Raw genomic sequence first — 144,179 nt, forward strand, 5'->3', positions numbered from 1 at the left:
GAGGTAGATGTGGGCAGGATACAGGTTCAACCCCCCAAAAGGAGAAGGAAGAGTTCCCTGTGCATATGCTCGACCCCAGTTCCCCTCGATGTACTCCACACACAGATAACCTCCTGACACTGGTGCACACTGTATGCTGCTCCGGGTTCACCTTTATCCCCAGTATCAGAGGGGTAGCCATGTTAGTCTGGATCTACAAAAAGTGACAAAGTCCTGTAGCACCTTATAGACTAGCAGACGTATTGGAGAATGAGCTTTCGTGGGTGAATACCCACTTTGTCAGACGCAGCTTTTATTGCTTTTTACCCCAGTGTTAATCAGGATTAACTCAGCTGAGTCAATGGTATCAGCGAGAGGGGACCCAGCTCATTCTTTTTACTGTGGCTGTGCCTACAAAGCCACCATAGAGACCTTAATCACCTGGTATCAGCTGGTATTAGCTGGAAGTTGGAAAGGTGTTACGGTGAAGAAAACTTTCCATTGCAAATTAACCCTTTTCTTTCTTTTTGAGGAAAAGTTGGGCAAGCAGGACTGTGGCGTATTTTGGCTGTTGAAGATGCACACTAAGAGGAGGGGGCTTTGCTCCCCAGCTGTCTGTTCCCAATATGCTGCTATGAATGCCGCATGGGAAGAGAAGCACCTTGGCATGGATGCAGTGATGCCTGCGGTGCTAACAGCTGATAAGCAGTACAGAAGGGGCCATTTCTTGAAAGCATGTGTCCTGCTCTCATCCAGTAAAATCGTTCAGGGCATGTATGGGTTATCTGAATCAGGAAATATTGGCTCCATGTTCAAAAATAAAGGAGAAGAAGAAAAAAGACCTGTTTTTCATTCCTTTGTCTGCAAATGTCTAATATGAAAAATGTTTTCAGGTCAGAGAAAACAGCAAGAACAATTGCAGATTGCACCTGGCAACATCCCACCCCTGGTGAGCCTTGATGAATTTGGATGTTTAGGTAAATTTCTCGTATTTTTATTGTGCTTTGGCTGTTATGGCTAAACAGTGACTTCATTTGCAAAACAGCAAGGAAAGAGAGGTAATTGCTGGGTCGGGCTCTGGGTGTGCTAATGTGAACCTCACTTTGGTTAAAACTGGCCAGAGATAATTTGCAACCCACATGTGCCTAAAACCAATTTTGCAGAATCTCCATGGATATATACTTTGTGCCTTTGTGAGTGCTGGAAGGAGCATTGCCTTATCTTTCAGTAAGGATATTACTTTTCCTTGAGAGACATAAAGGGAATATTCTCTGTATAAATAGAAAAGAGGAAACATTTTAAGAGCAGGAAAACTCACAAGTTAGCTGGCAGATGAAATCAATGTAATAAACAGGAAATGAGTTTTCAGTTAGCTTAGCAAACTCATATGAGCCTGCGGGGTAGGCATCCTCTCAGTCTGACATTTGGCATACAAAGAACATTTTATTTTTATATATAATGGATTTTCTATTTTTTCTGTACTTTGAAGTGAGGGTGACGTTTGAGACAACAGGGAGGAGACACTGAACCATTATTGGCTCCAGAATGGACTGGAACTGAGAGAGAGCTGATGAGAGATCACAAGTTTAAAGAAAACTTAAAAAAAAAAAAATTGCCATTCAGGCCGTGGCCCCAGAGTCATCTTCCCTATCAAGATAAACAGGTCTTGTGTTCACCGCTATGGTCCCATGCAAGGATAATAAACTAAAGTAGCTGATTATCACTATTCTAGCACTTTTTATCTGTAGATATGATCCAGTGTTGCCAACTTTTGTGACCCCAACTCAAGTTGCAATATTTGGCATTCGTCTTTAAGCACAAGCCCCTGGAGTCATGTGACTATACTAGAATTACAGGTATTTGATTTTTTTAATGTAAGTCTGTAGGCCTCATGGTTGTGGAAGAAAACTTGAAAGCAGAAGCCCCAAAGGTTCAAAAGGCAAGTGAAAAGAATCCAACTGTATTATTTTATACATCTCATGATTTTTAAGCAAATCCCATGATTTGAGGGGAAACCTTACTTCAGATGTTGGGACACAGCTAAGAGTGCCAGTCTCAGGTCAGACTGCCAGAATACAGGGCATTCACCCCAGATGGGTGGTGTACTCTCTCATAAGATTTAGCAAGCCAGTAACATATGTGTGCTTCCAAAATACTATACTAGTTATTATGAAGCCAAAGACCTTCAGGCCCTCTAGCTCCTCGTGCACCACCCAGACAAACCAGACTTTATGATGAAAGGCTATTAAACCCCAAAGTCATATCACATTAGGTTCTTCCAACTCCGGAGAGCCAGCCACTCACCCCAGGTCAATATGTTCTTCAGGATCTCACCAAAAAACCACGCTGATGCCAGTCCTCCAGTAAATTAAAGCTAAAGGTTTATTAATAATAAAGAAGAGAGTTATGAAAAGGTTAAAATGAATTATATACTTTACAGTTGATTTCAGATTGCAGATCAGGATAATAGCAGGAATGTTAAATGTGCTAGCTTGCAAACGATGGGTGTCCTCAGTCCATCATTCAAAGCTCCCTTTGTTAGAAATCACAGTTCAGAGATGAGAGGGGAGGAATGAGACCAGGAGGTGATGTCTCCATCTCCAATTTATATCTCCAATCCATGTGCATGGAAAGTACTGGCTCAAACAAGGAATTATGCATCAGATATTCTATGTTCCAGTCTGAGCATGGGGTCTCCATTGTTCATATGTTCTCTAAGGCAGTGGTCCCCAACCTTTTTGTGGCTAGTAGCATTTATGTTTTCAAAAGAGTATGGTGGGTGCCAACAATTTTTCAAGACTTATTTTGTATTTGTACATTAAATAATATGAAAAACATCATATTTAATATTACATAATATATGAATTCATAAGCTAAAATGTGTAATTTTATATATAAAAGGTATTAATTAAATTATTCAGCAATTACTCTTTCATCTTACCATGTGAATTTCCTCTTTTTTATCTATCTGTAAGAAAGATTAAGGAGTTTTTACAAAATAAATATCATAAACAGTTTTCATCTTATTTATTTTAAAGAAGTAAAATATATTTGGACCAGCAGATCAACGTTTATTATTCTTACTTTAACATAGAATGAAGCCTGCAGCCCCGGAGTTCTCTGTCCTCGGCAGGGGTGGGGCCGCGGCTTCGAAGCCATAGCCCGGTGCCTGCCGAGGACAGAGAACACCAGCGCCTGCAGTCCTGGAGAGAAGCCACGGCCCCGCGCCTGCCATTGACAGAGAACTCCGGGGCTTCAGGCTGCAGGCGCTGGTGTTCTCTGTCCCTGGCAGGCACGGGACCCGCCTAGTGCCCAGCAGGGGAGAGAAGCCTTGGCACCTCACCTGCTGGGGACCAAGAACACCGGCACCTGCAGCCCCGGAGAAGCTGGAGAGAAGCCGTGGCCCTGCGCCTGCGACAGAGAATGCCAGTGCCTGCAGCGCTGGAGTTCTCTGTCCCCGGCAGGCGCGGGTCCCTGGCTTCTCTCCCATGCTGGGCACTAGACGGGCCCTGCGCCTGCTGGCGACAGAGAACACTGGCGCCTGCAGCCCCGGAGTTCTCTATCCCAGGCTGGCACGGGGCCGCGGTTTCTCTCCGGCTTAAGCCGTGGCCCTGCGCCTGCTGGAGACCGAGAACACTGGCGCCCGCAGCCTGCAGCCCCAAAGAAGCCGGAGAGAAGCCGAAGCCCCGCACCTGCCAGGGACTCATAGACTCATAGACTCATAGACTCTAGGGCTGGAAGGGACCTCGAGAGGTCATCGAGTCCAGTCCCCTGCCCTCATGGCAGGACCAAATACTGTCTAGACTATCCCTAATAGACATTTATCTAACCTACTCTTAAATATCTCCAGAGATGGAGATTCCACAACTTCCCTAGGCAATCTATTCCAGTGTTTAACTACCCTGACAGTTAGGAACTTTTTCCTAATGTCCAATCTAAATCTCCCTTGCTGCAGTTTAAGCCCATTGCTTCTTGTTCTATCATTGGAGGCTAAGGTGAACAAGTTTTCTCCCTCCTCCTGATGACACCCTTTTAGATACCTGAAAACTGCTGTCATGTCCCCTCTCAGTCTTCTCTTTTTCATACTAAACAAACCCAATTCCTTCAGCCTTCCTTCATAGGTCATGTTCTCAAGACCTTTAATCATTCTTGTTGCTCTTCTCTGGACCCTCTCCAATTTCTCCACATCTTTCTTGAAATGCGGTGCCCAGAACTGGACACAATACTGGAGTTCTCTGTCCCCGGCAGGTGCTGGGCGACGGCTTCTCTCCCCTGCTGGGCACTAGGCGGGTGCACATAAATTCCCCAGCGGGTGCCATGTCGCCCACAGGCACCGCGTTGGCGACCACTGCTCTAAGGTGTCCTTGAGAAGGGCCCACTGGAAGAAATGACTCTTTTGATTGGCCCACCAAGCATGGCTGTCTAGTCTTAATGTAAATCTGTCTTGTGGGTGTTACCCAGAAACATAACATGTTTAGTGACAAGCAAAAGTTCATAACTTCATACCCAATGATGATATATGCATTTCATCAAGTTAGAACTGTTCCACAGATTACAACTTTTCCAGTGATACCTTATAAGGCATATTTTATAGAAGATTTATCGCAATTGTGCAACACTGGGGACAATATTAGTGTAGATGGTCACCTTCCTTTATATACAGTGTAATGATTTTTAAGCAAATCATATGATTTTTGGGGGACCTAACTCCTAATGTTTGAATTCTTGTGGTTGGCAATACTGGATAGCAAAGGAGATTAAGTATCTTTATCCCTTTTAGAGAGATGGGAAAAATTAGGCACAGAGGGGCTAACTGACTTGCCCAAGGTCACATAGCTACTTGGTTGCAGAATTGGGAATAGCACTCTGGTCTCTTGACTGTCACCCTGGTATCCCGTCTACCAGGCTACACTGTAAGAGCTGATGTCATGTATAGGGCCTTGTTTGGGCCTTCTGCACTATGAATTTCTTTCTGTAATACTGAACCCACATGACATCGTAATGGGGTTCCTCTCTTCCACTTTCTGGGTTGCAAGTGCATATGGTTTGAGAGAGGCTGCAGAAATGGAAAGTGAGAAGTGTTCTTGAGTTTGGTGCTACCTGGGGACAGACACCTTCTGTATGAGGACTTGGGCTGCATTAAGATAGGATTGTTGGATTTAAGGAGAGTGTGCTGATCTCCCTGGGGCCCAGCATGTTTTGGGGGAAGTGTGAGTCTCCCAAGATCTTGGGATTGTCAGATCTGTAGTTGTCATTCAGAGATGGATTTTGTGCCCAGTGTCTGGTGGGAGGAAGCCAGGGCTTATTTAGGCTTAATGGCACATAGAGGGAACCCCTACCCTCAGGGCACAGATGGAAGCTCCCCACAGAGGTGTGTGGGGCTTCCCCTGCTAGGAATCACCATCTCCTGGAGCCCCATTAGCCCTGGGCTCCTCCCATCTTTCCCAGCATGGGGTCCCCACTTGGGAGCTGGAGGTCCCCATGATGGATCAGTGGCCTGTGTTGTTTCAGCAGCTCTGAGTTGTAGATGCAGATGCCTTTTCAGCTGTGGAGGAAGCTGATCAGGTTGCAGCCTGGCCTTACTCAGTGTTGGCTGGACCAGGGCAGCTGCAGGCAGGGCCCTGAGCACATGATTCCACACACAATGCCTGTGTCACAGAGCCACCCAGCTGGTGGCTGCTAGAAATGTCTGTTTTTCTGCAGTCCCCTGCAGGGTCTGGCTTGAGGTGTTGGGCCTGGACAGATCCAGGCAGGATTAGGTAATCGATCACAGCCTCTGCCCCAAACCCTAATCTGGCCAAAACGGGAGCCTGAGGCCCCTGGGTTATATAAATACTGGTGCTAATATGGTAGTAAAGTACCACACAGTATTTCAAATTCTGTTTTGCATTAGGTGTTCAAGGGATTAGGAATTTGACATAGAGAGGCTGGCATATTATCGCAGTGTTACATTAGAAATGTCTGCCTAAGTGGCTGAACAATGTGGTATTGTCTAGCATTTGGCAGCACAGATTGCTTAGATAACTTACTGATTGAAATAGAACCTTCGACACTGATGGTGCCTGCTACATCCATCAACTGGTAAAATCAATGTATCGCCTTATCATGAAGCAAAACCAGCCGTATTAGGCTCAGAAATGACAACCCAAAATAAGGGGCTTTATTGGAGACAGAAATGAACACTGTGTCTTAGGACACTTAAAAGACACTGGTTTCTGCATCTCTTTTTTTGAAGCTGCAGTAAGCACTCTTCCCAGAAATCACCTTGGACCAGCAGCTGTACACAATGGTGGAGCAGGATGGGCCTATAGCCACACTCCCTTTGGGAGGCATGCTACGATTACCATAGCCAGCACAATGACGCCACCCCACATCATGCTCAAGAATAAGTTGCTCTAAGACTTTTCCTGCAGGTGCGCTAGGGTGGGAAGAGCTGCCTGTGTTTTTCCCCTCTCCTTGCTCACCTGGGCAGAGAATCTTGCCCAATGAGTTCCTTTTAGCAGTAGGAGGGACAATACTGACAGACTTGTTCAAGCAAATCTATCAAATCTAGCAGCTTTCTAGAGCGGCAAGATCTAGGAATTGGACATAGGGTTTAGAAAGAGGTGGTCCAGATTCTCCTCTTGTGCTGGCTTTACACTGATGTAATTCCATTGACTTTAATGCAACCTTTGCTGATTTATACCAGAGTTTGTGAGAGGAGAATCAGGCCCAGTGAGATCTGTCCAGAAGAGACAGACCATTCCCCATCCCTCTCTTTGTTCGTAGCCAGGCAACTGTCTGCTCTGTCCCCTTGAGGGGGATGTTTTGCTGAAGGGGTGGGCTCTGCAATATGACCAGAAGATGGTGAGGCTCAGACTCTTCCTGCTCTCTGTTGGGGAAGGCTGTTCCCAGTCACTGAGCCTGCTATTAAAAGGCCCCTGCTCTATATCTATTGATTCTTTACCTGGGCTTCATTAGTCTTCAGTCCATAAGGTACTCTGGGCCTATCCCATTAAAGGCTTTGTAGATCAGTACCAGAATCTTGAATTGGGCCTAGTAATGAAGAGGGATACAGGATTTAACAGGGAACAGTGGGGCAATATGCTGTTGTAATCTTCCCCCCGCTCACACAACAGCTTGGTGCAGTGTATCACCTAAAGCTCCTTTTTGGCTAGACCCAAGTAAAGCAAACCCATGATAACACATCCTGAAGGTGTGAAGGCCTGGATGGCAGGTCAGCAGTGCAGTCTGGATCCCTTGTAATGGCCCCACATGGCTGTTGACTAGATGTTTTAAGAAATACCCCCAGGAGGGGTCTGGAAGTCATTATTTGCACACACAATGGCTGTACTGGCATAACTAACTATAGGTGCAAATGTACAGGCTGTTTATTCAAAACTTGGCCTTCAGCATCTGTTAAGAAAGACAAAATGATGAGGGCAGCAATGAGCAAAATGGACTAATGCTAATCAATAGTTTTGCAAAAACAGCTCCATAAAACAACAGGATGCTTGAAGAAGTGTGATTCTATAAAGCTCCAACCCAGCCTGGTGAGGACTGACTGACACACCGCAAAAGACCTAGCCACCAGTTTATGATTGTTTATATTGCAGCAGTGCCTGCTGTGCCCGGTGCTGTACAAATGCATAGTGAGAGATATCATCTAAACAGGCAAAGAAGGAGGGGTAAACAGAGGCACAGAAAGGTGAAAAGATTTGCCAAGGTCACACAACTGGGCAAAGACAGAGCTGGGAGTAGAAGCTAGATCTCCTGACTTTCAGGCTAGCTTCCTACCCACTGGACACACTACCTCCTCAAGGGTCGGCGTTGCTGGGATATTTACAGTTAGATGGTTGCATTAGAGTTGATTGCTATCGGCCAAACATAACTTTTCCGTTGTAAATCATTTCGTGTTTGGTTACTGTTATCTGCCAGCGGCCTTTGCCACTGCAGCTAGTCATGCTTCTTGTAGTAGTTGGTTTCCTTTGGCCCAAGTAAGAGGCTTTTCCTTTCACTTCTTTTTTTCCCTGCTGCACACAGCCTCTGGGTATGCAGCCACTAAGCCTGAGTTCTTCTTTGCAGCTTCCTCTTCTGAGCTGCTCCTTACGCACACAATGAACTTGATTCACCTTTTTGTTATTCCAGCTTTGCCTGGAATAGGTGGAGTTACCGTAGCAGTGAATCGGGCCAGCTGGGTGGACAATAGTCTGCATACTGAGGGTTGCTTCTGTTCTTAGCCAGGATGCTGTGTTATGTCTAATATGCTAGAGAACGCTTGGGTCATGTCTATCTGCCAGGTGCCAGGCCTCTATTGCAGCTGTTCTTTATGTTGCACTTTGCAGAAGTTCGCTGGCTGTCATGGACTCTTGCATCTGGGTCACGATGTTGGCATTGCAGAGGAAGCAGAACTGGGGACTTTCATGTAGCACCGAAGACATGGGCGGTTTGTGGCAGTGAAAATTGTCTCATCTTTACATTACTTTTTTTTTTTTGGCCATTTTAAGCGGTGATCCAGCTGCGCTAACATTTCCGCTAGGTTTGGCTTTAACCGAAGACACAATTAAATGGGGCCGGGATTGTGGGGGTGGAAACAGTTTGCTGCAGTTTTAAGAACTGGTTTCTTGAATGTTAGTACTGTGGCCAGCCTCAGCACCAGTGCATAAAAACAGGGAGGATACATCCTCTTCCCCTCTCCTTCCACCACGGCACCCCTAAATAGATGCTGCTCAGAATCCCACTGGGGAGCACAGACCCTGCCTGCTCCCTCCTAGCAGCCCCATGAGTGCTAACTTGCCATAAGGGAGCAGCGAGTCTGAGACCTTTACCCCTCCCAGCACTGGCTCGTGAATCAGACCATAAGAACGGCCATACTGGGACAGACCAATGGTCCATCTAGCTCAGGATCCTGTCTTCTGACAGCAGCCAATGCCAGATGCTTCAGAGTGAACAGAACAGCGAAATTTATCGAGTGATCCATCCCCAGTCGTCCAGTCCCAGCTTCTGGCAGTCAGAAGTTTAGGCAGTTGGAGGACCAGGCCAGAGTGCTACATTCTCTCCAAAGGCTGGTGGAGCTACAGCTCAGTGGGCCTGATCCCAAGCCCATTAAACTCGGTGGGAGTTTTTCCACTAAGTTAACTGGACTTTGGACCAGGTCCAGCATGCACATCCTAAGGGCTCACTAGAAGGAGTTGTGGATGAATCAGACACAGTTCCTTCTGGAGCCAGCTTACATGCTGGGCCTCTGCAGCCCCTCTGCAGTCCCAGAACCTGGCTCTGAATTATATTTTACACAGCTAATTCTGGGCAAGGGCTGAACTGGGAAACGTGGGAGATTTTTATATACACTTTATTGCAGTAGGGTTTTGTATTATTAGGAGAGATAAATACACAAAATGCTGTAATTTATTACAGTGGAACTTAATGTAGCTCATCTTTTGGGAATCTGTCACATCATTCTTCACCTGTAACTCAGTGTATTCTCCAGCTGGGCACTGGATTCATAGCACCTAATTCAGCTAATCAAATCAGGTCTTCAACCAAGCAAATTCTTGCAAACAATATAAACATGCTGGATTATAGCTTCATGAAGATCCAAAAGAAATACTTAGAGTAATCTTCCTTACTCTGAGATTTTGAAGCTTTCCTGTTGTTAAATAACCCACCCACTGCTAACCTACCAATCACAGCCAGTCAGCTTTCATAGGAGCCTTTCAAAGGGGACTACAAGCCAGTCTTTAGTTAGGAAAAGTACAGTACTGTATATATGCTCAGCATAGTTTATTTTTCTGATCTGACTTCCCCGACACATTCATAGCATAATCTTAACAGTGGCTCCCAGTTGAGGAATATTCTCTACACACCTAGTCACTTATGACATTTTCAGAACTGTTGACTCTAAATGAGAAATTGCAACATTTGTTCTGATCCTAGGGCGTGCCTCCCACAACAGTTACAGAGTATTCATTTCAGATCTCAGAATGGAGGCAGGGATACATACACCAAACAACACATTTGAAGGGGCACTCTCAGGGTTAATAGGGCCAAACTTTCTCCTGCATTAAAACTGCATTTTTTTTTCTTTCTCTGGCATCCTCATTCTCATCCTGATCCTGACCAGTCTCTCAAGAGACAGGTGCAATCTAGTTCTTAAAGTGCAAGGCTAGGAATCAGGAAGTCATAAATTCTAATCCTGGGCTCTGACACTGGCTCTCTCTGTGCTTTTAGACAAGTCAGTTATGGCTAAACTGGACCTGTGTGAAAGTGTGCTAGACTGGACAGGAGGCACAGGAATCTCCTTGCCTTCTTTACTGTGTTTCTGCAGGGCACAGACAGATATCTGATTTGCAGTGCTCCAGAGACCAAGCATCGGGGCTGGCTCCTTTTGCCTGCAGTGCCTATTGGCCCCATCCCAAGGCATTTCTTTGTGGGATGTGAGCAGAATCATGGCCTGTCTAATGTGTCCAGGCTCTAAGGGTATGTCTACAGTACGAAATTAATTCAAACATATTTTATTCAAATCTTTGGAAGCGATTTTATATATTTGGTGTTGTGCACTAAAGCACATGAATTCGGCAGAGTCCAAGTGTTGGGTTGACTGAAGATTATTTGCACCACCCATGGGCAGCGGGTATTGCAGGCCAGGGGAGGCTGAGCCTTCCCAAACAGCCAGGCATGGCCCCACCCCTGCTCCGTCCTGAGGCACCCTCCTGCTTCCTGCTCTTCCCCCATGGCCCCAGCCCAGGCAGCTCCTCTTCCCAGAAGCAGGTGTGGCTGGGGCTAAGGCAGGCCAGCCCGTGGCCCAGGTCTCAACGTGGCTGGGGCCAGTGCTCAGTTCACCCTGCACTCTGGAGCTGGGGTCACCCCCTGGCACTTTGAGGCTGGGGTTGCTCAGGTGGGCCTGCCGAGGCTGGGATGCATGGGCTGACATCCAGGCCCAGATGGTGGGCCTGGATTCGGGCAGCTGAGGTAGAGCTTCTCCAGCTTCAGTGGTGGGCTCGGGCAGAAGAGGCAGGGCCACGGGCTAGCCTCACTGAACAGGTGGTTTATGAGCTGCTCATGGCACCACTTTTTCAAAGATGAAGCCAGGTGCACAACTGACCTTATTTGCTCATGCCCCATGCTCATCTGGACACCTCTTCCTGGTACGCAGGGCTCTCTAGTAATGTGGGAGTTACAGTTTGACTTTCTCTCAGTTTTCCCCAATGTAAAAGGACTTCAGTGGAACAGAATCTACTTGTGCCAGTGGCAAATTTAGCCCAGAAAGCATAAATGCAACATACAGCAAGTCACCAAGTTGTGGTGATAGCTGAGATGCCGCTGTTGTGTTTTGCACTATCGCATGGGTTGAGCACTGGACTGGGACTCAGGGGAGCTGGGCTCTATTCCCAGCTCTCTCCCTAGCCTGCTGTGTGGCCTTGAGCAAATTGCTTCACCTCTCCATGCCTCAGTTTCCTGATCTGTGAAATGGGGATAACAATACTTATCTCCTTTGTAAAATGCTTTGAGGTCTACTGTTGAAAAGAGCTAGGTATCGCTGGTAAATGTTGACTTTTTTTATAACAACCACTGGCAGGGTTTGAAATATACAAGAATCCTGCTCTCTGAAGTGATTTATGTATTTCAAACTCCTGCCTACTCACAAGAATGAAGTCAACAGATAGAAGGATGAGGGGATGTGATTACACTCATAGGTGCTGTGTGCATGTAGATGCTGTAGTGAACCAGAAAAAAAGCTATTAGGTTAAAGTCTGGTGGGTGAAAAGGAGATGCCTTGACACTGTCCCTTTAAAGTAAACACATCGGGATCGAAGCTACACCAATGCAGCAGACTGCAGCTTCCACTTTGTAACTCTACAAATCACTCTATGTGGAAATAGAAAATGATTCTCAGATTTGGAGGTAAGTCCTGAAAGTTACATTGGCTTAGTGGGAGTCACACAGCTAATACTTCCTAAAAATGTTTAATAGCATAGGTGTCACCATAATCATTTTACCGACATTTGTCCCTTTCCACTTAAATCTATTGGGACAGTTTCGGGGAAATGTCTGAGTCAGTGTCCGAATTCCTTTTGGTTTGTGAAATAATACTGACGACTGTAACCTTCAGTGTGGATTAGAACCTCCATTTTGTAGCAGAAACAGACTAAGGCCAGATCTGTACTTTTTGTCGGGATAGCTATATTTGTACACAACATCGGCAAAGCACTCCTAGTATGGACACAGCTGAGACACAACTGCACTTTTGCCAGTGTATCTTATTCCAGCCCTCTTGAGTGAAACAAGCTGTACCAGTAAAAGCACAGTTTTGCCTGTATAACTGTATCTACACTCAGGGCTTGTGCCAGCACAGCAGTATTGGTCAGGGATCACACTTCTTCCCACCACGGACTGATGGAGCTATGCCAGCAAAAGCTAAGAGTGTAGATCTGGCCTGTGTCCGAGAAGCTAAAACAGCCAGGTCTTCGTAGGGCTACCAACAATTGAATAGTGCTACCTTGGTGGGACAATGGGTTGCTACCGGCAGAGCCATTGACTTTGAATGACCCTCTGCCCAACAGCCAAGAGTGGAGCATGGAACATCCACAGAGGAAGAAGAGAAAGAAAAAATGCGTCTCAGGCAGCTTTGAAACACAACATACTCTCTAGGCAAGGGAGGCAGTCCCTCACCAGAAACAGAAGACACCACTGGAGGACTGGTGGCAAGCGGGGCTTTGCTGTCCCTAGAGTTGCCAACTGTTTAATCGCACAAACCTAAATAGCCTTGCTCTACCCCTTCCCCAAGGCCCCACCACTGCTCCACCCCTTCTTCGAGGCACCCCTCCACTCACTGCAGCCTCCCTCCCTCTGTCACTTGCTCTCCCCCACCCTCGCTTGCTTTCACCAAGCTGGGGCAGGGCATTGGGGTGGAGGATGGGGTGCAGGCTCAGGGCTGGGGGGTGGGGTTGAGGGGTTTGGAGTGTGGGAGGGGGTTCCAAGCTGAGCCTGGGGCAGGCGGTTGGGGTGCAGGAGGGGGTTTGGGGTGTGGGCTCTGGGAGGGAGTTTGGGTGTGGGAGGGGGCTCAGAGCTGAAGCAGGGGGGTTGGGTGTGGGAGGAGGTTGGGGCAGGGAGTTGGAGTATGGGATGGAGTTTAGGCTGCAGGCTCTGGCTGGGTGGTACTTACCTTGGGTGGCTCCCAGAAGTGGCGGCATGTCTGGCAGTGGCTCCTAGGCTCACGGGCGGCCAGGCAGCTCTATGCACTGCCCCTGCCTGCAGGCATTGTCCTCGCAACTCAAATTAGCCGTGGTTCCCCGTTCCCAGCCAATGGGAGCTGCAGAGTCAGTGCTTAGGGCCCAGGCAGTGCACAGAAAACCCTTGGCCGTGCCTTCTCCTGGGAGCCACTGCCAAACATGTCACCCCTTCTGGGAGCAGTGCAGAGCCAGGGCAGGTAGGAAGCCTGCCTTAACCCTGCTGCACCATCAGACTTTTAGCAGCCTAAATTCTCCCAGATTGGCTACAGTAGCCTCCGGGAGATTGAGCCTGATTCCGGGAGACTCCAGGCCAATTTGGGAGAGTTGGCAATCCTAGCTGTCCCCCCAGGACACTGACCAACCCAAGGACCCTCAAGAGGGTTAACAACTTGGGGTGGGGTGGGGAGAGCATGTTCAGGTGTTTATTGTTTTGCCTAGATCTGTAACTCTTCTTGCTTTCTAAAAGGAGAGAGAGAGAGAGTGTAAGCCATTCCTGTGCAAAGCCTGTGTTCCTTGCTTTACCTGCCATGTGTCCTTGAAGAGTTAACTAGAAATCAGAGCACCCACAGAACAGGGAACTCAGAGTAGTGTGCACAAAGGGTGGGTAAGGCTCAGGAGATCTTGGGTCTAGGGCTGCTGGACCGTGGAGTCCCATGTCCCAAGGACAGGTTACAGACCGGGAGTCTGTACCAGGGAGTGTGACCTAGAGGCCCAGCTCTTCGAACAGGCTGGGCCCTGCCCAGACCTGTGCAGCTTAGCAGCATGTGGGATCCAGAGGCTGGGCCCGATTAACTCAGTTTGGTGATTGTCAGACAGGGCTGTGACATTTATTTCGTGTCAAACGTTTTTCATGTTAATTTTATGGTTTTCTTAAAGTCATTCTTATAACACTAACCTGGCACTTATATAGCCCTTATCACAGTACTGTATGAGCACCTCATGGTCATTAACGAGCAGGGGTGAGCTTTGAAACCTGAGCCACAATGTCAAAGCACTAGTACTAGCACGAGCCCCCACTGAGTCTGTCATCCTGGGCTGGGAGACTCGCTGCCTCAGGCTGTGTAGACATTCCCAGAAAGTCTCTGGGAGACCTGGGAACTGAACACAGGCTTCCAGCGTCCCAGTCCAATGTGTTAATGGCTATGCCTCCTTCTGCCATAATACTGTAAATGCTGTGACATGAACCTCTCTCTGTCATGAAGGTAGCCACATAAAATACTGCAGCTTCTGAAACACACTGGCAAATCTTCACTTGAGTTCCCCAGCAATGTACTAATATGTGGAAAGAAATTCTGGTTCTGAAACTATGTTGATTTCTGTTGTGCTAAGTATGAAATGACACATGACATGACTGAATATACTTAAGATAAGTTGGTACAGCCACATCATGTGTGGTGCTCAGCCTCATACCATAACAGTTAACCAGTGAAGAAGCATAAGTGTTTCCACATATGTGCAGCTTGAACTGTGATGCATATATACCTTTACCGCGATATAACGTGACCCGATATAACACGAATTTGGATATAACACTGTAAAGCAGCACTCCAGGGGGAGGGGTGCACTGCACGCTCTGGCGGATCAAAGCAAGTTCGATATAACGTGGTTTAACCTATATCGCGGTAAGATTTTTTGGCTTCCGAGGACTGCGTTATATCGGGGTAGAGGTGTAATATATAATATATATAGAAACCTCCCCATGAATTCAAAATAATGTATTAATAAATTGATTTCAGTGATGAAAAATAGCAGCACATGTATTGCTTCCAAAATTAGCATACAGGATGTTTTCAGTACCAATAAACATTTTTCCTAAAGCAAACCTTAATGTCTCATTATAAAAGCAATTTGAAAATGGATCTTCTGTGTCCCTCTCTAGTTCTCACCAGCAGGTGGCATCAGCACATTCATGTCTTGAAAGACAGGCAGGCTGGCATGCTGAGCTGCAATAGGAGGGTGAAGTTCCAGGCCTTGGGAAGCACAGGGAGGATTTCATGCTAGCTGCCTTTCCCCACGCAAAGTTATCACTGTTGCTTTGAGTTTTTGAAAGGTGGAAAGATTCTGGTAAGGAAAGTACTGACGCATATGAGGATATGAAAACCTGTGTCCCATCACTGTTGTCTCTTCCAGTGGCCAAGCCATTTTAGGAAATGAAACAATCATCACATTTGTTTTGAACCTGAAGGACAGTGAGCAGAAAAATGTCTCATTGGTAAATTAATCGAGCACAAGGTGCTACAAAAGGCTGAAGCACCTGATGCATGAGAACTCAAGCAATGCTTAGGAACAATTATACTATTTCTTTGTTGAAAGCAAGGGTCTGAATCTTTGAGGTGCTGAGCACCCTTAAATCCCCTTGACTTCAGGGGGAGTCAAAAGTTGTTCAGTACCTTACAAGGGATATTCAGACTGAGCCCCAAGAGAATCTCTGTCTGATGACAACACAGGCCTTATTAGCTGGTATTATTCACCTGTGACATAGATAAATACACAATGGGTTCTGATCCCTATATCAGTTCATCTTTTTTTATTCTGTGCAGAAGCAGCCCTTTCTCCAATACTCTGAGCAAAGCTATTTGAGTTGGCAAAATCAGACTGACTAAGCATTTACATACTGGATTCTCTGCTTAATCAAGAGCACAACATAAAAGACTTTGCAGTTTTTTAGCAGCCATTACTTATGCACTGATAGTTTACCAGCTTTAAAGTATCTATTTCCTCTATTTGAAAAAGCAGCTACCTTACCAAATTCAACTGGTATGAGATTTAATTTCCCTCCTCCTAGTAGCTATGCCAGTGGTAGGCAACCTGCGACCCCTAGGCCGCACGCAGACCGTCAGGGTAATCCACTGGTGGACCGTGAGACAGTTTGTTTACATTGACCGTCCTCAGGCATGGCCTCCCACCGCTCTCAGTGGCTGCAGTTCGCCGTTCCCGGACAATGAGAGCTGCGGGAAGTGGCGTGGGTCTCAGGGACTTGCTGGCCGCTGCTTCTCTCAGCTGCCATTGGTTGGGAACAGCTTACCGGGGCCACTGAGAGCTGGAGGCAGCCGTGCCTGCGGATGGCAATGTAAACAAACTGTCTTATGGCCCGCCAGTGGATTACCCTGATGGGCTGCAGGTTGCCCACTACTGAGCTATTCCATACTTTCTGAGAGAGATACAAACCAGTATATCTTGTTATCTGTCATCATACACATCTATATTTCTTACAGTGTATCAAAGGTTAAGTATATTCTGGTTTGCACATGCTGTTAATGATTAACAGCTGTCCGCTAGAGTAACTGGTTTTCCCCTTCGTTTTTAAAGTCGATAACCATCTTTAAGAGGAGAGAGAAGAACAGCATTTTACTGGATTCATTAGGGGCTTGTAAATACTGCATTGATGGTACAGAGGATGACAAAGCATTTGGAATCTGTGCCACAGCTTTTAGCTGGTCTGTTTGCTATTAGGTTTCAAGATGTGTATGGATAGATGTGCATGAGAGAAAGGATGGGCTTGGGGTTAAGGTACGTACTGGATTGGCCTGAGACTCAGAAGATCTGCGTTCATTTCCTGGCTTCGCCACAGACTGTCTATGCATGATCTTGGGCAAGTCACTTAATGTCCTTTTGCTTCAGTCCTCTACCTATTAAATGGGGATAATACTTCCTTCTCCCACCTTTTGACCATTTGATCTCTTTAGACAAAGCTCGTCAGGACAGGGATTATCTCTTACTGTATGTTTGTGCAGTGACTAGCACAATGGGGCCCTAATCTTGGTTGGGGTCTCTACGTGCTATTCTACTACAAGTAAAAACTAAGGATATTAGCAACAGGACAGAGTCTGCACTGACTCACTCCTCGGTGTATACTGTGCTTATCTTCAAGTCCCTTAAAGGGCTGGGACCAAGTAACTTATCGATCACCTTTGTCTCCGCATAGCAGTGGTCTACCATGACAACTGCAATCATCAGAAACACTAGAGTTGACTGTGCCTGGGTTGAAAGTCACAGGAGTCTGGACATTCTGTGCAGCTATGGAACTTCCTTCCCCCAGACATCAGAATGACCGCAGATGTCACCATCTCCAGAGCAAAATTTAGACTCCACCTCTTTACGCTTAGCTGGCAAATGAAAATAAAAACACCAAAGATTTAGATTGTAGATGATCTAAGCAAAGATTTACCCATCTGTAAAGCTCACAGATATGGGTTCTAAAGAAATTATTTGTGCACACGTCTGTGTAAAGGGTTTAATTCTCTCCCACAAACCCTCATTAAAGGGGCAGGAAACTGAGCAGGTCAGAACTTCCTCCCATTCCTTGGCTTGTCTTGTCTCTGTGGAATGAGAAGAGGAGTTAGCCCTAAACCCTTGTAACCTGGCAGATCTGTGGATATGAGGGAGACCGGCAGAGGGCAAAGCTGTAGGCATGGAGGCCCATGCTTCCACTCTGCATTCCAGCAACCCCCGCAGCTTCTTTGAAAACACACAGCTGCTTCTGTCCTTGAAGCCGAGGCAGACATTGCATACAGTACTGCTGACAATGTTACCATTAGCTTACTTAATGAATGAGGGGGGAGGAGGCTGCATGCTATAGCCACCGCTCTAGCCCTGTTCCCTGCCAACCTGTGGCCCTCCTGCTCTGTGGAGCAGCCACTCCTGGAAACTGAGGGATGATCAGACACCTGTTGTGAAATTTGCCATTGCTTGTTATCTTTTCTAGAGTGTGGTTCAATAATGTCGAAACAATGGTGAAATAATCACTAATGTGGATTTTTGGAACCGTCCACTGCATCCACTATGGCTCCTAAACATTTTGGAAAACTAGTTTCAGACTCAGATATAAAGTAGTAGGACTGGGACTGTCCTGTGGTGAATATAAGCTATATAATATGTCTGTACTGTGTGTGTGGTACCAGTATGCATGTACTACTAATATTCCAGTAGTTAGAGCCACAGGAACTGACTTTCTAAGTTCCCAGGGGGTGCTCAACCTCTGCTCCACCTCAGGCCCCGCCCCCACTCCACACCTTCCCCCAAACCCCCACCCTCTCCATCTCTTCTCATCCCCACCCTACCTCTTCCTGCCCCTGCTCCGCTCCCTCCCCCCGCAGCCCCTCCTGCATGCCACTGAACAGCTGATCACTGGTGGGTGGGAAGCACTAGGAGGGAGGGGGAGGGGCTGATCTACATAGCTGCCAGTGGGTGCTGAGCACCCATTATTTTTTTTCTGTGGGTGGTCCAGTCAGCACCTATGGTTAGAGCAAGGTCAGGGACTCAGACCCAGCTGTTTCACATGCTTAAAATCCATCAGCCATTCATTTAGACCTTTCCTTCAAAACGACATGATTGTATTTCAGTGTATGGGCACAATGCATTCCTCACTAGACATCTAAAAATGAGGAGGCTTCTACCACAGGCTCCACAATTAACACTCGGCTATAATTTCACACTGCAAAATTTCAAGACAGGTTGTGCCGAAAGCTGGTAGATCTCTCTCATATAATGGTGGCCCCTTTGTGAAATGTGACAGCGAACGCTCTAATTAATCTTAGAAATGTCAGAGCCCACTGGAAGTAATTGGGCCCGACAGTTCGAGGGCTAATTAACTTCAAACCATGCATCTTATTTTTGCTTCCTCCACACTTGTAGGCCACTTCTTTGCTTTATTTTTACATGATGTTTGTTCTGTTTGGAGCTGTATTAGTGCCTGCCTGCTTGTGCGAAGGCTGATGTCAAGGTTGAGAGCAAAGTGTATCTAAATAATTGTCAGATTGGGTGTAGTGCAGGCAATCACAGGACGTCCCCTAGTGTATCCTAACTTGAAGGGAAAACAAAACGACAGTAAATCTGGGCTAGCCCACTGGGAACCACTTGGTGCAGGAGATGGTAGAATAAAACCTCATGAGGTCTCCTATTCCCATGCATCAACAGTGTCTGGAAGCAGAGCTGTAACTAGGCATGGGACGAACAAGCTTATTTGTGCCTCCTATTGGTTTTTTTAATCATTTTTTCGTCCCCGTGGCTTTGCAGCATGGGCAGCTGCCCCCTTCCCCCACCCTGGCAATGGACCTGTCTAGAAGCATAACAGTTATCATTTCCAATCTCCAGCAGGGTAGTAGGTGAAGCCATTCTCATGCTTCAACCCTGTCCAGTAACCATAATGAAATGGCTGCACAGGGCAGTTTTATTGGGCCAGATCCCACTCCAGTTTAGCCAGAGATTGTAACATGAGCAGGATCAGGTGAGGATTTTGTGCTGCACAGAGCTAACGAAGAATCTTAGGCTCCCCTCCTTCACTCCACCACCTTCTCCTTTAATCTCCTCTTCTTTCCCAACTATTTTTTTATGTATGGAATATGCATGAAAAGCATTCAGTTGGTTTCAACTCTTGCAGTTTTGTTCAGGCATCAGTCCAGGGGCACAAATTCCTTCTTTTCAACATAGACAGTGAGTTTTGAATAACAGAATTTTGAAAGGTGCGGTACACTCCTGGGGCTCAGTTCACCCCCACCGGTGCAGGGGAATATATCTGCAACTTGCACTTCCCTGCATCAGCAGGGACCACTGCACCAAAGGGGGAATTGACCCCAAGGGAGGGCAGCATTAAACTGTGACCAGGATGGCCTAGTAGCCCCACCCTGGGAGGCTACATGGGTAGTGTCTTAAATTGGCTCAGCTCCTGGACTCCCCAGATATGGACTATATAGTAGCCGAGTAGGAGGATCCACTCCAGAGAATGAAAATTGGGAAAGGTGTGCAGAACACTAAACCTGATTGTCACTGGGTTCATTGATCTCAATTTCTTTTCAGTTAGCACTCTTCTTCAGCTGCTACTTCACACTGCTCCAGCCAATATCTAGTTATCCATCATATGCCTGGCATAGGAGTATCTAAGTGCCTAGTGGGTGTGGTACCTTGATAGCGTTCACTGAACACTGTTGTAAAGGGGTAGTAATGAAAAGAAAAGTCTCAGTTCATTAACACAGTTGCATTTACTTGGTCTGCAATCTTAGCAGGGAAAAAGTGCAATCACATTTTCACATAGCTATGTGTAACATCTCCTTTAATAGCTATTGGATTAGGAGTTCAATGTAGTCAAGAAAATGTACAAATACTTGCAAGATACTATCTGTAAGGTTTTGTTGTTGTTATTATTTCAGTTTTTAAAATAATAAGCACATTTTCTGTTATTTGAATTGTTTTAACTAATCAGAAGTTACCTGGGTTACTGTGAACTGTTTGTTCCTAAAGAGAATCAAAGAATATCAGGGTTGGAAGGGACCTCAGGAGATCATCTAGTCCAACCCCCTGCTCAAAGTAGGACCAATTCCCAACTAAATCATCCCAGCCAGGGCTTTGTCAAGAATGACCTTAAAAACCTCTAAGGAAGGAGATTCCACCACCTCCCTAGGTAACCCATTCCAGTGCTTCACCATGCTCCTAGTGAAAAAGTTTTCCTAATATTCAACTTAAAGCTCTCCCACTGCAACTTGAGACCATTACTCCATGTTCTGTCATCTGCTACCACTGAGAACAGTCTAGATCCATCCTCTTTGGATCCCCCTTTCAGGTAGTTGAAAGCAGCTATTAAATCCCCCCTCATTCTTCTCTTCTGCAGACTAAATAATCCCAGTTCCCACAGCCTCCTCATAAGTCATGTGCTCTATCCCCCTAATCATTTTTGTTGCCCTCAGCTGGGCTCTTTCCAATTTTTCCACATCCTTCTTGTAGTGTGGGGCCCAAAACTGGACATGGTACTACAGATGAGGCCTCACCAGTGCCAAATAGGCCCAATTCTGATGGACAAAGAGGCTTCTGATAAGCTTGTGACCTGTTGCAATGAAGTCGCAAATACTGTAAAACGGAAATGACAGCATGAATCCTTTTCATACATGCATTGCAATAGTTCCTCTGCAATCATGACTTTCTCCTTCTTACCATTTGAGGGAGATAATTTTAGTGTGTTATGAATTTCACTTTTTCTTGGACAGTTGTTACATTTTTAAATCCTGTGTGAAATGATGTTGTGATGACAAAAGTTCTACATGATTCACTGCAAAACAAGATTCTTGTGAATAAAACTATAGATGAAAGACAGCCAAGACAGGGATTCATCAGGCACCAGAAACCAACTGCAGAAATTATCAGTCTTTTGCTTTCACTAGGAGGATTCCGTAAGTGCTAGGAAATCACCTTCACAAGCATCTCCTCACTCACATTAGAAATGAACCATATGGCAACATGGCAGGAGCTGTCAAGTCACTGTTGGGGAGGCAGGGAGAGACTTTGAATAATGGAGCAATGAGTGGGCTGTATGTATTCAAATTACTAAAGCTCTCACTAAACTAATACAAGTCTCATTTTTAACATATCGTGGGTAGCCGTGTTAGTCAGTATACACAAAAACAACGAGGAATCCGGTGGCACCTTAAAGACTAACAGATTTATTTGGGCATAAGCTTTCGTGCATAAAAAACCTCACTTACCCACGAAAGCTTATGCCCAAATAAATCTGTTAGTCCTTAAGGTGCCACTGGACTCCTTGTTATTTTTAATGTAGTTATTTTTAATGTAGTTCTTAATTTACCTTATCCTGGCCCTGGTTACGGCTACCTTGTGATGCACCTGGCCATGATTCTAGTTTAACCAACTGGCGGAAGATTCCTCTAGAGTGGGGAATCCGCAAGTGGTTTATTATTGATTGAATGATTTTATTATTATTTGTATTACAGTAATATCTACAGACTCCAATCATGGACCAGAACCCTGTGGTAGGTGCTGCCCAAAACAAAAAGATGCCCCCTACCTCATGGAGTTTACAATCTAAGGAAGCTGCTGTAATGGTTCTTCCACCATTCCTTACTCAGCACAATGATAGTGCCTGGGAAGAAAAGGCCTCTTCTGTAGGCAGGTGTGCATAAGTTAGAGCAGACTCCTATATAAGGGACCACTCCAGTCTCCAGCCAGCCCCATGATCAGAAAGCCACTTTGCCTCTATCCCTGAGCACCCAAAGATCATGGCCTTTATCTTTAGCAGGTTTATTTTTTCAAAGAAAAAAAGACCCCCTCAGTGAGTGCTATTTCTCTATAAAAATGTTTGCATTGGGGCAGGAGATTCTAGAAGTGTAAATATTAAAGTTTGCCCTACTTGGGATGTCTATGAAGACCAAAAGGAGAGTTAACAGAGATTCTCAAATCTATGTATGTTCTGCCACATGAGATTAGGGCACCTGGATTTATGCAAAACTTTCAGATGATTTTCTTTCTGAGTCAGTCTGAAGTACCACAAGCTCAAAGCAACACTGCATGTTTGGGTTCAGCGCAATTCTTTTTATTCTGGAGGTAGCATCTCCCCCACCCGCAATCTAAGCATTGTTGACTTATTTGAATGAATTATGTGACTGTTTGGAGCAGTGACTGCAGATGCAAAGTCTGGCACACCAGGGTGTCCATCTGGATACAGATAATAGGACTTCCAGCTAACGCTCTGTAAACAGGGTGAACCTATGGCATTTTCACACTAGAGAATTGTATGTGCTCTGGAAATAATGAGGGAAACTAACTATTGATTGGTTTTCAATTTCCCTGGTATTGTGAATGTTGTGCCTGCACATATCTATATCTAGTGGTTACTGTTTTTTTCCTTACTTTCTATCAAATATGTGACTTGTATTAAGTCCGTGGTGCTTGACTCAGACAATTTCATTGGGCTTTAGAAGCTGGAGTATAATGGCATATGTACAAGTAAATAGTATTTACTGTAACTGTTCTTTACTCTGTTTATTTAACAGTTCCAAATGTGACAGTGGAAATAATTATGGACATTTTGCTACTGTCTTGATAACTATGAATGTTTATATAGCTACTGATATTTTGGCAAATTGAAACCTCAATGTTAAATTCACAGCTGCATAGTCAATTTGCAAGAAAGGGCTCAAGCATTGGACTTCCTTGTTAAGCTGATATGAATGCTTCCTCTTTCTTCTTGTCCTATACCCAAAGGACAAGATAAAGAAAATAAACGGAGGTTTTCTCCTGTCAAAACCTGAGTACAGTTGATAACATCACTAACATCTAAAGCTGTGTGGGGCATGCAGCTTCTCCAGATGTTTTCTGCAGTGTTGAATTTGCCAATTATAGGCTAGAAAACCCCTAACCCTGCACTCAGGTTTCAGTAAGTAATTTAAATTATCAATGATTTTTCAACTGTTTTGTTTGACTAAAGTTTAAAATATGCAGCACTTAAATAAGGACTTTACAGTTTCGACATGCATCTGAGGAAGTGGGTATTCACCCACGAAAGCTCATGCTCCAAAACGTCTGTTAGTCTATAAGGTGCCACAGGATTCTTTGCTGCTTTGACGTGAGACGCGTAAATAATCTGATACCAAATTTGGATCTTTAGCATTTTTAACCGGCTTACTTTATTTGTGTACAAAAGCATCTTTGCTCACATATAAGCAGACTCTATGGCTTTGGATATAATATAAGTGTGACCTATCTGGGCTCCGACTTTCTACTGACTTCAATGAGAATTGAACCAAGCCCCTGATTTCTACGGGCTAGATGGATCTTTGGTCTGATCCAGCATGGTCGTTCTTGTTTCTATAGCACGTGCAATATGAAATCAGTATATTATGTTTCTAATAGTAAGTTCCCTAAAAGCTGCACTGTATGATGGTGTTAGGCATGAATATACTGTTCAGGTTTCATTATGCAGCTTTGTGTACTAGTGTTTTTATGTTCTGGGAGCAATAACATGGAGGTGTTCTGTTCAACATCTGTAGCCATAAAATTGCCGAAGACTTTGTTATTCTGAATGTTGTGACCTTCATCACTACCTAGGACAAGGCCTCTGCTCTCATCATTAGGATGGTTAGAAGGAAGAAGGATTTTGGAAATGGGTCAATGAGTTCTAATGGGGTCAGAGGGTAACTAAAATGAGAAAAGTTAGGCCATGTCTACACTACAGAGTTAAGCCGACCTAAGTTTTGTTAATGATCATAGGTTGCTTTAATAACATCAGTGGAATATGTCCACACAACACTCCTTTTATCGCCTGAGCACGGTCTACAGTCATTGCTCTTGCATCGACAAGAGAGAGCGTTGCATCGTGGGTAGCTATCCCACTGTGTAACTTGCCACCCTCTGTCACTCTTGCCACTGGGAGCTCTGGGAACAGATCACAGCACATCATGGGGATGTACTTTCAATCCTGTGATGCAGTTCTTTCCATGCCATAATTTCATGGGTTTCATACTTCCTGCTTGGTTTCATGCCATTTTTCAACAGCTCCTGCCGAACAGAGAACTGCTGTCTCTGCCTAACAGTGTGGATCCTGAGCTGCTGACCATTGTGGTGATGAGAATTATGAACACGACTCAGCTAGTCCTGCAGTATTTCATGAGCTGCAAATCAGAGAGTGACTCAGTGATTCTTATTCTGTTGTCTGCCATGGAAACAAATAATTCCAGATTGCTGCTCACATTCACAGACCTGCTTGCCACAGTGGACCGTCAGTACTGGGCTCGGGAAACAAGCACTGAGTGGTGGGATCGCATTGTGATGCAGGTCTGGTATGATGAGCAGTGGCTGCAGAACTTTCAGATGTGTAAAGCCAACTTCCTGGAACTGCATGCGGAGCTCACCCCAGCACTGTGGCACGGCACAATGAAAACCCAAATGGGAGCTGCTCTCACTGTGGAAAAGCTAGTGGTGATCGATTGTAGAAGCTGACAACGCTAGACTGCTACTGATCAATTGTGAATGAGTCTGGAGTTAGAAAGTCCATCGTGGGCGTTGTGGTAATGCAAGTATGCAGGGCCATTAATTGCCTCCTGCTACAAAATAATTGATAGTTTTGAGGCAATGGGATCCCCTAACTGTGGCAGGGTAATAGAGGGAAAGCATATCTCCATTTTGGCCCCCGATCATCTTGCAACAGGGTACATCAACCAAAAGAGCTACTTCTCCATGGTCTTGCAGGCACTGGTGGATCACCAGGGATGTTTAATTGACATCAATGCAAGATAGTCAGGGAAGGTGCATGATGCACCTTTCGGAACACTGACTGGACTGTATAGAAAGCTGCACACTGGGACTTTCTTTCCAGACCAGAAGATTCTAATGGGAAATGTGCAAAAGCCCATAGTGATCCTGGGTGACCCTGCATATCTTGCTCCCCTGGCTCATGAATCCTTACACCGGGAGCCTAGATAGCAGCAAGGAACGCTTTTACAACAGGCTCAGCAGATGCTGAATGACCATTGCACGTGACTTTGGCCAATTAAAAGGACGTAGGTGCTGTCTTTTTGGCCAGTTAGACCTCAATGAGGAAAATACTCCGATGGTCATTGTGGCCTGCTAGACTCAATAATATTTGCAAATCAAAGGGAGAAATGTTTCCCTAGGGATGGACCACTGAGGCTGATCAGCTGGCTGCTGATTTTCAGCAGCCAGATACAAAGACAATTAGTGGGGTGCAGTGGGAGGCTATTTGAATAAGGGAGCCTTTGAAGGAGCATTTTGACAATGATTCCCAGTAATGTGTTTTTATTTGACTCATTTGGCTAGCCCAGTGGTTCCCAAACTTGTTCCACCGCTTGTGCAGGGAAAGTCCCGGGTGGGCCGGCCCAGTTTGATAAACTGCCGCATCCACAGGTTTGGCTGATTGCGGGTCCCAGTGACGTGGCTTGCTGCTTCTGACCAATGGGAGCTGCTAGAAGCGGTAGCCAGTACATCCCTCGGCCCGCACCATTTCCAGCAGCTCCCATTGGCCTGGAGCAGCGAACTTCGGCCACTGGGAGCTGCGACTGGCCAAACCTGCGGACGCGGCAGGTAAACAAACTGGCCCAGCCTGCCAGGGTCTTTCCCTACACAAGTGGCGGAACAAGTTTGGGAACCACTGGGCTAGGCAATGTTTACTTACCACCACAAATTGCCCCTGCTGTGCTTGTTTCTTGAGCGTTAAATGCAAGGAACAGATAGTCCTACCTATAGCCAATGTGTTTCAATGTTAGCACTGAGCGATGTATGTCTGTATTTCACAAATAAAGACTTATTTAATTTTAAAGACTCAAGTTTAATAACAGGATCAAATGCAAATTTTTGGTCAAACAGGGGACAGGAAAGTGAGGAACAGTCTCACAGTTAAGGTTCTCTCACATCTGGGTGTAACGCCAGCTTTCATTGCGAAACCAGTCCCCAGGCGTGGAGTGCACGGAATTGTGTGAGGGACCAGTAATACGCGATGAATACAAGGGAGGGGGGAGTTTGGGGAGGGCATGGACTGGTGTTGTATAGTGGCTGGAGGGGGAGTTGGGCACAGATTTGCTGCAATTGCAGGGTAATGAGGGACTTCAACAACTCTGTCTGGTCCTCAAGGAGATTTATCATCCGCTCCTGCCCCTGTGTCCTTTCCTGGCTATCCAGCTGCAGTCTTTCATTTTTTGTCTCCCTCCACGCTCTTCTTTTGCTCTGAGCTGCATCTGTAGACTGCAGCACCTCGCAAAATAGATCCTCTTTACTTCTCCTGGGTTGTCGCCTTATCTGATGGATAAGGCTCCGCAGGTATAGAGGAGTGTGTTCTCAAGGGCACAGCTGGAGAAGGCAAAGAAACAATGAACAGAGACAGAATTGTGAGTACACTCACAGTCATGAATCACAATAGTTACACACATCTCTTTCTTACTGCCCCTTGGCTAGCACACAGGTCTCCATGAGTCATAATTGTGGTGAGTTAGCAGGGAATGGGGGTTGGACATGGGGACAATGGCAGGAAGGGAGAAAGGGAGGTTTGCAAAGGGGGTTACTATAAGGGGGTAATGAGTCTATTTCCACATCGCCTGTGTGCTGCTCTGGTCCCTGCAGAAATAATTGCCAGATGGTGCGGCAAAGTTTCCTACAGCAGGGGGAGAAACAAGGCAGGTGTCCCAAGGAACCTTTGGTGGAAGACTGCAGAATACCTACAGAAGAGTTTCCTAGAGATCACTATGGAGGATTGAAGAGACATCCCTGTATAGGTTAACAAACTTTTCCGCCATGGCTCTACTGCATAGATGGACAGGCTGTGTTGTTAATTTCTGCCCCTTATCCCTCCTCTACCACATAATAAAGTACATGAGAGCTCAATCTCCTCTCACTCTGCATTATGAAAGCAAACTGAACACTTACCGGAGCTCCCCTTTCCTGCATCCTGCTTACCAGAGCTGGAGTGCTGGGACTGGCTAGACCCCTCTGGAGTGGAAAAGAGGTCTGACTCACCGCGGCACTAGATAACCCTGTGTGTACTCCACATCGTCCTCCATCTCCATCTCCTCATCCTCCATTTCCTTATCAGGGCTGAGTCTGCTGGCTGCTGTCTCCAGTCCCCCCGAAGTATCTACGGGGCTTTTGGCAGTGAAGGTAGGGTCACCACCGAGGATGGCGTGTGGGTCCTTATAGAAGTGTCATGTTTTCAGTGCTGCACCAGAGCGATGGTTGGCCTCCCTTTCCTTCTGAACTGGGCACACCCAGCAAACAGGAAGAGAAATTTCAAAAATTCCTGGGCCTTTAATGGGGGAGGGGCCCATACCTGTATACCTTCAGGGCAGCAGAGTTCAAACTGCTTACCAGAGTGGTCATAATGGGCATTGTGGAACACCTCCTGGAGGCCAGTTAGGGCTACAACCCAGTGAGGTGTCTACACTGACTTTTTAACTACATCACAAAAAGCTCTATGCCACTCATCAAGGTGGTTGTATTATGTCGGCATAGCAGACTAGTTACATTGGCAGGAGGAACATTTCAGTGTGTACAACTCTCACCTCCACTGTTTGGTTGATGAAAGCTGACTTGTGTCGACCAAACTGTGTAGTGTAGACAAGGCCAAAGTGTCTAGTGCTGCTGTACGTAACTTTGCTTAGAGTTGGGGGATGTGATGTGATGTTTTGTTTGTGGATAGGACTGTGCTACAGACCAGGGCACTTTTAACAAATGCCAGATCTGTTGATTGGCTGTTACAGATTATGGTCAACATCTTCAAAAGCAACTAGTGACTTTGGGTGCCCAACCAGAGACACCTAAAAGGGGTCTGAGCACCTGTCCTCTGAAAACAAGGATTCTGGCTGCCCCCTCTGCAGGGGCAATAGAGGTGGAGCTGGAAGTGGAAAAGGATACGGCTCTATATGTCCTTTCCCTATTTGTTAATTAATCAAATGAATCAAGCCTACCCAATGTTTAATTTGCAAGGTTTTCAAAAGAATATATTCCTGCAGAGTTTGAAACAGGCTTCATTATGCCATGTCTTTAAAATTGCCAACAGGCCTCTACAGGACCTAATTTAACACATTCATTTGCTCACAGAAGTGTATAAGGAACAAACTAGAGAGCAAGGACAAAGAAACATTAACATACTTTGTCAAGCTAAACTAGTCATAAAAGGAACTGTATACCTCTCTTCACTATTCTGCACATTACATATGCACTTTGGTACAACGAGTAAGGGCAGTTATAAAACCTGCCTGGAGTGTTTTGGGCACCGACAAAAACACCCAAAGTGCCCTACACATAACACTCTTTAACAAATGCCAATTACTTCTGTCAAAAATCCAAAAAAATGCAGAGTATTCAGAATGGATGCTAATAGGAATTTCCAGTGGGACATCTCAGAAAAAAATCAATCCCAGTCCCTATGCGAGTACGCAAGGGGCAAGGCAAAGGGGGTGGGTGCAAAGGGCCTACCCCAATCTGCAAAACCTACATAAGGGCCAGGCAGAATTACAGTCCCCACGTTCAGAAGGGAGAAAGCTGCACGATGCTTTCCTCCTGTGTGACAAGGAGTCATTCTGCCTATGGAGAGGAAAATGCTTCTTTGTCATGACCTCCGAGCCTCGAATCCCAGTCCACAGGAGCAGCCACACTTCAACCCTCCCCTTGGCAGCCTGTTGACAACTGCTGACCCAGGACCCATAAAGTCCAGCCCCAGTTTGACGCTCCACTCCTGAAGTCCCATTGGTGGAGTCCCACAGCAGGATTGGCTCGCTGGCCCTACTTAATGCAGCAACAGGAACAGGAAGCTGTATGAACGACTGGGATCTACCCTGCTTGGGACAGTGTACCTTGTGGCTACAGCTCCCCGGGTTTGGTGCCTGATCTCTGATTTGTGGTTCTGATCTCCAGTTTCTCTCCTGCCTTTGACCCACCAGTATCCTGACTTGGCCTGACTCTGGTTACTGATTTGTAGTTCTGCTTCCCAGTTTGTTTCCTGCTTCTCCTGGTATCCTGACCCAACTGACTCTCCCCTTCTGACTGTGGGCTTTGCTTCTGACCCCTAAGTCTGGCTGCCCATGACCTGGCTTTGACATTCTCGGTGCTCCTTTGGACGGTGCAAGTCTGCACCACCTTTTACTGTGAGTGGTGCCTAACACACACAATATAGCGCTTCCTGGGTAAAGGTTTGATCCTGCAAGTCTGGGACTACTCAAATGCTTAAAGTTAAGCACATGCCAAAGTGCTGTGCTTGCCTGGGGACAGAGTGTTTGGCACCTTCCTGAATTGACTTCTTCCAATTTAGTTATCATCCTAACTGATTCAGTATCCTGGGCCTCTTATAAACTGAGTGATGGGTTTTAACAGTTCAATATATTGAGATTGGAGGAGATTGTGCTATCGGGGATTAGGGCATTGAGAGCAATTATTGTCTAGTGGCTTTGGTCTAGATTCTGACCTAGCTAGCTCGATTTACTCTGGATTTCCATGGGTATAACAGAGCAGAACAGTTTGTTACTATTTTCTTTAACTGAAAATAAATTTAAATAGAAAGGAAGAGGGAGTATGAGGACGGATATTGGTAACAGAGACACATTCACACAATTCTAACAGCTTAACTCAAGCAACCGGTTCAATATAAGAATCAATATACACTACACTAAATATGCTGTTATTTATTCATACACTTACAAGAAATCAGACCTAATGTTATTAACTATTCTCTAATATCTCATTCCCTGGAAAAATATTTTTCAAGTTGGCAAGATCATTCATACCAAAACAACCAGTCTGATCTTAAGATCTCTCTTTTTCATTTTTCTAGTGTGTTTTGAGCCTTTCAACTTCATCTCATTATCAGCATCTGAGGGCATTTCTTTACATTCACCAGCATGTCCAGATCCACTCAAATAAAACCCCTATCTTTAGAAGAGTGAGCTGCTAGAACTCTATTTGACAATTTCCAGCCAGAAGAAATCAGCTCATTCACATTTACTGGTAAACGCTCCCTTTTATCCATAGAAGTAATAATCATATGACATAGTGATCCTCCATTCATTAGTGGGCTAGCCTGGCATTTCAGTCAGTGGAATAAAAGCAAGTATAATTTTGCTGCATTCCAGCCACAATAAAGATAGTATGCTAGAGAACTTATAAAGCTGTTCAAATCCTTTTCCTTCTTAACTCTCAACATTATCTACTTTATGTATTTCTACTGCTGGAGCAAAGGAAAAAGAAACATAGACTATAAAAAAACTACACAGTTTGAAATTATTGTAAAAGTTGGATTCTTGAAAACAATGGCAAACATTTTTTTAAAAAAAATCAGTGGTTTTGATTTCACAACTTTTCACATGGTGTGCAACAGCGCACACAAGGTTGTTGTGCTCCACTAGAAATGTAGGGTGAAGGCTATACATAGATGAAGTAATGTTAAGTGCAAGGTGTTGTGTCCTCTGCATGAAATGATAGTAATTCTGAACCTCTTGATGCTCACTCACTTACCATGTGATCAGGGTTAAAAAAAAAAAGGTGGGGGGTGGCAAGGTAGGGCAGGACAGCATTAGGGAATGGGTGTGTCAGGAAGCATGGGTAATGGCGCAATGTTTAAGTAATGCTTAGCTATATGTTCCCCTCATAGGTCTGATTCCTGCTACTGCTGCAAAGCTATTCCAGTCTAGTGCTCTTATTAATACAGAATTGGGCTCCCATGATCTGCATGTCCTGTTCATTAGTTTTTAACCTTTGTGACTGAATGCACCCCCTGTATTCACTCCCTACACACTATTGTAATAATCATGGTACAAACTATGCCTTGTGAGGTAGCATTTGAAAGCTAATAACTTGGTGATCAATACTATGGAGAAATGTGTGTAGCAACATAAGCTGAAATTATGACTGAAATGTGTTTACCAGACAAGTCTGAGGAGGGGGTAACCTGTTGCTCAAAGACAAAGGACAAGCTGACACCTCTAGCCAGGTGTCATCAAAATTGATTGGCAATTACCAGTCAAGAGGCCATTCTTTGGCAATGGAGGGGACAGGGACAGATCAGTCTGTATTTTAACAAACAACAACATGGAACTTCTTTTACCATGAGACTCCATGTCTGTCTTGACAGCAAGAAGGAACTGTCTCTAGGGATAACCTCAGGAAAGTGCATTTCAAAGGGGGACAGGACTATAAAAAGTGAGGGGCAAAACACCTCAGGAATTCTTTCTTTCTCTCTCACCTAAGAAGACATAGGAACCAGCCTAAGGACTTTGGAAGGGGTTCTGACCTAAAATTTTGGTTAGCAGTGTTGCCAGGAACATGTGGCAAGGATTTTATCTTGAACCAAGTCTAGCTAAATTTTAATTATTAGAAAGGATTTTATCTTTTGCTCTTGTAACCATTTCTGACTTTAATGCCTTATACTTGTACTCACTTAAAATCTATCTCTTTGTAGTTAAATAGACTTGTTTTATTTTTTTTTTAATCAAAACTAATCCAGTGTCGTGTTTAAACAGAACTGTTTGATAAGTCCCCGTACAGGGGCAATGGACCTCTAATGTCTGAACTGTCCAGGAGAAGGCTAGTCAGTGCAGAACACACATTTTGGGGGGAAATCTGGCACTAGGAATGTGTTGGGGTCACCTTGCAAGTAGTAACCGAGAGAGTGACTGAAGTGTTGCTGGCAGCTGCAGCTATACACAGACACTCAGGGGGTGACCAGCATGCTATTTGAGAGGGACTCAGGGAGGGAGCTACAGCAGCAAAGCATTTTGAGGCATCCAAGGTTGCAGGGCAGGTGATGACATAACCCCTGACTGGTCTGGATTGCATCCCAAAATAGGACATATTTGCAGCACTCCACACTTTAACATTATTGAGAGTCACTAGAAGGTGCTATTACAAATGATTGTTAGTCTAGATTAACTGATTGTATAAGTTTATTGTCAGCTGTGCTGCGCTTCTCTTTTGATGCTGCAAATATCACCAGTCAAATCTGTTCTCCCTGAGTCTGTTTCTGACTGAATCTATTTTTAGGTGGGACTTGCCTACTATTGCAAGTACATTACGTGATGCCTGTCCCAGTTTCAGGGTAACTGCTCCTGAATTCCCATCTCCATGGTCCGCTCCCGAAGTGCCCAGTGAGGTCTCAGGTCTCCAGCTTTCACCTGTCGCTGGGCAGAGACCCATGTCCCACTCCATTCTGACTAAAGGGTTTTAAGGCTGCACAGTTCCCTGCCTTACACTGTGATGTGCCCAGTAAGACAGCCTGCCTAAAAGCCAGTCCCTGTGTTGCTTACTCTCTGCGGGTTATTACCAGTAGTTACATATGACCACACAGCTCTCTCTGGAGTACATTTATTCTTAACCTAAAAGTATTACAGAGAAAAGATATAAAATACAAGAAAAGTTCCTACATGCTTACTAAAATCTTGCCCAAAGTAACTCCCAGCTCCAACATAGGGCTCTGGTAGGTGTCAGTCTTCCCAACCCTTCCACAAAGGGGGGTCCCTGTAGGACCCAAGGTCTTGTCAGTTTGTTGAGTCAAAAGGAAGATCTATATCAGTTTAAACTCAGCCTTTTATACCAAAAGCCCGTTCTTTGTCTCTTGGTCTCTGGAAAACCCAGTTTGAACCAGTATATGCAAAACATCCCGGGGGTGGGGGAGAGTGGAACTTCTCTGGAGTTCTTTATAATCACTGGGGTAGTTCTCTCTTTTCCCCTCCCCCAACACACACACTGTGTTTAATTTCTGGAGGAGCTGTGGTAACTCTCCCCAACGGAGAACACAATCATACATAAACCATTCATAAATTTAATGCAGTAGTCCCCAAAGATACTGCATGAGGTTGCTATATCTGTCAGAAGGCCAAAACATTACATGGGGGCCGGAGCCCTGTAAGTGCAGAACCAATTTATGAAATAAAATGACCTGCTTTACAGAATATGCTGGAGTCCAGCTGTCCAAAAGGAATTGGGAGTCTGAATCTTCTTTCAGGATGAAAGAAGCTTGGTCAGCATGGCGAGTTGTGTAGGATCAACACCTAAGTACAGAAGTGTTTTTACAAATGAGCTCTGTATCAAACAGATTTTGAGGGTGTATATGCATGTGAAGGTTATGACAAAATGTATTATTCTTTTCATTATGTAGTTCATGGTAGTCAGGAATAGTGCAAGTTAAATCTGATGACAGCTTTCACTCCATTTCTTTTATGGAAAATATTGAATAGCTTTTTTGTTTTAAGGTGCATGCTTTGCTCCTTTAGACTAATGCTCAAGCCATCTCCTACTTTTTAAAGTACCATTCATGCTCTTCTTAGGTCATGGGAGAGTTAGGTTTTTGTACAAAGTTGAAGAGGTGTTTCATCAATAAGGAAACGCAGACTTAGCTTTTACTGCAGTCATTTATTACAAAATGGCTGAGAAAAGTGAATAGCATCTTTGTTTGGTGGCATTTCTAATACTTTGCAAAATACACTGTATTGTTCTGCATTAATATTCTGTGTTAAAACATACATTTCGCTGGATCTGCAAAGAAATTTGTTCCAGTAAAATAGAAAGTATATAAGTATTTAATCATGCAATAAAACTGCAGGGAAGAGAGCTAGATATATTTTCCCCCTTTCAATTTTTCTTCAATTTATTTTGTACAAGTTTTTATGAAGTCTCTCAGTGTGTCCTCAGAGCTTCAGAAAGGGATGCTTTCTGGAAAGTGAATGGATTTAGGATCTCACACAACTCTCATGGTAGGCAGTGGGAGTCTTCCTATTTGTTTTAATGGCAGCTGGACTGAGCCCTGAGGCCCCCATCTTGCATACTTAACTGCAAGCTCCTGTAGCCACATTATAAATGTCCATAGCAAAGCCAGTGATGAGTTTTCCTCTATTTCTTATGAGGTTTAAATGTTTTCTTAAGATACTATGACTGCAATGTTTGTGAAGTCACATGTTCATACATCTGTTTGAAGATGTATTATTAAATAAGTGCCAGCACCATACTCAGTGTTGTAAAAGAGACAAAATGAGACAAGATTCTTGTCCTAGGGAACTTACAATCTAAAGTAGGGGTTCTCAAACTGGGGGGGTCGGGACCCCGCAGGGGGTCATGAAGTCATTACGTGGGGAGTCATGAGCTGTCAACCTCCACCCCAAACCCCACTTGCCTCCAGCATTTATAATGGTGTTAAATATATTAAAAAGTGTGTTTAATTCATTAGGGGGGGTCACACTCAGAGGCTTGCTATGTGAAAGGGGTCGCCAGTAAAAAAGTTTGAGACCCACTGATCTAAAGCCTCGATCCTCCAAAAGCTTACGCACAGGTTTAACTCTTAAGCACATCAGTAGTCCTGTGTGCGCAAGTTAATTCTGACTTCAGTAAGACTACTCCCATGCTTTCAGCTGAGCACAAGCATAAGTGTTCACAGGATCCTGCACTTTGGATCATAGGCTTTTTGGAGCAGGGATCATTTCTCATTTTGCATGTCATACTGCACCAGGAACATTGTTAGCAATTTATTAATAAATAACACACTTTTAAAGAGAGGAATGAATGTGTGACCTTGCAAACATTGGATGCATGGTATTTTTTAAGAAATCATTTACACTCTAATAAAAAGAATTGAAATTTTATCACAGGTTTTGTATATAGACAAATATTTATGCCATTATAGATGCATGTGGGTGTAGCCTCCATGCACCCAGATACAATATTAATAGTGATGGATGCTTTAGCACTGAATGATGAGATAAATGTGCACTGAATTCTCCTTTTATTTAACTTTGAGTTAATACAGCTTATAATTGAGCTTTTAAATGAATGATAGAAGCAGGCAGTACCTGCTCAGCACTATTAGAAATCATAACCAGCTCAAATGCTGTTGTTAAAAACTGCTGTGTGGGTGTCTCAAAGTCCTGTTTCAACCTTTTGCTGACACTACATCAATTATATGATTTTTTTTATGCTAGTTAGCTGGTTTAGGGGTATAGGTCTATACTATATAAATACTGCTACTGAACATCTATGCACAGAGGGTAGATTTAATTGAGGCACTCTGGAATTCTGCTACCCTTCATCAGTAATTCAGCCAGAGGTTACGGGTAGGCGAGGTTCAGTGGCCAGGGATGAAGGATTTCAGGTGCAGGAGGGGCTCCAAGCTAGGGGTGTATGTGGAGCTGAGGGGTTTGGAGTGTGGGAAGGGGCTTCAGGCTGAAGCAGGTGGTTGGGGTGTAGGAGGGGCTGAGGGCTCTGACTGAGGGTGTGGGCTCTGGGGTGGGGCTGGGGATGAGGAGTTTGAGGTGTAGGAGGGGGATCTAGGCTGGGGCTGAGAGATTCAGAATGTGGGAGGGGGCTGAGGCAGGTGGTTGGGATGTCAGAGGGAGTGAGGGCTCTGGCTAGGGATGCAAGCACTGGGGTGGGGCCATAAATGAGGGGTTCAGGATGCAGAAGCAGGCTTCGGGCTGGGGCAGGGGATTGGGGTGCAGGAGGGGGTGAAGGATCCAACTCTGGCTCTGGGGTGGGGCTGGGGGGGTTGGGATGCAGGAGGATGCTTCAGGCTGACGCAGGGGTTTGGGGTGCAGGAGAGGATGAGGGCTCTGTCTAGGGGTGTAGGCTCTGGAGTGGGGCTGGAGATGTGGGGTTTGGAGAGCAGGAGAGGGCTCCAGGCTGAAGTCAAGGGGTTAGGAGTGTGGGAGGAGGCTCCAGGCTGGGGCTAAGGGTTGGGGTACGGGAGAGGGTGATGGCTCTGGGCTGGGGGTGCAGGCTCAAGGGTGGGGCCAGAAATTAGGGGTTCGGGGTGCAGGAGAGGGCTCTAGACTTGGGGAGGGGGTTGGGGTGTGGGAGGGGATCCAGGGTGCGGGCTCCAGGAGGAAGTTTGGTTGCAGAAGAGAATGAGGGAAGCGGGCTCCGGGCAGCACTTACCTCAGGCAGCTCCCAGAAGTGGCAACATGTCCCTTTGGCTCCTAGGCACAGGGGCAGCCAGGGAGATTCCACATGCTGACCCTGCCTGTAGGCATCGCCCCCATAGATCCCATTGATGGTGGTTCCTGGCCAATGGGACCTGCGGAGTCGGCACTCAGGGACAGGTCACAGAGCCTCCCTGTCTGCCTAAGAGTCAGACATGTCGCTGCTTCTGGGAGCTGCATGGAGCCAGGCAGGGAGCCTGCCAGACCCTCTGTGCCACAACCCTACTTTTAATGGCCTGATCAGCGGTGCTGACTGGAGCTGCCAGGGTCCCTTTTTGACTGGGTGGTCCAGTCGAAAACCAGACACCTGGCAACCCTATCCTGAACCCTCCGCCTGCCCTGGGTAGTTTGGACATGGGCCGGAGACTGGTCTTGGGCTCCCCGGTTTCCCTGCCCAGTGCAGGTGGAGTCTCTGGGGTTCCCCACAGTGGCCCGAGTTCCCTAGGTGGCTCTTACCACAGCCCGGCTCCAGCTTTGGCTTGGCCAGGGGACAGGAGCTCAGAGGGAAGAGGAGGAGCAGGGGCAGGGCCAGAGTTTTGGCACCAGTGCCCCTCCCCCTCCTCAAAACAGGTTCCCATACTCCTGCAGGGGCCATCAAATTGGCTGGGGGCCTTTGGGTATGGGCCCGTTAATCTGCCAATGACGATCATGATAGTGCAGTGGGTCTCAAACTTTTGTACTGGTGATCCCTTTCACATAGCAAGCCTCTGAGTGCGACCCCCCCTTATACATTAAAAACATGTTTTTATATATTTAACACCATTATAAATGCTGGAGGCAAAGTGGGATTTGGGGTGGAGACTGACAGCTCGCAACCCCCCATGTAATAACCTCATGACCCCCTGAGGGGTCCCAACCCCCAGTTTGAGAACCTGTGTGATAGTGCTTTCTGACCTGAGAGTCTATGAGTCTATGCCAATGCCATGACTGAATCCTAAAGAAAACAATCTGCCACAACAGCTGCAGCATTCTAGATTATCTGGGTCTGGCAATATAAACAGAATAACATTCAGATTGAAATATAATGGAAATGCCAGTTAAAGGGCCTGCTGCTGCTTTCCCATCAGTATAAATCGTGAATAACTCAGGTTAAGTCAATGGTGTTACAGTGGTGGTATGGAATTAGTTTGAGATCACAATCCAGCCCAAAGTCTCCACTTTTTTTAAATTAAAAAATATCATATATGTACAGCTCCATTCCCCAGTACCGTCATTTCCCCCCCTTTACATATAAATGAAAGCAGAGCATTCAGCAAAACAAAAAAAGGGATTATTCAATGTTTCATATACTGACAACATTCATCCTCAGGAAGTCTTTGTTGATTGTTCCTAGTAGCTATAGTAATAAATTTAAAGAAATACAAAACAGTGGTGTCCTCTTGCCCCATAGACGACACTATACCATTGTCCTATTATGTTTAAAGAATGTAACAGTGGCTGTAAAGAGTTTCCTGAGCAAACAGCAAGTAGTAACCAAAGGACAAGTGGTCTCTTTAGTCAATAAAAAAAAACAACAGAATTTCTAAATGCTGTTTTATTCAGATTTTAGGACTGGTGAGTGTTAGAATAAAAGTCACACTGATGGTTATTTTACACTGATGTAATAATGTATGCAACCAATAAATACATGCTTGGTATAAAAATGTCTACTGCTGCAAATTATGACATCATTAAAAACACAAGGACAGATTCTGATCTTGGTTAAAGCATATACATTCAGAGTAATTCCACTGGCTTGTGTAGCTGAAATGAGAGGAAGTGTTTCAGAGAATGAAAAAAGTATAGTTGAGATCCTTAGGGAAATGAATAGAGCCCTGTGTGGATACAAAATTATATCTGCAGATTTGCAGGGCTCTAAATATAAAATTTGGATCCGCATCCATCTGCGATATCCACAGATTTGCAGGGCTCTATAAATGAAAACTTGTCTGAGTACTAGGAGTCCTAGCGGAGTTTATATAATGCAAACATAAACATTGAGAGATCAGGAATGATTGTTCATTCTAATTTAGGACCAGATTCTGCTCTGCAAAAACTTTTCACTGTGCAAAACATTTAAAATTCCTGGCATTTTGATATGCATTCTATAAAGCTTAAATATGTGCTTTGATTACTGAGATTTAGCCTAAAACTGGAAACTCTAATAATAATAATGCAAAATTAATATAGCATTGCTTCCATGTGCTGCAAGTCCAAAGAATACCCTGTGTTAGTCAGCAAAAAATAGAAATGACAAACTGTAACCGTACTCCAGATTCCCCATGAAATTTGATTCTCTGAAGACAATGGGTTACATTCAGGATTCAGTCCTGAGCTACACTGGCTTCTACAAAACATAAGTGAAGGCTGGGAATTTGGTAACACTAACAACCACCCTGAGCATCACTCTTCTTCCTTAAGGTTTGTTAAAGCCCTTCTTATTCTCCTTGGATTTTTTGTTAGAAGTAAGCAACTCTGTTTTCTAGTGCTCTTCTATTTCCCTCCTAGCTTTTTCCCCATTTCTCTTTCCTGTGCAGTTGATTTTATAACCTTGTTGTAGTTGTCATTCATGGAGCTGCTGCTGCTTGTTCCTTTTTCTGAAGAATTGCAGTCCGTTGGACTTTTATTATGGCGCCCTTGGGATTCTCCAGCCTTCTCCAATGCTGACAGTTTTAGTACGTCTTTGCTACCACATCTTTATTCACAATTTTTTAAAATTTCCCTAGATTTGATTTCATGATGTTTAATATCCTTTTACTGCTGTGGTCTGAAACCCATTCCTTACAATGGTAAATTCAAGCTCCTGGCTCAGATCTTCCCTATTATTTCCAAAGTTTCCTTCAGTTCCACCTTGTTGGTAGGAAACAGACCCCAAGATGGACTGTCGTCTGCTTGGATTTTTTATTTTCTGGCTCGTCTTACATATGTAACTCAGGAGTTTTCATTTGCTTTTTTGGCTGTGTTTGTTACCTCATAGATTTCTGGATAGTTAAAATCCCTGAGTATAGTATCCTGGGGATTCACATACTTCCAAAAATAGGTCTAGGAATGTTTTGGTTTTGTTCTCTTCATACCTACTGTATTGCACCTCCACCCCTTTGTTTTTTCATTCCTTAGATCCCACACCATCGAATTTTACTCCATACATTCTTCATTGTTGAATTGCAGCTCATGGGCATTAAAATGTTTGATACATAACACCAATATTCCATTTTGCCTTTTCTACCACTTGTGTCCATTAATACTGGCATTGTACTATTCCCTCTAGGTTTAATTTATGCCAATTAGGTCATAATTATCATCACTTTGTAGCACTTCTCATTTTTCTTGTTTGTTCTTTATATTTCTTACATTTGTATATAGACACTACGATATAGCCACATGAATGGAAAACGTAAACCCTTGAGACATAAAGGGATTCTGTTAATGTTTTAGACCCACAATCTAAGTTGTTATAGTATTTTTAATTATATCAATCTGACACCTAAAATTAAAAAATGTAATCACTAGTATGTAACGTAAACACTGCAAAAACTCAAAAGTTCTGTTTTCATTTCCTTACTGGCTCTGAAGCAGAAGTTAACTAATAAATGCTATTCCCAGAATGATGCTGACATCAATTGATGTGGCTGGTACACATGCTGTGTTGGCTTGACATATGCAGAACTTGTGAAATAAATGAGGGAAAATTAATATTTTGCAAAATGAAAAGGAATCAGTGTAGTAGGGAAAAATATTTCCAAACTTGGGGTCAAATCCTGAGGTCCCTATCAAGTCCTGGGAGCTGCTGAATACCCTTAGCACATAGTGTGAACAATGGAAATTGACAATGCTCAGGATATATCAGGATGAGCTCCGTATGACAGATATAGCAATTTCTTGCAGTATCAAGAAATGGGACTACTTGCAGCACATAAAGTTAAGCACATGTGTAAGTCTTTGCAGGACCTGGGCCCAACTATAGTTTGGGGACAAGACTATAATCAGTTTGAACTCTTCACAGGTTCTCAATCTGTCACAGATTTAACCATGCATTCACAGGAAGAATGTGTCTTATGTGTAATGGAGAAGTATTACTGACTGAGCCTTGGTCTACACTACGAGTTTGGTCGAATTTAGCAGCATTAGATCGATTTAACTCTGCACCTGTCCACACGACGAAATCATTATTTTCGACTTAAAGGGCTGTTAAAATTGATTTTGGTACTCCTCCCCTAATGAGTGGATTAGCACTGAAATTGACCTTGCTGGGTCAAATTTGGGGTAGTGTGGTCACAATTTGACGGTATAGGCCTCCGGGAGCTATCCCAGAGTGCTCCATTGTGACTGCTCTGGACAGTGCTCTCAACTCCGATGCACTGGCCAGGTAGACAGGAAAAGGCCTGCGAACTTTTGAATCTCATTTCCTGTTGGCCATCGTGGAGATCTGCAGGTGAGTGCAGATCTCATCAGCAGAGGTGACCATGATGGAGTCCCAGAATGGCAAAAGACCTCCAGCATGGACTGAATGGGAGATATGGGATCTGATCGCTGTATGAGGAGATGAATCCATGCTATCAGAACTCCATTCCAAAAGACAAAATGCCTAAAAATTTGAAAAAATCTCAAAGGGCATGAAGGACAGATACCATAACAGGGACCCGCAGCAGTGTCGCGTGAAACTTAAGGAGCTCAGGCAAGCCTACTAAAAAGCCAGAGAGGCAAACGGCCACTCCAGGTCAGAGCCCCAGACATGCTGCTTCTATGACAAACTGCATGCCATTCTGGGGGATGCCCCTACAACTACCCCACCCCCGTGCTTTGATTCCATCAGTGGAGTAGCATGTAACAGGGATGTGGGTTTTGGGGACAAGGAAGATGATGATGAGGAGGTTTAAGACAGCTCACAGCAAGGAAGCAGAGAAACCATTTTCCCCGACTGCCAGGAACTGTTTCTCACCCTGGACCTGGAGTCAGTACCCCCCGAACCCACCTAAGGCTGCCTCCTGGACCTGCCTGGAGGAGAAGGGACCTCTGGTGAGTGTACCTTTGTAAATATTATACATGGTTTAAAAGCAAGCATGTTTAATTATTAATTTGCCCTGGCATTCACGGCCAGTACAGCTATACTGGAGAAGTCTGTTAACATGACGGGATGGAGCGGAAATCCTCCAGGGACATCTCCATAAAGCTCTCCTGGATGTACTCCCAAAGCCTTTGCAAAAGGTTTCTGGGGAGGGCAGCCTTATTCCATCCTCCATGGTAGGACACTTTACCATGCCAGGCCAGTAGCACATAGTTGGGAGTCATTGCATAAGAAAGCATGGCAGCTTATGGTGTCGGTGTTTGCTGGCATTCAAACAGCATCAGTTCTTTATCTCTCTATGTTATCCTCAGGAAAGTTATATCATTCCTGGTCACCTGGTTGAAATAGGGTGATTTTATTAAGAGAACATTCAGAGGTACCCATTCCTGCTGGTCTGTTTACCTGTGGCTAAACAGAAATGTTCCCCCCTGTTAGCCACACGGTTGGGGGAGGGGTGAAGCGATCATCCCAGAGAATTGTGTGTGTGGGGGGGAGGGGGGTTAGCTGGGTTTGTACTGCACATTAACCTGAAAACCACAGCCCTTCCTCCTTTTAAATGGCAACCCATTTTCAATGGCCAATCCAACGGCTGCTTGGTATGGGAAATGAGGGTGCTGCTGTTTGAAACCATTCCCACATGTTACGAAGGTTAAAGAAGCCAAAAGACTGCGTCTTACCATGGCTGCCTGCAAGCCAAATTCTGTTGCGCAGCCCTGCATGAAAGATCTCTCACACCAAACCAGCATACCGTCAATAAGAGGCAAAATACGACCTTGTACCAAAAGCTCATATGCTATGTAATGTTAACAGCAAGGTTTACCATGAAAGAGTCTACCCATTGTTCTCTAAAATGTGTCTTTTTAACTACCACTCTCCCTTTTCTTTCCTCCACCAGCTGCAAATGTTTCAACACTCACACAATCTTCTCCTTCCCAGAGGCTAGCGAAGATTAGAAGGCGAAAAAAACGCACTTGTGATGAAATGTTCTCTGAGCTCATGCAGTCCTCCCACACTGAAAGAACCCAGCAGAATGCATGGAGGCAGACAATGTTAGAGTCCAGGAAAGCACAATATGAACGCGAGAACAGGTGGCAGGCTGAAGACAATAAGTGGTGGGGTGAAGATGATAGGCGGCATCAGCTTGGTGACAGACGGCAAGAGGCAATGCTGAGGCTACTGGAGGAACAAACTGATATGCTCCAGCGTATGGCTGAGGTTCAGGAAAGGCAGCTTGATCACAGACTGCTGCTACAGACCCTGTGTAACCAACCATCCTCCTTCCCAAATTCCATAGCCTCCTTACCCAGATGCCCAAGAACGTGGTGGTGGGACCTCCGGACACCCAAACACTCCACCCCAGAGGACTGCCCAAGCAACAGAAAGCTGGCATTCAATGAGTTTTAAAGTGCAGTATGGCCTTGTCCTTCCCTCCTCCCCCTACTCCACCCGGTGCTTTCCTCCTCCCCGACTCCTCTCGGGCTACCTTGGCAGTTATCCTCCTATTTGTGTGATGAATTAATAAAGAATGCATGAATGTGAAGCAACAATGACTTTATTGCCTCTGCAACTGGTGATTGAAGTGGGGAGGGGAGGGTGGTTAGCTTACAGGGAAGTAGAGTGAACCAAGGAGGGGGGGTTTCATCAAGCAGAAATAAACAGAACTTTCACACCATAGCCTGGCCACTCATGAAACTGGTTTTCAAAGCTTCTCTGATGCGCACCGCACCCTGCTGCAGTCTGCTAACTGCCCTGGTGTCTGGCTGAGTGTAATTAGTGGCCAGGTGATTTGCCTTAACCTCCCACCCCGGCATAAACATCTCCCCCTTACTCTCACAGATATTATGGAGCGCACAGCAAGCAGTAATAACAATGGGAATATTGGTTTTGCTGAGGTCTATCTGAGTCAGTAAACTGCACCAGCGTGCTTTTAAATGTCCAAATGCACATTCTTCCACCATTCTGCACTTGCTTAGCCTATAGCTGAACAGCTCCTGACTACTGTCCAGGCTGCCTGTTTATAGCTTCATGAGCCATGGCATTAAGGGGTAGGCTGGGTCCCCAAGGATAACTATAGGCATTTCAACATCTCCAGCGGTTATTTTCTGGTCTGGGAAGAACGTCCCTTGCTGCAGCTTTTCAAACAGACCAGAGTTCCTGAAGATGTGAGCGTCATGTACCTTTCCAAGCCATCCCACATTGAAGTTGGTGAAACCTTGTGATCCTCTAGTGTTTGCAGCACTGTTGAAAAGTACCTGCAGTTTATGTACTTGCTGGCTTGATGCTCCGGTGCCAAGATAGGGATATGGGTTCTGTCTATCGCCCCACCACAGTTAGTGAATCCCATTGCAGCAAAGCCATCCACTATGACCTGCACATTTTCCAGACTCACTACTCTTGATAGCAGCAGCTCTTTGATTGCATTGGCTACTTGGATCACAGCAGCCCCCATAGTAGATTTGCCCACTCCAAATTGATACCCGACTGACCGGTAGCTGTCTGGCGTTGCAAGCTTCCACAGGGCTATCACTACTCACTTGTGAACTGTGAGGGCTGCTCTCATCTTGGTATTCTTGCGCTTCAGGGAAGAGGAAAGCAAGTAACAAAGTTCCATGAAAGTATCCTTATGCATGCGAAAGTTTTCCAGCCACTGGGAATCATCCCAGACGTGCAGCACTATGCGGTCCCACCACTCTATGCTTGTTTCCCGGGCCCAGAATCGGCATTCCATGGCATGAACCTGCCCCATTAACACCATGATGTCCACGTTGCCGAGGCCCGTACTTTGAGAGAAGTCTGTGTCCATGTCCTCATCACTCTCATCACCGCGCTGCCGTCGCCTATTCGCCTGCTTTTGCTTTTGCAGGTTCTGGTTCTGCATATACTGCAGGATAATGCGTGTGGTTTTTACAGTGCTCATAATTGCTGCGGTGATCTGAGTGAGCTCCATGATCCCAGTGCTATGGTGTCTGTGCTGAAAAAAGGCACAAAATGATTGTCTGCTGTTGTTCTGATGGAGGGAGGGGTGACTGATGACATGGCTTATAGGGCTGGCTCATAGAATGGCCCTCTCAAAGACTGAACTCAAAATCCTGGGTTTAGTAGGCCAACGCTCAAACCACTGAGCTATCTTTTCCCCCACTATTCACGGAGGGAGGGACGGTTGAAGGAGCAAATGAATACAAAACAAATCTGGTCTCTTTACTGTTTTGATCCACTCCATCTCTCTAATACAGGGGTCGGCAATCTTTCAGACGTGGTGTGCCGAGTCTTCATTTATTCACTCTAATTTAAGGTTTTGCTGGTAATTCTATAAGCCTATAATATATAATTAAACTGTTGTTCTATATAAAATAAATAAGGTTTTAAAAATGTTTAAGAAGCTTCATTTAAAATTAAATTAAAATGCAGAGCCCCCTGGACCGGTGGCCAGGACCTGGGCAGTGTGAGTGCCACTGAAAATCAGCTCGCGTGCCGCCTTCAGCATGCGTGCCACAGGTTGCTTAATACATCTTACATAGGCTGCTCTAATACATCTTAGGCTGGAAGCAGACGGTGCAGTACAACTGCTAGCCATCGTCGTCGTCTCCTGGTTGCTCGCCAGAAGATGGTGCAGTACTACAGCTGGCCATCGTCATCTCCCATTTATGTCCCAGGCATCCCCAGCCACCTCACCGAAGCCAAAAAGGAGCACACATATCTGCCCAGGCGCCCCTGACCAACCTCACCGAGGTCGGCTAAAAGAGCACGCAGGAGACAACGACGATAGTTACCAATCGTAATGCACTGTGCGCTGCCAAAAGGCAATGAGCTACTTCTGTGTAGCAATGCAGTACAATGTCTGGCAGCACCTAGGAGACATATGGTGAAGGTGAGCTGAGTGGGCTCCATGCTTGCCATGGTATGTCATCTGCACGGGTAACCCAGGAAAAAACGCAAGAAATGATTTATTGCCATTGTTTTCACAGGGGGTGGTGGGGTTGACGACATTTACCCAGAACCACCAGTGACAATGTTTTTTCCCCATCAGGCATTGGGAGCTCAACCCAGAATTCCAATGGGTGGCGGAGACTATGGGAACTGTGAGATAGCTACCCACAGTGCAGTGCTCTGGAAGTCGACGCTAGCCTCAGTACTGTGGACGCACTCTGCTGAATTAATGGTCTTAAAAGTCTTAAGTGGGGACACACACAATGGACTGTATAAAACTGATTTCTAAAAAATCGACTTCTATAAATTCGACCTAATTTCATAGTGTAAACATACCCATAGACTCCCTTATGGTTGGTGTTCTGCAATGATCATTATTTTTGTATTTTGAAGTATAACAAAAAGAATAAGAGAGCTCTTTCATGTAAAAACCCACCAACTTCTCCAAAACTTGAGAATTACCAGAGAGATCAATAAAATCAATGCTCCAACATTATCCTGCTGCTCCCACAAATACCAGTCCTTTTATTATTATTTGTGGTCATGCAGTGCTGGCCCTAGAAGCCCTAGCTGAGAGCAGGGCCCCATTATATAAGGTACCATAAACAGAAATAGTCATTCAGTGAGCTCACAGACTAAACAAGCAAGAATGACCAAGGATAGCAGGGGAAACAGGCACAGAAAAGTGAAGCGATGTGTTCAAGATCACACAATGTGACAGCAGGGGAAGCTGGGAATAGAACCCCAATCTCCTGTTCACGTGGCCTCTCCACTAGCTCTTTCTTGTAACACTCCTCACTTCCCCCAAAACTCTAGTAATGAGATGGACCTTGCTGCAAACCATGGAGGTCAACAGATTTGTGCTACTTTGGGCCAAGTACAGAAATGTATTCCAAACTGGAGGACCCATCATGAAGGACATCATGCTGCAAGTTCCCTCTGTATTATACTGAGAGGGCTCCTGCTCAAATGCCTCCTCTGAACACCAATGCTGTAGTATAGCATGAGCAGAGAGGCAGTCTCTAACTTTCTGAAGTATTGAACTTAGCCATATTTTGATATGGGTTTACAGGAGACCTATGACCTACAAATTCAGTCTGGTGTCTATAGAGGATAGGGAATCATCCTTAAGGAATCATCTGCTTGATTTTCTTAATATTTTCTTTGACACTTTTACATGAGCAGATATGTGTGTCTATACATCTGCGTCTTGGTTAGACAGTCAGACATCAGTTTTTCCTTTTTAGAGGTGGAATATCTTTTCCACCTTATATTACCTTTACTTAGCCAGGGCTGGGATTCCAAATCAGACAGTGGTAAGGCACAAATTGCCCTACAGCCTTCTTTTAAGAAAATTTGGCCTTGAAGTAAGGAAGCATTTGGTGAGGTACTATTTTCCTTTTGAAACTACAGTAAGTCATCATTTCTGCTGTGGGTCCCATCGGAGCTTTTCACTGGAAGAACTACACAGCTTAGAAAGAATGGTCCAGACTAGAAATGACTGATATTTCAGACTAAAAGAATCTGAGAATTGACAAGTTCAAAGAAGTGCTGTGACACCTGAGTCATGTGAACCTGTGGGATAAAGAAATAATTCTCTTTTACTCAGCTGGAAGAGGTACAGGAACAAAACAACTATATTTTTGTAAATAATACCACCCAAAAGGGCTCCCAATGGTACTCCAAGTAGCTGTAAAGTACATTACAGCCCACCTCATGAAAACAGTGCAATTTATTTAATATTTACTTGGAGGTATATAATATATAAAGAAAATGGGTGCATTGTTTCTGTGTTACCAAGGCTTCTCAAGCACCCTTCATATCCTGCCTTTTTTCATGTCTTATTCTTATCCTGCATTGTAACACGTCTTCACTTTCCGTGGTTGTATCTTAGGTTGGTGCCTGCCCCCCAGGCCGGGGCCAAGCTCACAGAAGTTGCACTACGAACACTGAGCGAAATCCAGGCCGAAGACTTTGGAAAACTCCATCTGCTTGCGGCCCAGCTGGGCCTGTAAGGAGTTCAGGGAATTGGGTGCCCTGGTGGTGCCAAGCCCTGCAAGTGGCCCAGCTTCCAGCCAGAGGCTCTGGAGAGCAGGGTGACCATTGGGACTGCTGCCCCTGCTGCTGGCAGGGAGGGGCCCTTGGGACGCGTGGAGGCTCCTAAGCCGGCAGCCCCTTGGGAAGTGTGGGGCCCCCCTGAGCCTGCGGCCCCCTGGCAAAATGCGGGGGAGGCGCCAGTGCCTGCTGGGCCCCTGTGTGCACCAGGCCAGCGCAGCAGGACGCCGCTCCCCAGGCCCAGCCCCGCCAGCGGCCCGTTGCCAGCCCTAGCAACCGTTGCTGAGGGAGAGCGGTGCTCGGCTATCCCGAGGCTTCCCTCCCTTCGCGGCCTACAATCCCCATGGTGCCCCGCGGGGGCTGACGTACGTGACGCACGGGGGGCGGGGCTCGTCTCTCCCCTGCCGTGTCCCCTTCCCTCGGCTCGGCGGGCGCCATGTTGGCTTGAGAGGAAGATGACAGGCGGCGGCTGCGGGCGCGGGGCAGAGAGCGGATCGCGCTGAGACGGCCCCGGCCCACAGAGAGACGAGACAGGGCAGCCAGCCCGGCACTGGGGTCCCCGCCGGGCCGCTGAGGGAGCCGTTGGAGGAGGGCCTGGGGCGGCGGCGATGAGAGCAGAGACCTGAGGCTGCTGCGGGCTGGAGGCGGCTGCCGTTTAAATCCCCCTTGAGGCGCTGCCGCTCCCGGAGCGGCGTGGGGGAGGGCACCCCGGGCAGGGGAGAGACGTTGCCCTTCTCCCTCGCCCGCAGACACCGCACAGGGTGGTCAGCCCCCGCCCCCGGCACCTTCCCCGCCTCCTGGGAGGACACAAACTTCAGCCGCTGGCTCCGGCCACCGGAAGGTCGCCCAGCCTGTCTGGGTCGCCCGCTTTAATGAGGAGGTGACTTGGGCACAGAGCTATCCCGTGAATCATCCCGTCATTATCGGTCTGGGCTGGAAAAGGAAGAAAAACCCGCGCACGCAATTCATGTCACTGTAGAGCCCTGCCTGGTCCACCTGGCACCGCTGCTGCTGACAAGGATCTGCTGCCATCTCCGGGCTGCTGCTGTGTCCGCTGGAGACCGGCTCCTCTTGGATATTTCCCCCTCAACAAACAGCCTCCTTGCTGCATACCAGACACTCATAGTAACACTGAACTTACTGCCGCCGAACCGCGCGCGGATCCCTTGCTGGGCGAGCTTGGTATTATTATTTTTTATTCAAAAGTTGTTTTAAACCACCAGAGTATAGCAGCAAGATGTCCAGCAGTGTCCCAGCTGACATGGTAAGTACCATGCACCTTATTTGTTGTCGTTACTACGGACATTGGTTGACTGTCTGTTGGGCGTGTATTTGGGAGATGAAGACGGAAAAAGAGGGGGGAGGGGTTCAGCAAAGAGGGTTAGCAGAAAATGACACTCTTGTCACTTAACGATGTAGAGGACAAAAAGTTCCAGCCTTCTAGGCCTTCCCCCCTCCCCCCCCCCCCGGTGTCCAGATACTGCTTTGATTTTTCGTAAGGGAATCGGAGCTGCAGAGTCGGCTTGTATGTAGTAAGGCAACTTGGAGAGGTAATCGTCCTTATCTGCACCAGTGAGTAGCTGTCTGCGTCTGTTCATTTTGTGTAGCTGTATTGTTTAACTCTGTGAAGCATTTTTGATTATAATATGTGAGGGAGATGCTATGCAAAATAAAACTCTACCGGAAACCATTTGTGTCCAAACCATAGCATACTGGAAAGCGTTTATCCTCCAGAACCAGCTGAAATTCGGCCCCATCCTGTCTCTCTGCCCCCCTGCCCACCAACACTTTGGCATCTAGCATTGATAGGAAGGTAATCTGTTCACTTGATACACGTCAACAGGCAAAAACTCACGCATTAATTTACACAATAGGATCTCTTGTGCACTAGCTGCAATATTGACATTTTTCAAGGGCAGTTATATTTCTTTTAGTGAACTGTACTTCAACCAATATAGTTCTCTGTTGACACCTTTTTGGACCTGCAAGATCAGTACATTTAAAACCAGAAAGGTGTATAGATGAGCATATTCTGGTGCTTTGGGGGAGAGGAGGAGGGAGTTCTTGCACTAGTCTTTCAGGTCTGCTAATTAATCTATTTGCCGCATGAATTTTCTGATGTTATATATTGAAAGAAGCTTTTTTGAAAGAAGCTGTTAATATATTTTCATATGTTACCTCTTTATTCTTGCAGCAAATCTTTTCCATATATCACTTCATTCTTCATATTTCAAGGTGATTGGTGGTGACTTTGTCTTTCAGCAGAAGACATGTCTATGCTTCTGTCATTTGGTGTGAAATTAACATTTTGCCTTCATAACCTAGTACTATAGAAAGAATGTAAAGATGGATAGCCCTTATTTCAGGCATAGTAGATATGCAGTTAATGATGCATATTCATGCTAATCAGGCTGTTGGAATAGTACCATTTGGGAGCTTACTTGCATTGTTTCTTACAGAGAGTCATTTTGGCTGCTGTAGAAAAACTACATTTTGCCAAAAAAAGGAAAGTAATAAAATAGCCATTGAAATGTTTTAAAATCATTTATGAGGTTTTTTTCTCTCTCTCAAATATATTCTGTATATTATGACTTGGAGGATGGGAGGACTGTTGTGTCTCAGTCTGAATCCTTTCCACTATAATTTTCAGTCTTAATATTATTTAGTGTATGTTTCCTTCCAGGGTCTCCTTAGCCCTGAGGATACGCTGAATAGTCTTTCCTCTTCCCCTCCCTGACTAATGCGTCATATCACAGCAAATCTTACTCTAGCGGTGGAGGGCTGGATACAGATCCCTTAGCATTGTTTTTGAAATTGGCTGGAGGGGCCTCTAGACAGCAGCAGGAAGCACTCTTCTCTCCCCTTTCCATGAGCTGAGCAAATTGCCCCTCCACAGTACTCCTGGACCCTACCTACTTGGTAATCATTGTGCTGGCACTAGACTTCTGGTGCTGAAACTTGATTTTATATCAATGTACACATTTAAATGATAGAAATAAAAACATTTTAGCTAGAAAATCTGTTACATCTTTTAAAAGTAGTAATTATTCTGATGCCATATTGACACATTGCTAGTAGTAAAGTCTAGGCCTAAAGATATGCCATTTGTTCATAATCAAGAAGATTGTTAGTCGTAGTAATTTTTTGGATATATTGGGATGAAATATCAAATGATAACATCAGTATCCGTTTATTTTAACTGAGGGTATAAATTCATGCAGGCTTTTTTAGGACTATTTCGATAGATTTCTGCATTTTTTTTAGCTGCAGTTGTCTTGTCTTAGAAGGCTTGTGGCATATACACTGTGGAAACTTGGGGTATTAAGAATAGATAAATTGTTAGAAAGAACATGAGAATATTCATTCTTAGGGCTTGCCTACACTGGAACTTTACAGCGCTTAGACTTTCTCGCTCGGGTGTGAAAAAACAGCGCGCTGAGCGCAGCAAGTTTCAGCGCTGTAAAGCGCCAGTATAGACAGTGCACCAGCGCTGGTAGCCATGCCCCTCATGGAGGTGGGATTTTTTAGAGTGCCGGGAGAGCTCTCTTCCAGTGCTCTGCCGCGACTACATAAGCCACGTTAAAGCGCTGCTGCAACAGTGCTTTAACATTGCCAGTGTAGACTAGCCTTTAGTCTATTATCAACAACCTCCTCACCCCAAAAGCTCACATTTTCTAGTAATTGCTATTTAAACTGATTGTTCCTAAAAGAGAAACATTTATCAGGCTGTCACCTTGTTTATGTTTGTATTTACTGTTGAGTCTGGTAATTTGCATTTCCCTAATCCACCCACTCCATAGTTTGTATGCACAAGCAGTGGTCTTTTCCCAGTTCTCAAGGATTTAATAGTAGTCTGGAGGGATGTCATATTACTAAAATTCATCACATTTACAAAACCTGTTACAAAACACTAAAGTGTTATAATAAATAATTAAAGCTAAACTGTATTTGTCAGATAAACGATTTAGTATCTGCTTTTTATTATTTTAATTGCTGCTTTGCAAAATGTAGTAATTTGCAATAGCTCTTCCTATCAGTGGAAATTAGCAATGTTCTGTGTGTGTATATAGTCTGAATTTATATAAATCTTTGAAAACTCTACAGATTTTTTTTATCTAGTACAGTATTTGAATATGTGCAAAGCTTTGACCTCTTTCTCTTCAGTCACATGTTTGATTGACTTCCTCTAGAATTAGTCTCTTTTTATGGGGCTAAACATTTCAACACATCAGTCCTAAGTGATTAACATACTAATTCTTTATCATTTGCATTCTATTAACAAAGTAGATTATGACACACCACATTCCAAACATTATTTTATAAGTATGTGTTTCGCTACTATTGTAGCAATACATGCTACTTAAAGGTTATGGCTCCAATTCTTCAATGAAACCTGTTAGTGTTGACCTGTGTGCCTGTGTGGTGTTTCATCAACTTAATTAGGACACTAGACATGTGTCGGGGTCAGTGGTAGAAGATTGTATTGCAGGACTAGAGCCTAATTTTGTTTGTTTTTTTTCTTATAGTTCCCTGTTGTAGTAAAAGAATATTGGGGCTGGCAGTGACCATAGGGCTTATATCAGTGTATTTCAAACATTTTCACCAGAAAAGTGGCCAGTTTTGCCATGTAGTAGTGTTTGGAAATAGATTGTAGATAACAGGTGATCTGTTTGCAAGTCCTATTTCTTCAGTAAAGATAAAAAGGCACTGAGTGGTTTGTGGATTCATGTAGTTAATTTGACTCTACTCTTTTGACTTAATGAAAATATTTAATAGTTTTCTGTTTTGAGTTTTGATATAAGCTAGTTGATTGGTTCAGCACAAGCTACTAAAAAAAGTGGGCTTAATACAGAAGCTATTATTTAAATAAGTAATTCCAGGGATTTCAGTGGGACTGCCACGTGAACCTTGCAGGGCTGTGTCCATGTATCTTGTACTGTTACAACACTCTTCCTTACAAATGTAATTTCTTTTTGAGGACTTCCATCTTTGAAAAGCACCTTTTATGGCTTAGTGTCAAACTGAGACCTTCATGCGCCTTCAGACATTACTAAGGACATGAACAAGACTCTGTCACCCCTGCATATCCCGGGCCACGCTTTGCATGTCTACTATGTTAAGTCCCATACGTTTCTCCCTCTGGGTAATGTTTGAGGGAAATATTCTTTTTGTTGACCCCTTTTGCATGGAAACAACAAAAGATTTTAAAATTAGGAATTTATAGACTATATTAAATTTTTATACCGTCTTTTTGAGTCCATATACTAAGACTTAAGCAAAAGATATGATGTGTGGAATGCCTATTTTTAGTAGAACGTAATTAATATCTTCCCTGCTAGGCACTTAACAGACACAAGACAGGTGCTTTTCGGGCAGAAACCCTATAATCTAAAGGGCTAATGAGGACAGCGGACAAAAGAAAGGAAACAACAACAACAAAACCTGGTTCTGAACTTATTCCACGATTTTTGAAGGGGTTTATATGTGTGCTTGTACAAGCTATTTCAGGAAGTTAAAAGTAGGGAGCTGGTGTGTGGCACCTGTGAAGTGTGATTTCATGAGACTTGATGGAGAAAACCAGACAGGGATATGGCCTCAGGCAGATGGGGCAGCCTGAAAGATGGTGCAGTAGGAGAGTGGAAGAACAACCTGAAGAAGTAGTTGTGTTGCAGTTAAATTTCAGTATCCATCAACCAGTTTAAAAAAATTCTAAATATAAGAATAGTCAAGGAGAATATCAACATAATATGTTGGAAATAAAGTAGCTAAACATATTTGATTTCATTCACAGCATTTCATTTATGGGGACAAAATTCAAAAAGTGGTGCATCTTTGTCCTCTTACCTTATTTATTTTAGTTACCCTTCCTCCTTTTACTTTTTGTAGGGTTTGTGACAGAATCTGAAATACCTTTTCTTCTTTTTTAAACTGATTGGATATAAAGTTGACTGTGTTTAACTTTATCAAGAGTTTGAGGGAATGACTAATAAATGCTAAAATGTTATTTCTGTGCATTTTACATCCCCTTCTCCAGTCTGAAGAGTTTAAATATTTATTCATGCTATATTGTGATCTGTAATTATGGCTAAGAAGAGTGAAAACATTATCTGTGTTATCCAGTTTGCAGCCAGGAAGCATTTGGGTATTCTTTCTTTCCTGATGCAGAAGAGAGTGAAACAGATCATAGTGTACCATTTCCTGTGTTGTTATCTTCCTTTTTTTACTGCTCCCCCCCACTTTGTGTGTGTGTGGGGGGGGGAGGGGATGTGGTAGGGGATCAGGATGAAGAAAGCTCCTTTTCTGACTCCCTGTATGTTGAACCAGGGTATGTAACATATTGCAGTGTTGCGTTTACGGGGACAAGACATTGCTCCCTGCCTGTCTTCCCACACTCTCCTGTTACCTGCAGCTGTGATCAGGACCATACATGCTCAAAGCTGATGTCACATATATACTAGGCAATCTCTAAAATTATTTGAAAATATTCATACATTCCCCCCGCCCAACAAACAAAACAGAACAACCCATGTATCTAACCAGGTGTACCAGTCATCGTTATGATCATTCGTTAGTATGCAGGGCATTGTGTACTCCTTGGCAGAATAGGATCAAATTCCGCAGTACCCATCCATAACTTTTAGGCAGTGTTAATTTACTCTTTCACAATAAAATGCCCCATATCTTATTCCCCTGCACAAACACAGATCTGTCTCTGTGAAAATAGTTGAAAATACTGAGATGGAAAATTCTTCAATGGTTATTTTTGAAGATGAGGGTTTTTTTGCCATTCTCTCCAGGTGGCTCAGCTCCTCTCCCTGGGCCTTGGCTCCTATGTTGTTGTTCAAGTTGTTTGGCACAGAAATTGCTTCCACCATTGTGCAAGGAACTGACAGGGCTTATAGTCTGCTTCACTGGGACATTTCCTCCTGGCATTGGCTGCTGCACTGTTTTCCAGGCAAGTTAAGTCATCAGCCTATTTTCTGGTTCTCCATTTCCTGGCTGCAAGCTGGACTCCAGTTCTTGCTCTCCAGCTCCCCGTTGTCTAGTTCCATAAAACAGCGCAGGGAGCACACACTATAATCCAATTAATTTCCCATTTTGGGGATGCTGGGGAGCCAGCGGCAACTGCTGGTAGGTCCTGGAAAGACTGAGAGATGGAAAACAAAAGCTGGGCACCTGGCTGTAGCAAAATGATGAATTCTACAGCAACAAATGTTGAATTTTGTATCTTAAAAATAGCCAAATTCTGCAGCTCTGGAGTCCACAGGGCTCTGCTTGAGATTAATGGGACAATTCACCGTTCTCCGAGCTATTGTTTTAGTCTCTGTGCAAACTCAGGCAGGTAACAGTGTTGATGCTTTCAAAGTTTTTTCCATGATCACTATGACTCTGTCTCTCTCAATATATATAAAAGCTTAGATTCTGGAGAATAGCTCTGTGAAAGGGGTGAAATCTGAGGCTATGGAACATGGAATACATGGGGCCTACTTGCATCTATACTTATATCCAGATCTTGTCTGTTTCTATGTTTGAATAAGTTTTAGAGTGTCAGGTTTGAGGGCTGGAACTATTTTTTCATATATGCTTGTACAGTGCACAGCACAATAGTGTTCTAGTCTTGTCTGCACCCATTGAGCGCTACTATAAGATAAATGCTAGAAATAATTTGGAGAAACAGTGGAACTGACCATATGCAAAGTGCTGTCAAATACACAAAGTAAATAATCTGCAACAACAACAACAAAAATCCCCAAACCCCAAAATAAAACCTGTTTTTCCCCACAGAGAAACCCAGCCCCGGAGTCTTAGAGAATTTTTTCTATTTTTTTTTTAAACTTCTGACCTTCTTTCTCACTCTGAAGAGTTTACATTACTCTTGGGAGGGTGGTCTTGCAAGATTCTAGACACTTCTGGAAAGTTCTGGGTAATCTTGATGGTATATAGCTGGCTGGCTCATCTTATTTTTCAGTCTTCTATCTGCACTATTACATTCACTAGATATTGGCTATTTATTCTAAATTTAGTAACAGTGAAAACTTTTGATTCCATCATTGTCATCTAATCCTACCCATGATGCTGACTTAAATCTAAATTTCAGAGCTTTTAGCACGTCTTCAGCTTAGTTTTGGAGTAGTCTCTGGTTTTGGCATCCAAAAATAGGTAAAGATCAACCTATGACTATGCTATAATAACAACTTGCATTTGATAGGAGTTGCAACCTCTTAGTATGCTAATCACCTCCAGGGTAGCACAAAATGAGCAATTTAAAGAAATGGCTGAAGCATTTTGGCCTGGATATACTTCCCCAAACGAATTTAAAATGACAGGTCCACCACTAGATTCTGCTTGTGATGAAAATGAAGAAATAGTGAAGGAAAAAATTAAAGAACGAGCACTTAAAATTGTAAAGATTGTTTGTCAAATATGAGAAAATTCCTGAAATTGTCTCTAAGCAGCCAAAAGCATTCCTAGTTAATGCTATTGATTCTACATCAGAAAAGAAAATTTAGAGAATAATATTGCTGAAGAGGACTTCCAAGAATGTTGGTAAAATTGTGCCAAGGATATCTTTATTTGTTATGCCAATGGAAAAAAGATGAGATCTTCTCTTTTGTAGTAATTCTAAACTTCTCATATGTGAGTCTTCAGAAATATTTAAACCTTGTTAAAGAAGTAACATCGAGCCATCCTAAAGCATGCAGTGAAAATTCAAATATTCTTTGACAGATACTGTCAGTTTCACGGTTGGTTGGGTGGTTGGTTGATTGACAGTCAGAGGAGGATTGATATGCTCTAGTTTGACATTTGCAGTCAGTGGAATCCATTGGCAGGTTCTCTCTAAACTTGCATCTAGTAATCATCCTAGATGTGTTTGAAATTTGCACTAAAAAGGATGAGTGTTGATCAAAACATACTATAAATTTTCTCCAAAAAGAGTCTCCACAGAGAGCCACTGAGCTTATAAAAGCATCTGAAAGAGGAGGGAACTTGACACATTGCAAAATGATGACACCACTGATGCGGGATTGGACTCTTTTCAAGTAATTTTTTTCTATAGTTTCTGGCAGTGGCTAAGTGGCTTAAAAATAATTTGTCATTGTTGGGTCCACATAGCTCTCTTTCTTAAAATTCTTTCAGAGGTGGATTTCAAAACTTTATGGAAAGCTAGTGGTAGAATCCCATACAATTAATTATCTTTCCAGTTAAGAGATTATTTTGTTCCACAATACAGTTATTATGGAGATAGAAATATATATAAATTGACAGAGTTTGATGTATCCCATTTTCATTAGCTAAGTAATAAAACAGATATAAATAGGACCAGGTCATGTTCAGCACTGTGCCAGCTTTGTGTTAGTCTTCAGTGGGTCCAGCTCCTGGATAATAGTATCTCATAGCCACCAACTAAGAAGAGTGTCCATTGCACTTCTGCACTGTATGTCTATCTGTTGGAATGGACCCTGTTCGCTCCTGGTAGCTGTCATCGATTCAAGTACTGTTCAGGCTCATCTGATTTACGCCAAAGACCTGTACTTGTGCCAGGACAGCCATAGATTCATGGGGAAACAATGGTGGCTCTCTTGTTTTAGTGCTATTCAGCTGCAGATCTGGACTTCAATTTGTAATGCCAGTATTTCAGGTATGAATGAATGCTTCCACACTGAGAAACTTGGGTCTTTGCTCTTTTGGAAGCTTTCCTATGATCTTTGTTACATCATATTAATTATGTAAGATAAGAAATTCTCTGAAATACTTAGATGTAAACGTGGTACCTTTTTTAAAATAAATATAACGGTGGGTTTTTTCTTTTTTTGAGATTAAACAGTGAGAAGAGAATATTTTATCTCAAAAGTAATCTCACTTCAGAGTTGGATACTGCAATGTTAATATCTCCTCTGTGCGGTTAGCATGCTGTCCCAGTGCATTGTGGTCTAACAGTCATCTGTGCCACACTAATGTTTCTGAACTCTGTAACAAACATTTCAAATGATACTACTTATAGTCCCTTAGAATACTAACGTATATATTTAATATCAGGATTCCATTATTGTTTATAATAAAAATAAATAGTGGAGATCAATGTTTAATGAATTATGCCTTTCAGAGCTGTGGTATAACTTTAAGATGCTGCTGGTGTGTTGACCTTGATTAGTCATCCAACAATACCTATTTCCTGGTTACCCTAATGAGCCATCAGCAGAGCACTTCGATTATTTTAGAATTGTGGCCTTTACAAAAAGAAAAAAAAAGTTTATAGTTTCCAGTGGAGCTTAAGTACCAGGTTACATTGGCTCAGATATTCTTTTCATAGAATTATGTATTGTATCATGAGTGACTGAGAATGGCTAATAATGAGCTATACAGTATCAAAAAGGTTTCAAATACTGAATGTAATAAGTTTTATTGCACATTGGTGCTTGGATGGGCCGGTAGCATGAATGTGACTGTGTTTGGAATAATGTTCAGTGCCTTTAGTTGATGTACAGTGTACTAATAAGGGTTGAAGTTTGTATGTCATCTTGGCACTATGCATTTTTAATTTTAGGCTTTACAAAGAAGAATTATGCAGAATAATTAATAGCTGTTGTGAAACCAGGGTGGATAAAAATCAATGATTTAAAAAAAAACTGATTTAATTTAAATCTGATTTTTTTGATATTTTTGATAAAATGCCTCCAGCAATCGTCCCTCCATAATGCCAACTATAATAAACTTCAGAGCTAAGGATGAACCATTCAAGAAATATATGTTTTCTGATGATGCTTTAAAGAAAGCCATATCAGTGAACTGGTGGAAGTCACTTAAACACTTGGATTCAGAGACTGTTAAAGTGATAATCTCACTTTTAACAGCAGTAACTTCTTCTGTCGGTGCAGAAAGAATATTTTCTTCCTTTGGACTAATTCATTCCAATTGAGAAATGGTTTGGGACCTGAAAATGCAGGAAAGCTTGTTTTTCTCTTCCAGATTATGAGTAAGCAGGGAATTGAAGGTGAATACGACTGCGTTTGCTGCAGAAGCTAATATTTTACATTTCTCATGTTGACCTGGCTTATATAGTCAATTTAATTTTTGTTTTTTAAAAATAAATATTTAATTTAACTATTTTCGTTAACAAGAATTTTAACAAAAACAAACCAGATTTTAAAAAACTTGAATGTTTAACTGAATTCAAAAATTCATATGCTTATTTTGTTAAAAGATTATGTTTGCTGTTTGAAGGAAAAAAATCCAGAATACATAACGTTATTTAGTTAAATAAAACCATTTAAATGTCTGTCTGGTGATGTTTTCTTCCTAATACAGGATGGCAAAAAATCCTCCAGATATTAATGATTAACCTGTTGAATTGAAGATAGTTCACCTCCCAGTGACATCATAAATATCTGCTTCAGTTACCTTTGGTAAATGAAATAAACAAACATTCATTTTCTGATATAGCTGTAAAATTAATTTGAAAAGTTTTCAGAATAAATCGCTTAAAAATATATAGTGTGTACCTTCTAAAATTTAAGCCATTTCAGAGAACTAAGTTAAAGAAAAATTGTTTTCACCATGTTCAAAATTTATGTAATCTTTTTTTTTGAAAACCACTAGTGCCCCCATGCTTTGGAGCAGGGACTGAAATTTTGGCAGGGAGTTGACCTTTGTGTCAGTGATGTGTCTTTGCCATCCCTGTAAAAATCCACCCAAATTTGGCCAAGTAGCACTTTGTGCATGCTCAGTGCAGATTTAATAGAGCTTTGCAGCTAAATTCAAAGATTCCATCCATACCAAGCATCCATACCAAGTCCAGGTTTGCAGCAACCCAGAATCTTCTTAGTTCAGGTACTATATCTTTGCTATCTCTTTACTTTTGTAAAGACAACCTGCCCTATACATGGATTATAGGCTGATCACTGATCAGTCCTTCTATCTGCATATGTTATTTTGTGTGTGCTTGATTGTAAAAATTGTTTGAAGTTGTAAAAGTGCGGGACTAAGAATTCTGGGTAGAGCTGAGCCAGGCATAGGCAAGTTAGGTACTTACAGACTTTCTTTGTTGGTTCTGCCACTTCACATCAGTCCAACCTTCAACACTTTTGCTAGTCTTGGGCATCTTCTGAGCAGAGACAGACAATTGTGACCAATTACTCTGTGTAGTAGCTTTATGATTGTAATAACCAACCATTTGGGATTAGGTTGAAATCAACTAATTTGTTTAATTTCTGACCTGAATGAGATCTATACTTAGACCTTTCATCTCTGAAGATGTGTAGGCATTAACCAACCACCCTTCACCGCCATGACGTATATTTTTTAATATTAAAAGGCTATAAAATCATAAAAAAATTAGGTCTTTATTGATGATAAACCTGCCATTAGGAGATGTTCATTTTCCCCTTAGCTCCTCCATCCTAAATAATTAGTTTATGATCATAAAAATATCTTATTTTTCAGTGTATGAAAACAGCTGAAAAGAAAATGCTAAAATTCATAGACATGAGAGAGGAAAGGAAGAGTAGTAAACTATAGAGAGTAATTTCTGGATGGCTGTGTGTGGTGGACTGTTTGTATATATTTTTGGCCCTTTTTATCCTCCGTATTACTGAAGATACTTTCAAATACCTTGTCATGTCTGAGCAGCAGACTACTGTACCCCTTTCAGGAGTTAGATTTGTATTTTGTACCCCCAAGTTTTACCTCACTTAAAAACTACTTACTTATAAAATCAGACAAGTGTCAGAGCACACTATTACTGAAAATTTGCTTACTTTCTTGATTTTTACCATAAAATTATAAAATCAATTAGAAAATAAATATTGTACTTACATGTCAGTGTATAGTATATAGAGCAATATAAACAAGTCATTGCATGAAATTTTAGTTTCTACTGACATCACTAGTGCTTTTTATGTAGCCTGTTGTTAAATATCTAAACAAGTTGATGTATCCTCTGGAAGACATCTGCATACCCCCAGGAGTACACGTACCCCCGGTTGAGAGCCACTTTCCTATGTTATTGAATGGGTATACTTGGCTCTTGCCTCAGCATGCAGGGGATGGATTTAATGACCTCTCAAGGTCCCTTCCAGCTCTACATTTCTATGATTCTGTGAAAGACTGAAAATAAAACATTACAGATATTGTTTACATGTTACTGGTTTTTTGTGTTTTTTGCACTGAGTAGATATTTTATAATAAAATACAATACTATTTTCTAGAAATGGAACCAGTATTGTGAAGGGCTTTATGGCACCTGAAATTTATGTAAATTGAATTGCAACAATACTGAAGTTCACTACTACAGCTAGTAGATTTTCAAGCCCTTGACTACATTACGTAAAAGAGATGATACTTTTATTTCTATTCTACTAAAGAAAATATAATGGATATAAAATACAACAAGGTAATATATAATATGTATAAGACAATTCGCTGTCCCATCACTTAAAAGGCAGCCCCTGTCAGGGTGGAATATGACTGTGTTGTTGGAACAGAATGGCTATCTGGTGGTGGTGGGGTTTTTCTGTTTTTGGATGGAGGTGTAGGTGAAGGTGAATGTTTGGATGATAGTAGCTTATGATTGCCCCAAATAAAGAGGACAACAAATATATCAGCACACTTTTATAATTACTTCCACTGACCTCTTTTTGACGTCAACATAACAAAGCTTCTGCCACCCAGATGCAAAAGCTGGTTTAGGCTTAAGATAGATGACCTGGTTTGCGCTACTCTGGTGATGTCCTAAAGGCTGTTGAACAGTGCTGAAGACTGGTGCTTGTCAAGAGGGCAAATACATTAACTTTCCACAGTATTGTATACAGTATTTTAAAAGTTAGGAAATATTATGTTATACTGTAGCACTTGAGATTAATATTGAAGACTTAAAAACACCATGCAACATTGAACGGAGATGGTGGCACTTGTCTTATCTTCATAATAATCAGGTTTCAGTCCCTGATATATGGCTTGATAGGTGTGGCATCACTAGCGGAATGAATACTGGGATATCATGAAGCTAGACAATGGGATCCATGGATGGAGTGAATATGAAAAGTCAGCCTGTCAGATCTGAATAAGCAGTACAGTGTCAGGACATGCCCCTTTGCCCTTTTTACTTGAGGCATAAGAAAATAACCCTGAAGTTTTATTTTTTTAATTTGCAAATTCTTTCTGTTGCTGGAAACTGATAGGTAGTAACGCTCAAGGTAGGAGATACTCTCTACAAATGTACTTATCACACATTCTTATGTTTAGAATATACAGATGTTCAGCTTTGTTTCATCAGTAGAATTCTAAACTGTAGTAAGAAGGACTATTTAAATATACAGTTCAGCTGAACATTTTTAAAGATTATGTTAAGAGGCAGAAGAGAAGCCTAATTTCATAACCTGTGCCGCCATCTGTTAACTACACTACAAGCTTATGTTTCCTTTTGGAAGGGTTTTAGCCAGCTGTTAATTTTGGACTGCTGACTGGAAGAGGGTATGCATTTAAGAGCAACACAGGACTCACAGGAGGCTTTCTGTGAGTTGACAAAAAGTTTTTTCTGTTTTGATCTGAAATTCCTTTAATTTGTCTACGCTTTTTTATATTCAGTCTTTGCGCAAATAAGAGGAATGTATTTGAAAATTTTCCTCTGCTGCGCTCCCTTCCTTTGGTCTATGCTTTCATCTTCTCCCACTGATTTGGAACTGCTCCACAGAGGGACTACTCATGCTTAGAGATGTATATTCCTCCTGAATTCTTTGTGAGGAATGTTGATGTGTTTTGTAGCTGTAACTCACAGTGCATTCGAATTCTATTGACATGTAACCCAAGTAACATTTAGGTCAGTGGTTTTCAAACTTTTTAGGCTGTGTACCCCTTTCCAAATAATGTAGTCTACCACATACCCCCATATGTGAGAGGCTCATAATATATCTATGGTTAGATTGCCAAGTCTTACTAAATAAAATGTGTTGTCTCGTGTGTCCCCTGATGAGAGCTTGGGTACCCCATATTGAAAACCACTGATTTAGGTAATCTGTCTGACATTCTCCTTTCTTTCTGATCCATTGAGATGATGCAGCTTTTTGTAACTTTTAGTTAGGAGATAGCTGTGTCATTGTTTTAATTAGAGCTGTACAAATACTGATTTTTTTTTTTTTGGTGTTCCAGCTACTTTTTAAAAAAAATCATTTTGGATCAATCCCAACCAACATTTTTCAGACTTCTTGGCAAATTGAATTCACTCTATATAAAAAATGTTCATTGGGCCAGAGAGAGAGAGAGAATGACTTTGTAGTTAGGTGGTTTGAACAGTCACCTGAGAGAGGGAATATGAGAGTCGCTTCTCCAATGAATATTCAGGTATTTTATGCGAAGTGCAGCAGGTTTCAAAAGGAGATCTTGAGAGAGACACACCCAGACTACCCTATAGGTTAGTGGTTAGGGCAAGTTTCCACCCTAGAAAAGGGAATCAAACCTGAGTCTCCCACATCCCAGGTGAGTGCCCTGACTGCCAACTCCTCTTCCTCCAGTTTAGGTTTTCCTTCATTTACGTGTTCCTGGCTCTGTACAGGTGGCTGGACTCAAGGTCCCTTCCAGCCCTATGATTTTGTGAATGGGACAAACATTCCCTTGTGAATCTAACCCCCAAAAACTAAACATTTAGTTTAGATCAGAGCTTTGGAGTGGAGCCTGGAGCTGGAGCACGGACCAGTAGGTTTTTGCCCAGAGCTGGAGCGGAGCAATTCAGAAATCTGATTGCTCCAAATCCATAGTTTAGATAATACTGAAATGAACGTTTAGTTGTTTCTGAATCTTTTTCTCTTCTTTTTTTGACTGAAACAATTTGCCAAAAACAACATGAATTTGTGAATTTTTTCAGTTAACCCAAATCTGTGTTTTCTGCCCCTCCCAAAAGTTTCAGGCAAAATTTTTTGACCAACTTTGGTTATAATACAGACTAGTGCTGTTTATTGAAAATATACTTATTGAATGTTTTTACTTTGTTTAATTACAGGGTTATAAACTCTCTGGCATTGACAAACTGAAACTGGCTGATATATTTAAGTATTTTAGCTATTGCAATTGATAAGCAACATACTGGGGTGTTGAGATGAAGAGAACATTTGATATTAATTCTGCAAAAAGACAGACAGTACATTGTTGTTGTAGGTCAGTTATATAATATAATTGCATTATTCTGCTATTTGTTGTGCAATAAAAGTAGACTTTTATTTTTAAATTTGATATCAGTATTTTTCTATAAAATTACTGAAAGCAGTTCAAGCTTACAGCTCTCCTTGCGGCTGAGCATTACCTGAAATGTGTTTAATGTGATCTTAAAAGTAAATGTTGGTAAATCATTCTGCCATCTTCTACAGGAACTATGCTCTGTTGAATCAGACTGTAAGACTTCAGTGAAATCTAGCAGAAATATTTTTAAGGAACTGGAAGAGATAATGTATTATATATTTATTCAGCTAGTTTTCTCTGGAATGTTAGGTGGATGTTGCAGTATATTGTACAGAATTGTGAGTTCTTCACCACTGGCAATTTTACCATTCTAGTGGGCTTTCCCCGCTCCTTCAGGCAGGAACAGAATTGTCAATTGAAGGACTAAATTCCACCCTATGGAAAATCCTCACTTCTTTCTGACTCCTAGCAGAGTTATCAGGTGAGTCTGCAGATTCATAGAGCACCGAAAAATTGTTAATTTACAGAGCTTAGAGGGTTCAGGGATCTTTCTTAGTTCTGCCAAGCTTTATTTTCTGGGCTCCCCAGGAGAATAACATTTTATTTTGACAGGGCACTCATTCTGGTCCATTCAATGTGGTAGATAAACCCACCAGAAAGAAGCAAAAAAGTAGGGCTGTTTTATTGATGTCTTATGGTCTCCTATAGTATTCGTTACCCTACTATGTACTGATAAGTGCCTGAAACGCTTTGCTCTTCTAATCTCCTGCATGGTTGGGAAACTGCCCTGAAAATAAATTAAGCATTTTCTACAGCCTTTGCTGCTTTTACATGTTTTGCATGGGCCCCCTTATGTGGCACTGTCTCAGTGTCAGAGGATCATTCTAGGAAGATCAAAGACCTCAAATTTACCCTTTAAAAAATTCTCCTTTGCCACAGTCTTGGACTCTCTGATGCCTCACTGAATGCTTGCAGCCACAGCTATACTAATTAACATTGATGCAAGACAGCATCTCTGAGGTCCTGACAAATGAAGAGGCAAGCCAGGCAGTTAATGGTCCTGTTCAAATAACTGAGGGCAGATATCTTGATGAACGATTGGATAAAACCATAGTCTAAATTAAGGGAAAAAGTTCCATTTCTTTTCCTATCTAGTCTTCAGAGGAATGACTACAAAAATTGATACAGAGGTAATACGTCTTTTTGTCATGTCTTCTCCTTTGCCTGGACGATGACTTAGCATTAGTTACTGACAAACATGAAACAATACTAATATAAAATAAAATTAAAATTTCAGTTCAGAAACAAAGCTATCTGGAAACTCAGTTTGTAAGAGCTAGATGAGTTGATCAAATGGAAGCCACTTAGGCTAAGTAGGCCGTCAAAGATAAAACCAAATCTACATTTGTGAGCAGCCAAGTAATAGTCAGTGACCTATTGAGAACACAGATTCGGACCTACGAGAACACAAGTTTGGAATTTGCTCAGAATGCCAAAATCAGGCCAGATGGCTTTAATTTAAAAAAAAAAAATAGCACTAGCTGCCTGGTTGATTGGGCAGAAGAAGCAAAATAAAAGAACTATTTAAAAAAAATCAAATAATAAAAGACTGCCAGGAAATCTCCAGATGTTTTACACTTCTTTGAATATTGTAGTTGTTTTAGTAAATTTCAGAGAGAACTGGTAAGGGATTTAGGTAAATATAACTGTCTTGCATGTAATACTTTTTCAACACAATATTTACTAGAGAAAAGTAGACTTATGTATTTAGTTGCTTTTTTATTATTATTATTTCTTATGTCCTGACAATATTTACCAGATATTCTTCTTTCTGCTGGTACTGCTCTCTGGAGAGAAAAATCTAATGAGGCAAAAAGCTCATTGCTGCCCTTGAGTCATCCCTTGCAATAGAATACCAGCTCCTGACAGGAGATGACAGTAACAACAACAATAAGGAGTTCAAGATAAGGCAATGTGTGTTTTTTTTCTTTTTCTTTTGTTTTTTGAATGAGTACATCTATATTTATAAAAGAGACTGTTTTTGATCCACCCTCCGATTCATGGGGTGGCAATATTGTTTGGTTTGATTACCATATATCAGGGATCGGCAACCTTTGGCACACAGTTTGCCAGGGTAAGCACCCTGGTCGGCCAGGCCGGTTTGTGTACCTGCTGCGTCCGCAGGTTTGGCCGATTGCGGCTCCCACTGGCTGTGGTTCACCGCTTCAGGTCAATGGGGGCTTCGGGAAGCGGCGGCCAGCACATCCCTCAGCCCGTGCCGCTTCCCGCCACCTCCATGGGCCTGGAGTGGTGAACCACGGCCAGTGGGAGCCACGATCGGCCAAACATGTGGACACGGCAGGTAAACAAACTGGCCCAGCCCGCCAGGGTGCTTACCCTGGCAGGCCGCATGCCAAAGGTTGCCGATCCCTGCCATATATTCTTCTGTTCAACCAAAACCCCTCTCCCCTTTCTGACTCAGTCTCTTCTTCTTTTTAAATCTCACATTAAAAACCTTCCTTTTCTCTTTAGGCTACAGTGTGACCGTCTCACTCTGAAGTTTTTAGTGATGTCCTGTGTGAAGAACACTACATAAACTCTACTGAACTACAGTCCAGGAACATTTAATTAGATGGGAATGTGAATTTTTATTAGTAATAGGCCAAACTTTTAATCAGTGCAACTTGTGAATCTGCAGTTGTTGTACCTATTCATTTCAGAAATGTATCAGTTGTCCTAAGAGACTGGTATTCACATTCCAACCTGAGTGTTCTCTTTGAATACTGGCAACAGCCAAGGGCCATCAGCTGGTGCTCAAACACTGTGGTAATGGGTGACAGTACAAAAAGTTAAGTCAGAAGGTCTTCAATTCCCATTTTGCTTGGGTTCTGAAGTGATTGCAGTTCTGCCACTCTTAGAGAACATTTTTTGTTCTGTGTTCGTACAGAGTCTAGCACTCTAGGTTTCTGGTCCGTAACTCGGGCTACTATGTGCTATGATTGTACGTAGGGTTACCAGATAGCAACTGTGGGAAAAAAAGGGACAGTCGGTAGGGGGTAATAGGCACCTATACAAGAAAAAGTCCCAAAAACCAAGACTGTCCCTTTAAAAATAGGATACCTGCCCCCCCCCCCAATTGTACAAATATAATAATAATAAGGGGAAAGTGATGAGATAGACATTGTCTTTATATATATGCAGGAGAGGGAAGGGTCAGAGAACCTCGAAGTTATGAGAATGTTGGTGAGTGTGATCCTGAGCAGTGAGGAAAGGTGAAGGGGTCAGGGTTTGGGAATAAAAAATTAGCTTATTTTTGGCCACATTCAAATTGGGTTAGCAGCAGATCAGTCGAGAGGAAATACCAGAGGATGTGTCTACGCTGCAGCTGGTAGTATGCCTCTCAGGCTGGGTAGACAGGTCTATACTAGTTCTGCTCGAGCTAGAGTGCTAATAATAGCAGATTCGATGATGATGCCTGAGCTTGGACCCAGAGATTGAGTGGGCTTGCACTCAGGCGGCTAGCCTGTGCCTCAGCATCCATATTGCTAATTTTAGCTGGCTCAAGTGGAGCTGGAATGTGTCAGTCCATCCAGACTGGGAGGCGTACTACCAGCTGCAATTTCAACACAGCCAGAGAAAGAGATTTGTGGGACTGGAGGAAGGGGGCAGAGGTGTAAGGTATGCAAAGGTAGACTTGAGTCATCAGCATGGAAAATGATAGATGAATGTGTGCATATGGATGAGTCAGCAAAAGACAGGATTCTCGAGAGCAGGCCACATTTGGGTATGGAAATTGTATAGTGGGCCATGAATGCTCATGAAATTGGGGGTTGGGGCGTGGGAGGGGGTGAAGGCTCCAGCTGGGGGTGTGGGCTCTGGGATGGGGCTGCAGATGAGAGGTTTGGGGTGCAGGGGGTGCTCCGGACTGGGACTGAGGAGTTCTGAGGGTGGACCGGGAATCAGGTGAGGCAGGAGGTTGGGGCGAGGGAGGAGGTGCAGGCTCTGGGCAGCACTTACCTCAAGTGGCTCTTGGAAGCAGTGGCATGTCCCCTCGCTGGCTCCTACACGGAGGCATGGCCAGGCCCCTCTCTCTCTCCATTGCCTTGCTGATACAGTCAGTTAATCAAACTGAGAAAATGAAGCAGTGTGCTGCTGCTGCTGCTTGTGATTTCTGCCATTTCTACCACATGGCAGTGAAAACTTTCGTCACCTAGTAGCGGTAGCAAGATGATGGTATGGAAGGGCATATTCTGCAGGGGGGTTATTTGAGTGCATGCATTCTTAGCTGTAGTTCCTGAAGCCAGTGGTATGGTGAATTGCCTACTGGGTGAAAAGACTGTGAATCTCTTGAGACATCTAGATAGGCTTATATGCTGTGCTGGGAGGAGCTGATACATGTTGTGGTTCATGTAGGTACAAATGACATAGGGGTAGGGGAGAGGTCCTGGAGGCCACATTTAGGCTGCTAGGTAAGAGATAAAAGTCCAGGACCTCTGTGGTAGCATCCTCTGAAATGCTTCCAGTTCTATGTGCAGGGCCAGTTAGTCAGAACTTCAGGGTCTCAATACATCGAGGAGACGATAGAGTAGGGAGGAGGATTTGGGTTTTTTAGGAAATGGGAAACCTTTTGGGAAAGGAGGAGCCTATATAGGAGAATGGCTCCACTTAAACCAGAAGGGAACCAGATTGCAGGCATGTAAAATTAAAAAGACTGTAGAGGAGCTTTTAAATTAAGGGCTGAAGGTATGGAGAAAAGCTGACAGGTGTGGAGAAGCACATAGTTGGATCAAAGACATCCTGTAGGGTAGGGTCTATTAATGGGTATTCTTTAAATTCTAGTAAAGAGGAGAGGATAGAAATTGATAAAGACCTCATGCATCTGAAGAGGTGGGTTTTTTACCCACGAAAGCTTATGCCCAAATAAATCTGTTAGTCTTTAAGGTGCCACCAGACTCCTTGTTGTTTTTGTGGATACAGACTAACACAGCTACCCCCTGATATTGGTCAAATGAAAGTGTCCCATTTAATTACATAACATAGTGGCAGACAACTAAAAAGTGACAAATTTTATAAGTGCTTGTATATGAATGCTAAAAGTCAAAATACTAAGATGGGTGAACTTGAGTGCCTGGTATTAAATGAAGGTATTGATATAACAGGCATTATAGAAACTTGGTGGAATGAATATAATCAATGGGACATAGTAATACTAGGGTACAAAATATACAGGAATGACAGAATAGGTCATGCTGGTGGGGAGAGGCACTATATGTGAAAGAAAGCCTAGAGTCTAATGTAGTAAAAATCTTAAAATGAATCAAGCTGTACCATAGAATCTCTATGGATAGAAATTCCATGCTTGAATAATAAGAGTATAGCAATAGGAATATGTTACCGACCATCAGACCAGGCCTGTGGTGGTGGTTGTGTGAAATGTTCAGGAAGATTAGGCTATAAAAATAGAAAGCTCAGTAATAATGGGGGATTTCAGTGATCCCCATATTGACTGGATACATGTAACCTCAGAAAGACAGGATGCAGAATTAAGGTTTCTGGACACCATTAATGACTGCTTCTTGGAGCAGCTAGTCCTAGAACCCACAAGGGGGGGAGAATTCTTGATTTAGTCTTAAGTGGAGCACAGGATCTGGTCCAAGAGGTGAATATAGCTGAACCACTTGGTGGTAGCAACCGTAATGTAATTAAAGCTAAAATCCTTGGAGGCCGGGGGGAGAGATACCAAAGAAGCCAACCACAGTAGCATTTCACTTCAGGGGAACTACACAAAAAGGAGGATGCTAATTAAGTTGAAATTAAAAGGAACAGTCACAAGTGAAATGCCTGCAGACTGCATAGAAAACGCAATAATAGAGGCTCAAATTAAATGTGTATCCTAATTTAAAAAACAGTAAGAGGATCAAAAAAGTGCCAGTATGAATAAACAAGTAAAAGAAGCAGTTAAAGGCAAAAAGGCATCCTTTCCAAAATTGGAAGTCAAATCCTGCTGAGGAAAATAGAAAGAAGCATAAACTCTGCCAAGTCAAGTGTAAAAGTATAATTAGGCAGGTCAGGAAAAAAACCTTGCAACCAGCCAAAGACGCACAAACTAACAGCAAACCCTTTTTCAGTACATCAGAAGTAGGAAATTTGCCAGATAATCAGTGGGATCACTGGATGATCGAAGTGTTAAAAGTGCATTCAAGAAAGATAAGACCATTGCGGAGAAGCTAAATGAACTCTTTGCATCAGTGTTCACTGATTCATTTAGCACAAGGAAGATTTCCACACCTGAGCTATTCATTTTAGGTGACATATCTGAGGAACTGTCCCAGATTGATGTGTCAGTAAAGGAGGTTTTGGAATAAATTGATAAATTTATACTAATAAGTCACCAGGACCAGACGATATTCATCCAGGCATTCTAAAGGAACTCAAAATGAAATTGCAGAACTACTAACTGTGGTATGTAACCTGTCACTTAAACCAGCCTCTGTACCGCATGACTGGAGGATAGCTAATGTGAAGCCAATTTTAAAAAAGGTTTCAAAAGTAAGCCTATCTTCAGTACCAGGCAGATTGGTGGAAGGTATAGTAAAGAACAGAATTACCAGACTCATAAATGAAAATGATTTGTTGGGGAAGAGTCAACATGGTTTTTGTAAAGGGAAACCATGCCCCACCAATCTATTAGAATTTTTTGAAAGGAGTGGGTCAACAAACGTGGACAAGGGTGATCCAGTGGATTTAGTGTACTTGGACTTTCAGAAAGCCTTGGACAAGGTCCTTCACCAAAGACTCGTAAGCAAAGTACGCAGTCATGGGATAAGAGGGAAGGTCCTCTCATGGATCAGTAACTGGTTAAAAGATAGGACACAAAAGGTGGAAAGAAATGGTGGGTTTTCAGAATGGAGAGAGGTAAATAGTGGTCCCTCAGGAGTCTGTACTGTGACAACTTCTGTTCAACATATTCATAAATGATCTGGAAAAAACAGTGGCAAAACAGTGATGTGGCAAAATTTGCAGAGGATACAAAATTATTCAAGACAGTTAAATCCAAAGCAGACTGTGAAGAATTACAAAGGGGTCTCTCAAAACTGGGTGACTGGACAACAAAATGGCAGATGAAATTCAGTGCTGATAAATGTAAAGTAATGCACATTGGAAAACATAATCCCAACTATGCATACAAAATGATGGGGTCTAAATTAGCAGTTAACACTCAGAAAAGTGATGTGAGAGTCATTGTGGATAATTATGTAAAAACATCTCAATGTGCAGGGGCAGTCAAAAAAAGTTAACAGAATATCAGGAACCATTAGGAAAGGGATACATAGTAAGACAGAAAATATCATAATGCCACTATATAAATCCATGGTACACCCACACCTTGAATAATGTGTGCAGTTCTGGTTGCCCTATCTGAAAAAAGATATATTAGAATTGGAAAAGGTATAGAAAAGCAAAAAAATGATTAGGGGTATGGAATAGCTTTCTTATAAGGAGAGATTAAAATGCCTGGGACTTCTCAGCTTGGAAAAGGGACGACTAACAGGTGATATGATAGAGATCTATAAAATCATGACTGGTGTGGAGAAAGTGAATAAGGAAGTGTTATTTACTTTCACAGAACACAAGGTCTAGGAGTCACACAATGAAATTAATAGGCAGAAGGTTTAAAACAAACAAAAGGAAGTACTTCTTCTCACAATGCACAGTCAACCTGTTGAACTCGTTGCCAGGGTTGTTGTGAAGACCAAAAGTATAACTAGATTAAAAAAAGAATCAGATAAGTAGAACCTCAGAGTTACGATTACCTTGGGAATGGAGGTTGTTCGTAACTCTGAAATGTTTGTAACTCTGAATAAAACCTTGTTGTTCTTTCAAATGTTTACAACTGAACATTAACTTAATACAGCCTTGAAACTTTACTATGCAGAAGAAAAATGCTGCTTTCCCTTTATTTGTTTACGTTTAACCCAGTACTGTACTGTATATTCCCCCCTTCGCTGCTGCCTGATTGCATACTTCCAGGACGACAGGATGCTGGGCTAGGTGGATCATTGATCTGACCCAGTGTGCGCATTTTTATGTTCTTATTTACTTGATTGGAGTGAGCGTTGGAGGGGAGGAACTTTTCCTTTTCAGTTTTTGCTTGTCACATTGATATTTCACTAAATACCATGGTACAGCTATTTGCATGTTCACAAAGATTTTTTTTTTTCTGTCAGCCAATACAGTATTTCATGAGCTTGATCAAAGATTGGTGGCTCCTTTTTGCTATGTGGTACAAAGCCATAGCAGAGCTAAAGCAGGAAGTGACTTCTCAGAAGGTATTGGGAAAATTTGCTATTATGCCAGTGTTTCAGTAGGGGCTTGTCTACATCAGAAAGTTGCAGCGCTGGTGAGGGAGTTACAGCGCTGCAACTTTGAAGGTGTACACATCTGCAGGGCATCACCAGCGCTGCAACTCCCTGTTTGCAGCGCTGGCCGTACTCCCGTTTTGTCTCGGGTGTAGAGGATCCAGCGCTGGTGATCCAGCGCTGGTAATGCAATGTAGACACTTACCAGCGCTTTTCTTGACCTCCGTGGAATAAGCAGGTATCCCAGCATACCTGAGGATACCTCTCTGGTAATCAAGAAAACTCCTCTGCCCTGTGCTCACCTGACCCCTCCTTTAAATCCCCCGGGAAATTTAAAAAATCACCTTCCTGTTTGCTCAGTCAGGCGTGGAGTGCAATTAATCAATGGTGTAGAGGATGAATACAGTGATGCTACTGGCGTTGAGGGGGACACCCCAGAGTCTCAGGACACAGGCAGCCAGGAGCTCTTCTCCAGCCCTGAGGAGACTAGCCAGTCACAGCAGCTGGAAGCGGACGTTGATGAGGAAGCTGAGGATCGTGCTCGTGGTAAGTAGATTGCAATGCTCTGTCCGTCCCCCACCCCCCCTTCCAAGCGGGAAACCTGCCCTGCGGTGTGCTCTGTCCGTCCCCCACCCCCCCTTCCAAGCGGGAAACCTGCCCTGCGGTGTGCTCTGTCCGTCCCCCACCCCCCCCTTCCAAGCGGGAAACCTGCCCTGCGGTGTGCTCTGTCCGTCCCCCACCCCCCCTTCCAAGCGGGAACCGTGTCCTGCGGGGTGCTTCTTCCTCACCGATCCCCCCTTCCAAGCGGGAAACCTGCCCTGCGGTGTGCTCTGTCCGTCCCCCACCCCCCCTTCCAAGCGTGAAACCTGCCCTGCGGTGTGCTCTGTCCGTCCCCCACCCCCCCTTCCAAGCGGGAAACCTGCCCTGCGGTGTGCTCTGTCCGTCCCCCACCCCCCCTTCCAAGCGGGAAACCTGCCCTGCGGTGTGCTCTGTCCGTCCCCCACCCCCCCTTCCAAGCGGGAAACCTGCCCTGCGGTGTGCTCTGTCCGTCCCCCACCCCCCCTTCCAAGCGGGAACCGTGTCCTGCGGGGTGCTTCTTCCTCACCGATCCCCCCTTCCAAGCGGGAAACCTGCCCTGCGGTGTGCTCTGTCCGTCCCCCACCCCCCCTTCCAAGCGTGAAACCTGCCCTGCGGTGTGCTCTGTCCGTCCCCCACCCCCCCTTCCAAGCGGGAAACCTGCCCTGCGGTGTGCTCTGTCCGTCCCCCACCCCCCCTTCCAAGCGGGAAACCTGCCCTGCGGTGTGCTCTGTCCGTCCCCCACCCCCCCTTCCAAGCGGGAACCGTGTCCTGCGGGGTGCTTCTTCCTCACCGATCCCCCCTTCCAAGCGGGAAACCTGCCCTGCGGTGTGCTCGGTCCGTCCCCCACCCCCCCTTCCAAGCGGGAAACCTGCCCTGCGGTGTGCTCTGTCCGTCCCCCACCCCCCCTTCCAAGCGGGAAACCTGCCCTGCGGTGTGCTCTGTCCGTCCCCCACCCCCCCTTCCAAGCGGGAAACCTGCCCTGCGGTGTGCTCTGTCCGTCCCCCACCCCCCCTTCCAAGCGGGAAACCTGCCCTGCGGTGTGCTCTGTCCGTCCCCCACCCCCCCGTCCAAGCGGGAACCGTGTCCTGCGGGGTGCTTCTTCCTCACCGATCCCCCCTTCCAAGCGGGAAACCTGCCCTGCGGTGTGCTCTGTCCGTCCCCCACCCCCCCTTCCAAGCGGGAACCGTGTCCTGCGGGGTGCTTCTTCCTCACCGATCCCCCCTTCCAAGCGGGAAACCTGCCCTGCGGTGTGCTCTGTCCGTCCCCCACCCCCCCTTCCAAGCGGGAACCGTGTCCTGCGGGGTGCTTCTTCCTCACCGATCCCCCCTTCCAAGCAGGAACCAAGGCATCCCACTAACATGGGAGAATTTTAAGCAAAAGTACTCACCCCATTGCTAGACATGTCTTAGCTTTCTTGAACTCTACAGTGTTATGTGAGGTATGTGAGAGGGATGCTACCTACAGTTTCCAATGTCCTTCAAAAGTTGATAATAAACAATGATGCCCCTGTGTATTACATGTCTCTATCTCTATTTTTTCTAGGCAACTCGAGTAATGCAGCTGTGTCACCGGCCTCACGTAGATTGCAGAATTTGAGGCGCAATCCTAGGAAATCAAAAGAGGAGCTGATCAAGACCGTTCTGAACCACTACAACAGGGAAAGTAGGAAGACTGAGGAGTGGAGAAAAAGTGTACAGGAATGGAGGCTGACTGAAAGCAGGAGACAGGAATTGTCTGCCAAAAGAATAGCCAGGCAGATGATGAGACTCCTGTCTCGCCAAACCAAGTCTTTTGAGTCTCTTGTAGCCATGCAGGCAAATATATACCGTGATAACCCACAGGCTTCCAAAAGCAATGTTCCTTGTCCCCCTGTGTATCCTCAAAATAGCTTTATGCAGCACCCAGTTCCTTATTATCATCAGCTGCCCCCAACACCTATAACATCACCTAGTAACCAAGATATGTTTAATTCTTACCCAGTGCACTCCACCCCCATCATTCTGCAGCAAAGTAATGGTGAGTTGCATCAGACGGTTACAATTGAGTAAAATAGGAAATAGTAAAACCTCTGAATGTACTGTGAACCACCCATACCCCCTTACCTGTTTTTTACTGTATGACAAATAAAAGGTTTTGGTTTGTATTTCTTTCCATATGTTTTATTGGTGATAGAAATGGTTAATTATACACAGCAAGGTAAAGCAAAGCACAACACATGCACCAAACATTACTGCTGGCTCTCAGCATCAAATTGCTCCCTTATAGCATCCCTAATCCTTGAAGCCCTTTCCTGGGCCTCCCTATTAGCCCTGCTCTCTGGCTGAGCAAACTCATTCTCCAAACGTATAACCTCGGAGGTCCATTCCTCACTGAACCTTTCACCCTTCCCTTCACAAATATTATGGAGGGTGCAGCACGCGGATATAACTGCGGTAATGCTGCTTTCCATCAAATCTAGCTTCCCGAACAGACTGCGCCAGCGAGCTTTCAAACGGCCAAAAGCACGCTCCACAGTCATTCTACAGCGGCTCAACCTGTAGTTGAAACGTTCCTTGCTCCTGTCAAGCTTCCCAGTATATGGTTTCATGAGCCATGGCATTAATGGGTAAGCGGGGTCTCCCAGAATCACGATGGGCATTTCCACGTCCCCTACTGTTATTTTGTGATCTGGGAAAAAGGTCCCGGCCCTAAGCCTCCTGAACAGGGCACTGTTCCTAAATATGCGTGCATCGTGCACCTTTCCAGGCCATCCAGAGTAAATGTCAGTGAAATGCCCATGGTGATCCACAAGCGCTTGCAGAACCACAGAGAAGTACCCCTTGCGATTAATATACTCCGATGCCAGGTGGGGTGGAGAGATAATAGGAATATGCGTCCCATCTACTGCCCCTCCACAGTTAGGGAAGCCCATTTCTGCAAAGCCATCTAAAATGTCCCGCACGTTACCAAGAGTCACGGTTCTTCTTGTCAGTGTTCGATTAATGGCCCTGCAAACTTGCATCAGCACCATTCCAACGGTGGACTTTCCCACTCCGAACTGGTTCGCCACAGATCGGAAACAGTCTGGAGTTGCCAGCTTCCAGATTGCAATAGCCACCCGCTTCTCCACAGAAAGGGCATCTCTAAATCTCGTGTTCATGCGCCGCAGGTTGGGGGCGAGATCATCACAAAGTCCCATGAAAGTGGCTTTCCTCATATGAAAGTTCTGCAGCCACTGCTCGTCATCCCATGATTGCAGGACGATGTGATCCCACCACTCAGTGCTGGTTTCCCGAGCCCAAACGCGCCGGTCCACGGAGCAGAGCACGTCTGTTATTGCCACTAGCATTGTACTGTCTGCATATTGATGCGATTCAGTACCATCGTCCGACTCCTCAATGTCAGTCACACGCACATTTAGCAGCCTAAGGATTAGATCCACAGTAAGGCGAGATGTGCTGGCAATAGTCATTAGTAAGGTATTCAGTACCTGAGGATCCATTCTTGAAAGATAATGCAGAAAAACCGCTTTAGAGTCACAATGCTGCCACAGTGCTCCGCATGTGTACCAAAGCAACGCTGGCCGTTGGAACAGGAACAGGAAGCAGAAGGACAATCACACTTCCTTCCCCTTCCCACAAGCCCCAGCGCCGCTGTGGGACGAGGTGCCCTGTGGGATAGCCGCCCACAATGCATCACTCCCAACAGCGCTGCAGTGTGGCCACATCTAACAGCACTTGCAGCGCTGCTAGCAGTAAGTGTGGACACTCTGCAGCGCTGGCCCTATACAGCTGTCCTAATACAGCTATAACAACCAGCGCTGCAAAGTTTTAGATGTAGACATGGCCTAGGGAAGTTGAGCATTGACACTCTAGAGTTCATATTACGGAATACGCTTAAATATTTTTTTTAAATGAACTGTTCATCTGCTTTCACAGAAATAGAGTCTTGAAGCAGATACTGTCTCTGGCAGAGCTTAGTCTGTGATCACATTTGGTTTGTTGTGAATCCTAAGTAGGAAACCAAAATAGAACTTCCGTTAAAGAATGTTTGCTTAGAGAAGGTTAAATACTTTTTCATGCATTAGTTGCCAAATAGAGATCTGGGGACACCTGCTCTTAAATAAGGCAAAGCTGTTTCCAGATGGGCATAGTTGTGCCTTGTTTAAGTAAACAGTTTTATTTAATTGCTGAAATGCTTATTAGAAAGTTTCTATGGTATGTAGTTCATTTTAAATTTACAAATGCATATCTTCCCTTCCTATTTTCTACTTTCCACTTTGTCATCTTGGTTAGAGCTATGTGAGAAAGTAGTTTCCCCTCTTTCTACTATTTTAAAAAATGGGTGAATTGTTCTTACTCATACTTTAAACAAAATCACTCTTGAGCAATGGCCAGGTTTGGGAAATTTCAACCTGAAATGGTACAAGGTTCAGAAAGTTAAGCATGACTGATAACCGAAGGTTAAAATGGAAACGTTTGGGCAAGCTTAATTGTAGCTTCCATTCTAACCATATGTGTATAACCTCCTGTTCTTAACATAATTGGGTTACATTTATAATCTGCTGCGGAATTTCATGGTTTTCAAGAGCCATTAATATAGTTGTGACAAATTCTAAAAATAGTAAATATTCTGCCCAGAATAGCTCTGTGTTGTGCAATAAAGATCTAATGTGTATTAAGGAATTCATTATTAGCAGTCTGTGTACACTTAAATGTTTGTTTGCTTTAACCAAATGAGAAGTAAGTAATTAGTGTTACGTCATGAAATCAAATATTTGTTCTACATTTTGTACTGCTCAGGCTTGTGTGTGTAAAGGGAAATAAAATGTTTGATTACTGGCTCTAATTTCAATGCCAAGGCACACATTAATTAAATAATATAGATAAGATTGAAATCTTCAGAATAATTTAAATTCAGTCCCAATAAAGACATACTTTTCGCCTGAACCCATAACATTTCGGTCTGTAATCTCACTAGATCTCATAAGCTAATCAAGCCCTACTTTGGTCAGTACTTAGATTTTCTCTGAGATCTCCTAGTTATGTTGACCACAGACAGCATGGGTGCTGGTGTTTCGGTTGATGTTTTTCTGGCCTCTGAGTCTGTGTTAAACCAATGCTCTAAGTCAGTGCTTCATTGCTGGAGGGATGGGCTTTGAAACTTAAACCACAGGCTCATACTTTTGCAAGGATGGTGAGTTTGCATCCTGAACAAGTTCCAATTCTGGAAATTGCATTCTTCCTGCCTAAATAATCATTACAGATTAAATTGGATTGAGCTGAAGTTCTTTTGGGACAGGAGCTGTGTCTTGTTTCTGTAGAACTCAAGTACACTTATGGCATTAGTTAAATACTTAATAATCAGTTGCTCAGAGTTCAACCTACATAAGTGGCAGCACTTTGTTGGAGAAATGATTGCCAGTGTGTCTGTTTCTGTAGCCTGAATGCCACCAGTGTGGATAATCAGTTATATTCTTCACTGTATGTCAGTTAAGTAGATGGTGGCCAGTCAGAAGGGATTTTTGCATCAAGTCCTCTTTCTCACTATGCTCTTTTTGCAGGTTTTCCCCAGTCTTTTCTTGTTTCTTTTGTTTTAAGTCATCTCTCAGACAGCAGTATCAGCAGCTAGGCTGGCTACAAATCAGAGGGTCTCAAAGATATCTCAGGAGGAGTGGAGATGAGGCTCTTTCCAGTTCATCTGTAATATGCTCCAGTTGGGAGCTCACTGTCCACCGTGAAAGCAGCTGGCAGAAGAACAAAATATTCCTACCTTCCATTAATTTTCTATGGTTGGCAACATCAGTTGGACTCGCTCCCCAGCAGCCCCTCTCTGGCAAAGCAGCCAGTACAATACTAGATTAGATTAGTCTCCACTGTACTTTCATATGAAAACTTTCATCATCAGCATCATCATTCTCAAGGCAAATCCAAAAGGGATGTAGCCTCCTTGTAGAGTGTAGATCAAATGTTACCTAGATCAGTTTCTGTCTAGGTCCTTAAGACTGGATATTCATAAGCTGAGGAACACCTACAGATAAAGCCTAAGAGGAGGAGGAGTTTGAGTGCAAAGCATCCTTCTCCTAAATGATCTCCCTCAGTTTGATTAACATACCAGATGTTCCAGTCCCCCTTTAAAGTTTGTAAGTAGTCACGGTCCTCCTCCACCCCCCACGCCCACCCCCCGGTATCACCAAGCCACAAAAAAAAACAATTAGCTGATAAGAAGTATTTGGTTTTGTATAGCTCTTTGCAACATTCTGGATAAAAGTCACCATATACATTTATCAGAGGGGTAGCCGTGTTAGTCTGGATCTGTAAAAGCAGCAAAGAATCCTGTGGCACCTTATAGACTAACAGACGTTTTGGAGCATGAGCTTTCGTGGGTGAATACCCACTGTTATCAGATGCATGTAGTGGAAATTTCCAGGGGCAGGTATATATATGCAAACAAGCTAGAGATAACGAGGCTAGTTCAATCAGGGAGGATGAGGCCCTGTTCTAGCAGTTGACGTGTGAAAACCAAGGGAGGAGAAACTGGTTTTGTAGTTGGCAAGCCATTCAGTCTTTGTTTAATCCTGAGCTGATAGTGTCAAATTTGCAGATGAACTGAAACTCAGCAGTTTGTCTTTGAAAGTCTGATCCTGAAGTATTTTTGCTGCAGGATGGCCACCTTAAGGTCTACTATAGTGTGGCCAGGGAGGTTGAAGTGTTCTCCTACAGGTTTTTGTATATTGCCATTCCTAATATCTGATTTGTGTCCATTTATCCTTTTCCATAGAGATGTCCAGTTTGGCCGATGTACATAGCAGAGGGGCATTGCTGGCATAGAATGGCGTATATTACATTGGTGGACGTGCAGGTGAAGGAACCGGTGATGGTGTGGCTGATGTGGGTTAGGTCCTGTGATGGTGTCGCTGGTGTAGATATGTGGGCAGAGTTGGCATCGAGATTTGTTGCATGGATTGGTTCCTGAGCTAGAGTTACTATGGCGTGGTGTGCAGTTACTGGTGAGATATGTTTCAGGTTGGCAGGTTGTGGGCGAGGACTGGCCTGCCACCCAAGGCCTGTGAAAGTGTGGGATCATTGTCCAGGATGGGTTGTAGATCCCTGATGATGCGTTGAAGGGGTTTTAGCTGGGGACTGTATGTGATGGCCAGTGGAGTCCTGTTGGTTTGTTTCTTGGGTTTGTTTTGCAGTAGGAGGCTCTGTAGTAGTAGTAGTAGTAGCATGTCTGGCTCTGTTGATCTGTTTCCTTATTTCCTCGTGCAGATATTGTAGTTTTGAGAATGCTTGCTGGAGATTTTGTAGGTGTTGGTCTCTGTCTGAGGGGTTAGAGCAGATGCAGTTGTTCCTCAGTGCTTGGCTGTAGGCAACGGATCGTGTGATGTGCCCGGGATAGAAGCTGGAGGCATGAAGGTAGGCATAGCGGTCGGTAGGTTTTCCGTATAGGGTGGTGTTAATGTGACCATCACTTATTTGCACCGTGGTGTCTAGGAAGTGGACCTCCCGTGTAGATTGGTCCAGGCTGAGGTTGATGGTGGGGTGGAAGCTGTTGAAATCGTGGTGGAATTTTTCCAGCGTAGGTAGAGAAGGGGCATGAGTGGACGAGAGCTGAGGAAGCGTTGTTCCAGGTCGGCCATAAAAATATTGGCATATTATGGGGCCATGCAGGTGCCCATAGCAGTGCCACTGATCTGGAGATATATATTGTCATCAGATTTGAAATAGTTGTGTGTGAGGATAAAGGCACAGAGCTCAGCAGCCAGTTGTGCTGTGGCATCATCAGGGATACTGTTTCTGACAGCTTGTATTCTATCTGTGTGTGGGATGTTTGTGTAGAGAGCCTCTACATCCATGGTGGCTAGGATGGTATTTTCTGGAAGGTCACCAATGCATTGTAGTTTTCTCAGGAAATCAGAGGTATCACGGAGGTAGCTGGGAGTGCTGGTGGCATAGGGTCTGAGTAGAGAGTCCACATATCCAGACAGTCCTTCAGTGAGAGTGCAAATGCCCGAGATGATGGGGCATCCAGGATTTCCGGGTTTTGGGGATCTTGGGTAGTAGATAGAATAACCCTGTTCGGAGCTCTAAGGGTATGTTGATTTGTTCCGGTGTTAGTGTAGGGAGTGTCCTGAGTAGATGGTGCAGTTTCTTAGTGTATTCCTCAGTGGGATCTGAGGGAAGTGGCCTGTAGAATTTGGTATTGGAGAATTGTCTGGCGGCCTCCTTTTCATAGTCAGACCTGTTCATGATGACAACAGCACCTCCTTTATCAGCCTCTTTGATGATAATGTCGGGGTGGTTTCTGAGGCTGTGGATAGCATTGCGTTCTGCACAACTTAGGTTATGAGGCAGGTAATGTTGTTTTTCCACAATTTCTGCCTGTGCACATCGGCGGAAGCATTCAATGTTTAGGTCCAGACTGTCATTTCGACCCTCAGGAGGAGTCCATGTGGAGTTGTTCTTCTTGTGCTGTTGGTGGGAGGGTACCTGTGTCTCAGTGCGCTGTTCAGTGTTGTCCTGAAAGTATTCTTTGAGTCGGAGATGGCGAAAGTAGGCTTCAAGATCACCGCAGATCTGTATCATGTTGGTAGCGGTGGCAGGGCAGAAAGAGAGTCCCCAAGATAGGACAGACTTTTCTTCTGGACTGAGTGTGTAGTTGGATAGATTGACGATATTGCTGGGTGGGTTAGGGGTACCATGGTTGTGGCCCCATGTGGCAGGTAGGAGTTTAGACAGCTTACAGTCCTTTTTCCTTTGTAGAGAGATGAAGTGAGTAATGTAGATCTCCTGTCTTATTTTAGTGAAGTTCGTTTGTATGGAAGTTTGGTTATTTATGAGAGTCTTCAGATTGGAGAGCTCTTTTTTGATGTTTTCCTGTTTGCTGTATAGGATGCTAATCAGGTGGTTCCTCAGTTTCTTTGGTAGAGTATGGCATAATCTCACTGTGGTCTGTGTAGTATGTAGATAGCAGTGGATTTTTTACCTTTAGTCCATTTGGTATGATGTCCATCCGTTTGCATTTGGAAAGGAAGATGATATCTGTCTGTGTTTGTGCAAGTTTCTTCATGAGGTTGATGTGGCTTTCCAACTACAAAACCAGTTTCTCCTCCCTTGGTTTTCACACCTCAACTGCTGGAACAGGGCCTTATCCTCCCTTATTGAACTAACCTCGTTATCTCTAGCTTGCTTGCATATATATACCTGCCCCTGGAAATTTCCACTACATGCATCTGATAACAGTGGGTATTCACCCACGAAAGCTCATGCTCCAAAACGTCTGTTAGTCTATAAGGTGCCACAGGATTTTTTGCTTTTACATATACATTTAAGTTGTCATAATAAACTTACTATAACTTGTTTGTTTCTGTGATACTAAAGAGCGAGTTATGATCTTCAAACTACTTCAATTTATACCTGATAAAATCGTATTTGATTCCAACCAAATGAATAAATTGAAATGCCTCCACATGAATTACATTAACGTTAACTTTAAGTTAGGAAATAGTGTATTCTGAGTAGCTGTAAATTAAGGACAATAAAACTCAAGGAGAAATATGGAATGCACACATTACATGAAAGGGCAAGTATACCGTTCTTGGGTAAGATTACACTATTTTTCTTTGACATCCTTAAGATAAATAGTCTTTCAAAATACAATTGAGTATTGTATGTTGTAGTTTTTTTATGAGTCGAACAAATGCAGGAGTAATATATAGAGCAATATTAATTTCACTAGTTGAGATAAGAAAAGAGATGTGCAGATAAGAAAGGTAAGGTGACAGAATGTCTTAAGTAAGGCTATTCATATATACACATATGTTACCTTTCCCATTATACAAGGACATGGGATAGTTATGGAATTTAAAGGTGGCAAATGAAGGGAAGCTTTTTCAAAGGTATATAATTAATCTGTGGAATTTTCTGCTGTATGGTGGTGTTGAGGCAAATGGAATAGTTGAGTAAAAGTGTTTTAAAAAATGTTTTAAAATTACTTTTTGAATAAGAGTATGTATATTACATGAAGATAAAAATCTGTGAGGGCTGTTAATTTTCATGCTTAAAGGCAGAAGATGATCATGAGCCAAAAAAATTTTTTTTTCCAGTGATATAGCATTGCACAATTTAGGCTCATTGTAGGATTTTACTACTTCCTCTGAAGTATCCAACATTGGACTATATCGGGGACAGGATCCAGATGGGTTAGACCATTTGTTTATTCTTTGATGGTATTTATATTCCTAAACTCACTTTCTGAAACCCAGAGACGCAAATAAATTTCTGAGTAGGTGTTTTACCATTTCCCCCACTTCTTCCTATTTTGCATATGTATAATTTTGCTGCTGTATGTAACTTCATGGAAATAATGCAAAATGACATTTTGCCTTTTCTAATTTCACATTTTTATTATACTGCTTTAAAATTGTGGACTAAGGCACAGATCCTGCACAATTGAAGTCAATGAGAATTTTTCTCATTGAGTTCTGTGGGGATTGGATCAGGCCCTCAGACAATAACTTTTTGGGACTGAGTGTGGTTTAATATTAATCAATTAAACCATGATCCTGTGACTGATTGCACAGACACAGTAGTCTAAGCATACGCTGAGCCCCATTGACTCCAGTGGGACTCTGTGCAATGCAGAATCCCGTGCATAGGCTATCAGTCTCCTGATAAGGTCCTTATTTATTTATTGTTTTTGAGTTAAAACAGCAAACTATAATGCAGTACCAAGTGTTTCAGGAATTCATTCAAAATATTTCTTCTAAATGAACTAAAACAGTGTTTCCCACATTGTGCGTTCCAGTGCACCAATGGGTCTTGGGAAGGGTGTAGGTAGGCTGTGCATGCCCTGGAAGAGCTTCCTTCCTCGCTTCCAGCAGGCCTCAGCAGTAGCGCAAAGGAAGTGGCCCGAGCCAGCGAGTGAGCTGACAGTCAGCAGCCGATACCTGCCTTGTGTGTGCCCTAGAGGCATTCCCCTACTTCATGCTCTCACTTCCTATAGTCAGCAGGCAGCAGCATTTTGGGGAGCAGGATACAAGGAGCAGCGCTTAGGAAACATTTCTGGGGCATGGGCAGGGAAGGCGTGGGCTGCTTCCTCCATGCTGCCTCTGGTCAGTGGATTCTGAGCTCACTTCCTCTGGGCAGCAAGCAGCAGTGTGGAGGATCCAGGCAGCAGCAATGCCAAGAAAGTGCCCAGAGCCAGTGAGCAGACAGTCAATAGCTTAGTGTAGTGATCTTGGCCTTGCTGTGAGGACAGAAGAGGTGGCTGGGGCTACTGGAGGTGGCAAGGCTGGGAGAGTGAGAGCAAGGGGTTCTTGGGTGAACCAAATAGGGGGCTTGGCCTAAGAAGGAGGGGACTGGAGGGCTGAGAAAGGGAGGGGAGGGATAGCAGGGGTAATGGTGGGTTCCCCAGAAAGTCAAAATGCAGTTGGTAAGCCACCTTAATAGAAAGTTTTGGAACCACTGAACTAAAACATTTTGCTTGATTTAGCAGAGGTATTTATGAAGAGTAAATTATGAATCTTAGCATGTATCATATGATAAATGACAATAATTGCTAACTACGAATGAAAGCTTCTTGAAGAGTGTCTTTTGAAAAAAAAACACAAATCTGTATGCTGGCAATTATTACTGTCTCAGTTTTCTTTTGTCTTTATGCAATGGCAAACAAATTTTTCTCAGAATTCTACATAAAATGGTAGTATTAATATTTAATGGGTGTGTAATACCTCTTGAATTATTTTTCCCAGGAACATTTTTGTATAGAGTTTTATCTTCCAATCTGATATAATTTACTTGTCCCTGCATTAGTATTCTAGCTGTCAGTGAAAATGTTCTCACCATTTGTATTCGTTTGTATGCTTGCTAACAACCGTGTCTCTCTCCTGAGATGCAATAGTATGTCTGATTTGTATTTTGAACTTTCAAATAATTTATTTTGTCCTTTATTAATACCAAAGTTATCAGACATTCTATCCCCAGAGATTCTTATTTTGTGTTTTAATGGGTTGAAATCTGGTCCATTATATTATATTGGGATACATATCAGACAAATGACTTCTGCAAGTTTAGTTCTTTTACCTACTATACAGGGATTTTTTAATATAGTATAGGTCAGTAGTTTTTAAACTTTTTTTGAGCTGAAATTCCCTTTAAGTTACAATTTTTTATTTTGGGCCGCTCCCCCCCCCCCCCCAACTAAGCGACCCAGTTGTGGGTCTATTCACTGAGGTGAGTCAGGGTGGCGGTGGCTTTCCATCCCCGAACATTTCTGCCACACTGGGCTTGCCCGAACATTCTGCAGCGCCCCCCGGGCGGGTGTGCACCATAGTTTGAGAACATCTGGTATAGGTCAACTCATTCTCCTGACATCTAAATAATGGGCTAATTGTAAATATATTGGTGTGTTCTCTGCTCTAAGAAACCTTGGAATGACTGCAAACACTGGGAGTACTGTCCTGTCAAGTGCAGAGCTATATTCATTCTAAAGAACTGCACTGTAGCTGCTGTAGTTTGTGAGAGAGATTGCTGCAGGTAATCACAATAATAGTCTCTTCCTTCACAGCACAGATAGCCCCCTGATGATTTTAGTGACGCATTTAGGGAGGAAGGTGAAGATGATCAGCTGGTTCAGTACTTGCATCAAGAGCTAATTAAACTTTTTAATGCTACCTTTGAGGCAGATATTGGAAAGGTCCAAAATACCATGGGTTTGGATCTGGGAGAAATTTGTTTGTTGTCAGTACTGCAGTTTTATAGTACTGAGTTGTCAGCTTTTAAAATTTGAAATTGAATTTTAGTGAGGGCGTAATAGAAGTAGAGTATTTATCGTGTTTGTCTGATGAAAGACTCTCTATCAAAAGCAGTTTCCTAGGACAGTTTTAGTCAACTAGAATTATTTGGACAAGCTTTTATTCTTGGCTGTAATGCACAATTTGTTACACCTCTGCCCCAATATAGTGCTGTCCTTGGACGCCAAAAAATCTTACCGTGTTATAGGTGAAACCACGTTATATTGAACTTGCTTCGATCCGCTGGAGCACACAGCCCCCCCCCCCCCCCCCCAGAGCGTTGCTTTACCGCATTATAACCGAATTTGTGTTATATCGGGTCGCATTGTATTGAGGTAGAAGTGTTCTTAATTGAAGCTTCTATGAAAGTCCTCAAGAGACTCAGAATTTGGAGAAAGAACATGGATTAGCACACTGATTATTCAAAAAAAATCGTAGGTACTTATATGCCCCCTCTTTCCTCAGTGGATTGATGTAAATCAAAACAATTTACCGGTAAATAATTTTAATCTTGTTTAGTATTTGGATTAACTATTTTCCTAAATACATTTTTATTTTTATTGGCTAGTAATGATTACAACATTGATTTTTTTTTAATGAAATATAGTCTTTTTTGCTAACCAGGCGGATACACTATATCTAGCCACATTTATTTAAGTACTGGTAGTTAAAAATGGTGAATGATGTATTTCTTTACTAGAGAATGACTAATTTTCAGTTGTGATTTTTGCCACACTCTGTTTGGATGGAAATTAAAATTAAATTAAAATGCATAAAACTATAATTTTAAAATGTTTTTATTAGTTAAATAAAGCTCTTACATATGCTGAATACATAAAAAAAGTTTGTCAAAGTTTATATGAAATTGTTTTGCATTCAAAACTGAAAATATTTATTTTCTTTAATAAATCAAATCTATAGTTAGTGAATGGAACTGATTGGCTTTGGTCATTGCGTCCTTTGAGATTTTTAGAACTGGTAGATTTTATCCTCTCACATTTGATTTTTATTAATAGTTTGGAAGCTTTTCTGCTTTTTCAACTCACATTAGTTTATTAACTTTCAGTAAGTGCCTCATTGAACTGACCTAGTTGAATAAACTGAAATGAAGAAAATACTCTCCCTGCATCTGTAGAAAAGGCAACAGCTATTCACAAGCTGCATTAACCCTTTAGCAAACTCTGGTTCCTGGTGCTTAGCCAGTGATTTCCATCAGTTCAGTGCTATGATTTTCTTTAAAAGGTGGCAGCAAACCTATGCTGCTTAATATTATTATTTTTATCTAATTTAAATTATTTTAATAAATTACAGTAAGTTTAGGCCTTAACGTAAGCTGTCATAATTTAAATTTAAAATTTAATAAGGTTTATTTTAAATTTTTATTTAACTTAAATTTTAAAAAATCTCATTTAAATAAAAAACATTTAAAAATTGGATTTTTATAAATTTGAATAAAATAAACCCGTTTTTATCCAGTCTGTGTGCCCTTTCAGTAGTATCTAAATGTCTCACAACACAGCTGTGACACAGGGAAGTACCATTATTCACATTTTACATATAGGTGAACTGTAGTACAAAGACCCTGGCTTGCTCAAGGTCACACAAAATCTGTAGCAGAGCCAGGAACTGAATCCAAGTCTACCAGGTTCCAGGCTAGTGCTAGCCATTGGACCATCCTTCTTGACCTCAAAGACAGATTTTAGCACTGATGCTAAACTTGTAAAGAGACAGCTTGTACCAAAAGCAGTTTACTAGTACTTCCCTTTGCTGTGATGGAAGTATGTATTTGGGTACATGTTCTCCCTCAGCACAACCTCTCCTTCTTGATACTATGGGGAAGTGCTTAATTCTGTATCATTCAGATGGATCTGTTGCTGTGGAAGTTATGTTGAGTCCAGGGTCAACATTAAGGCATTCCTGCAGGATCAAGTAGTACGAGAGGGGGTTGAGAAGAAAAGCAAGTCCTTGTCATCAGTACCTTTTGAGAAATAGGAAATTTAGTAAGATATGGATAAACAAGGGAAAGTTAAAAAATCTTTGGTAAATCTGAGTCCCCCAGTTCCTCTTCCTGTAAAAATGTCATGTCACAACGTATATGCTCATGAAAACTTAAACATACAAAACCAGTTATATTAGCAACAAGACATTTATTGTGCTTCTGCTTTTTCAAGGAATCCTCAGTGACCTATATATTGGACAGTTGCAATGGGGCATCCGCTCACCTGCTGATTGTATAAGGAAGCAAGCCAACGTTAACGCCTCTCTAATCTTTGTTGCCAAAGTATTTTACCTTGTGTGAGCATAGACTGATGTACTCCACTTCTTATATAGTTTATATAATTTAACTTTTTCATAAATGTATATTGATTAAAGAAGTTGGGTAAGTTTATTGTGTGTGAATATGTGTAGTCAGCTTACCTGCCTTTAAATAACTCCTACATAACAGCTTCATGCAAGTAGATGTTTGTTGTGGCTGATTTTGAGTAATTCCGCTATGCAGTAATGAAATGACACTTTGATTTCGTTCATTTGAGTTTTAATAAATGAGTTCTTAGCTAGATATGTTAGTTATGTTGAGGCTGAGACGTGTGTGTGTGTGTGTGTGTATATATATATATATAATCTTACTTTATAGTTTTAAGAACTAATAATATATTCTGGTAAGGTAGAAACGTAACTTTAAAATAGAACAACCTTTGCATAGAATTTAAGGGGAGTCTGACCTCCTATATATCGCAGTCCCCCAAAACCACCCAGCACCTACACACTAAACATAACTAAAATCAGAGCGTTATTACAGCCTATAGGAGACTAGATTATTATGTGCCACAGGCAAAGAATAAGAGGTACTGAGTTGCACCAGTTCCCAAAGCCCCTACTTTGCATCATCAGATTGTCATGATGGTGTCTTTCTGTTTGTACGTTTTTGGTTTTATGCTTAAGACAGTGTACAACATCATTCTGGGCTACTGTTGAATTAGTCAAGAAACTATTCAAAGTTTCTGCATATTCTTCTGTTTGCTTGATGATGAGCAGGAGACATATTCCTTGCCCCAACTGCCCATCTGGGAGCCCTGTGCTTCTCCAGTGTTCTTAACCGCCATCTGCTCGCTCTGGATGCTGACCCTAGTGCTCCTTTCAAAGTGAGATTGAGCCAAGGAGTGAAGAAGGGAAGTGGATTAAATTAATGTTGATGAATTCAGCATTAAATTACCCACAAATTTTGTGGGGTCGATGAAAATCTTGCTGCTTCAGGTAGCACTAGCTAGAGAGTAGATTGGGACAGATATTGCAGGAAATTGTTTCTTGGCAAAGGAGGGGACTAGAAGGGTTATAAACATGTCAGGTATATGAAAACTCCTCTTGTGGTCCAGGAAATATTTATTTTTTAGGTTAAATTAACAAAGAAAAGTCCATTAAATGTAGCTTCTCTTTTCCATAAAAATCCTTATTTCTCTGCTTCCTCCTTCCCCTCCACTAGGTGAAATATTTTGTGTTTTTTCCTTCCCATTCTTTTTCTTTATTGCCTTATAATTTAGGCATAACAAATCAAATTCAGAACTGTGGCATCCATGTAGTGCTGTCGTCCAAGTGAAACTGAGAGCAGAATTTGGCTCATGTTCAAATTTGGGAACTCTCTCTTCACCATCCTTGTTCAGTGTTCCCATGGATGACTATATCTGTCTCACTTTATAATACATTCATCACCATGGTATTTGAGCACCTTCCTTTAGCTACTGTTCTTCCCCTTGCAGTCATTATTTCTGGAATCCTTTGTTCTTCACGGGGCCAAACTGGTGTTCCCTCTCCATAAGTTTAATTTTTAGTTATTCCTTCTGCCTGTCATCTTTGTTTTCTCTTGTATGCTACTTTTGCTAGTTTCTTTCATCTTTGTTCTCTGGGCTGCACCCATCTCTAGAAATTCAATTTAAGTTTTAAATGCTGGCCAAAGTTCTTTGGGGGCAAATCAGAACTAACTGACCCAAATGGTGCTTCTCTGTGTAGAAGATCGGACACTTGGGCAAGTTCATGGAAATAAAATTATATATGCAGCTGTATTTTGTCCTTTCTACCCAATTGTTCCAAAGACAGCAAGAGGTGCAACTTTTTTATATCATTGTGTGTTCAGAGGAAGCGGGGAGGAAAAATGCTAGACAACGTCTGACATTGCATGCATTTATCCACCTACTCAGCTCCTTGGTTTGTGATACTACACAGCTGTTCAGTGTTTGTAACAGTCATCCTGTATAACTTGATAGTCTATTTATTTCAGCTGAAGACTCTTGTCTGTTGAAGAAATCAATGAATTACAATTGTATTCACATGAGAATTCATAAATGTTCTAAGAACACTAATTTATAAATGAGAGTGGTAATAGTAAAGCGGATGATGCCATAGCTGTCTGTGGCACCACTAAGTGACAGTATCACTAGTCGCAGGTTGATGCAAATTGTCTGTGGTTAGCATGGACAGCTTGAGACAATAGTTTTCTTGATAGCTAGTTTGTAAAACAAATGCAGTCTTCTTTTTAAACACCAGTTCCTCCTTTCAGCTATGTACAATGATTTGTCTGACAAACATATTGGAAAGAATGGAATAGCTTTAACTGTGGATTTTTTCTCTCTTCATATTGAACAGCTGTTTCTTGTATTCATTGTAGTGTCTTGTGATGGTACACTTTAGTTTTTGGAAGACAGTTGTGGAATTGTAAATGTAACTATACCATGACTGTAACAGAGCTCATTAAACATTATCTAGGGCAGTGGTAGGCAACCTATGGCACGGCACGCGAGCTGATTTTCAGTGGCACTCACACTGCCTGGGTCCTGGCCACTGGTCCAGGGAGCTCTGCATTTTAATTTAATTTTAAATGAAGCTTCTTAAACATTTTTATTTACTTTACTTATTTACTTTACATCAATAGTTTAGTTATATATTATAGACTTAGAGAAAGAGACCTTCTAAAAACGTTAAAATGTATTACTGGCACCCGAAATCTTAAATTAGAGTGAATAAATGAAGACTCAGCACATCACTTCTGAAAGGTTGCCAACCCCTGAACTAGGTTTAGTTATTCTTATTTTCTGAGGAATAGTTCTTCTTCATCACTTGTGTTGATTAACCCCTTAGTCAATAATCTTTTAAAACTAATGTTCAAGTAAATGCCTTTATTTTAAAATGATGTGGATAGTTTGTGAAAAGCATTATGAGATCCATTAAAATATCACAGACATACTTAATTTTAAAACATCTGGTTTTAGAGATCAGGACCCCATTTTAGTGGTGACTTTACGAGAGCAGACCCCTGTAAGTTTACTGTCTAAATAAACAGAAGGAACAGAATGTAGGAAGAAGGAAGGATTATTACCCCCATTTTTCAGATGAGAACTGGGATGGAGATGAAGTGATTTGCGAAGTCTGTGGCAAAGACAGGAATTGAATAAAGAGGTCTCCTGAGTCCGATTCCAATGCTTTATCTGCAAAAGCGTCCTTCCTTTCAAGCTTTAGTTCTATCATGGTGTTAACTGTGTTTGTACCAAATATACTAAATATACGTGGTGAAAACATGTTCTTGAGGATGTTGAATATGATTGAGCCTAATCACTCACTCATTCGTCATTCAAGGCAAATCCAAACTGAATGTAGCCTCCTTGCAGATCAAGTACCACCGAGATTGATTTCTAGCTAGGTCCTTACAATGATCTGGTTGGATTTCAGTCTGTCCATCACTCACAATCTTATGGTGGCATTGATGCTTTGACAGTTGTGTGATTGTTGACCATTTGTAGCTGCATTGCTTGGTAAAGGAACTTCATAATTCATTGGTCTTCCATCCTAATATGTCTGCACCAGGAAAGCTGTCAAAACCGAACCAGTGCTGATGGAGGTGGTTGCTGGGTTTGGCTACAAGTATGTTCATTGTTGATCTTGTCCTGCCACTTAATTTGGAGCAGCTGACAAAGACGATGAGACTGAAAATGGTCAATCTGCTGCTCTTCAGCATCCAAATATCCCAGATCTAAAATTATCCTATGCCAGGTGTGATGGAAAAATGCTTTTAGATGGGGGAGGTGGGAATCCTATTAAATTTGGATCATCCTACATTGTGCTGCATACATGTTTGAATCAGTTGTGCTGTAGACTTATTAAATGATAAGAAGCTCATGAAAATTATTTTTGTTTACTGTTGAATCATCTAAAGAGAATACTTCAGAGTGCTTTACAAACAATTTTTAAAGTGCAGGGAGCTGCAAAAGTTGGACAAATTTATAGAACATAACCTTGCTCACTTTGGTGAAGCAGATCAGGTGGCTTATTAGAAAAGAATTGTTGGATGGGGGGAAAAACTTGCTAATATTAAGTCTTCTTATTTTGTAATCACTGTGAGGGATATTAATGTTCCCCAGGCAGAGCCTCCTATATCAGGGAAGGGAGAAAAGCACTAGATTCCACAAAATCCACTAGACATCTTGGTGCAGATCCAGTTCAGCTGGAGTGCTTCGCTACCATGGCACTGAGTGCTGTATAAAACCCTAAGATAGGCATCCAGCGTTGTTATGAAATATTGGATTGGGAACTCAGGGCTGCAAAAGGGATCAAGTGATCAGATAGCAATTGGTAACGTACAGGTTACTTTATAGAAATCTACAGTAGATGTAGAAGAAACATTCAAGGCGGAAAAATTGAGAGATGATCTCTTCCCATTAGTAACAAGTAGTTAGTTCATGCTACTCAAGCTCCTTTTGTAAGGGAAGTGGTATAATCATAATTTTTGTCTACCTACTGATTGGTAGGAAACATGCACTGGACTGACATATACAGCAAAAATCCAGAAAAGCTACACATATCCTTTTAAATATAAAACTGCATATAATGAACAGAATAGTACCTGGGTCAAACTTCATCTGTGATGTAACACCATTGATGTCAGTCAGTTGACTTCAGTGGGGCTACATCAGCAATGAATTTATCCCATGTTGTTTGAACAAAAGAAATATGTAGATTTCTTTAAAAGCAAGTTTTATGTTTTATTGTGCTTAAAGGGTTACTCATTAAGGTTGAAAATCTCTGAAGGTAAGGATTTGACCATTAGCCTGCTCTGAGAAGCACATTCAGTGGCCTAGGCCCTAGATCATGTTGTTGGCTTGTAAGGAGTTTTGTTCTAGGGGAACTAGCAAGTAACCTCACAATCCTTAATCCTCTTATCATGTGATTAAATGTTTGCTATGGGCTATATTAGGAAGAACCCAATTAGGAAGAAGGGATTTTGCTTTCATTCATGTCTGAGTTGCTTACTTTCACTTGAGTAAACCAGATCTATATAGTTACTTAAACAGCCATTTCAATTAAACTTTACTACTATCTTTTGCATCAAAGATAAAAATATCTGTATTTTGCCTTTAATTATCGCAGCTCAATGGTTTAGATAGTGCTTTGAAATGGCAAAATTCTGGCTGACTGTCATGGTACACAGTAGGCCCAATGAAACTTGGAATCAGTTGCTGATGATAAAAATTTAATTTCATGGTATTTCCGCTCAAGTGAACTGAAATCTGTCTCTGCTTCAAGGTGTAATTCTCTGCTTTGCTCACTTAAAAAAAACAACAAACTTGTAAGTATAGAATTTTTTTGATTTCTTTCTTGATACTTGCAGTTGAGGCTAAAAAAACTTACCAGATGCATAGTAGCCAAGCCATAGAAACAAAAGAGGACTGTGGGTCCCACCACCAGGACTCTAGGACAACACATTGGTGAGAAGCCCAAATTCTACCATGTCCAGCTGCTGGGTTGGGAGAGAGTGCTGAGATTTCTGTAGGGATGCTGACCATGGGACCGCTATTTTTCACATGATTTTCTGGCTAGTAACGTATGTGCAGTATGTTAAAAGAATAACCAGTGACCTCATACATGAATGGCCAATAACTCTTCACCTCTCCCTACACTGCAGCATGGCCATTTTCTTCTAGAATTTTTCTAGCTGTGTCTAAATTCAGTGGCAGGTATTGTTCATTTCAGCTATGTAAAATTATTGCACTTGTTCAAAGATTTCTATTTAAAACACTTTGGAATACAGCATTAAAATATAACAAATGCAACATGCTTCACAATAGAGTATGAATAGAACAGAAATTTGAGCTGGATTAATGGCTGCATTACCATATTCAGCATTTTGGCCATAGGCTTGTCCCTCCTTTCCTTGCCACCCTAGATGGGAGCATGTTGGCATTCTCTTGTGGCCATCCACTTCTTTGGGCACAAAAAGGCAACAGTTTTAATAGCTTTCAGAAGGAGAGCTGATGAGAGAGTAACCATGACATTAGTCCATATGCTCTAATATGTGGGACTCCATCTCCATGAAAAAACAAACAAAATAATTATATATTTTAAAAAACAAATTGGTCAGAATGAAGAAACTCTCTTCCACCCTCCCCATATCTTAAGACCTTTCAAGGAAGCTTCTAAAATACTTACACTATCTTTGTTTCTCTTTTGGTAGTAAAACATGTCATTCATAATTTGAAAAAAAAATACTTTAACCTGGAAATGCTCCTCTGTTCCTGCTCTGTTCCTAATGTAACCTAGGCTCATGGGAGAATCCTGGGGTGAGCAATTGGTTTTCTGTGGCCAAAGTAAATTTTGGAAAACTGAGAGCTCCTGTGTATATTGTTTATTTTTAAAACCATTTTTATTCATTTAAATCCATTTTAAATAAATTTAAATATATTAACTTACTCCCTAGGCAATGCACAATTGACATTCTTAAATTAGTTCAGAGAAATTAGTATTCACAGTAAATGCAGTATCGGTGAATGAGCATTGTCTGTCTTAATGTGCTGAAAAATTAGTGTATTGGATCAAATGAGATCACATGACCATATGTCATTTACAGTCCTAAATATGCTGACTTCATTGCCAGTTAATAACACAGATATGAAATGTTCAGTTTCATATTGTGTGTTTTAGTGACACCCTTGTGTTTTGATTTTCAGTTGAAGAGCCAAATTCTGGTCCCATTGAAGTTGATAGAATTTTGCCCTTAATTTCAACTGTGTCAGGATTTACATCAGGAAGCTTGTATTCATCTTTGCCTATGGTCGCACTGACTTCTTGATTCAGGCTTTAGAGTTCCTGATGTCTCCAAGTCCAGCTCCCTTACACACGCTTCCCTCGTCTTCAGTGTTCTCTGCTTCATTTCCTTCCATCTCTCAGCAGGAAGCCCAGACTTTGCCATTTCACTTCCAACTTTTCCTAGTGCACATTGAGGACCTTTCTATATGCTCTCTCTCGTGCACCAGTAATTGTCTAGGTTGAGCAAGGCTTTTCTTGTCAACTGTGATTGGACCCATTGTGCTTTACTATTGGCTCATTATCTACAACAATATTCCCATGAGTTTGATCGAAGCTTACTGTTTCCCAGCTCTTCCCACTCAGAAAATAATGTTATCCTCTTATAAGCTCCAGAGTTATGTAGTAAAATACTGCCTTTGCTTTTATGGTGTTTGAGCAGGAGTGAGAGAATGGATGGGTGTCATAGAAACAGCCATTGATACTATAGCTATACTTTGAGTTCAGTGTTTATATTTTACCAGCAAGGGTGGACTTCCCCCCGCAAAGAAAATCGTATCCCTTTATTTGGATTTTATCTCTGTCCCCTCATTTGCTTCTCCAAACTTTGCTAATGTATATTGAGACTGCCTTACCTGTACAAAGACTTCCTATCATTCCTCACTTCAAGGGGCCAATTATACATACAAAACAAGTCTGTTTTTCTTTAAAACTATTTGTTTCCCTATTAAGTGATCAATGCTCCTGTTATAAAAATAGTTACAAAGTTCATATAAATCTAGGGTGTGATGCGTTGCATACTATAAAGTTTTTATGGCCTCATGCTTGGGATGACCAACTTTTTCAGAACTGGTGTAGTTACAAGTGAGTTATGCAGGGCTACCAAATGAGTGGCAATAAAACTTTATAGTGTTCCATATTATCACATTAATTTGTTTGTCACACTTTCTTTGATCTTTGTCCGTTGTTCATCTTCCTTTGCTTCAAAATAAGGAATTTGCTGTAGAAACAGTGCCATTTTATGGGCAGAGCTTGGTGATTTCCAAAAGTGCTATGTAAAGTCAACTTCTAATATGCATCTTCAAAACATAGCCGTTAACGGAATAGCATTTGTAACACGTGATATGGTAACTATTAAAATGGCAGTCAACTTGAAAGAGTGTCATCTCCCTCTACCCCCCCTGTTATTTCAGGGACTATACTTGTCCCTGAGAGAACCAGCTCAGTCACAGCTCATAGGCCACAATCCTGCACTGAGAAGCAAGCAGGTGGACCCTCTTTGACTTCAGTAGGGGCTCTGTGTGGACATGTGTATGACTGCATGGTTCTCAGGACAGGTTCAGGACCATGTTTTCCTATTTTTTTAAAAAACTGAATTTCTTTTGTGTTGTGGGAAAGACCTGTAGATACTTAGGGAAACTGACTATATTTAAAGTTGGAAGGATTAGATTTTTATCATTAAATGTTGGTAAATGTTGATTTCACTATACATATACAAACAAAAATGTTTCCATCAATAATATTATAAATTTACAGATAAGCAAAGTAAGAAAAATGCTGCTTGAAAAATTTTGTTTGATTTTAATGATATTTACTTTGATATTTTCACATGTGATATTGACAGTTCGTGTTTTAATGGCTATAAACTTTAACTTTTTGAATCTCCGTGACAGCCATTTAATAACTATATAGTTTGACACACACACCCCATAATTTCCCACAACTGTGAACATTTAAATAAATAAAAATAAAAATTGCTTAAAATGCACGTTGATATCAGTCAAAATTATAAAAAAAATAAAAATTGAATTCTGCCGAGCCTAACTACATTGGAGAAACAGTCAAGCTATCTGCACCAGAGTAAACAAACTGAGTACACGGGGACTAACTTTTCTTCCTCTAATCTCTTGGCTATAGAAGTCTTAGGTAAAAAATATCACAGTAGTAGTTCCTTTTAGGAAATGTAAAATAGTTATTCAAAGTTTACTTAAAAGTGAAAGTTCTCCAAAGCCATATCTTGCACTCAGTTCTTTTGCAATAAATAGAGCAACCAATATTGGAAAGGTTATTAAAATAAATTTTATAATGTCATGTGGATGTATTTTATATGGTAGATCTTTTTAATTAGGGGTTTTATCTATTTTATTAAGTAGTATATAAAGTTTGTAAAGTGCTCTGGGTTCCTTTGGGATGAAATGGTCCTGTGTAAAATTACATTCTGGTTTAGTTCTTATTTTATTCATAGCAGTATAAAGAAGAGCATGCTTCTGAATAATGAAACATTATAAAGATAAAATGGTTTGTTTTAAACATACAGTCATAATTAGTTTGAGATCTCTGAACAGCAGAATACTGTAAAATAGTATTCCTGATCCTGAAAAACTAGAATGATTGTGTGTCGCTTTAAAAAATATTTGAGAGGTATGTGTTTGTGTTGCCTGCTAGGACGTCCCAGAGATACAAAAGGGGCGGGGCAGGGATAGCTCAGTGGTTTGAACATTAGCCTGCTAAACCCAGGGTTGTGAGTTCAATCCTTGAGGGGGCCATTTAGGGATCTGGGGCAAAAATCTTTCTGGGGATTGGTCCTGCTTTGAGCAGCGGGTTGGACTAGATGACCTCCTGAGGTCCCTTCCAACCCTTAAAAAACAAACAAAAAAGAGCCATGGCATACTCAGAAAAACAATGCAATCTTCATAATTTTTGGTGGAGAAAGGGGACCTCATTTTTTAGCCTGTGTTCCAAGAACCTTAGCATTGATCCAAGCTTTTTCTTCAAGCCACCAGTTTGATTTTTCAGCTCCTTTAAATCTCAGTTAAGCAAATCTGACACTGATAAGTAAAGTTTGATTGCATGGTGATGTGGACCTAGAGACAGAGAGGCTTTTTTCTTGGCTGGTGATATACTGAATCTTTAGCAGCCCCAGATTTCACTTTGAGGTTTGGAGTTCATCTCTCTCTTTTAAAACATTAATTATGAAAATGAATCAGGAACTAAATATATCAGACTGCAAAAAGGGAAACTTAAAACTGTGTGTTTTTATACGCTGTTTGCCACCCTCTCTACTCCTTTGGCCCAACAAGTTTTTCATTTAAACATATTTCCTGTGCATGACAGAGAAGAAGTGTTCTTCTCACAATTTTGTAAATGTTGCATACTTTATGGAAAAATAAAACCCCCAACCCAAGTTATCTCAGAGACCTCATCATAGACTCAAAGACAGTGAGGAGTCTGGTGGCACCTTAAAGACTAACATTTATTTGGGCATAAGCTTTCGTGGGTAAAAAACCCACTCCATGCATCTGAAGAAGTGGGTTTTTTAGCCATGAAAGCTTATGCCCAAATATATCCGTTAGTCTTTAAGGTATTACTAGACTCCTTGTTGTTTTTGTGGATACAGATTAACACGACTACCCCTCTGATACATCATAGACTGTATTCTTAAGGACAGGTACTGACACTGTGTTTGTATAGCATATAGCTTTATGAAGGTCCGTTTTTCCTGATTGGAAGCCTCCAGTCATCACTGTAATATAAAAATTGATAATATCAATATCTAAATTAATAGAATAGGATGGAACTACTGTAATTTACGTTGCTCACTTCTTGCTATTTACAATGGTTTACAGTATTCTTGTGTTGCAGAATCCTATCTTGGGCCAGAAAATAAAACTCTAGGGAATCTGTAGCATTCAAACAGTTGTATAGCCTGTTTTTCAAAAATGGCTGACATTTTCACCCAGTAAACATGCTTATAGTGAAGAAATTTGTTCACCAAGCCACTTCCTTCCCCACATTTAAAATGTTCCTAAAAACATTTTAAACCTCCAAGAAATGAGGGATATGAAAGATAACTCTTTATATGCTTAAAATTCTCAACCGTAATGTTCATAATTTGATTCTGCAAGAACCAGCCAGAGTGGACATAGTCCGGAATTGCCACTAAATATTACTTCTAACATCGCTGGCTCTTTTCAACTTTCATCAATAACATTTCAGTTATTACTACAACACAGAAAGTTGAATTTTAAAATTCACAGCAAAGACTCTGGGTTGTCTTGCCCACAGCAAGAGGGTAGAACCTATCTTCTGTATCCTTCATAAAAAGGATCATAAGACTCATTGTTATCTTATCCCCCATGGAGGAAAAAACCAGCCACGATCATGAAAAGCACAGAAGGCATAACAAGTATAGGACCTCCTTAGGAAGAAGGAAGAAAAATAAACTCTTTTTGATAACCATCTGGGACACATTTTAATTCCATTGCAGCATTTCAAATGATGAGATATGATGTATTTTACAACTGGCATCTGAATCATTGTATAACCTTAGGAGTTTAAAATTAGCTACTTGTATATTAGATAACTCTTCAAAGCTCTCCCCTACTACATGCATTCACACTCACAAATTTGCAATAGTGTGTTTAAAAAGATCTTCTTAGTCGGAGAGTTTTGCAGGGTAAGTAGCGTAGCAGCTGAATGCCTTGAACAGTTCACAGTGCCTCAAGGAGATTTTAAAGACTAAACTTTCAGATTCAGACCTCATGGGACTGTCACACCACCATGAACAGTAAGATTCCTTCAAGAGAAGATTTAAAATTTAGAGAGGCACACACACTAAATATGACTATAGTCTACAGTGCTATAAATAAGAAAATATTTAACCATTTATTAGAGCAGTTGTTTTCTTGCATAACTTGACATAACATCTGATTAAGTATTTTAGAGATTTACTTCAGGCTTTTGCTAATATTCAGTAATGGTCACATTTTGAAACAAAAATAAAAAACCCTAGTTTACATATAGTTACAGTATACTCTTCAAAAATGTGTTAGCTTTTCCTGAAGCATCTTGATATTGGATCACAGGATCATGTGAATCTTTGAGACAATAGCAGAACTTCAGCAGTAATGGAGTCAGCCACATAGGATAAATGTCAATGAACTTTTTTACTCCGTTTTTTATTTCTGTTGCTCCTCTTCATTTTAAATTGTATATTTACTCAGAGGGCTGTTAGGGACAGCATTAGGTCCTTACAGAAATGTTACAGTTACTTTAATTTTACTTACATTTTCACACTATTTTTATGTAATTTTTGTTTACTGTAGTGAGCCTGACAAGCCTAAGAAACAGAAAACAAGGAAATATGCCATCCCCTAAATGCTGTACTGAGTGGGGAATAAGTTCTCTGATTAATACAAGGACTATTGCCTTAGACATTGCTCTGTCTGTTTTAGCTCATCGGTCTTTGGGAGTGCTAGATGTCAGTGTTTGGTGACAAGACTATTCAGCACCTAAAAAAGTAGTCATGTAACTATTTTAGATTATGTGATCCTTTCTCAATCTTCTGGTTTGTTTGGCAATTCAGTGACAGTAGAGACAGTAGTTATTAAAATATAGCACAGACTATTGAAACAGTTAGATCCATCTAGCACTGTAGGTTTAGAAGTTTTTCTTTGGCACTGAATATCTCCAAACACATACTATTCAAACAATTCTTGCATAAGCTGTAATATGTGTCTGTCGACAGCCTATGTGGAAATCTTCTTTTATTTTCTCATTATGATTGTTCTTATTTTTTTTTGTTTGGGGTTGGTCTGAGCATTTGAAGAATCTTCCTTGTTTAAGTAACTTTTCTAAAACTCCTGCCCCTTCCTGCCTTGCATCTTCTTTGACTTTATCTGTGCTGTACAGAACAATACAAGCAATAATACATGTTCTGGTATATCATAACATTATTTAGGGGCTTTATGCACCAAAAAAAAAAAAGTTGACATTTGGACTGCAGTCAAAAAACAAGGTCTCTGCCATTATGACAGTCAGGAGTTTAAGAAAGAGAATAACCACTTCATTTGTACAGTAGCCTATTTCCCCCCTTACTGGATTCCTAAGTGAATTTCAGACAAATAAAAAACAGATAGAAATATCATGTCCTGTAGAACTTTCTCTGTTAAAGCTCCTATTTGTGAGTAATATAGCAAATGGAAAAAAAAAACCTGTTGAATACAGGTCAAAATCCAGTAAAGCCTCACTTTTTATTGTTATACTAAATATTCGTTGTCTTATAGCAAGGGATGAGAAGTGGCAAGGGGAACCATATATCTGAAGGCAATTTTTCTAGCACACCCAAGTGTGCTGCAGAGGTTAGCCCTGTGGTTATCACTATGTTCTATTACTTGAGACAGAATGGTAGATGGTGAGGGAGTGAGGATGGAAATTTAGGCTTTGACAGTCATTTAGCTACTACTAATATTGCTGTAACCAGGACCATTTTGAGACCATTTGAGACCCATTAGGGTGTCTTTCTGTCATTTTTTGGTCCGTGGGCTGGGTCCTGTAGGGATGAAATGTCTTGATTCAGTCCGTTAGTAACTCTCAAACAGAAAGGGGGGAAATAATAACTGAAGATGCCAATATCTGGAGTTACTGTTTGAGACATCTAAGAGAAAAATTATGGTGTCATTAAGACTTCATGAAGTCAGGATCTTATTCTCCATGGGACAAAAGTAAAGTTGCAAGTTAGAGAGATCAACAGACGATTCCATGTCCTAAAACGTATAGGGCACTGGCCGAAGGCTGTTTGACTTTTTAACATTCTGTAGTGGGTCAATGTGTAGGGTTACCAAATAGCAACTGTGAAAAAAATGGGATGGGGGTGGGGAGTAATAAGCGCCTGTATAAGAAAAAGTCCCCCAAAATGGGACTGTCCCTTTTTAAAATGGGACATCTAGTCACCCTCGCCATATGGTAAAGTCAGGTCTGACAGTCAAGGTAGCAAATATACAGATGAGAGGTTTGGAGTTAGTCTAGGGTTTAATTTTTAGAAGCCGAATTTCATATTTTTAAATTTGCATATGTTAAGGAAGCAGACATTATTCTTATTTTCCCTCCTTCAGTTAAGTATAAGGTCAAAAGAAGATGAATTCTTAGCATTTAGCAATGTTTTTTACTGAACTTGTTTGTTCCTTGAAAAACTGTTTGATGGTACTGTTAACTAATAAAAAGCATTTGCATATATTGTGATCAAATTAAAGAGCCTTAATAGACATGACACATTCTATTAGTATAATTGTCATCTTCTTGGCCCATCTATGGGAAAATTCCCTTCTGTCCACCCTTTTGGTTGATGCAAAGGTACTTGAAATATGGTTGTCTATATTTAGTATTTTCTGTTTAATCTGTTGTGATTTTTTTTTCCAGACTAATTTGGACTGATTAGTTGCTAAAACCAGTGAATAACTGTAGCAATTTAAATAACCTTTTGATTAAATAGTATATTTGTATTTTAGCAAATCTTCCTAATGTTCCATTTTCTTTACAGATAAATTTGCGTCTCATCTTGGTAAGTGGGAAAACGAAAGAGTTCTTATTTTCACCAAATGATTCTGCTGCAGATATTGCGAAACATGTGTATGACAACTGGCCTATGGGTGAGTCATTTTTGTGTGTCCTTTAGCTGCTAACTGTCCAGTTAAAACTGTTTACTCTTCTGTACTTAAGACTGAAATGTTAATAATTTTATCATTGTTCCTCATATTCAAATGGAAGTTTATATAGATATATTTTCTCTTCTGTTTTCAGTGGTACAAAATTTGAGATATTGAAGTATAGTCCAGTATCTGGCTTACTTCTGAGGCTACTTCTCATATTCATTGTGCCCTACGTACTGCTTTTCCCTCATCTTGATTTTTTTTTCTAGACAGACTTGGTACAAATCTAATAACTGCAGAGTGATCCTGGCGGGTGTTAGATATTATACCCTTTGTCGAAGGATGAGTAAGGAAAATATGCCATTTTATGTGAATGAAATAGCAAAACTGAACCTCAAATATTTTGTATTTTTGATTGCTTTGCCTCAGAAACAATCTACAAAAGTACAGTAATGTCCAGAAAAAAGATGATAAAAGACAATTGTAAAAGACTTTGAAAGATGAGGGAAGTGGGAAACATATTTAAATATGAAGATATTTTAAATTATTTTGGGAGTATTTATTTTGGAAAATGGAAGTGCAGTCTGAGATGAGGCGTGCGTGTGTATAAGTAAAATAATGAATAGTTCAACAAAAACTGATCAGGCAATCTGTCTCCCTGTCCCACAAGCCAAAACACTAGCCAAAACTGAGAAATGATGTTAAATTTGATGAAAGAAAATACTTAGACATTTTCTGATACTGGAAGTCATTGGGAGCCATTACCTTAGTGTTTCAAGAGGACTAGAAAATTACTGCACATGAACAGGAATAATGTGCATCCATGCTATCTATGTCAATAGGAGTATCAATTATGCATGCTTAGGTCCTAAACTGGTCTCCTTTGAAGGTTAGGAAGGAATTTTTCTTGCCCTCATGCAGTTTTACACAGTTGACAAAATGCAAGGGTTGTGGTCCTCCAAAGTATTAGATACAGACACACAGCGGTTGGAGACTTTTTACACCAAACTAGCTGGACCAATGGTTCTCTTTAGTATGGCATTTCAGTATCTTTTGTACATAGTTGTGTTCTAGAAGCACACTACAACAGACAAAATAAAATTTATCTTGTGTGTGTTTGTGTGAATTAGTACTGGCCGAACCAACTGTTTTGTCTCCTTAAATCTACTTGTGAGTATATTACATTGCAGTTTCAAGTCAGCACTCTGCCTAGTTATTAAGGCACATAACAGGCACTGTGTAACACAGGATCAGGGATTTATATTTTGTGACTCTTATTTATTGTGTCAGTGCATCTAATTAGCATTTCATCAAAAATTGACTACTTCAGATTTGTGCAGCAGCGATTAAAACTGAGATTTGTACCTTGTACACATAACAAAGAATGAAGAAAATTGCGTATTTTAATAGGAAAAAAGCCATTCTATATTACCTAAGTAACGACAGCTAAAGTTAATGTGTGATCATAGTATGCAACATGTACCAGAGAAATGGCTCACGGGTTGAATATGATTACAGATCAAGTTGTTATGTGTATGTAAATCTTGAGAACAAAAAGCTGCTAATGGCCTTATTTATATTGTAAGAGAAAGTATAGTGCCTAGATTTGTCACTGAAATTGTGATCTCTCTTCCCCACCTCTTTAAATTACGTTTCATGTGTTAGGTTAGTTTTGAGAGGCAGAAACTGAAATTATTTAAAATGGAGGCAGCTCTGAAATTTATTATTGACTTGTTTAAGCCTTCCCAAGCAGAGAGCATATGTGAATAATCTCTTGTTCTTTACAATTTGAAAACTATCTTTGTTACAAGAGTTGATTATAACTGACTTAGAATGACGCATTAAAATTATTTAAAGAGGTGACTAAGTTGAATCTGTTCCCCCAAGTTTTTATTTGTTATTTGATTTGTCCATAAGATGTGCAGAGATGAATCTGCCTTGGGGTCTTTCAGAGATATCGGCAGAATTGTACTCTTAGGTACAATAATAAAGATCCAAATTAACTTCACTGAGTTTGGTGGAGATAGTCTAGGTTTACATCACTGCAGCTGAGGGCAGAATTTTGCCATATATCTGAAAGTTGCACAGTGTCCTGGCTACATTTAATTATCTAAAAGGGTTATAAGCAAGTACGTTTAAGCCAGCTCTTCTTTTCCCTTCCCCCAATGTATATGTTGAAATACTCTTGATTTAAAAACTTCCTCACTCCCAATGAGAATGTCCAGTTTGATTCATTTGCTTATACAGATTGTTGACATCCTACCTAGAAAAGTTTCTCTTTATTCTCTCTTTTCTAAAATTACTTTATCCTCTGAGTATAGTTGTTGGAATAATTAAGTTTTCTCTTATGATGATCATCCGATAAGTGTTACGACACTTTTCAGTTGAACTTTTTTTCATTGGTTTAGCTAGGGGAGAAGTGTTTTCATTATGAAAATTCAGTATTCCAAGTGACTGTTTAAGAGGAAGAATTCTCGAGACTCTGCCAAAGAGCAAAGATTAAAAACATAAAATGGTGGATCAGTTGTCAGGAATGATTATACCAAACTGCCACTTTTCATCTTCTGGCCTCTTGTATTATTGCATCTTGCTAGTACTACAAATTGGCTAAACTTTACTACTGCAGTCCAGATGGAAGTCAGAGAAGTGAAATCTTTAAGCAGAAAATTATAGATAAAGTTGCATCAAGCGGGATAATTGTAACACTTCATTTTTGCTACTCTATTGACAGCATATCAATGTCCCTTCATTGAATTGCATTACAATTAAAACAGGTAGTAAATGAAAACGTGAATTTCAGATGATTTCAGTTGTCTAGTTTTATCACATCTTGTAAATTGAACACTCTAAGGCATCTAGTCAATATTGCCACTTCTGCACGCTTTCTGCTCATACTTATTTCTGATGTCAGCCTGACTTTGTAGTGCTCTGTACACCTCTAATCATATGTCCTTGTGCTTGATGTCTTTAAAAGTGAACAGGCATCAATGGTAATAGTTCATTTTTCACTCTTCTCTTCCTGCATCTTTTCCTACCAGATGCTGGTCACACTATTTCCACAATGTTTTAAATACCTTTCCCAACACCCCTGTTTCATTTTCTCTTCCTCTCTGCCCATTCTATCCATTGTGTATTCTGGACATACAGGTTGGCTTCTCCTGTCCCTTCTTCGTGTTTGCTATATAAACGTTGCAATAGATGGAGCAGAGCAGAAGCAGATTTGTGAACAGTTGGTATCAGATACCTGGTCAGCAAATAAATGGAAGACATCATTCTGAAAGAGCAGATTTAAATTAAATAATTTTGTTAATGTTTTGCAGTATTTACCCGTAAAACGTAATATAGATTCGCTTACTTGTTTTGAAAATTGACAGAAATTTTAAACAGGAATAATAAGTGATCATCTAATCTTATACAAGTATCAGAGGGGTAGCCGTTTTAGTCTGGATCTGTAAAAGCAGCAAAGAGTCCTGTGGCACCTTATAGACTAACAGACGTTTTGGAGCATGAGCTTTCGTGGGTGAATACCCACTTCGTCAAATGCATGTAGTGGAAATTTCCAGGGGCAGGTGTGTGTATATGCAGGCAAGCTAGAGATAATGAGATAGTTCAATCAGGGAGGATGAGGCCCTGTTCTAGCAGTTGAGGTGTGAAAAGCAAGGGAGGAGAAACTGGTTGTGTAGTTGGCAAGCCATTCACAGTCTTTGTTTAATCCTGAGCTGATGGTGTCAAATTTGCAGACGAACTGAAGCTCGGCAGTTTCTCTTTGAAGTCTGGTCCTGAAGTTTTTTTGCTGCAGGATGGCCACCTTAAGGTCTGCTATAGTGTGGCCAGGGAGGTTGAAGTGTTCTCCTACAGGTTTGTATATATTACCATTCCTAATATCTGATTTGTGTCCGTTTATCCTTTTCCGTAGCGACTGTCCAGTTTGGCCGATGTACATAGCAGAGGGGCCTTGCTGGCATATGATGGCATATATTACATTGGTGGACGAGCAGGTGAATGAACCGGTGATGGTGTGGCTGATCTGGTTAGGTCCTGTGATGGTGTCGCTGGTGTAGATATATGAGCAGAGTTGGCATCGAGGTTTGTTGCATGGATTGGTTCCTGAGCTAGAGTTACTATGGCCGCACCATAGTGCACGGAAAAGGATAAACGGACACAAATCAGATATTAGAAATGGCAATATACAAAAACCTGTAGGAGAACACTTCAACCTCCCTGGCCACACTATAGCAGACCTTAAGGTGGCCATCCTGCAGCAAAAAAACTTCAGGACCAGACTTCAAAGAGAAACTGCTGAGCTTCAGTTCGTCTGCAAATTTGACACCATCAGCTCAGGATTAAACAAAGACTGTGAATGGCTTGCCAACTACACAACCAGTTTCTCCTCCCTTGCTTTTCACACCTCAACTGTTAGAACAGGGCCTCATCCTCCCTGATTGAACTATCTCATTATCTCTAGCTTGCCTGCATATATATACACCTGCCCCTGGACATTTCCACTACATGCATCTGATGAAGTGGGTATTCACCCACGAAAGCTCATGCTCCAAAACGTCTGTTAGTCTATCAGGTGCCACAGGACTCTTTGCTAATCTTATACATTACTTATACATGATTCTTACAGCTAATTTATGGTACATAAATCTGTACAGACTGTGCTATGAGCAATTTCCTGAAATGTATCAATATGTCTCTCTTCTGCGAGGGTCAGATGCTTACCATTCAGCTTTTCCAGGAATTTCAGGATATGTTCAGTTCATTATGCCCTCTGGAAATTCAACTGCCTAGATCTAATCCTCATTCAACACTGCCCAGTAGCCACAGAGAGGAGCCCTTCTGCTTACTGATTTTAAATGATTTTCAAATCAGAGAACAGATGTGTTCCTACTATATATGTGACTGCTTATCAGTGCTGGACTGAGGCTGATCTAAGCCAGTTGAATGTTGGAGGGCAGAGAGATTGAGAATCTCCTGCAATTGAAGAAAAATGGAACTAAATTATCCAGATGGATATTGAATCTGAATGGGGACAGGAAGTGTCTTCCTTATCATCCATTTAAAAATATTTTTCATAGAAACTTATAACCATATATATCACTTATAACCATTAATCAAGCAGAGGTAAAGTGAGGCAAAGAATGGTTATTGCCCAAGTTTGAATTGGCACATAAGGAACAGAATTTAGGAATCTTAACTTCAGATCCTCTCCACTAAGCAGCCGCACTGTCTTGTTAGTACTGAACTGGAAGAGTTCTGTTTTTTCCTTTTCTGCCTTGGATGGGTGGGAAATATACAAAAGATGCATATGCTGGGCTTTTTCTGACAAAGTCCTCTTTCTTCTTTTTCAGATTGGGAAGAAGAGCAAGTCAGCAGTCCAAATATTCTGCGGCTTATTTATCAAGGACGGTTTCTTCATGGCAATGTGACACTAGGAGGTAATGAAATAACTTGGGCAGTATAATTTAGCAACTTTCTCCCCAGGCAAAGTGAATATTTATTTAAAATGCAGTAAATTCTCATAAGTAAAACCCTCTCTAGACTTCAAGGTTACGACATGGTTTTCTGCACAGTTTTGCTGCAGCATAACATGGTAACTCTGTGTTACCTTTATATTTTTCCATCCTGCTAGAATCAGGTGTTAGACTATGATGTATATCACTGTGTAAATTAAATTGCTTTTCTCGTGTAAGGAATAGTTATGCTATCTTTATTGTCTTTTGATGAAAGAAGGATGATTTTATTCCACTTCTCGTATACTGCATTTATATTGTAAACCATTTAAGAAATCTCTAAGTATATTAAAAATGATGGTTTAAGATTATGATAATTGGTTAAACAATACTAGAGAACTTAGTGTAATGAAGAAAGACATCCTGTGAATTAGAATGAGGGAAAATATTTTTGCTATCTAGCTCTGTCCCAAGGACACAATTGTATAGTTATGTGAGAACAAAAGTAAATGGCTTCACTTTGTATGGTGAGAAAATACAGCTCAAGTGTGCCCCCTTGTGTCATGTTTTCTAGTTATATTTTGTAGGGTTTGTTATATTTTGTAGATTTATTTTTTTATTTATCAGAGACGTAGTACAATGTATTGTATTTAACAATATTTTCTTTGAGGTGGTGGCGACCATATGAATTTTAAGTAAAATAAATGTCTAAACAAAATATCTCTTTTCTGTTTGCTCTTACCAAATCTGACAAGTGAGCTATTCTCTCTGTCAATAAATTGCTTCTGTTAATGCTGTTGGTAATTATGAATGCATAGAGAGGGGAGAATGTAATATAAAGTCATCCCTGGGGTAGCTGTCTTGAAGTTAAAGGTAAACTTGGAATGATTTTATTCCTTTGTGTTTATCATTTTTGTGTGTTTTCTTTCGCTCTGGTGGCACAAGTTAGAAACTAGGGTCTTTGGCATCCCACAGTATAAAGACTCTGGAAAACAAATGCAATATATTACGGGGGAAAGTTCCATATGTGCCTTGCCAATGTGCTTCAACACCAACTTGGAGAGACTAGCTCTAATGACAGGGCAGTTCATTCTATTTTTCTCCTTTAATTGTTGCCCTATTTGCTGATGATGGTAACCAGGTTGTTATTTTGTGCTAGTTGTGAAATGGATGCTTCTCCATTAAGAACTGGACTGGGGCCACCAATTCATTCTAAATAGATTACTATACTGCTATCAGATAACCTCTTTTATCCATTAACAACCTGGGCTGCTGATCTCCTTTTGGACCATTTATCCTCCATATAGTTCAGTTTTTCCCATGCTACTTTATATACTGGCTAGATAATGGTAAACTTCACTGTGTACTGCTTAGCAGTAACTGTCACTTACCTGTGAAATTTTTATTTAGGCTTCAATTAGTTAATATACATAATACCTATTGTGCAATTTTGTGGCCCACTCTTGAAGGTGTGAGAAGTAGTGTATTATTAGTGTTAGTGAAGATATTGCCTTTTTTCTCCACCCTTTGCCTCATTCCTCCAGCCCAATCTTGGATCATCATCAAGTTCTCCTCCCATGATGCCTAGACTCAGATGAGCATTCTCCAGCCAAAGATGGCTATACGAGATGTTCTTTGGTATTCATCTGTAGGTGTTTCTCTGCACCACTGTTACTCACTTTCTTCACTGAGATCAGACTGGACTTCACAGTACTAACAGGAGTCAGTTCCGCTGAAAAAGAATAGCTAGCATACTTTTGGTTACTACATTAAGACAGTTTCATGGATTTTAAATGCATACTTGGGATCAGGGAATTTTAGTTCAGATTGCTGCTCACTGATGTATTGCAATTTAATCATCACAGCTTTACACCAGGGATATTTCATGTATTACAAAGATTTATTTCTGTTATATTTTAGAGGTTTGTTTTAAAACATTTATTTCAACACTAATGAAATAATGTAATAAATTTCAACCTGATGTAAGATTATACAGCTGAGTTATAAATTTCTGAAAAGAAATATTGATGCAACCTGTACTAAAGCAACATGGATACATTCCATAACAAAAGAAAATAGTAACTTTAATGTTTAGTCCAGTATGCAGTTTCTCATGATGTTATAATACTTTGCATTTCTGTAGTGCTTTTCATCCAAGGATTTTAGGGGTGCTGAATTATAACATTTATAAAGAGCATTTCATTTGTCTCAAGTGATTAGTGAATATTGACTAGAGTTTGGGCTTGCTCACCACTGAAAGTCATTTTGTCAATTGGAGAGGCAACAGTACCCTCAGATTGTCTCTTTGGACACTAAATATCATCGTTGGTTCTTTCTGTCAAAGTGTGGCAGTTTTCTGCTTCTAAACTCAAACTTCATCTTGTAAAAACTGACTGAAGTTGAAGGGTAAAACTAATAAATAAATAAATTAATTAAATAAATAAAATAAAGTCTTGAGCTTGTCTGCCAGCCTTTGTTAACCCATCTTTTGAAGTATCTGCTGATACGAGAATGACTGAGGAAACAGCAAAAGTGTCAGTGGGAATGGTAATAGAAAAAAAATTGTCTCTAAAGTCTGCAGTGTCATTTTTGCAAGAAGTGCCAGATGCATCATTTTCTCTTGATAGTAGTAGTCAGTGTGTGAAAAGATAGGTGAAGAGAGCATGTTTTACAGATGCCACCAGCAAATTTCATCTGATAGTTGATTATTAGACTAGTAGCTTGTGATTGAACTAATTTTACAAATAGTCATGAGGTACTAAATTTCGAAAGTTCTCCTTCTCCAATCAGATACTGGGAGGAAGCAGTAGAGAATTACTCTAGTATTTCTTCTTTTTATTTAAAAAAAAGACAAGAGAAAGGACACTGGAGAGAGAAGGCAGAAGAAAGGATATAACAGAGACAGGACAGTAGAACTAAATGAAGAGAATAGAATAAAGATTGAGGAAAAGAAAAAAAGAACCAAAAAAAGTCAACAGGAAAGGAGAATTGGGCATAGACCAAAGATGCTTCTGTCTCCCTTCCTGTACCCTAATCTAGGGAAATATTAGAAACCACTGACAAGGACTTGTGTAAAAATTATGCAAGCTATTAATTCAGAGGTGAGCAAACCTTTCGGCCTGAGGGCCGCGTTGGATTTTGTAAATTGTATGGAGGGCCGGTTAGGGGAGGGGGGCCGTGGCCTGTCCCCCACCTCCTATCTGTTCCCCCCCCCGGGGACTCCTGCTCCGTCCACACACACCCGCTCCCTGTCCCCTGACCGCACCTGAACCCCCGCTACCCCATCCAACCCCTCCTCTCATTCCTGATTGCCCCCAGGACCCCTGCCCCATCCAACCCCCCACATCCTTCCTGACTGACACCCCCCCGGGACCCCTGCCCCCATTCAACCTCCTGTTCCCCCCGACCCCTATCCACACACCTGCCCCCTGACCACTACCCCGAACTCCCCTGCCCTCTGTCCAATCCCCCCTGCTCCATGCCCGCTTACTGCTCTGCCTCGAGCACCGGTGGCTGGCGGAGCTACTGCCGTGCCACCTGATTGGAGCCGAGCCACGCCGCCACCACCACGCACCACAGAGACAGGGTCTGGCCGGGCTCTGCAGCTGCGCTGCTCCAGGAGCTCATGGCCCTACTGCCCAGAGCATTGTCCCTGTGGCGGAGTGAGCGAGCTGAGCTGTTGGTGAGGGGCCGGGGCTAGCCTCCTGGGCCAGGAGCTTGGAGGCTGGGCAATATGGTCCGTGGGCTGTAGTTTGCCCACCTCTGCATTAATTGAAATATTAGCACACTTTTGCTTGATTACTGTGAATAATCAAGCTCCACAGCTCACTAATCAGAGCATAGTCTCCTCTAGTGTCCTTTTGAGTTTAGGTGATGTTTCCCTAATGTGATTAGTTTGTAACATTTTGGTCTTTCTCCAATGGCTTCTTAGAGAGTTCACATAAACTAGATATAAAGGGATTTTCTTCTTGAACTGACTTGTTAATATAGCCTTTGTGGAGTTATTTAGAACTATCTTAGACTTAGAACTATCGACAGCCTCTATGCGTAGGCACAGGCTGCTTCCCATAGGGTAAAAACACCCTTAAGATTTAGGCAGTGTCGACACTGGCAATTGAATGACAAAACGTTTGTCTTTTGGAGGTGTTAGCCCCCCTTCTGCTGAAAGACAAAAGTTTTGCCGTGACAAGTGCCAGTATGAACAGCGCGTTGTCACCTGCCGACAATGCAAACACCGCTTGTTGGAGGTGGAAGTTCGTTGGCTCTCCTGCACAACTTTTAGCAATATGGCTGTATGACATAGCCATGTCACTGAAAGCTGTGTAATGCAGACGTAGCCTTAATTTACCACATAGCTTGTTCTCTGGGAAGTACAAATGTCAATTATATTTCAAAGGGATTTCAATGTCTCTCTTTCTCCTGATAAGATAATTGCCTGTTTTACAATGAAATTGTTTACAAAGAAAATGTTTGGCTGCTTAAAACTAAATTAATTACATTAGTGCATCTAAACTAGGGATTTAGTGCTTCTGGCCAGCAAGTACCAGGTTTAGTTTTATATCTGATTCTTGGATCTGCAATAAATGGATTGAAATGGAAAAGAGAGACTGTTGGGATACTCCCTCTCCATCCTCCCTCCTCTGTTACTGTGGCTGGCTTGTTTCTAAATGCAGCTGGCAGACTGTGAGGTGAAAATGGAAGCTGTGACCTGCTCATTAGAGGTTAAGGTTCTGCTTTCAGTCACAGTGTTTATGTATTTGGGCACAAATACTAAGAGGGTGGGAAAGAAGTACCTTGAATTCCTAAAGAGAAACTCAGTTGGTTTATCTATTGCTGATGATATTCCCTGATTGATTTTTTTTGAATGGAGCATGTGGTGGAAGATATTTTTCTCCTAATTTATAGTGAAAAATTTAAAACCTCAGGAGAAAATGAAGCTCTAGTACTATGTGAAACTTTTACAAATAACCATACTGAACAAATGCTGTCACAAAGTTGCAGTCCAGAACATAGAAGCCTTGAGGGGAGCCTTTTAAAAGGGTGTGCCAAATCTAACATGGATAGAGTATAAATGCTTTTATGCTTTTTGGGGGTCTTTGTTTTGTTTTTTTCAGTCAGTGAGATTGCAGTGGAATATTTATCAAAACTCCAGCGTGTTGAAAACATAAACACAATATTATGAAAACCGGAATATGAAGCTGACCAGTCTAGTTTCACTGCATAATTTGAAATGCATTGTGAAAAGAAAATCAGATTTTTAAAATTCTTTCAATTTCAGTAATACGTGGTAGTAACAGTGTTGAGGAAAACACTTTGTCTTAAACAACTGATTTTAAACAACATTTTAAAGTGTCTGGAGATGCACTGTTCTCACATACTACTGATGTGTGATGGGTGTTCTGTGTAAAAGCATGAGGCATTGCAATGAGAGGTTGTATTCCATTAAATTATTTGTAAAATATCGCATCATATCATCAGAGATTTGGATTATTTACCTTTTAAGAGAATTGGAAAAATGTTAGGCTTCTGGTAATGCACACTTCAGTGTGCTGTTCACTTCCATGAGAGTAAATGTTTATTTTGTGGCTTAAGTTGGTCACATAGGCCTAATCACATGCTTAAAATTAAGCACTTCGCTGAATTAAGGCATAAGTGACCATTCCTGCTACCATTAAAGTGAATTGTACCACTGACTTCAAAGAGAGCAGGGTCAGCCACATAACTTTATCATCCTCACAGTGGCAAATATTAAAAACACAGTATTCCATTTGATCATTCTGTAAGACCCTGATCTGTGTAACATTTATACAAAACTTCTTTCTAGGATTGGTAAATAAGCAGTATGAATTTTGAAGTAAGAAGTAGGAAACTGTGAAAAAAGCTAATCCAGTTAAAGTTATGGTTTTAGTTGTGTTTGTTCTGTAATGATGAAAAGAGTTTGTGTGTTGTTAAATCATCCTCTATTTTTCACACAGCATTAAAACTTCCTTTTGGCAAGACAACAGTGATGCATTTGGTGGCTAGAGAGACATTGCCAGAGCCAAACTCTCAAGGTAGGCTATACAGTAGATGAGCTTCCAACTTCAGCTGCATAGGCACGTATTCAAAAATGTCATCATTTTCATTGGATGTCTTGAAAGGAGAAAAATCTTCATGGTTTATTAATAGTTCTTGTCAAGCAAGTAACCAAATAATTTTGGATACACTAAAATATAAAGCATATTTCTTAGTTATGTATCTGAGTAACATTTTTTATATTCTCCAGAGCTTATAAAGTTGCAGAAGATAAAATTTTTGCATAGTTCTTGTGTCATTAACAATTATCCTCCTGGCTCGCCCCAACTGATTGTTTTGTAAATGACTTGCAAGCAAATTTTCTTCTCGTTGTTCCACAGGTCAGAGGAACCGTGAAAAAACTGGAGAGAGCAATTGCTGTGTGATCCTGTAAACTCTGTCTGCTTTACCTGCTAAGTGTGATGTAATATAGTCTTTGTCTTTCATGCTGCTGGAATAGAAGAGGCCCAACCTTGCTTCAGACACCTTTAGGAAGAGCCTGTCTGTAAATCCATGGAACTGAAATATTACATAAACATTGTCACATTATTCGCTTTTTTAAAGAAGAGATCTATGAACAATTGCATTATGTTTTTATTTCTATTTTTTCTTGCTGAATAATCTTATAAACCATCGGTTCTTGAATGCATTCACTCTCTAGAAAAAGTTAAGTGTTCTCTTCCACAGCAGAAATCATTTTGCTGCCACAAAAATCTTCATTAACCGGAACTAATCAATCAAGCTTTCTAGATGCAATTTGCACTAAAAACAGTTGACAATATGTTTCTCATCAGCAATCTCTAATGATATTTGAGACACCTAGAAATAATCTCCAATATGTAATACAACACTGGAAAATAGAATCCATAATTTAAAAAAGGTCACCAATGGCCAACTCAAAGGAAAAACTGAAGTCAATTCTACCAAGTCAACCTTGGTGGCCGAACTGGCACAGAATACTAACTAAACCGAGCCTGGCTTATATATATTTTCACTGCAACAAACAAACAAAAAACGATGTGCCTGTAATTTAAAAGCACTCTGTAGAGGGCTGTTGAAACTAATTTTTTTCATTATTATGTGCACTCTTTTCTCCTATGTTAGTTGAGTGCTTGTTCATGCAGCACAAACAAGTGCAGAGAGTGCATTTCCTAGCCTTAATATGGGAGGGGTAATTTCCTGTAGTTCATAGGCTTTTATTATTGTGCATAAATATTAGAAGACTTCATTTACTAATCAATTTTATGTATTTGAATATCAGCAATTGATGTTTTTCAGTAATTCTTACTCCTCTGTATCTCGGTGTCCAGAGTCATGCTTACTCATAAGAGACCTCAAAAGAATTATTAAAGTTAAAAAAAGAGAAAAACCTCTGCCATAGTACTAGTTTTGTTTCTTTATGTAATCTGCATTTGGTATTCGTGCTTGCAATTGTATTCAAATCAGAAGCTGATTTTTAAAGGCATACATAATTAAAAAGGATGCCATTTTATTTCATATCAATAATTTAAAGGTTGATATGCTAAAGAAATTTGCACAGCACTAAAGCATGATCTAGTTTCATCTAAACCTGTAAAAATATAAAAGATTTTATATTTTTTCACTCAGGAAGAATTCTTCCTGGATGAAATTACAAATAAGTGTAGAATATATTTAATAAAAATCTTATAAAATGCATAACTATAGAACTTAAATATAGATTGGCGTGTAGCCTAATAGAACAATATTCCATATAAATAGCATTAGCCTAAAAAAAAAAGTCACAGGTTGACGTTGTGTTCTGTTCTTATTAAGTGTTCACAGCCCTTACAGATGTTCTGTGTAATTGTTTTTTCAAATGGTCAGCATCATTCAAATGTAATCAGGTTATTTTACCCATTGTTACTGCTTTGATGAAATGCTTTATATGCCATAGGCCTACAAAAATATTGTTCATACTGATCAGAATTAAATTTGTATAGAGCAGAGTTTTAAAACAAATTGTAAATAGCACTAAACATTTTCTTTCTGCAACCTGTACTGATAGATTCTACTGTAAACTAAATAAAAGAATATTGTAGTGCATTTTGGTGGTGATCTAAAATTAATGACTGGATCTGTAATTGGTTTATATTTGTTTTCACAGTGATGTGAACTGATGGTATTTGAAAAATGATTATCTAGTGTGTTGGTGATAGCTTGAAAATTCAATATTTAATATTGAAGAGAAAGACCTTGTGGTGGTAGTCTAAAATTAAGTAACTTCTTCGTACATTATTCAGTAAGTTTGGATACTGAAGTAGACAACAAGCTTTGGGTATAGTAAAATTTGTAGTCATCTAAGATATTAATACTAATGCTACATTATATACTTGTTAGAAAATGTGTGACCCTTCTTTGATCCATTTAAATAAGATTGCTGGATATTTGCTATTTTGCAAAGGGGTTAATAGAAATATCAGCATGCTTTTGCCTGCTCTTGAGGAGAACAGAGTACACACATAAGAATGTTCAAATAAATCCTTTAAACTCTGCTCAGCTTTAAAAGTCGGTACTTGTGACTATGCAGGTTCTCTAGAAGCAAAGTAGAATACTTTTATTCTTGTTTGCCTGCCAGCACCCAGAACGTTGTTCCATCTATTCCATCACATTGCTGTTGTGTGGGCTCTGGGAACAAACATACAAGGGTAGTTAAGGGTAAGGTTTGTTCGAGACATGTTATATTCTAAAATACTTAGACATTGAAGCATGAGAAGGAGCAGTTTCTCTCTCACTCCATATTGTAAATTGGCCATATCAGATACAAGAGATAAATTTGGGGGATTATAGCCCAGTAGTACTAAGGTGCTGTACAGATTTTAGTGTTCATAAATGACAGCTTGAGTAAGTCTGTTGCAACAACCTCAGGGCTTGCTTAAGCTACCGACTGGAGGAAGAAACCATGGTAAATGCTTTTGCTAATGCCTATAGAATAATTTTTAATGTGCTGCATTGATGTACATCCCGTACTAACAGAGCCGGCCCACAATATTTTGGCACCTGAGGTGGGGAGCTCAAATGATGCCCCATGCCCCTTGCTTGGGCCAAAACTTTGAAAGGTCTCAATTCTGCCTTCTTCCTGTTCTTCTCCTCTTATGGTACTGCTCTGCTACCTACTCCAGTAAAGGAGAACTAACAACTTAAAATGCCTTGTTCAAAAATTTTAAGTAACGCTTAACTTTCAAACGCCTGAACAGAAAAATGTAACTTTTCTTGTCTGCATAGTAAACACTGGCATTTTTATCTATTTGAATAATCAAAGTCGTCGTTTCCGTGCCTCCTTGGTTGCAAAGATTTGAACTGCTTCCTGAGCAGTCATTGTGGAGTGGAGATGTGTTTTTATTAACTTCAGCTTGGACAAGCTGTGTTCTCCACTGGCAACTGTTACAGGAAGTGTTAGAAGTATGCGCAGAGCAACAAAAGCATTTGGAAAGAGGGTGGTCATCTTATTTGTGCACATATATTCCAGAACAGCCTTTGGAGTTGATCCTGCTGAAATGTATCTTGAAGGCGCTTTAAGTTCATCACCTAAATCACTTGCATCAATATAGCACATGTCATCATGTGTCAACACTGTCTCTAGTGCCCTGCATTGCTAGTGTAGGTCTTCTTCAGGTATAGTGAGGAGTTTTGGAATATCATACAACATCCCAAATATACTGCTGTGTTCCTTGAGCTGCATGAAATGTTAAACTGACTGTATTGCACAATCTAGCACCTGGTTAAAGAATTCAAGTTTGAATTGTTGTTTGGGGTCTCTTATGGGATTATCCCGTGCCTCGTAATCAAAATGTCGTCGTCTTCGGTGACTCTTGTATTCTTGAATGGGTGGGAAAATAGCTTCAGTGTGAAGTTCCTCTGCCAACTTCTGTGCACACTTCAAAATGTTTTGAAATGCCTCATCTGAACGGTAAGACCATAGGTATGACTTTGCTTTGTCCAGTTGTTCTATTGTTCCAGATATAGCAAGGTCAACACTTTGGAGTCTCTTGCTTACACCATTTATTTCAAACAGTATGTCATGCCACAACACTAAGCCACACAGAAATTTGAAGTGATGTATGTTTCTGGTGATTCCATTTCCCTCTGCCACTGTTTTCCCACAAACAGTTCCTGTCATAGCATTATCCTCCATAATGGCAACTATGGCATCATCTATCTTCCCAATTTGGTGTTTGATAGGTGTTATCGCCGCCACTCGACTTTCCCATCGTGTGGCACTCAGTGGTTTCAATGTCAGAGAGGATGTTTCCAGATATTGCTTCAAAATTTGCCATCGATGAGTTGATGCAGAGAAAAATACACAGATGCTTTGAATTACATTAAAAAGTTCAGCAGCCTCACTAGAAGCTGAGGCTGCATCACTGACCACCAAGTTCAATGAATGAGAACTGCATGGGACAAAAAAAGCTCAAGGGTTTAATTCTCAGATCCATGTCTGCATTCCTCTGTTCTTTCCTCTCATATTGCCACTATTATCGTAGCCCTGACCTCTCATGTCAGCTATCACAATTACTGTATCTTCCAGCTTTTTAAGAAGCACATTTGTCATATCAGCTCTTGTAATATCCTCGTCAATAAATTCTAGAAAATTTTCTCTGATAGTCACCATTGCAGGGACATTTTCACTAGGTTCTGTTGTTGTTACAAAATGCACCATTAAAGTCTTGTTCCATATGGCTGGTGGGTGTGCAGTCCAGAATAACAGAGTAATATCTTGCTGACTTCAGATCTGCCACAATCTTCTGTTTGACTTTTGTTGCCACTAACTGTATGATCTCATTTTGAATGGTTTTTTCCAAGGTAGTGGTATGTGTGTATTTCTTGGGTGGTGACTCTTCTTAGATGCTCCTGGAGTACAGCATCAAACTCAGCCATCAGCTCCACAATTTTAAGGAAGTTTCCATTGTCGCACGTACAGCTGAACTGACGTGCCACACAGTGCTAGGTTTTAGGTAGCAAGCATTCTCACAATGGCAATGAGCCTTTCAGAACATTTTGCCAGTAAAGAGATTCTAATGCAATCTTCTCTTCATGCTGATCATCTATAGTGGCCTTTAACCAGTGTCTCATCTCAAGCTCTTTCCATCTATGGAATGCTCTCTGGTGATTTGCTGCCTTCTCGTGGCATGCCAGATTTCTAGCCAGATTTTTCCAGTCCTTTGTTCCTGTAGAACCCAATGTGGCTGGAACATTCAACTGGAAGAGTTTGCAACAAAAACAGTATGCAGCATTCTGGGATTTTGAGTACATAAGCCATGGCCTCTCCACTTTGTCACCATTGTGGATTTCACACCAGTAATGTGTTGAATGGAAACTTCCATTTTCATTGTCTTTGGGGAACATGAAGCTTTTCACTTGCTGTGGCCCGTGCAGTACAAGGAAATCCCTCAGGCTACTGCTCAAGTGGGTCCACAGTCCTGGATTATCTAGACTGAACTCAGCAGTAGCTGTTTCTTGCGCCTCCACCACACTCTTCTGTGATCTACACTTTTCTAAAGGAATGTGCATGGTTACATTCATTTGAGATGGAGTTATGGATGCCGCAGTAGCTGCCAGGTCACCTGCACTCTGACTAACTGGAAGATCAGGCAACTCCTCACCACTCACATCCTCACTCGGGCCGGAAGGCTCACAGTAAACATTTGTGTCTATGTATCGTAGGAGAGCTGCTTCCTGCTTAGATAGAAAAGCTTCCTTTGCTTTCTTTTTCTGAGTGCTGACCCAGAGGGGCGTTTTCTTCTTTCACTCATGACTGCTGTTCTGTGCCAGCTAAAGTGGCTCTCAACACTCAATTGAAGGGGACAAATAAGCAGACTGGTAGCAGGGCCTGAGTGAGGGAAGCTATCAGCATCTTAAGGGTCTAACTGGCTCCTACTACTTCAGCTGACTGCCTGTTCTCCTCAAATGGGTTCAGGGAAGTAGCAGGAAACAGGAAGGTCCCTGAGAAGCTGGTGTTAATCAGTCAAGGCTCCTGGGGGTGCTAGAGAAGTACTTAAGAATCTCCTCCTCCTCCTCTCTTCCCCTGCAGCTCCTGCTGCTTTCTGTTATTCCCTCTCACCTTTTCTCCTGCCTGCCTGTTATGTCTCTTGTGCCCTCCTTCCTCCAGCACAGCACTCCACCATCTCTGTGCATCTAGAGTAGAGAGAATATATATGCACTGGCAGCAGACATAATTTTCTACACTCTGGGTCCTAGTGGCACCCCCACCCCCAGTCTGGCACCTGAGGCAGCGGCCTCAGTTTGCCTCTTGGTAAGGCCAGCCCTGAGTACTAATTGTTTGTCTCTCAAATTCCAGTTAGAGTAGGTAGCATCTACAAGCACTGTCACCGTGACCTTTATTTTAGAAGAGGGAAAGATGATACTTAGAAAAAGGTCAACAAGTAGGAATTTTTCATTATCTTCCTTATCACTGTATGAAAAGATGCTGTTTCATTCCAGTATGTCTCTTCAGGACCTGCTCCACCGATACTGTTCTCTTGAGTTTTGTAAATATGCTGAAAGGGCATGCAGCCAAACAGTGTTTGATCTCCTCTTCAGTTAGTGTGCAGTGCAGTCACAGTCAGCTGTTAACATTGTCAGCATGCAGACTTCTCAGCATATCTGAGAGCAAAGTCATGAGCTGATTCTCTGTCATGCTCCTGCAATTTTAAGTTGTGTTGGTATGTTCCAGAGCATAGTTCAAGAAGGGCGCATTTCAAGAAAGATGTGGAGAAATTGGAGAGGGTCCAGAGAAGAGCAACAAGAATGATTAAAGGTCTTGAGAACATGACCTATGAAGGAAGGCTGAAGGAATTGGGTTTGTTTAGTTTGGAAAAGAGAAGACTGAGAGGGGACATGATAGCAGTTTTCAGATATCTAAAAGGGTGTCATCAGGAGGAGGGAGAAAACTTATTCACCTTAGCCTCCAATGATAGAACAAGAAGCAATGGGCTTAAACTGCAGCAAGGGAGATTTAGGTTGGACATTAGGAAAAAGTTCCTAACTGTCAGGGTAGCTAAACACTGGAATAGATTGCCTAGGGAAGTTGTGGAATCTCCATCTCTGGAGATATTTAAGAGTAGGTTTGATAAATGTCTATTAGGGATGGTCTAGACAATATTTGGTCCTGCCATGAGGGCAGGGGACTGGACTCGATGACCTCTCGAGGTCCCTTCCAGTCCTGGAGTCTGAGTCTATAAGGGAAATCGTGCAGTCTGTGGCTCTGTACCCTGATTGAATGCACCTTTGCGATCTTTGTTCAAGAGGCCAACTCACGGATATGCCATTTGATCTAAAATTCTCCTGCTAGCTCTGCCTGAGCTTACCCATCTGATTAGTGCAGAGTTTGGGTCATGCACTACCTTAGATTGGTATTGGGAGCTCCCAGAGATACCAGTTGCACCACTGAAATCAATGGAAATTCTGTATGCCGATCAAAGGGAATATAGAAGCATTCCATGACTGTCAAAGAAATGATTCTGCCTCTTTCTTTCCACTGCAATTTCTGCCTCTTTCTTTCCACTGCCTCTTTCTTTCCACTGAGTTTCTTAGACTTGTATCATCTTTCTGTGAATTTGAGTGCCAAATTCTAACTTCAGAGTGCAAGTTGAAAAAGAGGTTTTTTTCCTATTAACAATGTGTTAGGTCTCTCAGTATCCTATCAACTACATAATAATATGTTAGTACTATTTATATTGTAGCAGCACCCACAGATGCCAATTGGGATCAGGGTCTTTTTGTCCTGGGGGTTGCACTAAAATACAGTCCCTGGCTTGAAGAGCTAATTATGCCACATAATATATAATGAGAAATACAATTAACAAAAATAATGTTTATTCTGTTCTAAGATTTCTCAGAGCTTTTGAACAAGCTGCCAGTTTGATTAATACGTTTGTTAATGATCTGGAAATGGAAGTGAGCAGTGAAATGCAAAATGGTCAGATGACAAAAAATTATTTAGGTTGGTCAAGTCCAGAGAAGAAAAGGAGGAACATTAGTGGGACATAACCAAGCTAGCAGAGTGAGCAGCACAATGGCAAAGGACGTTCAGTGTTGATAAATGCAAAGTAATGCACATTGGAGGGAAACATTTAAACTATTCACACAAATTTTGGGGTTCTACAGTAACGATCAACTCAGGAATGGGAGTTGAGCATCAGTGTGGATGGCTCAGTCAGAGAAGAATTCGGCTCAATGTGAAGCTTCACCCAAAAAGAGAAGATGCATAGAGAATAAATAGTATGGAGAATAATATGGAAAATGTAATACATATATATAATGTACTATATATGTAAAATGTATACAAATATAAAACTTATAAGTCAGTGGTGCAGCCTCACCTGGAACAACGTGTGCAGAACTGGTCACCCCATCTCAAAAAGAATATTGCAGAACTGGAAAAGGTCCAGAGAAGAGCAATAGGGATTGGGGACGTGGAAAATCTCTCATATGATGACAGAGTTAAACGATTGGGATCGTTTACCTTAGAAAAGCGGCATATGAGAGCAGATGTGATAACAGTAGATACAAGAATGGATTAGTGGTGGCTCGTGACATTTTTGACAGGTGAGGCATAAATCACAAAATAGTTATTTCCTCCCCCGCCCAGTGTATAATTTAATCACTATAAATAAGGTAAGCTTTTAATAGCTAAGAAGCAGCAGGCAGACCCAGGAGCTGGAGCTGCCACTGCTGCTACCTGGGCCAGTGGGGTCGGGACTGGGCACAAGGCAGGTCTGGGGTGTATGTGCCTGGTGCACATGCACAGAGAACACCCTGTGGGGGAGGAAGCTGGGGAGTCACAGGGGGCCCCATCCCTGCCCCTTACAAGCCCCCTACAGCCCAGATTTAATTACTATAATCCTGCCTTGGCCTCACCAAGCAATGGTTACCACACCAACGCTCTCAGAAAGTGACTGCTGGGTGGGGTAAATTACCATGCTAACAGAGCAGTTTCTTTACGCATTATTAGCTATACCAAGATATGAGCCTCATGCAGATTACATTCTTCAAACTTTCTGGTGTTATGTTTTGCTGTTGGAGGGAGCTGTAGCATTTGAATCAAATCACAATTTGTCCTTAAATCTGTATAGATTTCTCAAGTAAGTAAAGAAGACTATGCAAAATATTTTGTAGCTTTTGGGAATTCTTGGTTATCCTCACTTGCTTAGGCTGATGAGCCGCCCTGTATTGTGTGCTTTCGAGAAAGTAGGTCAGGAGTTTCTGGTTCTCCCTATCTCAAAGCATGACAAGAAGAGGCTGTTCAATGAAATTAAAAGGTTGCAAAAGCAAAACTGATTAAATACTTCTGCTGCAATTTGTAATTAGACTGTGGAACTCATTGCTACATGAAGTCATCGAGGCCAAAAACTTACCAAGTTTCAAAAAGGGATTGGACATTTATGTGGATAACAAGAATATTCAGAATTATAATTGGTAAGAAACATTTTGGAAGGTATATTAAACCTTATGCTTCAGGGGTTAAACCAATCTGTAATTATTAGGGATTAAGAGGAGCCCTGATGTGAGGCCAGATTATTCCACATCTGCATACTGTGATTTTTTTGGACCTTCCTGTGAAACATCTGGTATTGGTCACTGTTGGAGTCAGGATACTGGACTGGATGGACCAGGGATTAATCTAATATAGTAACTCCTGTTCCACTCTGCAACTCCCAGGTTTTCTCCTCTTTATTGTATTTTATTTATCCACTCCCTGAAAATGTGCTACATGTCCCACTGAACATAAAGCATAGCCCTTGTCCCAAAGAGCTTCCAACCTAAAAGTAGGTGTGATATAACAGGTAGTAGCAACAGACAATTGTGGAGAAATAGGATAACAAGTTGATGCCATTATATAATTAATCACGTTTATTACAGTAGTGCCTAAAGACCAACCAAGAGTGGGGCTCCATCGTCCTAGGTACCTGTACAAACAGAGTAGTAGATAGGCCTTCTCCTAGAGAGCTTACAAAACAGCCAGCAGGTGGGGGAAAGGGCACATCACACCAGCAGAACGAACAGCATGATGGCAACAAATGTTACGTTAGTTCCATAATAATTTAGGGATTAAGGCATATGTATTGCAACTGTTCAGGGTCTGAGTGCTTCTTTTGGAGCTGACTTTGAGGGAGCTGGGTATCTTGGCATTGCCATTTATACAATTGTCATTTGTCAATTATACCTTTGTCATCGTCTGACCTTCACCGGCTACCCTTTGAGGTGAAAACAGGTCTGCTACTTGATCAGAGCATGTTTAATTCAGCTGCCCGTGGAAACTAGAGATTTTAGACCTTTATAACAGAGAATACTCTGTTCGTGTTCTGCTCAGTTGGAGGCTGGGTAATAATAGGATATTACAAGTAGCTGAAACATGAGGTAATCGTCAGCTACCAGTGGCAGAAATTGCTCACCAATGTGATTGCTTGTGACAGTTTCTTGTAAAGGAGGCGTTTTCTCCACCATTGCAATTCTCCGCCATTGGGATTCTCACCTAGTGGAGCTATTCAAGCTGTGAGGTGCTTGCAGCAGCCAGTGTTGCTGCAGGGAGACACTGCAAAGTTCAGTACTAGTTGGCCTTTCCTAATAGCTGAGGGCTTCATGGCCAGGTACATCACACTGCTGTGTTCCAGCTGAGAGATAATGGAGGGGGAATAACAGGCCAGGTGTGATGGGGTGTACAAACCCCACACTGGGCAACCAGGGGTTAAAGAGCTGCTCTAGCCTCAGTCAGCCCTGCTTCTCCCTCACCTGGAGGAGGAGTTAAAAGGCAGGGGAGCAGCTCATTGGGTGGCAGACCAGGGAAGAGAGCACACCTGCAACCTGCAGCTCCAGCAGAGGTGAGCTGAGAGAGAGGCAGAATCTCTCCCCACGACAACTGCCCAAAGGTCCCTCCCTGAGGGAAGTGAGGACCTGCTCCAGAGACAGCCTGAGAAGGAAGCATTCCACTCTTCCTCTCGTATGGACTCCTAGTTCTGTTAATTCCCCAGTCAGGGAAAGCCCTGGGACCGATCTGGCCTAAGAGGGTGGGCCATACCACAGAAGGAGGCAGTTGCTATCCTAGAAAGGAAGAGAGCTATCTTGCTACATGCAGCCACCAGAAAGTGCTGGGTGGTGAACTAACACCCTTCATGCTGCCTGGACCCAGATGGTGACTTTGGGCAATTGGCTGGGTGAGGGTTGGGGAGTAATAGGAAGTGGCCCAGGGAGAGCAGCCTGAAGCAGCCCCTGGCTGTCAGATCATTAATAACTCTCAAAGGATTCTGGGTGGGAGCCCACTGGAACAGGAAGCCCCAGGCTCCCCTACTAACAACCCCCTTGCGAGTCACAGGCCTAAGCCCTGCCCGCTAGGCAACACTACCCTGCAACCAACCCTTGAGCGAGGACCATCACACCAGGCTATAGTCCACCTGGGTGGGATGGAGTCTCCTAGCCAACCAGAGACGGTACAAAAAGTTGCTGACAGATGGACATGAGAGCTTACTAGAAGCAAGGAACCCAAGGGCACTGCTAGACTGCAGACTGGATTGACTATAACTGGTATTACTAGTATCACCCCTGAGTTCTTCCGTTCTTTTCTAGTTGAGACATTCCCCAAGAGTTTGGGACAAATGCTCATCCTGCCTTAAGGAATCACTTGTGAGGGGTTCTGCAAGGCTCCTGTCTGATGGGCAGGCACAGCTGCTGAGGGACAGAGCACAATGATTTGGGCTGCAATGCCATCAGCACCTCTACAGTGTGCGTCATTTTTGTCTGACCCCAATTGTCTGGTGTGTCTGCTTTTTCAGGGATTGGCTGCAAATGAGAGAACAAACTTGCTGAAGATCAAACTGGACAAGACACAGAGGTAATGCTAATTGGGTTGATACAAGGCTCTGGAGTGAGTGACAGAATTGGGTCCTGCCACTATTACTGACAGAATGTGCTTATTTTTTATCCACAGGTTCCACGGTGTGGGGATGCTTTACAATCTCCTACTGGCCAGGAAATCCCAGTTGGCATCAGTGGAAAGTGCCTTTATTTGACTCAGAGAATGTGATTGCCACCATTTCTTTTGGATCTGGCCCTTGCTACAGTAATCCATATCTTCAGGACTTTTGCATTGGATCATTGCAATGCAGTCTACTCTGGGAGACCACCTGGAAACTACCATTGGTGCAGAAAGCAGCTGCCTGCCTGCTTGGTGGTTTTAGCCACAGAGCATGTGGTGTTAGACATTATAACACTCTGGCTTGTTTGATTCTGGCTGCAGTGGAAGCTGTTGACCTTGACTTATATTGTTCTATATGACTTTGGTCCTGGCTTCCTGAGCAATGGTCTCTGTCCCTACATACTCTTATGGCCCCTGAGATCAGCTGAGATTCTTGAGTGGTAGATTTAAAAGGGAAATCCTGACCATTTACTGAAGTAAATGGAAGTTTTGCTATCGGCGTCAGATGGTGCCAGGATACCATCTAAAATGCCTTGTGTTGTCAGAGAAAACTCTCCCAGAAGAGGGCCCTTGACTCTATATTAGCTTCGCTTTCCTCACAGATCCAACAGAGCAAGAGTCTATTGCAAGCCCAGTGCAAGATTCGACCCTTTACTCAAGTGTATATCTGCAGGGAGAGTTTGGGGGTGACCCTGGCTAGTTTCTTTTTGATTGCTGGTTAAAAGTAATGAAAATTCGATTGTTTTTCTTCGAGTGATTGCTCCTGTCAGTTCCAATCAGATGTGTGTGCGCTGCGTGCATGGCAGCTGGAAGATTTTTCTCCTAGCAGTGTCTGTCAGGTCAGCCTGGGTGCCCCCTGGGGTCACGCTTTCATGGTGCTCAATATAGGGCCCTGCGGACCTGCCACCTCCTCAGTTCCTTCTTGCCGCCAGTGTCGGTTAACTGGAACATTCGTTCTCTTGCTTCGGCAAGGTTCCCCACTTTTAGCAGTGAACTTCTTCCTGTTTCTGTATATAGTTAGCAGTTAGTATTACCTAGTTGTCTATAGGTTTCCCCCCCTCCCCCATTGGTGATTGGGGCCCCCATTGAGGTTTCCCCCCTGCCCCTGTTCTCTCCCAGCACCGGGCCATGCCTTGGTCTCTGGTTTAAAAGCCTGTGAGGACTGTGGCAAGTCTATGCCAAAGAGCAACCTGCACACTTTGTTTTCGAAGTGTCTGGAAGAGAGTCATCTCAAGAAGCACTACAAGATTTGTAGAGGTTTCCGCCCCAGGACCCTGAAGGACCGGGGCCAGCATCTTTGTATTCTCCTGATGGAGGCCATGTTCCATCCTCAGTCAGACCCTGGCTCGGTGGAGCCAGCCCCAAGCACCTCCTCCTCAGTGTGCAGTGCACCAGCACCAAGGAAGGACTCTCCTCAGACCCTCGGCACCACCATGGCTCCGCCCACCGAGCCCTGACACACACCTCTGTAAGACACCAATTTAAATCCCCAGTGCCCCAGAAGAGGAAGAGACCAGAGAGGGGTCGTTCCCCAGCAAGTCCAAGGACCAGTCGATTGGGAAGCCCCCGTCAGGCCATGCCACCTTGGTACAGTTACTAAAGGTCATGTTGATTCCTGCCCTCACGGGGGGTCAGTTGAGTCCAGATCCCCACCATTCACTGGCCCACCATGGCAAAGAGCTGCAGCTCCCCTCCACACTAGAGGCTTTTGAGGCAGCAAGAGACCTCCTGGTGCTTATGGCACTATCCTCTCCTCCGAGGCAGGAGAGGTCACTGGTGCCCATTCAACCCCCAGTGCAGTCAAGGGGCAAGCCGGCAATGATGGGACCATGCTTATCATCCCCTGCACACCGTCTCCCCGTATCAGCTGCCCTCACAGCAGAGCCACACTGGTCCCCCAGCCCACGACATCGATCTCTGGCACTGATGAGCTCCGCTCCTCCGTGGCCATCCTATATGGAATCCTTGGAGTCGGAAGCAGAGTCATTGTACTCCAATAGGAGCAGAAGGTCCCAGTCCCGGCATGATCGACAGCCCATCTGGCACTGTGGCCAGGCCGGTGGCACATGCCAGAGGTCCAGGTCTGCATCGGTGGTCTCAGCATCCTTTGGGCCACTGCCAGCACTGTCGGCACCAGGGCAGAGACAATGGCTGCACCCTAGCCAGCCACCATGGCGCCAACAATGTCGACGGCGTCATCACCGGTGACATCCAATGCATTGACAGCTTCAGCAGCATCCACAGCATCAATGGCTTTGGCACCAATGGTGGGGACCACGATGCTCCTCCCATCAGTGACACCACTGGTGCTCCTGGTGAGACCCTTGGGGCGCCGATGGTGGAGAAGAGGGCCCACTACCAGCCAGTCTCTCTTCTTCATCCTCCCCAAAGGAGGTGTTGGTGAGCACATCAATTGCTCTGGCCCTGGAGAATATCAGGATTCTGCAGCAACTGCTGAAAAGGGTGGCCCAGAACCTAATCATTAAAATGGAAGAGGGTGGTGGAGGACGCTGATCCCATGGTCGATATCCTTGCCCCTCCTGTGTCATCCTGGATCGTTCTGCCACTGATAAAGTGAGGCCACCAAGATCTTGTGGCAGACCCCGGCCTCTTTGCCTCCTACAGCAAAGAGGTACGAGCAGAGGTACTTCGTCCCCTCCAAAGGTTATGAGCATTTATACATGCCCACCCCCCCACCAGACTCCTTAGTAGTGGATGCAGCCAGGGCTATCAGAGTCCCTCCCCAAAAAATCGAGAGGCCAAAAAACTGGACCTTTTCGTGAGGAAGGTCTATTCAACGAGGGGGGATGCAGCTCCATATTACCAACTAACAGGCCATTGTCAGTAGGTACAATTATAATACCTGCAGGGCAATGGCCAAATTTGCAGAGCTCCTTCCTCAGGATTCCCACACAGAGTTTTCTGCACTGGTTGTAGAGGGCAAACTTATTTCCCATGCAGCTCTACAAGTAGCCCTAGATGTGGTGGGTGCAACTGGGGTGGCCATGAGGAGAAGTTCCTGGTTGCAGGTCTCTGGCCTCCCTTACGAGGTCCAGCAGACAATCCAGGACCTCCCCTTCAAGGGTTGTGCCCTTTTCTCTGAAAAGACAGACTCCCAAGTGCACAGCCTAAAAGACTCCAGGCCCACCTTAAAGTCCCTTGGCTTCCATACTCCCGCTACACAGCGAAAACATTTTAGGCTGCAACCTCCACCATGGTTCTACCAGCCGCATAACAGGCAAAATGGCTCCCGGTGGAGGAACAGGAACTCCAGAAAGAGACCACACCCTTCTTCAGGCCAGGTCTCTGGCCAGTCGCAGCCTTCCTCAGGCCAACACCAGGACTTTTGAACATGCACTCAAGGACGGTTGGGTTGGGGCACACATCCGGGAGATCTCAGGACACAAGGTCTCTAGTCTTAGGTGGAACTTGCTCTCCACATCAACATCAGGGAGCTGAGAGTGGTCTGCCTGACATGCCAGACCTTCCGTTCCCACCTGGCAGGGAACTGTGTATCGATTATGACAGACAACACCACAGTGATGTTTTGCATAAACAATTTGGGGGGTGTACACTCCTCTCCCCTTTGCCAGGAAGCTCTCATATTGTGGGACTACAGTGTAGCTCATTTGATACACCTGGAAGCATCGTATCTCCCTGGAGTACAGAACGAGTTGGCAGACTATCTCAGTAGGTTGTTTCACAGCTACGAGTGGTCCCTGCACCTGGATGTCACAAATTTCATCTTCCATCAGTGTGGGTTTCCCCAGATAGACCTGTTTGCCACATAATGCAACAGGAAGTGCCGGCAGGTTTGCTCTTTCCTGAACCACAGCCCAGGCTCCATCATGGATGTGCTCCTTTTTCCTTGGGAGGGCCACCTCTTGTATGAGTTCCCTCCCATCCCTCTTGTTCACAAAATGCTCCTCAAAGTTCAGCGGGATGAGGCCTCGGTGGTATTGATATCTCCAGCCTGGCCCCATCAACATTGGTACATATCTCTCCTCAAAATGTCTGTGGGAGCCCCAATCACACTGCTGCTCTTCCCAGACCTGCTAACTCAGGATCACAGCTGTCTCCAGCACCTGAACCTCGAGTCCTTGCACCTCACAGCATGGAAGCTCCATGGCTGAACCCGACAGAGCTCACTTGTTCAGACCTGCTCAGACAAGTCGTCCTTCGCAGTAGAAAACCTTCCACTAGGGCTACCTATCTGGCTAAGTGGAAGAGGTTTTCGATCTGGTCGGCGCAACGCCATCCATCTCCGACGCTTGTGTCCATACCCCTTATACTGGACTACCTTCTCCACTTTAAGCAGCAGAGGCTGTTCGTGTCATCAATAAAGGTTCACTTGGCCACTATTTCTGCCTTCTATCCAGGCACAGAGGGCCAGTCAGTCTTCGCCAACCCCATGGTCAGCCGTTTCCTGAAAGGTCTTGACAGGCTATATCCGCATGTCCGACAGCCGGTCTCAGCCTGGAACCGTAATTTGGTCCTTTCCAGACTGATGAGGCCACTTTTCAAACTGCTGGAGATGTGTTCTTTTTTCTACCTCTCGTACAAGGTGGAGTTTCTGGTAGCGATAATGTCAGCTAGGAAGGTATCTGAGCTTAAGACCTTAATATCAGAGCCTCCTTACACTGTGTTCTATAAGGACAAAGTTCAGCTCAGGCTGCATCTAGCTTTCCTCCCTAAGATTGTCTCCCAGTTTCACATCAATCAAGATATTTTTCTCCTAGTTTTCTACCCTAAGCTTCACTCAAGCAACAGGGAGCAAAAACTTCACTCGCTGAACATTTGCCAGGCATTGGCCTTTTCCATAGATTCACAGATTTGTAGGGCTGGAAGGGACCTCGAGAGATCATCGAGTCCAGTCCCCTACCCTCATTGCAGGACCAAATACTGTCTAGACCAGTGGTCCCCAACCTTTTTGTGGCCAGTAGCACATTCATGTTTTCAGAAGAGTGTAGCAGGCGCCAACAATTACTCACATACAGGGCCGGCTCCAGGCACTAGTGGAGCAAGCATGTGCCTGGGGCAGCACATGCTACAGGGCAGCATTTTGTCCATTCTGCAGAGTTGGAGTGGTTTGGGGTTTTTTTGTTTTTGGCGCCAGTTCTGAGCAGTTAAGAGAGAAGCCAGTAGGACAGAGAACACTGGCGCCCGCAGCCCCGGAGTTCTCTGTCCCCAGCAGGTGTGGTGCCGCCGCTTCTCTCCCCTGCTGGGCATTAGGTGGGGGCACCTAAATGCCCTGGCGGGTGCCATGGTACCCACAGGCACCACGTTGGGGACCACTGTTCTAGACCATCCCTGACAGACATTTCTCTAACCTACTCTTAAATATCTCCAGAGATGGAGATTCCACAACCTCCCTAGGCAGTTTATTCCAATGTTTAACCACCCTGACAGTTAGGAACTTTTTCCTAATGTCCAACTTAAACCTCCCTTGCTGCAGTTTAAGCCCATTGCTTCTTGTTCTGTCCTTAGAGGCTAAGATGAACAAGTTTTCTCCCACCTCCTTATGACAGCCTTTTAGATACCTGAAAACCGCTATCATGTCCCCTCTCCGTCTTCTCTTTTCCAAACTAAACAAACCCAATTCTTTCAGCCTTCCTTCATAGGTCATGTTCTCAAGACCTTTAATCATTCTTGTTGCTCTTCTCTGGACCCTCTCTAATTTCTCCACATCTTTCTTGAAATGCGGTGCTCAGAACTGGATACAATATTCCAGTTGAGGCTTAACCAGTGCAGAGTAGAGTAGAAGAATGACTTCTCGTGTCTTGCTCACAACACACCTGTTAATGCATTCCAGAATCATGTTCGCTTTTTTTGCAACTGCATCACACTCTTGACTCATATTTAGCTTGTGGTCCACTATAACCCCTAGATCCCTTTCTGCCGTACTCCTTCCTAGACAGTCTCTTCCCATTCTGTATGTGTGAAATTGATTGTTCCTTCCTAAGTGGAGCACTTCACATTTGTCTTTATTAAACTTCATCTTGTTTACTCAGACCATTTCTCCAATTTGTCCAGATCATTTTGAATTATGACCCTATCCTCCAAAGCAGTTGCAATCCCTCCCAGTTGGTATCTTCTGCAAACTTAATAAGTGTACTTTGTGTGCCAATATCTAAGTCGTTGATGAAGATATTGAACAGAGCCGGTCCCAAAACAGACCCCTGCGGAACCCCACTTGTTATACCTTTTCAGCAGGGTTGGGAACCATTAATAACTACTCTCTGAGCGAACGAAACCATTCCGGAAGTCCATCCAGCTGTTTGTTGCTTTAGCAGATAGGATAAAAGGTCTTCCAGTCTCCTCCCAGAGGATCTTGTCATGGATCACGTCCTGCATCTGGGAGTGCTACAACCTGGCAGGGATGCCTGCCTCTCTGTTCACAGCGCACTCCACCAGGGCAAAGGCCTTGTCGGTGGCATTCCTGGTGCATGTGCAGAGTGGTGACATGGTCATCAAAACACACCTTCACCTCACATTATGTGATTACCCAGCAGGCCGGAGACGATGCAGCCTTTGGTAGAGCGGCGCTCCAATCAGCGGACATTTAAGCTCCAACCGCGCCTCTAAAATTTAGGCATGGGAAATACCTGATTGGAATTGACATGAGCAATCACTTGAAGAAGAAAAAACAGTTACTAACCTTCTTGTAACTGTTGTTCTTCAAGATATGTTGCTCATGCCTATTCCAATACCCTCCCTCCTACCCCTTTGTTGGAGAAGTCGGCAAGAAGAAACTGAGGAGGTGGCAGGTTGGCAGGGCCCTATATTGGGCACCATGTAGGCGTGACTCAAGGGGGAGCCCAGGCCAACCCAATGGATACTGCTAGGGGAAAAATCTTCTGGCTGCCGCACTCCTAACCAGAATGGAAATGAACAACACATCTCGAAGAAAAACAGATAGGAGAAGGTTAGTAACCACTTTTTTTCTCTGAAATACTCTGCCTGTGCCTTGAATTGGATCCATTTCATCCGCTGAAAATTAATAATGATTAAATTCCCCAGTGTACATTTGGGCTCAGCTTGGCCACTCTAATTGCAGGTGTTTGTGCATAATGCTCCACAGTTAAAAGGAAATTCCTTTTGTGCATGCATATGTAACACAAACTATCTTGGAAAAGAGGTCTGCCTTGTCAATGCTTGTCTCTACAGTTTGTGTGGGTCTGTGACCAGTGTCCCGGGGGGGAGGGGCACACTGAGATTGCTCAATTAGGGCAAACTGCAAAGAGTGGGGCTGACAATCCCCCAAACTGGTGGTTATTCTAATACTTAGATTCACCAAGCCAGCAACAAAACCACTTCCATAACACCTTACTGGTTACCCAAAAGCCAAAAACACAGTTGATTTAAAACAACCCAGCCTTGGGCTTCCTCCCAGACAGCCAAGTCAAATATGATGATAATTACTGAAAATCTTGTTCCCCATATAAAAAATTCTACCAATCCCAAAGGATCAGACACATTACCTGCCAGGTCAATGAATATTTCAGATCTTTCCCAAACACACACTTACAACGAATTCTTATTAACTAAACTAAAATTCATTAAAAAAGAAAAAAGAGAGAGTATTGGTTAAAAGATCATTATACATACAGATATGAAATGAATTCTTATATCAGTTTCACAGTAGAGACGGTGAGCTTTAGAGTTGCAAAGAGTTCTTTCAGAATTAGTCCATAGATTCAGTCCAATATCCAGTATCAGGGTGATCCAGATGGGACTGGAGACTTCAGTCTTTCAGCTCAAACTTCCCCTGATAAAGCTTAAGCAGATCTGAGATAAAAGGATCAGGGCCCAAGAATTCCTTTCATAGTTCTTTTTGTAGCCTCTTGACAGCATGCAGTCCTTGGGTAAACAATAGGCTTTTGAAGTAACCTCCTATTTCCTAAGCATCACTGGTAATTAGCTACATGGATTAACATAAGGCAATTGCCTATCTCCAGCCACTTACAGATAATGTACCACAAACTTCAAAAAGAAATTAAGACAGTGTTATCACTACATTCACAGTTCATTTAAATGTTATCATCTCCTTTTTGAGCTCTGAATTAACAGAATACAGCGATAGATGGGAACTGTTTGGTTACACTGTCAACCTCTAACAATATATATGTAAACACACAAAAACACAACCATTATTTACTAATATGTTGTCATAAACAGATAGCTAAGGGTTAATGTTCTTTTACCTGTAAAGGGGTAACAACAGTAACCTGAAACACCTGACCAGAGGACCAATCAGGAAACAAGACTTTTTCAAATCTGGGTGGAGGGAAGTTTTGGTGTGAGTTCTTTGTTCTTTGTCTTGTATCTGTGCCCTCTTGGCTCTGAGAGTGATTTTTCTATCTCCTGCCTTTCTAATCTTCTGTTTCCTAGTTGTAAGTACAAAGATAGTAAGACAATAGGTTTATATTGTGTTTTTTTTTTTTTTTTTTTTGTATTTACATGTGTGTAGTTGCTGGAGTGTTTTGAATTGTATTCTTTTTGGATAAGGCTGTTTATTCACTTTTTTTCCTTAAGCAATTGACCCTGTGTATTGCCACCTTGATACAGAGACTATATATTATGTCCTTTTTCACTCTTTTTATATAAAGCTTTCTTTTTAAGACCTGTTGGAGTTTTTCTTTAGTGGGGACTCCAGGGAATTGAGTCTGCAGCTCACCAGAAAATTGGTGGGAGGAAGAAGTCAGGGGGAAAATCTCTTTGTGTTAGATTTACTAAGCCTGACTTTGCATACCCTCTGGGTGAGGGGGGAAGAGAGATTAGCTGTCTCGGTACTTGTGTTTCCAGGACTGGAAACAGGGAGGGTGAAGTCCCTCTGTTTAGATTCACGGAGCTTGCTTCTGTATATCTCTCCAGGAACCCAGGGAGGGAACACTTGGAGGGGAGGAGGGGGAAGGGAAATGGTTTATTTCCCTTTGTTGTAGGACTCAAGGCATCTGAGTCTGGGGGTCCCCCAGGGAAGGTTTTGGGGGAACCAGAGGGTATCAGGCCCTAAAAATTCCTGATTGGTGGCAGCGCTATCAGATCTAAGCTAGTAATTAAGCTTAGGGGAATTCATGCTAACACCCATATTTTGGACGCTAAGGTCCAGATCTGGGAAGAAATGTTATGACATATGTCTCTAAAGGTTGAATCTGGGTCAATTCGCCTGTAAGTTGCTTAACCCTTTCTGGCCCTGTGTCACAATGTCAAAGCTTGCAGGCACTATTTTAGGGGTTGTGTGAAAAAAGGTGGACCTGAAGACTGATGGGGTTAGTTGGTTGTTGAGAAATCCTTAGTTCTACTGTGAGAGAAAAGAGTTTTTGCTTTATGGAAAAAGTAAACAATTTGCACCATTGACCCATCTTGTTCCCCTTTTTTTTGATTGGCTGGCAGTCTGTCTGAAGATCTCTTGGCTGAAGCATGAAATTCAATAGTCTACTTTTCTGTGCATGCTCCCATAGGAGAGCATTGGTCAAATAAGAAGCCACATTAGACCTCTCTCCTTACCACCTAATGTAAACCTAATGTACGAAATCCAGCAGCAACTCCGATTAAAACTTTGGATGAACCTTCTGTAGCGTTTCCCTGGTGTTATCTGGATCAGTGATCAGTTAGGGCACTCCAGTCCTTGACTCTGGGAGCCAGCCTTACCCTGCTCTGCTGTGAGAGCCCTCACTCCTGGGCTGTTCACGCACAGCCTGGGGCATGTAAGCTGCTCCCAGCTACTTGCAAGCGATTGACACTAGCCAATATCTCTGGTCCCAGACACAACCCTAGGAACCTCCGTCTTGCAGCATCCAGTTATGCCCGCTGGGCGCTGCAAGCTTATATGAGTTCATCAGTTTAACGAAGAAATGTATATGTACCAGGCTTGTTATCCCAAGGGGAGTCTCTGACAGGCTTCAAACCAAATGCACTGCTTCAGGTAGAGTAAACAAACAGATTTATTAACTACAAAGATAGATTTTAAGTGATATTAAGTGATAGGCAAAAAGTCAGAGCAGTTACCAAAAGAAAACAAAATATAAGAACGCAGTCTAAACTCTCAACCCTATTAGACTGGGCAACATCTAGATTAAGCAGTTTTTCTCACCCCACTGGATATTACAGTCCTTAATATACTGGTTTGTTCCTTAAACTTGGGCCAATCTCCTCTGTTGTCTTCTTCTTAGAGTCTTAGTTGCTTGCAGCAAAGGTAGGGGCAGGAGAAAGGCCCCATATGTTCCCACTCTGTTTTATATCCTCAGTCCATGTGCTTGAGGAGCACAAGTCCAAGCATGTCTGGGGGGCATTACTGAGTCCCCAGGCATGGTTGAGCAATTCCCCTGGTGTGGCCTCATACAGGTGAGTCATTGAATTGTAGCTCCCTTGCTGGACAATGGCTGTTGATGGGTTGTTTGACACTCCACCCAGGTGTTGGTTACTTTCCTTCCTGTTGCCTCTGGGGAGCTAATATCTGGCTGATTGCCCAACTTACAGCATGTTTTAGTGACCACCATACAATGCAATTCTCATAACTTTATATGCATTAATGATATACCTATATGGAGAGAAATGACTTCCAGCAGATCATAACCTTTCCCCGATACCTTACAAGGCCTGCTTTATATGTAAGATCATGATTTTATGAAAATGAGGAATATGGGGGTTACAGTATGCTCCCCCAAGGCATAGAATGTCACACCCTTCTGATACTGCATGCTCGTTTCAGCATTTAGTGACCCATCCTCTATTTCATGGTGAAAAAGAAAGGAGATGGAAATCATTCCTGCCTCTGTGAGTCACAGAAACCATGAGGGACTGGGGCCAAATGAAGCCACTATTATTAAAATATAACTGAGACCTTATATGTAACTCCTCTTTCCAACTGATGGCCTGTTAAGGATCTTTTTTTAACTAGCTGCAGGTTCAGATTGCATTTCTCTGGAATACTGGACATGTTGTTATATCTGGTATAGATTGGAGAACTCTCATATACAACCAACAGGACACAAGAGCTGATCAGCTAAACAGAGGATTACAAATCCCACCAGCTCCTTCTCCCCAGAACTTCCCTTTCCCCTGGCCAGGGGACGGGAAGAAGAAGGTCCTGAATCCGGAAGTGGCTGGGCTCTGTTGAGAAGCAACAGCCACGTGGCAAACCAGGAGCTGCAGAGAAGGCAAGTGCAGAGCGCAACCCTCAAGAGCTGCATGCAGAGCCATGTGTGGAATAGGCTGAGATGGCTGGACATCACAGCTGTGTGCAGGTCTGTGTGGGACTTATGGGGAGCAGCAGCAGCTGGTCAGGGAGCCAGTGCAAAGGTGCTCCAATGAGAGACTAACTGAGCCTGGCCTGGAAATCTGCAAGGTCCTATTTACTTGAATAGCAACTGCACTGAAGATGACACCCCAGTTACTAGGCCTGATGATTGGACAGTCGCAGGGACCCAAACAGGAATCACTGTCATGCTCACTTTATTCTGTACTGGTTTAAATCTCTGTACTTAGGGTATTTGCAACCTTTCCCTTTCCTGCCAGCCCCAAAAAATTACCCTTTAACTCAGCCATGGGACTGAGGGGTATTAGGGACCCACCAGGGCTGGTGCCTGCAAAGCCTTGCTGCTGAAGCACCTGCAGTGCTTGCCTCCAAATCCAAGTACACTGGGCATGCCACTGGCACCCTAGGGGTTTGGTATACTCCAGCTCTGAGCAGCCCCAATATTTACTCTAGATTCTAAAGGTTCAAAACATTCCTCTCTCCCCTTCCCTCTGGAAAGGTGCTGGGAGACTGGGAGTTATAAAAATACAGGCTGAAACCTATTATCTGCTGGGTGAGAAGCCACTGAAACTTGATAGCCCTTAAGTGCCTCACAACCCCAGTAGACCAAAGACTGTTCCTTCCTTCCCAGACATGTTGGAACCAGGGAAGGGTGGGGGAGGATGGGCACAGCATTCTCTCCGACAATGTTGCAAGGTGCAGCTATCTTTGGATTTTCTAAAACATCTGATGAGCTTTAAATTTGTGGTGTATGGAATCTCCTATTGTAGTGTTTGGCCAAATACCTCAAAGTGGTATTCGGCCAAAGCTGAATTAGAAGCCAAATATTCATAGAGTCACATGTATTGTATTTATCCATTTGCTGAAGCAGGATGTTAGTAATAAAATCCAATACCGAGAGTTAATCAACTTAGCTATGCAGAACATACCATATAGAGCATCCTATTGAAAAAGCGTTACACACACAACACCATTTCATCCACTTTGGATGAAGCAGGTGTATCACAATTTCTGGGCACCAAAATCATAACTAAAGGCTGTTTATCATTTATCATAGAAGCATTTTTATAAATAATTCAAACTCTGGCATTTATCAGATGCACTCACTGTGATGTCTAGTCCCTGAAATTTATTCTGATAAATTTTTACTACTTCTATAAAATGGGAAATGCCATGAGTGCCGTTGTAATTTGTCCTAGAAATTACACCTTTGCAATAAGAACTGGTACTAGCTAGCTGATTTGACTACACTGAAAAATGCAAACGTGACCAGCGTAAAGAAGCATGTAGCAGAGGTAATGGCTGTAACTTTGTGATATGCACTATCCAGATTCTGTTGCATTGCTTAGAAATGCGAACTATGAACCAGAACCTCATCTGCTGTAAATCTACCTAGCTCAATCCAGTGGATCCATGTAGCTGGTGTAATTTGGCATAGCTCCAACCCCTGGATCCAGCTGCAGATCGAGTGTGTCTGCTTTTGGGTACTAGGACGATTATTAGAATATTAAAGTAAGGGCTTAAATATGACAGACAGTATTGCTGTCAAATAATAAACATGGATGGGGTAAATTATAAATCAGCCTGAAGTGGCGAGTCATGTGTACCTTAAAATTCATAATTGGGACATGAAAGCTGGAATATCTTTTGAAAGACTAAAAAGACAATGCACAATATGTTAAGGGGCAGATAATGAACTTAAAATAAAAATTCAGATGATAAACAGAAACAATAGATCAGAATCTGATTTGACTAAAATTTCTGTTCTTTGAGCTTCTTTGTATCATCACACAGAAAGACTTTGATTGTCAAAGCCCCTTTACACCTCTGTGATAGCATAAAGGGGTTTTTAAGTGGAAGTATTTGTCAGTTTCACCCACTTTAAGGCCCCATTATGCTGACAAAGTGATATAAAGAGGCCTAAGAATCAAGCCCATAAAATCTAGAGTTCTCCTTCTATATTCTAAATGAAGTGTTATCCTGGATTTGTGGACAGGACTCTGTGAACCTAGCGTGTATTCTGAAAGTAAAGAGAGAGGGTAACTTCTTGAAAAGAACTAATAAAGACCTTTATGGTCTTCTCAAGAAGAAACTGTATAAAACAGAATCCCGACCATGAGAGAACTAATATCAACAGAATTACTCTGCAAATTTTAATTAAATTAAACTTTATTTTGTCAAATGATTCTTGTTATAGGAAATGGTGGTGTGTGTAGGCCTGACTTGACATGAGTAACTGGACACAGTTGAGGCCTCATTTCCTGGGAGACAGGATTAGGAAGGTAAATGGCTCAGCGGGCTGGACACAGAATGTCTGTGCTAGCTAAGATAAAGGAGAACACCTAGGGAACCATTTACAAAGAACAAGATAAAAATGGATTAGATAAGCCTGGAACGTAAAATGAGGTAAAGAATAAGTCATGCATGGACAGTGCATGCAGTACAGGGATTGGTTCCTATCAAGTGACCAAACCAACCCTAAAATGTGTTGATGCAATATACAGTAAATTCAATGTAATGTGTAAATATATATAAAGTAGCGCTGTCAATCAATTAAAATATTAATAGTGATTAAAAAAATTAATCGTGATTAATTGCACTGTTAAACATTAATAGAATACCATTTATTTAAATATTTTTGGATGTTTTCTACATTTTCAAATGTATTGATTTCAATTACAGCACAGAATACTGTGTATAGTGCTCATTTTATATTTATTTTTTATTACAAGTATTTGCACTGTAAAAAAAGGAGAAGTATTTTTCAATTCACCTAATACAAGTACTGTAGTGCAATTGCTTTTTCATGAAAGTTGAACTTACAAATGTAGAATGATGTACAAAAATCCTGCATTCAAAAATGAAACAATGTAACATTTTAGAGGTTGCAAATCCACTCAGTCCTACTTCTTGTCCAATCAATCACTCAGAGGAACAAATTTGTTTACATTTGCAGGAGATAATGCTGCCCGCTTCTTGCGTACATGTCACCTGAAAGTGAGAACAGGCATTTGCATGGCGCTGTTATAGCTGGCATCAAAAGATATTTACGTGACAGATGCACTAAAATTCATATCTCCCTTCGTGCTTCAACCACCATTTCAGGGGACATTAGTCCATGCTTATGACGGGTTCTGCTCGAAAACAATCCAAAGCAGTATGGACCGACGCATGTTCATTTTCATTATCTGAGTCATGCCACCAGCAGAAGGCTGATTTTCTTTTTAGGTGGTTTGGGTTCTGTAGTTTCCGCATCAGAATGTTGCTATTTTAAGACTTCTGTTTAGCATATATGGCACGTAAATCTTTGTGATGCCAGCTACAAAAGTGCCAACCAAATGCCTGTTCTCACTTTCTGGTGACATTGTAAATAAGAAGAGGGCAGCATTATCTCCTGCAAATGTAAACAAACTTGTTTGTCTCTTAGTGATTGGCTGGAAAAGAAGTGGGACTGAGTGGACTTTTGTAGGCTCTGAAGTTTTACATGGTTTTGTTTTTGACTGCAGTTATGTAACAAACAAAATTTACATTTGTCAGTTGCATTTTCATGACAGAGATTGCACCACAGTACTTTTATGAGGTGAATTGAAAAATACTATTTATTTTGTTTAGCATTTTTACAGTGCAAATATTTATAATAAAAATATACACTTTAATTTCAGTTACAACATGGAATATAATATGTATGAAAATATAGAAAAATATCCAAAATATTTTATAAATTTCAATCGGTATTCTATTGTTTAACAGTGCGATTAAACCTGCGATTAATCGCGATTAATATTTTTTGAGTTAATCGTGTGAGTTAACTGCAATTAATTGACAGCCCTAATATAAAGGAAGAGTTTTGCTGTGTAACTTTGGATGTCTGGTATACCATATACCCGTCCCCTGCACTTGAGTCTGAGCAACTCAGTGTAGCTTGGCTATATGCCAAACAGGGGAACTTGAGTGACGAGGCTGAAGTCAGGCTGAGTTCTTGGGGAAGTGAGTGGAAGAGGTCTCAGGGGAACTCCAACAATGTGCTAGCACAAATAGCCAGTGCAAGGATCTTGATTTTCTGAGTACACTAATAAATTAGGAGCAAGGTAAGGGGACTGATATTTTGCTTTGTAACCATCTCTAGGATTGCCTAGAAAGAAGAATACAAAGGAAAAGGTACTAATAAAAGCACTTGTAGGCCTGATCCGATTGATAGTCAATGGAAAGTCTCCTACTGGCTTCATAGGCTTTGGATATGGCCCATCATGAGCATTGTTAAAAAGTAAACAGGCCAGATTGTGGCTGGTGGTGCATAGGTTCACAGAAGGGGGGAATGGGGCAGGGAGGGGGAAGAGGATGTCAAGAAGCTTTCCCACCCTAAACCCTGGCAACATCTAGTTTGGGGCCCCCCACTACAGAAAGGATGTGTACAAACTGGAGACAGTCCAGCAGATGGCAATGAAAATGATTAGGGGGCAGAGGCACATGATTTATGAGGAGAGGCTGAGGGAACTGGGCTTACTTAGTCTGTAGAAGAGAAGAGTGAGGGGGGATTTGATAGCTGCTTTCAACTACCTGAAGGGGGGTTCCAAAGAGGATGGAGCTCGGCTGTTCTCAGTGGTGGCAGATGACAGAACAAGGAGCAATGGTCTCAACTTGTAGTGGGGAAGATCTAGGTTGGATATTAGGAAAGCTATTTCACTAGGAGGGTGGTGAAGCACTGGAATGGGTTACCTAAGGAGGTGGTGGAATCTCCATCCTTAGAGGCTTTTAAGGCCTGGCTTGTCAAAGCCGTGGCTGGGATGATTTAGTTGGGATTGGTCCTGCTTTGAGCAGAGGGTTGGACTAGATGACTTCCTGAGGTCTCTTCTAAGCCTAACCTTCTATGATTCTATGCATCCTATGTGGGGGCCAGCCAATCTCCCTACTTGCACACCCCTACTTTGAGCCCATGAATCTAGTGCCACCATCTCAAAGGGGGTTGAATGGGCCAGGGTCCCATCTCCTGTATCACTTTGGTTGGATTAGATGCTGCATTCTGTAAAAGGCCAGCTGCGCTCCAGCTCTTGTGCACTTCCCAATATTCTCATGGAAAATCTTGTTGCCTGAGAACTACAGAAATGACTGAAAATGCACTTTATAGAACTGAAAGAAGCTTTTTAATGCCCATGTCTCCAGATATCTGTCCTGCTGGGTCAAGCTACAGTGGGAGGGGAGAGCAACATATAGCTCAGAAAGATTGTCCTGAAACCTGGGGCTTGTTTACAAAGGGGCACATGGGAAAGTTAATCCAAATTAACTTAAGGTTGAATTAAAAGTGGATTAGTTAAACTGCATTATACCTCTGTGTGGACACTTTCATTCAAAATTAAAGTGGCCTTAATTCAGTTTATCTTAATTCACTTTGATGTTTCTCTGGTTTTCAATGCAACAGGCAGAAATTATATTTGGGGGTTGAGGGCTGTGTGCATGTGGAATGTGATCCTTGTTGTTATGATCGCTGAGTCGGCTAGAATGTCTCTGAACCCGCCTGTTACTACACAGCCCTCTCCCCAGTGCAGGCTGTGACCTAAAGTCACACTGTAAGCTGTCCTGCAGGATCCACACCTTGCTGCAGCACATGCTCTGAAGGGGACTTGCATAAGTGCTCTGTATTGGTCTAATGCTGCTCCCGTTGAGGGCAATGGGAATTTTGCCATTAACTTACGTAAATAGGAGCAGAATTTATCCAACACTGAGTACTTTTCCAAATCTCATCCCCCAGCCAGGGGAAGTATTGTGGTAGATACAATACCTTCCTAAGGTGCGTTTATTTTTGTAATGGGGCCCACCAAACAGAACCTGTCAGCCTTGGGAACTCTGTTGTTTTACTCACCTGGGAACAAGGAACACATTAAAGAATCAGCTGCAGCTTAGCACTACTATGTACATCTAAAGCCTGGTAATTTGTGCTTTAATAATGTAGTAATAAAAACCTTGGGCCAGATCTTCAGCTGGTATAAATAGGCATAGACTGGAATAGAGCTAAGTCAATTTACACCAGCTGAGGATCTTGTGCATTGGTCTCGCATGCTTCCACAACTGTCTGGTTTTCTTTTATTGCAATTTCCAAGGTATAGAAGAAACATTATGTCTGCAAAAAGAACCGGAATACTTGTGGCCAGGGTTTGAGCGCCCTAGGCGCACAGCCATTTCGCCGCCCCGCACGCTGGTCCCCCGGCTCTGCAGTCCTGCCTGCGGACGGTCAGCTGCTCCCACGGCTCCGGTGGAGCTGCCACAGTCATGCCTGCAGGAGGTCCACCGCAGCCACACGAGCAGCCAACCGTCCACAGGCACGACTGCGGCAGCTCCACCGGAGCCGCGGACCAGCAGACCCTCTGCAGGCACCACTGCGGCAGCTCCACCGGAGCCGCCTGCCACCCCCTCCGGCAAAATGCCGCCCCCTAATAATGCTGGCACCCTAGGCGATTGCCTAAGCCGCCTAAATGCAAGCACCGGCCCTGCTTGTGGCACCTTAGAGACTAACAAATTTATTTCAGCATAAGCTTTCGTGGGCTACAGCTCACTTCTTCAGATGCTTATGCTGAAATAAATTTAATAGTCTCTAAGGTGTCACAAGTACTCCTGTTCTTTTTGCGGATACAGACTAACACGGCTGCTACTCTGAAACCTGTAATTAAGTCTGCAGACTGCTTTTGTTTTGGTGAGTGTTTGAAGGTATTGCTCCTGATTTCTGTAGAGTTAAAAAGAAGAAACAACAACATACAGCACAGATTCTAATTGGGTGCCATCTTAGTCAGTATTACTAAGACCAAAAGAGAGACAAGTGCTGCACATGAATAAGATCTATTGCCATGATGGATTTCCCATCATAGTTTATCACAGGAAGCAGAATAGGGGAGGGGGTGGGGAGGGGAAGGAAAGGCCAGTCCACAAGTATATATTCTCCTTCTGGTACAGTTAATAATGCAGTTAAAACACTTTGGAGGATGGATGATTCCGGATCAGCATTAGCAGCTATCCAACCGTCCTAAGCGCCTAAGTCTTTGAACAGCAAGTTTCACAGCTGGATGATTGCCAATAATGAACAACAGCACTTCTCATTGTCAAAAGCTTCCAAAACCTGAATTTCTCTTTGTGTTAATGCTAATGAGATTTAAATGAATACTACCACCTGTACACTCACATACCATCACCATCATCTTCTTCCTAATGCTCTGAATACCAAATATCAGCTGCCATCTTGCTGGCTAGCAGGTCTCCATCTGGACAGCTAGTAATGTCACATTTTGCATTACCTTCTGCTAAGGTTTTATGTTCATACATTGAAATGTAGCTAAATAGTGGGGCACCTCATGCAGACCCCCCAGGTATGTCTGTTGACAAATACAGATGCCAATGAATGGGAAATAGATTAACTGAACTGCAGAGACCAGGGAAGTTTCCTCCTCACCCTTGGCTAGGAGAAGCTGCACTGGTTTTTAGCCAAAATTCCACTAAAGGTGGTAAACCTCCCCGGCTTCTCTTCAGCCAGGGCCTGGTCTAGACACAGTTTTTGTACTGGGGTAACAATGTCAGCAGGGGGTGATTTTGTTACAATTTCTGGATGTAGACGAGGCCTTTGCCAGGCTAGCAGCTCTCCAGGCGTTAATGTTCTGGTATTGTACGCTCTTCCTTGCTACGAGTGCAATTCATCCCAGGGCACAGGGCCAGCATGGCCTTGTCCGCCTA

The 144,179-nt window shown here is 42.5% G+C and overlaps 1 protein-coding gene and 1 long non-coding RNA gene across 2 annotated transcripts; one reads left to right on the forward strand and one right to left on the reverse strand.

The window, feature by feature from the left end:
• Positions 1-47,814: 47,814 nt before the first annotated feature.
• Positions 47,815-115,344, forward strand: UBL3 (ubiquitin like 3). The gene is made up of 5 exons (XM_050937356.1): positions 47,815-48,660; positions 101,662-101,770; positions 107,125-107,211; positions 113,202-113,279; positions 113,622-115,344. The coding sequence occupies exons 1-5, from the start codon at positions 48,634-48,636 to the stop codon at positions 113,672-113,674; spliced, it is 354 nt and encodes a 117-aa protein (XP_050793313.1). The 5' UTR covers positions 47,815-48,633; the 3' UTR covers positions 113,675-115,344.
• Positions 72,491-73,422, reverse strand: LOC127043346 (uncharacterized). The gene is made up of 3 exons (XR_007772207.1): positions 73,371-73,422; positions 72,843-73,317; positions 72,491-72,577 (listed from the first exon to the last, which is right to left on the reverse strand). It is a non-coding gene; the product is annotated as an uncharacterized LOC127043346 (long non-coding RNA).
• Positions 115,345-144,179: the final 28,835 nt, after the last annotated feature.

This window comes from Gopherus flavomarginatus, chromosome 1 (genome assembly GCF_025201925.1).
Source record: "Gopherus flavomarginatus isolate rGopFla2 chromosome 1, rGopFla2.mat.asm, whole genome shotgun sequence".
NCBI classification, from domain to species: domain Eukaryota; kingdom Metazoa; phylum Chordata; order Testudines; family Testudinidae; genus Gopherus; species Gopherus flavomarginatus.

Bases quoted from the DNA above. Each gene is read 5' to 3' on its own strand.
- UBL3 (XM_050937356.1), top strand. From the start codon at position 48,634: ATGTCCAGCAGTGTCCCAGCTGACATG. The intron at 48,661-101,661 runs GTAAGTACCATG...TTTTCTTTACAG, and splicing joins GCAGTGTCCCAGCTGACATG to ATAAATTTGCGTCTCATCTT. The intron at 101,771-107,124 runs GTGAGTCATTTT...CTTCTTTTTCAG, and splicing joins GTATGACAACTGGCCTATGG to ATTGGGAAGAAGAGCAAGTC.